The sequence below is a fragment of the Mixophyes fleayi genome, chromosome 2, assembly GCF_038048845.1.
Source record: "Mixophyes fleayi isolate aMixFle1 chromosome 2, aMixFle1.hap1, whole genome shotgun sequence".
NCBI lineage: Eukaryota > Metazoa > Chordata > Amphibia > Anura > Limnodynastidae > Mixophyes > Mixophyes fleayi.
In genome coordinates, this window is record NC_134403.1 from 46,157,335 (window position 1) to 46,298,603 (window position 141,269).

At 41.1% G+C, this 141,269-nt stretch overlaps 1 protein-coding gene across 6 annotated transcripts; it reads right to left on the reverse strand.

Moving 5' to 3' along the window:
• Positions 1-8,893: 8,893 nt before the first annotated feature.
• Positions 8,894-69,255, reverse strand: SPATA13 (spermatogenesis associated 13). 6 transcript variants are annotated; one of them, XM_075198907.1, is made up of 13 exons: positions 68,941-69,255; positions 64,976-66,758; positions 43,803-44,165; positions 41,567-41,711; positions 30,894-31,030; positions 29,917-30,096; positions 29,537-29,722; positions 27,559-27,738; positions 25,687-25,919; positions 23,000-23,129; positions 18,575-18,947; positions 15,468-15,542; positions 8,894-11,087 (listed from the first exon to the last, which is right to left on the reverse strand). In XM_075198907.1, the coding sequence occupies exons 2-13, from the start codon at positions 66,590-66,592 to the stop codon at positions 10,906-10,908; spliced, it is 3,801 nt and encodes a 1,266-aa protein (XP_075055008.1). In that variant the 5' UTR covers positions 66,593-66,758; positions 68,941-69,255; the 3' UTR covers positions 8,894-10,905. The 6 variants fall into 6 exon arrangements, with proteins under 6 accessions (XP_075055008.1, XP_075055009.1, XP_075055010.1 ...); XM_075198908.1 differs by lacking the exon at positions 68,941-69,255 and adding an exon at positions 68,613-68,696; XM_075198909.1 differs by lacking the exon at positions 43,803-44,165 and having other exon boundaries at positions 68,941-69,251.
• Between the last annotated feature and the right edge of the window lie 72,014 nt (positions 69,256-141,269).

Consider the following 141,269-nt stretch of genomic DNA (forward strand, 5'->3'; position numbering starts at 1 on the left):
TTTTGTGAAGCTGGCATACATCATCGTAAATGAAGTCTTCTCTTCACTTTTCATTTATGTCCAGCTCTGCTCCGAAGAGCTGAGCTGGACAGCGATTGGAGGGATCATGTGATCCCTCCCTGTCACAAACTAGTCTGCTGTGCTGTTCCATCTCACTGACTACTGGAGGGTTCCTGTGCGCATGCGCACAGGCATTGTAAGTAGGAACGAAGAAGGGATGAAAAAATCCAGACACGAGCGCATTACGAAGACGCCGTGGTACGTACTTTTTTGTTTTTTTTCCACAAGAAAAGCAGTTTATCGGAACTGCTGTTCCTGTGTTGGTTTTTTCATAAATATGAGAAATAGTTCAAACCTTATCGCATTGATAAGGATTGAAAACTATTCTTCATTTTATGCAGTGGTTGATAAATGTGCCCCTTTCTCTCTGATCCATGGTTTTCAGTCGAAACTCGTTTGTGCAGAGGCATTCACCATTGGTCCGTAACTCTTACATGGACAGAATTTCCCATTGCGGCTATGCTGCAGCCAGTAAGGCCCCAACTCCCATGACGGTCAACCCCGAGCTCTCTGTCCCCACTGTCAATGAAGTGAACGCCCGCGGTACCACTGAAGCCGCTCATGAGGCCTGTTATTCAGCTCTCACATTCTGCCATCACAAGGAGACATGATCACACACAGCATTAAAATTGTTACCATAGTATGGTAGAGACCTTGGTGGAAGTATCATAGCTGAGCTATGGTATATAAAGATTTGAGGATCAAAGGGGAGTAGATAGTGCCCCAAGCACTATTCTGGTGGGTATTTTATTAAGCTTTGCAGCTCCCTCCAGAGAACTAATGGACAACTAGTCACCTGACCTAGTTCCATCCCAAACCAGCGGTTGTCTGGTTATGGCTCCCAATACCAATTCGTTTTTTATTCTACAAGGGTAGTTTTAATCTACTGTATTGTGTGTGTGTGTGTTCTCACAACCTTCAGCAACTAGACAACATATCACAGGGTTTTTATTTACTAAGCAACTGCTGCTGCATTACTCAGTGCATGGTTACCATCTGTTTAGTCAATAGGCTTACCGCCCTCTGGTAAAAGAGCGTGTGTTCACATGTGTGTCCAGTGCTATGGTGGCTTCCCTTTCCTCTAGTCCAGGTGCTTCCAGTAATAATCTCTGTACTTTATAGCAACTAGGAGCCACACTTCACAGCAGAAGACACCATGCCAGACAGATGAATTTTGTCCTCCCCAATTTCTAGGCTTTTCACATGGTTTATTAATTCTTGGATTTAAGGGTAACGTGTGGACCTTTTTTTTGGAGGGGGGGGGGGGGTGCACATCACTGGTTTAGCCACTTGCTATCTGCAGCTTCAAATATGTGCATGTTCCCATTAACATTCTAGGAAAGCTTTTATGAGAAGCTGTAGCCAGACAATATGCAGACAGTAATTAAAGAATATATGTGTCTGGAGCAATAAAAGCTCATTAAAAGAGAAGAGGATGGGGGGACATTTAGGAGACTGGTACACAAGGAGATTGTAACTCATAGCAACCAATTCAATTGTCATTTCTCTACTACAATGTTAAAGCAAACATTTGATTGGCTGATATGAGCTACATATTATTCCTTGCACCAGTTTTCAGAAATGTCCCTCAAAGAAATACTTAAATACTTAGGGGCATATTCAATTAGCCGTGGATTACCTCTGAAACGTTCGTAAGGGCCCTCCGCAGTGATGTAACATCGCAGAGTTCTCTTCGCACCCCCATAGGGATGTTGAGGTGCCGTAGTACCTGAATATGTATGCAGCCGAGATGTTCAGAGGAACATTGTGGCTTAATGAATATACCCCTTGATATTTAGAACATCACGTAGCAGTTCTTCATACCATTTAACTGTGTAGAATGCATAGGTTGAAATGTGAGGTTTGTGTTAGGGCTCACGACCACAAAGATGAGCTTTTAGAACAGTTTAGGGTTGAGATCTTCACCTTTAGCAGCCGCCTTTCCCGTAGAGCTTTATATGCTCACAGGTACTCAGATGCCCCCAGGTCTTAAGCACAGAGTAGTAAAATCCTTAGCACAGGTGGAACCGGAGGCGCCAGCCCAGACTGGAGCGGGTGGTCAGAGGCAGGCCGGGGTCAAAGGTCCGTAGCGAAACAGCGAAGTCCAGAATACAAGCCAAAAGGTCAGGGTCAGGCAAAGTCCAGAATACAGGCCAAAATGTCAGGGTCACAGGCAAACAGGCAAAGTCCAAGTTACAGGCAGAGGTCACAACGGAAGATCAGGCAGACAGGAATCAAACAGCAGGTCAGCAACAACACAGGACTGGAAACGCTATAACCGGCAGTGAGGTTAAGCCCTCCCTGCCTTAAATACTAATTGCAGCCAATCAGAGACAGGGTCAAGTATGACTTCATCAGCCCCAGGCGCTGATTAATAAATGATGATGGTAATAATGACTACTTAGCCCACAGGCTTGATGGTAAGTAAAGCCCTGCGCCTGGCTGCCCTGTGTTGCCGGGACGCGGCGATCTGACATATTGGTGTCCCACCATTGCCCTAGCAACGGTTGGGCTGGAAACTGGAAGTGACGTCCCGGTTGTCAAGGAGACGGTTGGGACGCCAGGGACAGTAGAATGGGAGTTGTCACTGTTCTATACTCCTTACCTCTGTCAACATTGTACATTTATGGAGTAAAGCAAGTTAAGGTTTCTGGAAATACTGTAATCATAGCACTGAGGAAGAAAAGTTAAGAGTTAATATTTGCTAAGTAGGTGATATCCTATATTTTAAATTAAGTGGTGAGCGCAGCATATATTATATCACTGCTCTCAATAAAATTCAGTCACTGTTCTCAAATGTCTTCATTTCCCTTCATGGTTCACTGAGCACCTGGTCATGACTATGATGATTATTAATATCTGTATTGCAGAGAACTCCTATAACAAAACTCAATTTAAGAAATAGATCATAATCTCAAACCAACATATACTGCCCCATCATAAAACATCGTAAAGTACCACTAAATCCTAAAATCTAAACGTTCAGATAGGGAGGTAAAATACATTGATCAGTGTTGAGCTGTCTTTAAACTGCAGCTCTGCTTAAAAGTAAAGCACTAACTCCCCACTCCACTCTGCTGATGCTCCTTCCACATCATTAGGACAGTGCCCTGATAAGGTCAATACCAGAGCATGCAGTCATTTGATTTAATGTGACCTCTCTGACCTTGCCTTGTGTATAAATCTACTAATCCATACAGTGCACCTTTGCAAAGCTGTCACACAAAATGGGCCAGCGTGGATAGAGCATCAGGGCCCTCCGGAGAACTCTTGCCTCACAGGGCAACAAACTTGCCTATTTTAGAAAAATAATTTCAGGGAGATTGGGCAAATACCAACTAGGGTACTTGTCCTGCTCCGCCCCCACTGTAGGTCTAGTTTCAACCATGCTTATATCTAGTGTCACCCAAAAGTTAGGACAGTTGGGAGGTATGCATGTATACATACACTACATGGACAAAAGTATGTGGACACCTGACCATGACATCCATATGTGCTAGTTGAATATCTCATTCCAAAGCCATGGGCATTAATATGGAGTTGTTCCCTCCTTTGCTGCTTTCAAAGCCTCCACTCTTCTGGCAAGGCTTTCTACTAGATTGTGGAATGTGACTGCAGGGATTAGGGAGGTCGGACTCGGATGTTGGGCGTTAAGGTCGCAATCAGTGTTCCAATTCATCCCAAATGCGTGATAATGTAATTAGTTCCACCCACCATTTCCGGTCAACTCTAATTCAGTGAGATCTCTCTCCCGGTAGTTGGGAAAATAACCACTATTTTGAGAAAATCGGCAGGTATGGGGGGCAATCATAATTAAGTGCACAGCTACTTTATAATAGGCTAAAGTAAAAGGATTGCAAAAAATAGTCAGTGTCATAGACTAGCTACTTTTTAATCAGATAAAACTGTAAATAGTTATTGGTGATTTAATTCACAGTATGAGGTTGGAGTGGCTCAGAGAAACTGTGTCCAAACCATGGGTTTAAACCTGAGAGGAGGAGACTAAATTACTGTATCTCTTTGATTGTCTCTAAGTTCTTTTATCCTAGCCATGAGGTATTTGTGGATAGAGAGATCCAGATATGTAACTACAGAAGAGTGCCCAATAACAATTTATGGTGCAGGTTGTAAAAGCTAAAACCTCTTGGGCTCTCTCTTTACAGTTATGTCAATATCATCAATAATAGCCAACAACAGACCCTCACATTCTTTTTGGCTCTGTGATATCTCAGGACATCTCAACTGGGTGACAGGAGGCTGATCAGCTGGGATTTGTTTGAAGGAAGGGAAATAAGGACACAGGAAAATGTCATTTTTTCAAATATCATACTTACAGGAGTCATGACTGGTATGTAAATGAAGGGAATTTATGAATCCACAGCGCCACACAATCAATAAAAATTAAACAAAAAAAAGAAAAACTACAGGTAAGGGACATGAAAAACAATAGATGTTAAAAGATATGGGTGTTAAAAAAACTAATTTGCATTTCCAGACACATTCTAGTTCTGACATCACTGTAGAAGACGGGCTGTAGGCACTTCAAGCATGTTTAATATGTCCTGTAAATCAAACAGATTTGTTCACTTTTGGGAGTCAGTCCTGTGTTCCAGTGAATTGATGCACTCTCAGCAAGCAGAAAACTGATAATTCGTGAATGTACCATTCCTCTGTTTACTCCTTTTTATTTTACAAGGAACTATTGTATAATATTTATATGTATATTCTATATGTATAGAATTTGTGTTGATTGTTTTTCATCTTCAGCATTGTGGTTAAATTTCCCACAATAAATCACATTTAATAAGTTCATGTCTCTGTCTTCTTACGAATTGTCAGACTTGGCATTAGAATGCTTCACAGCGGAAACAGAGGAGATCATTTGGTTTATGATAACTCTGGGTCAGGTTAGATCATTTGGTTTATGGTAACTCTGATTAAAGTAAGCTGTGCGAGATCAGTTTAGACAAAGGGAAAACCAAGAGTGTCAGCTCTTCAGAAAAAAACCGTTGTGGTGGCATAATTGGTAAGGCAAAAGTCAGAGTGTGGGATTGAAACAAACATTTGTAAGCAAATCAGGTGGCTGTTTTTGATAAACCCTTTGTCAAACATGCATCATGCAGACTCAGGTGAGTGCTGGATTGTGATAGTCAGCTATCATCATTATCACCATTTATTTATATAGCGCCACTAATTCCGCAGCGCTGTACAGAGAGCTCACTCACATCAGTCCCTGCCCCATTGGGGCTTACAGTCTAAATTCCCTAACATACACATATACACACATACACACACACACACACACACACTAAGGACAATTTATTAGCAGCCAATTAACCTACCAGTATGTTGGTTTTTTTTGGAGTGTGGGAGGAAAACGGAGCACCCGGAGGAAACCCACGCAAACACGGGGAGAACATACAAACTCCACACAGATAAGGCCATGGTCAGGAATTGAACTCATGACTCCAGTGCTGTGAGGCAGAAGTGCTAACCACTTAGTCACTGTGCTGCTATGATGTTTCAACATTGGTATCTTCCTCTCTTTAACCCTCGCTTTAAAATCTGATAGAGGAATGAATTTGTGGAACAATAACGTCATTATCAACCATTTAAGTGCTATAGTCAGTGACTGCACACTATTGAGTTCCAAATCCACAGCACTGAATACCCACCAATCTCTAGATTATCACCTGTAAAATCAAGAGTGGCCGGAGGATGGGCGGCCACTGTCCCTATTCACTTAACCTTTATTACTATAAAAATGTTGACAAACATAGCAATCCGCCAAATAGTAAGACAAGTAAAGAAAAACAAATATAAAGTATACATGCTGTTTTTACCATGGAGCACTGGATGAAGTTTGTGGAGTCACGTGCCTTTGGAATTTCTTGGGTTTTTTTTGGGTTGGATCCTGGTGAACGCCAAGGGAGCCGGCCTAGGTCCTGTTCCTTTGGTCTGGGTGCTGAAGGTGCAGAGCAGTGTATTTCGCCATTGTTTGACTCGCTAATTGTGCAAAGGACGACTACACTGAGAAAACCAGGCAGTGGGCAAACGTGTTTGAAATGACTTTTAAGGCAGATTATAACTTCAAAGGTTTTATGTATCTATATTCAATATATTGCACTATTTCTAGTTTGTTTGCTATTATTGATCTCTTATATTAATTTTGATTTCTCGATCTTTAAAATTCATTATTTATTTTTAGGATTAAACATTCAGGAATTATTTATCATGTTATATTTTTAAGTTCATTCACTTGAACGGGCTCCCATATAATCTTTTACTGTTGGAAAAGATTAGTAGCTCGTTATCACAAAAAAATGTCCAATTTTACAAATTTTATTATATTCAATTATATCTTTCATTGATTTTAACATCAGTATTACTGTATTAGTATAGTCGTAGATCTGTGCTCTTCATCTGATCGTTCATCCGGACCTCTAGTCTTCAGAGAATGACAGCACAATAGTCATTCAATCATTGTTGCCACATTGTCACACCGAATTTTGTTAGCTTCTGTGCCTCTGAAACAAAACATTCTGTCTCGGAACAAACAAATTAATTCTTCCTTCTACAGCACTCTCTAAATTTATTCACCAGGACATTTATCGCTAGCATCGGCTGAAAAGAGCCCGACTCTGTAAACTCTATGGAGATGGTGAGCATGAGTGCATACATACTACATGATTGGTCGGAAAATATTAAACAGTACGACCAACCAAATGAAACGGTGATCAGAATTGTGGAACAACTTTAGATCCTCGTGTCACTATACACTCACACGATATCTGACCAAACGGTCGCATGGCGGCTGATTGGAGGTTTTCCATACAATCAATCATTGGGCCAGTGTGTACCTATAGCCTTAATCCACCAGCAAAAGCCTTTTCTTCTTAATAGACTGTGTTATTTGCGCCAGAATGAGGTCATAGTTCTTTGAATTGTATTTGCTTTTAATTTGTTACCGGAATTGTATGCAAATAAGAGGGAGTAGATTGCTAGTATTTTAGTGGTTTAAAGTTCCTCCTGACACTGTAGCTTCAGGGGGGAAGGTTGAGAAGACCATTACTACTGTAGCTGTCCTTTCTGTATTTAACACACGATTATTTTGACAAATACTCATTTTAGTTTTAGAGACTACAGTGTGATTTAATTGGATAGGGTTACTTTAAATAAAGGCCAATTAGATACATTTCACTGAATAACAGACCACCACCTAACACAAGTGGGTAGTGTATGGGGAAAGGAATGTAATGCTAAAATGTAGCAAATTTATATTTACACACATCCGGTTGTGGGCTGTTCTACAAGTGGGGCCCTGTAACAATTGATATAAAGAAACAAAGACTTGATTGCTTCCGAGATTGGACAATAAAAGTTGTTCATATTTATTTATGCTATATTTATGTATCCCTGCTCCACATGGATATTATGGACATATGTTTACAGCCTGTTGTGTAATACAGAGATGAATGCTGTGTGAGTGCTATGTAACATCTGGCACATATCTATATGTGGAAACTCCTGGAATGTGCAAGAGATAACGCTGCAAGTTCTACACATTCACCTGTCATAGACTGTAAAAGAGGAAGAATGCAGAGTTTCACAGGGGCCTGAGAGGAAGCTGCACACAGCTCTGTGGGTCAAGGCTAAGAAAGGATCCTAAGTATGAGTCCACTTGGTTCTTTTACCCACTTTATGTCACTATAAAAGTACATCAACCACAAATGATCCCAAGAGTCCTATATGTTGGTCTACAGCAGTCAAAGAACCCAGTGATGAAAGAGTTAAAGGGCAACTAAACCTAAGAATTTTCATTTGAATATGTGGAACATTGTATTAATGTATACTGTCCTGAATAATAGTACTTTTGCGTTGCATTATGTTCTTAATTATAAGATAGTGTTCTGTAATTAAATGTGAATTTTTTTTTAATGTTTTCCCCCCTCTTGTTTATTAATTTGGAACCATGGTGCAAGAACCTCCTAACATAGCATAATAAAGCAGGACAATATTGGCCACACCTCTTATCTGAGCAGGCCATGCCCATTTTATATAACCACGCCCCACCTGCCAACAGGATATATATTGGGAGCTGCGCCGTGTGTGCAGACTGTACTCTACAGGGTTTCTGTAGAGACACATGCTTCATTTATACAGAGTGGTCAATGTAAGATTGAACATAGCATTTAGAACTGACAGTGCTGCCAACAGTTTTATAATTAATTTTTAAAAGTTTATCTTTGAGATATTTCTCGGGATCCAAGTACAAGTATCACACTGGGGTTTGAAAAAAGTGAGAGTGGCTTAGTGGTTAGCACTTCTGCCTCACAACACTGGGGTTATGAGTTCAATTCCCGACCAGGGCCTTATCTGTGTGCAGTTTGTATGTTCTCCCCGTGTTTGCATGGGTTTCCTCCGGGTGCTCCAGTTTCCTCCCACACTCTAAAAACATGCTAATAGGTTAATTGGCTGCAATCAAAAATTGACCCGAGTGTCTGTCTGTCTCTATTTATGTGTGTGTTAGGGAATTTAGACTGTAAGCTCCAATGGGGCAGGGACTGATGTGAATGAGTTCTCTGTACAGCGCTGCGGAATCAGTGGCGCTATATAAATAAATGGTGATGGTATCAGGACTGTCAGGAAAGAGGTCTCTACTCTGCTTACGCCAACAACCATCAGTAATTGTACCCAATGTCTCTTGAAACAGAGCTGTTTTAGGGGTTTTTTTTAAACGGTTTTTAAGAAATATTTCAACCAGAACTTCACCATAAGTCCAGGGAAATGTAACAGTAAAATAAATCCCATCATGAAAGTCACAAAACTACAGTTCATTACAAACGAGTTTAAAATCTCGGTTCATGGGTTTCATATTAACACTGAACTGAAAAAACACATTCCAGCATTAACACAGGTGAACATTCCTCTAACTAAATCAGAAAGACTTTCGCAAATCATTAAAATCTCCATACTTTGTTTGAAGGGGAAATATATATCTTTTTCATTATGAAAAATAGACACAACAGAACAATAAAGAGCATGGTTAGCGATACACAATAAATAACAGTCTACATGATACATCGGCTGTAAATGGAATACTTGGAGATATACAATGATTTAACAATGCAGCCCATAATTTTTTTCTAAACCAAAGAAGATCATTTGTTCATGTATATGGCAGTTCATATAAAAAAGGTCAACCTGAATGGGTGCCAGGGTGGATGGCGTTGGTGGTTAGTTTATAAATAAATGTACCTGTAGTAGCTAAAATGACAATATTGGTCAATAGTGTAATGTTGATAATGTTATCAGTTTTGAAAAAACACACCCATTTGAGTTATATCCTATGACATACAATATTTTTAGTTCAACAGTATAATCATGAAACCAGTTCCTAGAATTTTACGATATCCTTATTTTACGGAATGTCCGGGAGACTCCCGAAATTCGGGTAGGTCTCCCGGGAGAGCAGGCAAATATCCTGCATATGGCATCTGCTCCTCAAAATGACGCGTTTTGTGTCATTTTGGCCCCGCCCCCTGTGTCAAAATCGGCATTCTGTCGCGGGGGCGGAGCCAAAATGACGCAAATTACTGCTCCCCTCCCCTCCCGTCCACCAACCACGCCCCCCTGACTAGGATCTCCCGGAAGGAACTTACCAAAGGTTGGTAAGTATGGTCTTACTCATGCAAAATATATTGGTGGGAATTTATAAGGTGCACAGTAAACTGTCCAAAAAAGGTGCTGTAACCTATAGCAACCGGAATGAGATGTTTGCTTTCATCTTGAAAATGTTGTTTAAGAAAACAACAGACTGGTTGCAACAACTTTTTTTTGCACATTTATCTATGCAGACATTTTTATAACCATCTCACCTATGTTCATGTTATGCACAAATCTGCGCTAAGCCATAACAACCAATCAGACATTTGCTGTCATCGTCTAATGCTGGCCATGTATGTTGTAATACCCCAGCTGATATTGAGAAATTAGACCTTCATCACAGTGTGTGTGGCCAGCAAGAACACATACACATAGCCAGATAGCAAGTCGATGGAAAAGATTTAAAATGTGTCCGATAATGCTGATCGCTATTGTCATGCGGGTGATTGGACGGCTCAGGCCGTTGTGTGGTCAAATTGGACACTGGTCCACTAACACAGAGCAGTGGGGTTGGCCTGCTTACTGTGCAGATAAAAAGCTATGGCTTAGTGCAAATTAGAATCCTCAATTAGAGTTCAGTGGGAGTAGCCCTAATGAACACTTTCTGCATTTACCCACAACTGAACTTGCTAGAGTGACTTACAAAATGAATCAATGACCTAAAATCATACAATTGTGGGTTGTTTTGTTGTACAGTGACATCACTTCCTGGATTTCAAAAATGGCCACCGCTCTGCAAAACAACCTAACCAGCCACAATTACTTTTTCCTGTTTTTATAAAAGTGGCTGAAAAGGTTACCCAAAAGCAGCCCACAACAGGCATTAGGCAAATATCTCACGATTGAAAAAACGAATTAAACATAAAATAAAATATTTACATATTTAAAAAAAAAAAAAAAATCAAACAAAGAAAATCTATAAAGTCAAAAAGGAGTCCATCTTCAGGAATAAATAAAACAGTCATCAAAATTGAAAATTACCCAAACAAAATGTTTTACAATAAATCATCTTCCCAGCAGTTTCACATTGTGGTTTTTTTCTTCTTCATTGGTTCCTCTCGTCATGAAAGCACAGCTTAGTTACTCAGAGATTAACGTTATCCTAAAAAGTTTGATCTTCAGTCTTCAAATACTGTACATGTCCCTCAAGAGCTCAGGAAAAGCATTTTCCTTCATTGGTCATTTCTTAAAGGGTGTAAGTTTGGTAATGGTGTTCCAAAATGGAGACGTCTTCCTCTTGGGTTCCGCCAGGGAAAACACCTGCTGCTGTGGAATGCTGGTGGGCACCGTGACGTGCCGCTGGTGCATGGGATGCAAGTTCTGATGAGGCGGAGCTGTAGGGAATCCATTGTACGTGACACCTGTGACCAAGAGACAATAAACCCATGAAATCACCTACAAAGAATTGCAGCTCCGTTTTTCTTTATAATAAACAAATATGGACCCAGGTGTGGTAGAATGCAATATATTTGCAGCACAAAAAACGTCTAGCTTTTCTTAATGTGCTACATACAGTAAAACCTCTACATAGGTTCTTCTCACATTGAGATTTTGTCAGCAGGGATCAACATCTAAATAATTTACAGCTACCACTATGGAGTGGAAGCAGATAATCAAGGAAGGTCCTGAGCCAAATCAATAATCCCAACAAGCAACATGAAATAATGAACTATAAGAGGCCTGCTCCCGGGAGGGGAAAACTTCTGATAACAAATACTCGTCAACCACATGTGGCAGCCCTAAGACCACGTAGGATCTCCCTGAAGAACAAGAATTTAAATGCCAATTCCCAGCCTATTGTTTAGGAGTGGTTTGCGGCATCAAACACTTGGGGGTATATTTACTAAACTGCGGGTTTGAAAAAGTGGAGATGTTGCCTATAGCAACCAATTAGATTCTGTCATTTTGTAGAATGTAGTAAATAAATGATAACTAGAATCTGATTGGTTGCTATAGGCAACATCTCCACTTTTTCAGCCCTGCTGTTTAGTAAATATACCCCTTACTGTATATTTCTGATCTCTTTGTCAGTCTATATAGAAAGGAGGTGTGCCCGCTAGTTCTAGATCTATCACTTTAAATAGGTTAAACAACAGAATGCATAGGAGAATCCCCAAATGTAAACCGCACTTAGAGATTAGGAACTTTCACTCTACAGAAGGTATAGAGTCACTCATCAGTCTCACTGGACCTTACAATCTAAAATCCGTACATCACCCACCCTTTTGTCAGAAGCTAATGAACCCGTCAGTGAGATTTGGACTCTAGGATGAAAACCACTCAGAGAAGAACATACAAGTTCCACATAGGGAGTGCACTGGTCGAAATCGAACTTGTGAGCAGGGTGAGGCAGCAATTCTAACCACTGTGCCACAGCGCTTTCTAATATGAACTCATTTTGTTGTGTTGCACAGCCGAATCAATGATAAACCAATCCGTCTGCCTAGTAATGAATAAAGAATGTCAGTGTCCCACAAACTTAGCACTTCATGCGGATCTGCTGCTTGGTAACAAAATATAGTTCAATTGTCAATGAATTGTGAGTTACTCACCCCCTTGTCCTCCCCCCACACTGACAACTGCAGACCTGTTTGTACCCAATTATAAAAATCAGAGCTGAATGTCACAGTGCCAGGGTTAGATCCAGCCTCGGGCATTAGCTATGTTGGGAATCAGTCTCTGGCAGTAGAGAAAATAATTAGGCACAGCATGGGAGCCTACAAGTATATATTGATTTACAATGGGACGTTAATTTGAATCAGTGTAGTATTTCACATCATCAAGGTCTGATGCACTTGTTGTGTGGTGTGTACATAAGCAGCTGATTCTGTTTGCTATATTAGCTGGCACTTAATTTATCTCTAGCAGTACAGTCAGGTTTATTCATGGGAAGAGCCACGTATGTGATATATATGACTGTGGGTCAGATCCAAGTAAACAGCGAGCAAGAACCTCATCTGGCTGCCAACTGGAGAGCCCCGATTTAGATGTCTTTAGAAGTTTACAATTTTTAACAGACATTTCTAAAACCAAAATAATACAATCCCAGGGCATATTACAGCTTTACAATGGACCGGTTGACTTCACACTATGGAGAGAGCCAATCTTTTTTTTGTTGGAACACATTAAATTGAATGCAGCCTATCAATTCACTACAAGCAGGTGACATCCCTGAGACAGCAGCCAATCAATTCACTACAAGCAGGCGGCATCCCTGAGACAGCAGCCAATCAATTCACTACAAGCAGGCGGCATCCCTGAGACAGCAGCCAATCAATTCACTACAAGCAGGCGACATCCCTGAGACAGCAGCCAATCAATTCACTACAAGCAGGCGGCATCCCTGAGACAGCAGCCAATCAATTCACTACAAGCAGGCGACATCCCTGAGACAGCAGCCAATCAATTCAATACAAGCAGGCGGCATCCCTGAGACAGCAGCCAATCAATTCAATACAAGCAGGCGGCATCCCTGAGACAGCAGCCAATCAATTCACTACAAGCAGGCGGCATCCCTGAGACAGCAGCCAATCAATTCACTACAAGCAGGCGGCATCCCTGAGACAGCAGCCAATCAATTCACTACAAGCAGGCGACATCCCTGAGACAGCAGCCAATCAATTCACTACAAGCAGGCGGCATCCCTGAGACAGCAGCCAATCAATTCACTACAAGCAGGCGACATTCCTGAGACAGCAGCCAATCAATTCACTACAAGCAGGCGGCATCCCTGAGACAGCAGCCAATCAATTCACTACAAGCAGGCGACATCCCTGAGACAGCAGCCAATCAATTCACTACAAGCAGGCGGCATCCCTGAGACAGCAGCCAATCAATTCACTACAAGCAGGCGACATCCCTGAGACAGCAGCCAATCAATTCACTACAAGCAGGCGACATCCCTGAGACAGCAGCCAATCAATTCACCACAAGTAGGCGACATCCCTGAGACAGCAGCCAATCAATTCACTACAAGCAGGCGGCATCCCTGAGACAGCAGCCAATCAATTCACTACAAGCAGGCGGCATCCCTGAGACAGCAGCCAATCAATTCACTACAAGCAGGCGACATCCCTGAGACAGCAGCCAATCAATTCACTACAAGCAGGTGACATCCCTGAGACAGCAGCCAATCAATTCGCTACAAGCAGGTGACATCCTTGAGACAGCAGCCAATCAATTCACTACAAGCAGGTGACATCCTTGAGACAGCAGCCAATCAATTCACTACAAGCAGGTGACATCTCTGAGACAGCAGCCAATCAATTCACTACAAGCAGGTGACATCTCTGAGACAGCAGCCAATCAATTCACTACAAGCAGGTGACATCCCTGAGACAGCAGCCAATCAATTCACTACAAGCAGGTGACATCCCTGAGACAGCAGCCAAAATCAATTCACTAGAAGCAGGTGACATCCCTGAGACAGCAGCCAAAATCAATTCACTAGAAGCAGGTGACATCCCTGAGACAGCAGCCAATTAATTCACTAGAAGAAGGTGACATCCTTGAGACAGCAGCCAATTAATTCACTAGAAGCAGGTGACATCCCTGAGACAGCAGCCAATCAATTCACTACAAGTAGGTCACATCCCTGAGACAGCAGCCAATCAATTCATTACAAGTAGGTGACATCACAGAGAATGCAGCCTATTAACTTACAAAGTGTCTAAGTGGTGTCACCTGTTCCCAGTGAATTGCTCTGCCAGATGCTCACAAATATATTGGCTCATTGGTAACGGATGCCGTCTTACCAACGTATAAACTTCATATTATTTGTGAATATTCTGGCAAAATTATTCACTGGTGGATAAATGTATTCATATATGTTTGTCAAATATAACAAGCACCTTCTGCACTTGTCTGACCATCGCTGAAAGTAAAACTCGCAGACATGCAACAACTTCTTATGCAAGTCCAGACTGATCTTTGTTTTGATAACAAATCGCTGGAGAAATCATTTTAAAAGATCATTTTAAAATTTGCTCCCTCCTACAGACACCAACATGTCTGCATTGTCACTTTTGAATGGAAAATACAGGAAAATCTCTGTGCTTTAGCATTTTTTTTTGCTTTGCACCTCAAATTGGATTGTCATTTGTTGTATTATTTAATTAAACCTCTTCCACATATTTTTATTTTTTAATTAAAGTCCTTCAAAGTACATGAAAGACATTTTGTGCCCTTTTCATGCGTTTCATTACATTCTGTTATACAATGAACATATAACATACATAAACACATTCACAATAGGTCACATAGCTTCGTACAATCACTCTCACTGGTGCAGTCCGTCATTATACTCTCTACATGGTGCCCTCATTCTTGTCTCCGTGCCAATTTTTTTGAATCTGCAATGATGTGACCTTCACCAATAACAATCGCTTTTATATTAAACGTGCTTTTTATGTATTAATTAAAGCACGCAAAGAGCGTTAACCCGGCCACCCAAGCGCAGAACCTACTACTAATACCAAGTGCAAGGACGGCTGTCCCCACTGGGCGAGCGTTCAGCGCATGGTCTGTACAGCCAGATCTCTACCGATCTGGCTGCGGCCGGTTACTGCAGCCAAAGATGGCGGCACACACAGATGGACGGCGGTCACCTTCTAATACAGCCAATAATAAACTGATCAATTTCTAATACGATTATTATTGAGCATCGGGGTTCCCTCGGAGCCACGCCTACTGCGATATCTGGTACACCGCCCAATATGGAACATAACCGGAACCCAGCTCACCTTTCATCTTTCCTTGCCGTGACTTCTTGGCATTGTGCATGGCTTGTTTCTTCTGATCTTCTGAAATCTCCATTCCTAATAATCAGAAGAAAAAGTTCTCATCAGCAAGATAAACGTACGAGCCAGAGCATATGGTCTAAATGTTTCTCTAGGTTTCCTCTGTTCCAATCAAACTGGCCTTAATACAATACGTCTATAACAATATCATATTAATCTGAGTGAATACGCATAAACTAGTGATCAAGACAACATGATCACACTGCTCTAACGCCATCCTGTGTTCACCCCTCGCCCAGGTGTATGGAGGCAACGCTCACAGAGGCTCCCAGCATACACCTCCAGGTAGTTGTGAGATGGATGAAGAGCTTATAACTTTGAACAATCCTGTGACCCAGAGGTAGCAAGCTGTGGCTCTCCAGCTATGGTTCTTGGTCTTCTTGTTCTACTAAAAAACAATAGGGATGGTACTTGAAGATCCAGCACGGTTGGAGAGCCACAAAGCTGCCTGATCTGACCGCACAAGTCAGCCCAATCAAGTCCAATGCCCAAATGGATTATTAGTGCACATGTTGGTAAAGGCCGTCAGAAGATGAGCGACATCAGCCCGTGCATGCAATAATCCTCATACCGTGTAATGCTGCAAGAATTCAAATATACAAAATATACAATGTACAGTCCTATAGTGCTTACAGATTTACCCCCTGTGCCTTATTACCAACACACAAACACAGAGAACAAAAAGTAAAGATCATCATAATCACCATTCATCACGTAGAACGAGGGAGCAGACAACAGGCGTTTCATACTTGCCAGCATTTTGTCAGAACATAAAGTGTGGGATCTGGTATCAGTATATATAGATAGGGGTAGTGGGAGGCGTTACACTACATGCCCACGTGAGTTGTCCTCACTTGGAGACCGTCAGCCTGGAAGAGGGTTCCAGGAAGGGTACACCTTCACAATACATTATCGTTACTTCAATACGGCTCAAGTAAGACGTGACTCAAGCTTATCACACATGTGAAAATCCAGTTACTCAGTCCGATTGCCCAACAATTTTCCCATACACAAAAAACAAGAGATAGATCATCCTCAGGTATTTTGAGAACAGAGAGAAATTGTTAACATTCCATTTTCCATTGAAAGCATGGAAAGAGAGAAACATTCATGATAAGAAAGTCCAAGCCAACAACTGTTTATTCTAAGTATCCATGGCAACACAACATATATAGGGCTCCTATATTAAAACGGAGACCTGTAATCTGAAGTTTGCTGAGGCTATAAAATCCATTCCTTATTATGTACAAATAATGTATAACAGATATAGGAACCTACTCCCACTTGTCCTGTTAATGTGGGTGCATCAGGAATATTAAAAATAAAAAAGCATCACGATGGAATGTATAACATATGGTAGATATCAAATTCCTCAGCTTTCTCACCCAGAAATACTGGGACAGGGTGCCGAGAACTATTCTCCACAGTGTGTTTGGTGCCAGGTCGTTCATCCCAACTGTCTCTGCATCTGAGTAGATACATTTTCAATTTAAAGCGCCCACATTCGGAGACAGCTTAAGTCTGGTGCTGGAAAAGGTAATGACTTATCTTAGAGTGCTACAGTGCTGTAATCCGACATTATACAAGTAAAGGAGTTATCCCTCACTCATCTATTATCCCAAATTTAATTTTACTAGAAGTGACACCTTCTCCTGTAGAAGAAGAAACCACCACTGCAGTCCCACTAATAGGGAGGGTGGGCTTTTAGCGGATATTTTTCAGGATACTGTAGTCGTTGTCTCCCCAGTGTTCAAAGTGAAAATTTAGAAGTGGCGGTGTGGGAAATATAACTGAATGGCCGGGGGCACCTAGCTCCCAAAGCTTTAGGTCATTTATTAATTTACTATTTAGTAAAGTATAAAAAGATATTCCACCCCATGTCTCCCACCCCTCGTATGATAATGTAACACAGAAATGCACACAGGGAACAGACCTGTCTCTATGACTAAAGTAGTAAAATGTCCTATACGTGTGTCATGAGCATGACTTGTGGAAGAAATAAACAGGAGAACTCGAGGATTTGTTCATTCTGCCGAGAAGCTCCTAATTAGACCTTTCTCCAGAACATCAGGATTCAGGTGAATTTACTTTAACCTTACAGCAGTGGATCCCAAACTTTGTCAGTTCAAGGCACCCTTAGGGTCTCCATAATATTTTCAAGGCACCACTAAGCCATAATAATTACCAAGTAGTCCCCGCCTTGCTTACCACTGGCCCTGGCTGAGGCACCCCTGTGAGATCGCCGAGGCACCCCTGTGAGATTGCCGAGGCACCCCAGGGAGTCTAGGCGCACAGTTTGAGAACCACTGCCTTACAGTGTGTCTCTATAACGGACAGTTGTATCAGATGGCAGACATATTTCTGGAGACCAATGCACTGATTCCTATGCAAATAGTTCACCCACTATGGCTTCTACATTGGAGACAAATCTGTTTGTGACAACTGATTACCAAGTGGTGAGAAGTCTGTATACTGGCCTACTGAGACCACTGGTTCCCCCTATATCTATTATACCGAAGGTAACTCAGAAAGTATGTGACATAAAGAGGATACAGCAATACTGCAGATTGGAATTGTTAAAAATTAACATTTGAGATCAGAAAATAAATGCACCACCGTGGTTTTTCCCTTGATATTTTTGCTCAGTCACTGCAAACACGGAAATTCATCCCAGCCGCACACTGGGTGGGGGGGGTGGGACTTATTTATTGTGATGAAGTGAGGAGTCCTAAAAAATAATTAAAGACAAAATGTGGGGAAGGTTTACCAGTCCTTTGTGCATATATTTTCCTAACTGCATCTATAATTTATATTCACTGTCCAGCTAGTTTAGTTGATATTGCCAGGGATTCCTGTAGAAAAAAACATCAGAGATGTTTATCCTAAGAAATGCAGTCCAACAACTGCCAGATTTGAAGATCACCATCGCTAAATCAATATATAGTGGTAGGACCAATGAATGGCTACTTTGCGCAGTTAGAACATTTGAAGTCACAGCAGTATAAGGAACAGAATGTTCAGGGTTTACATTAAACCACAGATGCACTCACCCATATCTTTGTCATCTTGGACTCTCTTTCTTTCATCCAAGAATGCTTGGAGCCACCCCTGCTTGTCCTCCGGCTTCTTTGCACAAAACAAATGAACTTCAACCGTTTGCTTATTTGCCATCTTAAAGGCGTTCTTAATGTTCAAATTGAAGTCCCTGTCCTTTCCGTCTTCCACGTCGGCAAATTCCATCTCATCCATGTCTATCCTGCCTTTGTAATACAAGATGTCTCTACGCAACAAGTCCTTTTTGCAGAAGACCATTTGGTGGTCAAACAGAAAGAATGTTCTTTGCTGGCTCTTGCCTTGTTTGAAGATCTTTGTCAGTTCCCCTGAATGGATCAGCTCAGAACTCCTGGCTAAAATGTCTTGTCCCTAAATAAACACAAACATCTTTATTTTATATTTTAAAATACTCATTGCGAGGCACTTATGAACCTAGTCCACAGGTAACTGCAGACAACAGCTAGGTCATCGCCCATAGCAACCAGACATTTGTCATCGATTTCAAAATCTAGAATCTGATTGGTTACTATGGGCAACGTCTCAGTTACTTGTAGAGCAGCTTTCATAAACATTCATCAGTATCTTTTGCAGTGTTTTACAGAAAGTCATTCTGATCATATCTGTACAATAATTGGTGTCCTTTATACCCAGTGCTGTAAATAACTTTTTTTAATAGAGCGTAACTAAAAATATAAAATGTTTATATAGGAGGCCTGATGCTAAAATGCCCTGTTAACTTACACCAACTTCCCACTACGCTCCACTGGAGAAATTAATTATTATTAATATTTATGCACCAATAATTTACAGGTATAATCTTTAGACTAAACTTATTTATAGATATCGAGTGTGATTCATTAGGTAAGCAAAAGTAAGTAAGGCAAAACCATGTTGCATTGGCAGGGGAGGTAAATGTAAAATGTCATGGCAGATTTATAGCTGGGATAGGGCATGTCCTCGATCAGTGTTGGCTAACCTATGACCTTCCCTCCGTCATACTCGGGGACTTCAACATCCCCATCGACAACTGCTCAGACCCTGCCACTATCAGACTTCTCTCCCTCTCCTCCTCCCTTGGTCTCACCCAGTGGACCTCCTCCCCCACCCACCATCTTGGTCACTCCCTCGACCTTGTCTTCTCGCATCTCTGCGATCTCTCAGACTTCTCCATCTCTCCCTACCCACTCTCCGACCACCATCTCCTCTCTTTTACTCTGTCCTCCTCCCCTGCTCCCCCCCGCCTAAAGCCACCCTCACCAGACGCAACCTTGATGCAATCGACCCCATCTCCTTCTCCTCCACTCTTGATTCTCTCCTCTCTCCCCTTCCCTCCCTGACTTGCCCTGACCAGGCATCCTGTCTCTACAACCACTCCCTCACTACTGCCCTTGACGCTGTCGCCCCTGCCTCTCCCATCCGCCGACGCTGTCTCATCCCCCAACCATGGCACTCCAAACTCACCCGCTTCCTTAAAAAGTGCTCTCGCACTGCAGAACGCCTCTGGAGGAAATCTCGGCTCCCTGGCTGACTTCCTTCACTTTAAATTTATCCTCTCCTCATTCTGCTCTGCCCTCTCCCTGGCTAAACAAACCTTCTTTAAATCCCTCATTTCCCTTCAGTCCTCTAATCCCCGTCGTCTCTTCGCCACCTTTAACTCCCTCCTTTCTCCCCCCCCCTCCCCCTCCGGTCCCTCTCTCCCTCTCAGCTGATGACTTCGCCACTTTTTTCTCCTCCAAAATTGAAGCCATCAGACTCAACATCTCCTCCTCCAACCCCTCTCCTGCTGCCATTACTGCTTCACCTCCCTCTAACAAACAACTCTGGAGCTCCTTCAGCCTCACAACAGGCGATGAAGTTCGCTCCCTCATTCTTTCCTCTCCTCCCTCCACTTGTCCTCTTGATCCAATCCCCTCTAACCTCCTTCGCTCTCTCTCTCCCACTGCCTGCTCCTACCTGGCACACCTCTTCAACCTATCACTCTCCTCTGTTGTTGTACCCTCCTCATTCAAACACGCTCTCATCTCTCCTATCCTCAAAAAACCCAACCTCGACCCCTCCTCCGTCGCCAATTATCGTCCTCTCTTCTCCTCTATGCCTCCAAACTTCTTGAGCGGTTTAGTCTGCTGTCATCTCACCAGATACCTCTCAGACAATTCCCTCCTCGACCCTCTCCAATCTGGTTACTGCCCCCTCCACTCCACTGAAACTGCCCTGGCTAAAGTCACCAATGACCTCCTATCAGCCAAATCCAGGGGTCATTTCTCCTTACTTATCCTCCTCGACCTCTCCGCAGCCTTTGACACCATGGACCACCCCCTCCTTCTGCAAACTCTTCTCTCTCTAGGCCTCTCTGATTCTGTCCATGCCTGGTTCTGCTCTTACCTTGCTAACCGCACCTTCTCTGTCTCCACGTCCGGCTCTTCCACCGCCCCCACGCCCCTCCAAGTAGGAGTCCCCCAGGGCTCTGTTCTCGGCCCCCTTCTCTTTTCGCTCTACACTTCCTCCCTTGGTGCGCTCATCTCCTCCTTTGGTCTTCAGTATCACCTTTATGCTGACGACATTCAACTTTACATCTCCTCTCCTGATCTCTCGTCCACCCTCCTCTCTCGTGTATCTGACTGCCTCTCTGCCATCTCCTCCTGGATGTCCTCACGCTTTCTCAAAATTAACATCTCCAAAACGGAACTCAGTCGTTCCTCCTTCCAGACTCCCCTCTCACCACAACCTCTCAATCGTTGTTAACAACACTACCATCTCATCTGTCACCCAACTCCGTTGCCTGGGTGTCACCCTTGACTCCTCTCTCTCTTTTGCCCCCCACGCCCAATCCCTTGCTCAAGCCTGTCGCTCCCAGCTGCGCAACATCGCCCGCATCCGACCCTTCCTCTCACAAGACGCCACCACAACCATCATCCATGCACTCATCTCCCGCCTGGACTACTGCAACCTCCTCCTCACTGGCCTCCCTCTCTCCCATCTCGCCCCGCTCCGATCTGTACTCAATGCAGCTGCCAGACTTATCTTTCTCTCACGTCGCTCCTCCTCTGCCTCCCCTCTCTACCAGGCCTTACACTGGCTCCCTTTCCCTTACAGAATCCTCTTTAAACTCCTTACTACCACTTACAAAGCTCTCTCCCAGTCTACAGCCCCCTACATCTCTAACCTACTTACCATTCATACTCCCGCTCGCTCCCTGCGCTTGGCAAACGACCGTCCCCTCTCCTCCACTCTCATTACCTCTTCCCACTCCCGAGTCCAAGACTTTTCTCGAGCTGCCCCCCTGCACTGGAACGACCTCCCTCGCTCCATCCGTCTCACTCCCAATCTGTGCTCCTTCAAACGGGCACTCAAAACTCACCTGTTCCTGAAAGCCTACCAACCATCCACTTAACCCCTCATCCACTCTGCTTGTTCTCCCTCCTCTCCCCCGGTCCCTTTTTCTCCATTGCATCACTGCCTCCCTTCGTGCCTGTTTTGTCCTCCCTCCCTTAGGATGTAAGCTCGTATGAGCAGGGCCCCTCTCCCCTCCTGTCTTCATACCGACTCTTCTGCTCCGCCCTCACTCCATATGTCTGCCCGGAGTTTCCGAAGCATTGGTACTTAGTGTTTATTGTTCTGTGATGTTTACCCTGTATGGTCTACTGTTCGTATTATGTAAGGCGCTGCGAAAAAACCCTGTGGCGCCCAACAAATAAATGATAATAATAATAATAACCTATGACACTCCAGGTGTTGAGAAACTACAAGTTCCAGCATACCCTTCCAGCAATAAGCTGCTATATATTGGCAAAGCATGCTGGGACTTGTAGTTTCACAACACCTGGAGTGTCACAGGTTAGCCAACACTGTCCTAGACAGTCAACTTTAAATTTCAGTGTACAAATAAGCTATCAAATATTGTGTGCTACATGAAAATAGACAGCATTTTCCTTAAGTGCAAAATAATAAACTAATTTGCACCCATTCCATTGCAACATGGTTTTGTCCAGAAAACTTACTCAATTTTTTGCTTAACATTCCTTAATGAATCAGGCCCTATGTCACAATTACCAAAATATTAATATATTGGTTACATAAACATTTTTTCTCATGTCAAGAAATATTCCAAACATCCACTGAAATAGCAAATATTGATGTATTTACTAATTGTGGGGTACTTTTTTTTTTTTTAAATAAATTGAGAGCAAATGTTTACCTGTAGTGTTGACATGAAAAAAAAAAATAAAAAAAAAATGAAAAGAATATTTCCAGAGTTGGAGAAAAACGTCTGTTCCGAGAGTGAAATGCCAGAAATTTGCACAAACATTTTCAGAGTTTCCATTCTCTAGTCATTCTATAATTTTTCTATGTTACCACAGCTCGAGGATTGCAAAACAAAAACAGTATCATTCCAAACGTGTGTGACTGCAAGCAATGCTCACCTCCCACCCTACAATGGACACCTGCCAGCAGGCGATCTTGTCTATACTCTCCAGCCGCCTCTTCCGCTCATTAATTAAGCAAGCAACGTTTTTCATGGCTTCGTAAGCTTCTTTTATTTTGCTGTAATCCCTGCAATGTAATCGGGGCGTTAAAAATTAGTGACAAATGTGTGTGCAGCACACTACATAGCACCCGATGTGTTCTCGGAGATAGTTATGAAACTCAAAAAAAGTTCTATATAATCATTTGTAAAAATATTAAGAAAGGAAAATAAAAGATAAACAACAAACAAACATAATAAAAAATGTTTATCTCCTGAAACAGTGTAATATGAGGTGCAAGTAATTGAACCTTCGGCAATGTAGTTCCAGTAACAAATGATCTGCAGGAACTGAGGCATCTTTAAGAATAAAACAGATTTTGGAAGAAATAACAGCATTAATTGGCACAGTTTGATAAAGAACAGAAGTCATCAAAATGCGGGTTTGAAAAAGTGGAGATGTTGCCTATAGCAACCAATTAGATTCTAGGGCCTGATTCATTAAGGATCTTAGCTTAAGAAACTTCTTATTTCAGTCTCCTGGACAAAACCATGTTACAATGCAAGGGGTGCAAATTCGTAAACATGGTTTTGTCCAGGAGACTTAAATAAGAAGTTTCTTAAGCTAAGATCCTTAATGAATCAGGCCCCAAGTTATCATTTATTTAGTACATTCTTCAAAATGACAGCTATAATCTGATTGGTTGCTATAGGCAACAGATACACGTTTTCAAACCTATAACAACATGCCAGTTTAAAATGCCAGCAGGGCAAACACGGACATACATAAATCAGTAGTTGGATGCCGCTTCAGAAGCATGCCTTACCAATGTCATTACTGTGACCGGATCACTCTGTTCCAGTTGGCATTTAAATATATTCATATTCCCCCCTCCCCCCACTTCTGTAACAAAATTCTTAAAGATTACAGCCAGGAAAACTGTACCCTCTGTGCCTTGAAAGAATTCCTCTATTTCACAGCGGTCACAGGGCAGACTCCTTCCCCTTTCCTCCTGCCGAATTCAATAAAATACCCCAACAGTAACCCTATTGTTTTCCTGAGAGGGGCCCAGCCATTAACCCAGATAGAGGGGGTTCTTGGACCACACGATACACCAATATGCATGGACTGATAACAGGGACAGAAATTAAGAATATCTTTCGGAGGCAAGGGAACGAGAAGTATGAGACATCAAAACAGTGTTGGGAGCCAAGTTTGATCAATGTCTGAATTGAAGAGTGAACACTGACAGTTTGTCCATGGGGTTGAGAAACGACTCAGGGATTGTTCCAAAGTCTGTGTACATATATTGTCTCCTAGAATTCCATGTTTTTGGAATGACTCTCTAAACCTGCACCGCAGAATGATTTATAGTGCTGGATTTGTACTTTTTTTTTTTATGTTAAACTACATGTTAACTAAAAAATGTATGATATAAATACTTCAATATCCACGCAGTGTAATATAAATACAATTATGTCACATTGATATAAAGTAGAACCAAACTAAGTGTAAAAAGGTAAGATCGAGCAGAGCCGCAGTGGGCGTGGTATGAGGGTGGCTTTCTTTTAATTCTCTTATATATGATCGTTAATAAAAGAAATAAGTAAAAAAAATAAAAATGGGTCATTCACCGGAACCCCACAGAAATGCATTGCAGCTCTCTATCTGACCATAATCAATGTCATTCCCTTTTTTTAAGCAAATAGGGAAAATTAAAAAATGGGGGGGGCCCAGAGGGGAATATTCCCATGTTTGCCAACTTCAGTCTTTGAACCGGAATTTTACAGAGTTATTGTATACAACCTTATTCCATTTTTCATTATTGTAATTATTATTACGTTTTTTTTTTTTCATCGTATTTACATTAATGTCAGCTACGCTACACTTTTTCACTGGCTAAAGTCAAGCAATATACGTGATCAACCACCAATTCTAAAACAAATGGCATCACTCGTGGTCTCACAATATGAAAATGGTGGGAATCATTGTTTTACAACACTCTGATGTTTTAGTCAACTTGCTTTACACAATAATTCATTAAATGTGGTCAGTTTGCGTCACAATCGCCAACTGACCCCGATTCGAATTTGTGGTTTGAAGTTTGCGTTTAAATTTGTGTTTTTCAAAATATTTTAAACAGTATTTAAAAAAGGTGTTTTCAATAAAAAAAAAAAAAAAAAATTAAAAAAAAGTATTTTCAAAATATTTTAGCAATTTTTCCACTAGCACCTGATAGAACAGACATGATTTTCTGAAATTGAACTTAATTTTCTTAAGCTGTCAAAAATGTGATACATTTTGTGGAATTTTCACATTTTTGGACCAATTCACTTGAACCAGTCTGAGAAACAGGCCAGTTCTATATGGGACATATCTGTCATCTAGCTGCTCTCTAGAAAGGTCAGAAAATCGGAAAGGAAAAAAGCATTAACTGCTGGTTTTCAGTAACAATGTCGTACACACAGATATGATCACCAAGTGTCTGCCTACGGACACTATGAGAAGCACTGTTATGACTATGATAAAACAAACCTGTTACATTCAGGAATCTCCTAGACCCCAACGCTCTGGATACTAGATCCCATACCTTTATGTTCTGTTAGTAGGAACCACTTAATAATGCCCCATAATGAAGTAGCTACCTGTGCTCCTGAGTCGTGTATTTCAGTAGCTCGGCCAGCTGCAGAGGGTATTTGCAGATCTTCTGGACTGGTGTCAGGAGAAAACCATCAATAGCAATGTCAATCATCTGTTGCAGCAGCCGACAGGCCTCAAAGAAGTGTCGGTACTTGCCCAGCTTCATCAAGTTGGAGAGCTCCAAGCAGGCGTTGGGGTGGTTATTACAATACTCAGAATAGATTGAAAACCCGTCTTGCTATATATGTGTACAGAAAGAAAGAGAAAAATACAATTCACATAATATACACACACACACAAATGTATGATAAAAAAAAATTCTGTTGATCTAATTGAGCTTGGTCTAATCAGAGATGTCATTGAAAAATGTTGTGCCCTTCTACAAAATGTTTATTTGAAATATAAGGCTTCCACCTATCCTGCAAGTGTCAAAGACAAATATAACATACACCAATAGAGAATGTTCGGCAATAAAGTATTCTAGTAGTGGGCAACAGGGGCTGCCTTGCACACTCAACAGGAGTAATCACTCTGTCTAATAAGTTTAACAAACTTCCAGCATTTTGCATTCAGACAGTGCCACCAGAATATTGCCTGATTGAATTACCACACTGGCTGATCTCGTAGGCAAGATTTTGGTTTTCAACCAAACTGGGCAGAAATTACTACGTTCGTGGCATATCTAAGGGGTGGAGGAGGAATAAGCCCTGCTCCGTGATTTTGCAGGCAAGTTTATTTATTCATTGGGAGTTAAACTTCCAATCACAGGCTAGCTGCACTGATAGCCAAGCAAACAGAAGCTCAGCCCTTAGAACGGACATATGTGGAGAGCAGGCTCAAACTCCCTCCAACCTATGTCTGGAAATGGAATGTCAACATCTTTGGCAATTGACCTCTAACTTCATACTCAGAATACTCGGGTAACAAGCTTTTCTTTATTTTTTGCTGTCAGTGGGGGAAATTATGGAATCTGGGGGGTTTCGTTGAAGGAAGAGGTTAGTTACTGCTGGGGGAGAGGATGTGATAAGTGCACAGAGTTTGTTTTGGGGATTTTATGACATAGGGTTTGGGATAAGAACTGTGTTTTGGGTTGATATGGGGAGGTCTGTACTCTTATGGGGCTTTCATGATGTGGGCACAGGGGGGTTGTAAACATGTTTACAGTTGTATTATGTTTACAGTTGTATTTCTAAACTACAATCCCCATAGATTGTGAAAAGTTAAACATAATTGTGTAGGGAAAACATGAATAAGGTTAATACCTCATCAGCAGGGGGCCTGCACAAGAACCAGAGGTGGACAGCAGACCGTAGGAGCAGGGGACAGCATAGGGAACCCAGATATAGACAAACATATAGTACGTAAGTTTGTTAAAAGATCACTAACTAGTAAAGCCCTGCTCTAAACAAAAGCTCTAGATCCGCCACTGCTACATGTGGTGGATCACGTGTACAGAGGGAATACACAGAGTCTTCACCAATCAGTATTTGATCGGCTAACCCTGCTGCAAGGGGACCTTTGTCATTCAGTTATTTGCACTAACAACTATATAACTGGATCTGTGCAATTTGGAACATCTGATTGTACTATAAGCCACAGACACAGTAAGCTGCGGTTGGGTCCAACAACCAGTTGTTCCTTATATGTCCAGATTTATCTAGTTCTACCAACCAATCACAGAGTACCCTTTGTGAACACAACATCCTCACGCTGTAAGGTCAAAAAAGGTCTTTAAATGAGATCCAGTGTAACTTTAGAAATACAATCTGGGGATCCCTTCAAATACGATGTCCACCAATACATGCCCAATCTGTGTAAACTAGACATTACTATTATATAAAGTGATCTGCTGTTTCACAATCATAACCAAAACTCACATTTTCAAGGAAACATCCCCCAATTTCACTGAGATGAGGCTCCTCTTTGTTGTACTGCTTCTCCAGATTTTTGAAGAATGTTTTCTGGAATTTATAAACTTCTTCAATGTTTCCAAAAATGGTTCCGAGCTGCACTTCTGTGAACATGCTTGTGTGCTTCCGACATTGCTTGATGTAGCCCTGAAATCAAGTATGAAAATCAATTTAACTGGAACTGTACATAATTCATGCCACGAGCAGAGTTTACGAGGCAGATGTGAACCACACTGGTGTGTCTGGTCCACATAATCTAGTATGCACAGTCAATGTATAGTTGTTTCTTGTCTGATGGTGTAGGATGCTACTCTATGGCCTTATCTGTGAGGAGTTTGTATGTTCTCCCCGTATTTGCGTGGGTTTCCTCCGGGTGCTCCGGTTTCCTCCCACAATCCAAAAACATACTGGTAGGTTAATTGGCTGCTATTAAATTGACCTTAGTCTTTCTTGGTCTGTGTGTATATTAGGTAATTTAGACTGTAAGCTACAATGGGGCAGGGACTGATGTGAATGAGTTCTCTGTACAGCACTGTGGAATTAGTGGCGCTATATAAATAGCCGATGATGATTCCAGAATTACTCTTCCATCTGATAGCCGCAGCTCAATGGACTGGAACTACTGCAAACCAGTGACAAGAGCAGCATGTCCCGGTACACAACACTCCCCACAGTCCCCCATCATCATCATCACCATTTATTTATATAGCGCCACTGATTTCGCAGCGCTGTACAGAGAACTCATTCACATCAGTCCCTGCCCCATTGTAGCTTACAGTCTAAATTTCCTAACATACACAGACAGACAGAGAGAGAGAGAGACTAGGGTCAATTTTATTAGCAGCCAATTAACCTACCAGTATGTTTTTGGAGAGTGGGAGGAAACCGGAGCACCCGGAGGAAACCCACGCAAGCACGGGGAGAACATACAAACTCCACACAGATAAGGCCATGGTTGGGAAATGACCCCAGCGCTGTGAGGCAGAAGTGCTAACCACTTTGCCACCGTGCTGCCCATTTAAAGATTCTCTAAGAACAGCAATCATGTGTTTTGCTGTTGGAAGTGGGATACAGTTAAAGTTACTCTGAGGACCCAGATTGCAACGTGAGCAGGGCTACTTATGGCGAATGCTTGAATGTGGCCACCCTTTGTAAGGCTATAGGATTCATCCTGCTAGTTGCACCTACTAATGAGTTTAGGAAACAAAAATCCTGCAGAATAAGTACACTCTTGTGTACAAGTGTATATAGCTTAAAGGATTTAACGTTTGTATGAAACAGAGGTGTGTATTATACATGTTCGCATTGCTTCTACAGCAGGTAACAGAATGCTCGTTTACCACTTGGGGTTCGAATGGATACAGAGTCTTCTATATCTCTCAGGCTGGTATCAAACATGCATTCAGTATTTTAGCAACTGCATCCTATGTGAAAATTAAAATGCATTTCCTATTGAAATCACAATGTGGTGGGTCTCTGAACAAATAGGGGCATATTCAATTTCCGCGGCGTTAAAACTACTACCGTTATTACGGTAGTAGTTAGCTGGATTTCAGCTCGCGGCTCAAAATCCAGCAAGGAAACTACCGTAATAACGTTTTTCCGCTCACTATTACCGCAATAACGGTAATAGTGTGTGGACCGCGAGATTTTCGCTGACAATTGAATATGCCCCATAATGTTCTAAAATTCCTTAAGACACCGGCCTAGTGCTCCAATTGGCGATATATTGGTTTAGCTCAGTAAATATTCTACTACACAATAGGACAGGAGCTTCTGGGCCAGCCTACTTCAAAGTTGCTTACACAAATATTGCTGAGAAAAACTAAAGACAACAAGTGCTCACAGCTTACCGACATCCGCCCAAAATGGATAAAAACAGTATGCGAGAAGAACCCACAAAATGTTAATCTGAAATCTACAGGGCGGGGCGCCTGCAATATACCTCGCAGATATCTTTCAAGTGTTTGATGTAGACCCGCTCCGTATTCATTATCTCGCGAATGACATTCGTCCTCATTTGATCCTTGTTTTCCGGGCTCTTGTGGCGAAATTTACCAATATCTGTATCATGCTCTTCATCGTGGAGACTGCCAGAGTTTTCCGAAACGTCCTCCTGATTCACTCGCAACTAGAAATACGACCACAAAAAAAGATTATTTCGTCAATGATAAAACAAGCTCATGCTTCCGAGGTTGTGTGGTTTATTACCACGAAGGGGATAAGGCAGCAACAACATGCACTTTCATTTTAGACTGTGGTTTCTTATTTAACAATTTCCAACCACAACTCATTTACACACAAGGTCAACAAATTATGCATTACCCGGACAAAACTAGCTGGAAACCAAGCTTCGGTGTCTCGAATCCTCCCCCACCACCAGTCCTTATTGGAAGCCTCAAGAACTCTTATGACATCTCCTGCTTTGAAGGCCAACTCCTGATCATCCATGGTCACGTGGTCCCATAAGGCTTCTGCATACACCGCACTGCCATCACTTATTAACTGAAACAAACAAGATACATGAACATTTCATTGACCGGTTAATGTGTACAATTCACAAACAAGATGAAAGGAAAGAATATAAGGGTTTTCCACCTTAAGCCTTTACCAAGTCCATTTCATTACATTTCCATCTAAACTCTGTGCTTTTCAGGCAAGAATTTACATAATCAAATTTTGTTGTTTAATATTGTTGCCCTGGGGGAGAGCACTGTTTTGTTACACGTTCTAGAGCGAGTACAATGTTTCTAGAGTACAGCTTTGTGTTCAATCACAGGGCAATGGAAATTAAACAACAGTGCTGGATTATATAAAGACAAGTCTGAAAAGCACCGAACGGAGCTATTAAGATAAATTAAATAAAATGGTCAGTACTCCAGGCCAACATTCATTTTCCATAGCAAAACCACTAAGAGTAATGCTCACACTTCCTTCCCAATGATAAGGATTCGAACGCGAGATAAACCACATATTATAAACACAAAGCAATGAAAAAAACGGGATCTCTGTGGCTTGGCGTTATTACATAAGCAACAAATTCCAGGTAACTCTGTTTAAGAACATGTAGCAGTTCATTAGGAAACTCAAGTTCCGGTCATTAAAAATGATTGGTAGTCTGCCTAATATAATTAGGTTTTAGAATAAGGAGGACGTACTTTGCATTCACAATCCATCTGTATCCAATACACATGTAGGTAGACTTTAACTTGTTAAATACAATAGGCAAAACAACTACAGTCACTAATGGACAAATACAAAAGACATTCACCAGTGACTGAATATACGAATACAAAATGTACCTCATTGATGGCCAACTGCTCCCCTCCTGGCTGTAAGTATCTGGGATTGGCCTGGTAGGGTTCTTCATAGCTGTACTCCTCCTCGCTACCGTTGTCATCGCCCAAAGTGGCCGACGACGCACCTCCATCTGTTGAAACTACAGAGCGTTCAAATTGTAATTCACATAAGTAGGACGTTCTCCATAAGAAAATAACCCAATATTGGGTTATAAAATTAACAGTAGTCAACAAAATTATGGGTAGTGGCGATCCAAGGGACCATCTGTAATTAAAGTACAGTCAGGCGGATGAACCTGTAGAAAGCACTTCAGCCACTAAGTCCAGAGCACAGGCAGGAAGCTATAAAACCTTAATACTTTAACCACAGCTTTCAATTCTTTTGTAATCTTATTCAACAGGAGATTGTTGAACTGCTAACACAATGGGTGTATTTACTACAAAAGTGTTATAAATCACTTTATCATTAACCTTGTATAACCCACCAACAACCTATGAAGGAGACTTTTCAGTGCAAGTGGTGGAAGGACAACCTGTAGCCAGAAATGACCGGTTCACATGTGAGATTGTGCAAGAAAGGACAGGACCACACGTGGGAGAGAGAGAGGAGAGTTTACTGCCAAATGGACATGGAATTATTGTTCTATAGGACACAAAATTTATACTTCCAACTTGTTAAAACCAGATCAATCGTACAGCAAAATAAACATTTAAGAGGACCTCTGCAACACTATCACTTGGTTTGGAGGTATGTGTACACTCCCTGATAGAGAATAGATAATTTATAGAATAATCCACTGTAAACTATCTCATCCCTCTCCTATTATCTGTAGGGGGCTGCACTGGAGATCAGAATACACACACACACACACACACAATGTATCTACAGGAGACAGTTCAATAGCAATTATGAAACATCAAGAAAAATTAGACGATTACACACAACAAACAGCAACAGTAGTTTTATATAGTTGTATATAAATCACATATAAAATACTGATCAAAGCAATAGACTCAAGCTGAAATGAAGATCTACCACTTGTTGCTGACTGACCAGTCTATCAGTACATAAGAAACAATGCAGGTCCTTGTACAACAGCACTCTGGTTTTGAAAATGTAGCTGATGATGTACAGAGTAAAGCTGGGTACACACTACAGAATTTTCCACCAACTTTTTATGGCGAGCGATTTTACATGCGATCGATGGTCCGATCGCTGGGTCCATGGACTGCATACACACTAGCCTCGTTTTAGACAATAAAGGGAAGAGCAGCTGTCCCGTTAGCGACTTTTTACAGCCATGTTGTCATGAGCAATGACTAATTTCGTACTCACTGTTGTGGATCGGTTGGAAGTTTATACACACTACACAGCGGAAACGAGATTGGAACGAAAATATTTAACGGTACGACCAACCAAATGAGGCGACAAGCGTCCATTTGGGCAGACTTTCGACCATTGTGTCACTACACACACTGACAGACTTTTGAACGAGCGGTCGTATGTCGGCTGATTGAGCCGATTATTGTACGTAAACCGTGTAGTGTGTACCTAGCTTAAGGAATCTTTATACGAAGGAGAACACAACTAACTGCCTTTAGTACAATGAAAGAGCTAAACAATGCAGCATATTGATTCTTCTAACAGATAAAAACAAATAATAAAAAAATAAAATAAATCACAATGCACTGCGACACACCGCACCTACACAGAACAACTCTACAGTCGATTTCCTTAACTACACAATTAAAAAAAAGCATAGCAGTGAATACACGCACTGCACGATGTTAACGGCGGTAGCTAGCCAGATCAATGAACCCTATTAGCAGCCACTTGCAAAAAGGACAAGGCATCATATGAGAGTACAGCATATACAGAAACAGGCAAAGGGTTTGCTTTTTAATCTATCACACAGTACTTAAATATCTGCAATCAATATGTTGAGATACCGCAACACTGAACAGACAGGTAATTCAAAGAACAGATACTGAAGTCATTACTCCCACGTACAATTCATTAAAGGGTCATTTACAAACAACATAATTGAAAACCTTAGTGCAAATGCGGCTATGAGGACACATGCCTGGCTTTAAAAGCTGGTAGTGCATGGATTGATGGGTCATGACATCAGTGAGCAAAAAAAAAGTTGATGGGTGGTGTTTGGTGGATTGATGTGAAGATTAGGTGCATTAGTGTGGCTAGTGGCGTGTGGCTAGTGGCTAGTGGCTGGTCTCCCACTGAAGCACAAAAACAGATTTCATTTTGCAGAATGGTTTTATTTAAAATTAGCTAAATGGGTGGGTGGGAGTAAATGGGAGGGCACCCAGCCTTTTACTCCATTCAAAAGGGTTCCAGTTTCCTGTCACCGAGATCAGGTCTCATCAATATACTTTTAAGGTAATGCTTTCTGCACCTTCCAGATGCACTTTTGCAAGAAAAAGTTTTTAGGTGACTGCAAATAATTCAAAAACACACAAAAGTGAAGCCTGTAATACAGACAACCAATAAAACTATAGGCAAATTGGTTTTACAACGTCTTTCCAAAGACTGTGAAACGAGTGTGCCCCGTGAAATGCGCTTAGTGTACTAATAGGCGCACTTGTGCACATAAAGCAGCATTGCAGGGACGCATGTTTTAATGACCCTTATTGTGTTCAAATAATTTGTTTCCTATATTCATGCTAACAACTGAAATATTAATCACTTTCCTAGGAAACTGAAGGCTATCAGCAATGATGTATCTACAGTGAAAGGCCTAAATTACTGTTAACTTTGTAATTCCCCCCTTGAGAAAATTCAAACGTATTAATGGTCAGGGTATAACAAAGATCTTTTATTTTGCTTGGAATGAGTGGAATCGCTGAGGAATTCCTAGTTCCGCCCGTTTCGAGTGAATTATTCGTTCCGAGCGAATTCCTAGACTTTATTCCCATGAATATATTTGTTCATGGCTGCTTCCACTGTATGCAGGAAACTGGATACTCCTTTCCCCCTTTGTCACCTACAATTTAAGTCAGCACACTGTCCTTTGCATGACTCCCACTGAAGCATGCCGCACACAGCAGGGATGTAAGAGGTGTGAAGAGCTCGCAACAGTTAATAAAGCCATCACACGTGCTGTGATATAGCAGATGCTGTGAAAACCATTTGTTCTACTTCAGCTCTATCTGCAGAACAAGATCACGTTGAGAATTATTTGCAGAGTTGTGTGAAACAGAACTTCTCATTTGCACAGCAAACGGTGATTGGCACACTGAACCCATGACTGCTGAATAGCATCTTAATTGACTGTACAGCACATCTGTCAGACAGCCAGTGTATCATGTACACCCCAATACAAGGCTCAAACATTAAACCAATATATCATCAGTTAGACCAAATGCACATTTTCCTACCTGGTATGAAACGGAATGATTTAAAAATATGAAACTATATTATTCAACTGGAACTTAGAATTCTATGCACTTTAGGATGGCAGTTTTATCACCTTGTCACTGTGCATAGACATGACACATACTCATTTCCAATAATGTATCAATGAAGGTATTAACAAGTGCACTGCAGATGCTCACCCTTAAGCTTAAAGGTGTCTCTCTAGACCAGAATATGAAAATAAAATCTGGATTTAGAGAATTGATTTTCCCCTTCCCTCCCTCTCTATGTAAGCTGCTCTCTGCAGTAATAGAGAGCACAAATCATAATCCAGGTTTCTGGCTACTGCCGACTGTCTGCAGTGAACATCCGTCCATACTTTGCACAGATACAGCAGCATTCACATCCCCAATAATTTACATTTGATCAATTACTTCCAAAAGAACAAATATAAACAAAATTAGGATAGTCACACCTACCCAGGTGAAGACTTTCCAGACTCCAAAATCGTGCCATGTCCTCTCTGGCTACCATGCTTTTTAAAGAAGGGTGAAAACACTGCCACAAAATAGGGGGGGGCTTTACCAAAGCAAAGAAACAGGAGCTACAAAAAAATAAAAATAAAAAGATGCTCCGGCAGTAGCTGAAGCTGCTGCTAAACCAGCTGTAGAAAGAGCTTATTCACTGCTTCCAAACCTCCACGCCTGCATTTTCAGGCCAGACACTAGGAGGGAGCTGACAGATCAACATTATGTGTTGCTGCAAATTTGGCTGCTTAAATGACGACAATGGGGTACCCTTAGGGAGGAAGTGCTTAAAACAGTAAAGCATCAATATAAAGAATGCAGTACACCAGCCAGCTGTGCTACCAACGCAAGCAAACCAAACGCCAAGAGCCAGATATAAACTGGGGCATAAGATGCAGTGAAATCTACTTTACAATGATAGATGCAACAGCATCTATGGAAGTGGGAACTCCCTGAACTGGTAAACTGGTATTCTGATTTGGGGGCTGCCTATGCCTGATAATGTGTGGTCCTTATCGCTTCTTTGCCCTTTAATTAAAATACAATAGTCCAATAACACAATAAACCCCTTTTAAATGGTTTTATATATGTCCTGAAAGGGATCTTACAGGTCTTTTAAATACTTCTACATTCCTCCCAAGTGTCCAGATTTAGGCAGGACAGTCCAGATTTGAGGGTTCTCTCCTGCCGTCCCAATCAGCTTTGTTCCACCGGTCAGGAAGTTGGCAGGTGAACAGATGCCGCTGGCACTGGTGTTTGCGGCAATGAGTGGCTGATTGGAGTCAAGAGGATGGGGAAAGGGGCAGCCTAAAGCTTCCAAAGTGATGAAAACACCCCCATCATTATGTGGTCGTTCCTCTGCCTTGATTCACAGTAGGGAGGTATGTTATAGCAGCAGTTTTTATGGGGGGAGCGCAACCTTTCTTGGTCTAAGGGCCACATTAGTATACTGTACTTATTTTAAGGGTCTGCAATAAAATATTAACTTGCTTAAGAATGTGAAAGTAGAATTTACTACAGGAAAAATACAAAACCTCTTTACAGTTATACCATAGCTCCCAACACTGTGAATGTCCCTGTGGGAACAAAAGTGTGTGCGCCCATAAGGATTTGTGCCATGACCTTCCTGTGTAACACATTGTGTGTGTGTAACACACAGATTAATGCTGTATATATTCTGAGCTCTCACTGACACTCGCATGTAGGAATTGGAAAACCAAAATTCTCCTCTTAAACACATTTTAAAGCCTACAGAACGGTTAGTGATAACTGAGCACCTGCCAACACTCCTGAATTTCAACTCCATAAAGGGAAATGGCCACGCACCTAATGGGCATTGTTTGGGAGGATCTAGGCGTGCTTTGGATCAGAACATGGCCTAACTCAGAAGGGTTTGTAGGTGTGTAACCGCTTCCAGTAGCCGGAAACAAGTAGTTTTGAGCAACTGGTCAGTATTAAAAACCAGGGAAAAAAATTTTAGGGACAAAGCTTTGAAACCTGGAGGTGTTGCTGGAAGTCTAGTACAGGCTGCCAAACACCGCTTCCAAATGCAACAAACAAGTGCCAACACATAAAAGGTTCTGACAAGGAAATAAATACACTGTAGAATGGAAAAGTAAGAATGAACCACAGTTATGTCAGTATTACAGCACTCAACCAGCTGACAAATCGTTTCTACATTCACTTGTACTTCACATGCTGAACGACCTGTGAACACACAGAATAATCTGTACTTAGAATATAAATAGACTTACAAAGTTACTGGTATAGCCTGGCAACTTTACTTGAAATAAAATGAGCTCTTTTTATGTTTGTTCGTTTATATTTTTTAAATAAAGCACGCAGTTAGAGTGCGCTAGTTAACTGAACACTTATTTTGGGAATGCAGCCTGGGTACCAGCGACATCACTGACCCATGTATTGGCTCACTGAGGTCACGGATTTCTACTAAATTCATAAGCTTCAGTCCCATGATTCTTGGCTCCGTCCACAAAATGCCATTCCTCACAATGTGCACAAGATAGGTGCAAGTGCCAGTCATTGTTTCAAACTCTAACAGAATGTATGGGACACTCCTGGATTAGGGCGAGAACTCTCGGACAACTTTCAAAAAGGAGCACTTACCTGCCTGCAAAACGGGTAGGGACCAGGGCCAGCCAGGGTGCCTATTCTGATCACTGCTCTGTTCAGAACGGGGACTCAGAGGCTAAAGGATACAGAGGGTCTGAAGACGCAAATAGCATCATCATACGCCTTTCCAGGCCCACTTTAAGTAAATAGTGTCATCAAATTCCACCTGTATTCATATATTCTCTTTAAAACACAATTACTCTCATTTGGCCCTTCCAGGAAAGGGAGTACACACTTAACCCACTTACTGATCTACAGAATGCTCCCTACTACACTATATTGATGCAAAATAGGAACCATTTTCTAAAAAAAGGTTTCTAATCCAAAACACAATATGCAGCATTGAAAATGTAAAAACAGAAAAAAAAAAAAAAAAAAAAAAAAGAAAAGTTAAAAATAAAATAAAGAACAACAAACAAAAAGACTGGGATATCTTGACAGTATTGTATCCTACCTCTTACAAATGATGGAATCACTCTTAAAAGAAAGAGCGGTAGAATAGTTCAAATCCAGTAAACTACAGGATCCCAAACACCATGGATTTACTGGGGGGATTCAAACAAATCTTAAAGACTTTTTGGACTGGGTGACTAAAGTAAGGGCTGCTACAGATGTAGCTTATCTAGATATTGGTAAGGCTTTTGACACCGTCCCACATTGCAGACTCTTAAATAAACTTGAAAGCTTGGGATTGGATTCTAAGATAGTTGAATGGATAAGATCTTGGTTGCAGGATAGAGAACAGAGTTATAGTAAATGGAGGGCATTCACAGGAGGGAAAGGTTACCAGTGCAGTACCCCAAGGATCTGTACTTGGACCAGTGCTTTTTATTATCTTTATTGGTGACATTGCAAATGGTATTGAAGGGAAATTATGCCTTTTTGCAGATGACACAAAGATATGCAACAGGGTAGACACACCAGGAGGGATAAAACAAATGAGTGATGATCTAGGTAGACTACAGGAATGGGCGAGTGGCAACTACAGTTTAATGCCAAAAAATGCAAAATCATGCACTTGTGTCTCAAACCCCAAAAGGCTAAATATAGCATTAGTGGCACTATAATGGAAACTACTGAGGAGGAAAGGGATCTAGGAGTCACTACTTAAGGTGATTTAAAGGCAGGTAAGCAATGTAACAAATCAATGAGGAAGGCAAGTCAGATGCTTGGTTGTATAGGGAGAGGAATCAGTAGCAGAAAGAAAGAATTACCGTATTTCCCCATGTATAAGACGCACCTTTTCCCCCCAAATTTTGGGTCTAAAAAAAGGGTGCGTCTTATACACTGCAAGTCTTACTTACCTCAATGAAGAAGTCGGCACCTGGATGTGAGAGGAGAGAGGAGTCCCCGCTGGCTGTATGAACTGCGTGTCCCCGCCGGAAGTCCCGCCGCGTAACCGGGCTGTTCCAACTCCAGCCCCTGGTCTCCACCGGAAACAGGCCACAATTGCCGTGATAGGCGCTCTGAGAGGTAGAGGTAAGGCACTCAGCTAGAAGCCACCAGGGCCAGGGGGGACTCTCAGAAGGCGGGGGCACCCGGGAATCTGGAAACCGCCAGGAGGGCAGCATGCTCAGAGCACGAGATGGCGCAGGAAAACCAGCCGGCAGTGGGAGACCCCAGTTGTTTCAGGAAGCTTTTTTTTTTTTCATTTTGGGCCCCAAAATTAAGGTCCGTCTTATTCATGGGTGCGTCATATACTTGAGGAAATACGGTAATAATGCCACTGTATAGATCAGCGGTACGGCCTCATCTAGAATACTGTGTTCAGTTCTGGAGGCCATATCTCCAGCAGGAAACTTTTCTTCAATGTAAGAGAAGTACTAGAACATGAGGACATGCACTGAAACGGTAGGGAAGTAGATTCAGAGGAAATCTGAGGAGAAATTACTTCACAGAAAGGGTAGTGGTTAAGTGGAATAGCCTCCCATCAGAGGGGTAGGGGCTTATACAGTAGACCAGTTTAAACATGCTTGGAATAGACATAAGAATATCTTTAAAGAATAAAAGATCAAATAGGGGTTGAGTTTACCATAGGTTAATAAAACAACGGGCAGACTAGATGGGCCAAGTGGTTCTCATCTGCCGTTTCAGTGTTGATGTATGTACATCCACATAAACAGCTACATGAGCCAGTAAGCTCCAGCGCTGGTGAGGAACCCAATCCTGACAGGAAAATTATTAATTAAGGCTTCAGGCACAGTTGCGCTATTGAGTAAAGACTAAATGGAAACAAATGTATGTGAAACAACAGCCAATGGTTCTGGTAAGAAATAACTTGACAAGAACGGTCTATTTGAGCCATAAGGCATTGTTGTGACAGACAACAGAAACTGAATTTATAACTATTATATCCATGTATTCTATCTATGTATTCTATCTATGTATTCTATCTATGTATACGTATCCAGTAAGCTGAGGAAATACTAAGTAATAGAACCCATACTTGCCAACTTTCTAAAGTTGGCTACCGGGAGCCTGCCGGGGGAGGTGGGCGTGAGGGGGGCGGAACGCCAAAATATCGTCATTTTAAACCTGCCCCCAGTGACGTAATGACGCAAACGCGCCATTTTTGCGCCGGGGGCTGGGCAAAATGCCGCGATTCTCTGAGAATTGCGGCATTTTGGTCCAAAATCTGCCCATATCCTAGTGAAGTGGGCAGATTCGGGAGATTGCCATACTCTCCCGGGAGACTCACCCAAAATGCGGGAGTCTCCCGGACATTCAGGGAGAGTTGGCAAGTATGATATAACCTGACAGGAAAAGTGTATTTTGAATCATTAGGGCACAGTTGGAATATATATCAGATACTACATAAAATAGGTTATAAAATTAATTTTTTAGACTTGGAGAGAAAAAGTCACAAGTCTGATGTGACAAAGGATTTAACCACAAACCAAACACAGAGAAGGACAATTACTCAGCAATGTCATAGACAAGGTACAGAAACTTAAAATAAGTACAGAAACTTATTCAATTTCAGATCTGCAAATATTACCAGTTTTACATTCCAAAACCCAATATGTATCCAACAATGTAATCTGACTGACATACTGCAGAATTCTTATGTAACAATGAGTCATAGCTGTGTCAATGCTCAAATCAAATTATTATGTGATAACAATATATCCCATGTATATAGGTAAAATAGGAATCAGAGGACCCAGTCATTAGCTTCTAGTGAATTCATGAGCTGCATTCACATGCATTTTGGTTAAGCGAACAAAATGGCTGCCTGCATGATATGCAGATGATGAGTTCGCTTTATCATATTGTACATAAAGGTGGATATCTGCAGTAAGGTTTTCCACCAGTCTGTTCAGAAAGCATGAAATAAAATAACCAACATTCAGTGATTTTTGTCCTGTATCTGCACTTTTGGTCTTGGGGTAAGGATAAGTGTAAACAGTATTTTAAACTTATTTTTTTGGGTTTCTAGATAAGAGTTTAAAATGAATAATAGCAAAAATAATTATAATAATAATAATAATACAAACCCACATTTTAAGATTCTATTGAATGCAAAACAGTAACATAGAATTCTGCATAGTTCTAAGCCAAATGTCACTTTTCATATTAAAATTAAGCAGCAGAGGTCTGACAGATGAAATGAGGATTCTAAATCTATTGTCCGAAAACTAAGGAGGGGCCAGAACGACTGTTCATCATCATTTATTTATATAGTGCCATCATATTCTGTAGGCTTTTATAATTAGGAGCAAACACAGTAATAAACATTACTGGGTAATACAGACAAAGAGGTAAGAGGGACCCTGCTCACAAGCTTACAATTTATATTGTTACGATATAACTGTAGAATTCTACTGAATACCAAATCCTAGATGCGGCAAATCTCTAATTATTACCAAAACTTTGCTGGATAAACAAGAAAGGTGATACAAGAAGTAGGATGCTAATATTCAAGATGATATATATTATTAATGTGATCACATTATCCCTTGTGTACTAGCAATCACCAGGCCGTAACTAGGGCTGTGAGACAGGGGCGACCGCCCAGGGCGCAACGCTGAAGGGGGTCGCAATTTAGGAATATTAAAATTGAGGGCTAGGGGGGCGGCATTTGTCTTTCTCGCCCAGGGCACTAGAATTCTAAGTTACGGCTCTGAGCAATCATAATGTGAACAAGCAGCTTAGCTTATTATAGGAAATCAAACACCAAAAGCACTAGAACTCACAGCACCACATAGCCTGTATAACGTTCTATTACATGTATAATTCAAGAGTGGTGGCACAGAGTATTTTAAGAAAAACAGGACGCATATGCAAAGTATTTTGTTTTGGGTGGAATTCACCAAGTGAAGATAAAATACAAAGTTCTACTTGGTTCTGTACGGTTCTATTCCAACGGATCCCACTAAGGGCTCCAACAGTCCAGTGTTCTGCTCACCCATCCTATACCATGTTCTTGATCCAACCGGGCTGTGGTGCTAATGCCCATTAACCTGGAAATTAACCATTTGCTGGTATATGGAGCTGAATGAAACTAGAACTTTGTATTTTAGCTCATATTCCGGGAATTTCATCCAAAACGAAAGAAAAAAAAAAAAAAAAAAAAAAAGTTAGTTAGTTTTAGATGGAGTTGTCTTTTGAAACAAAAAAAAAAAAAAAAAGATTTAACAACTTACTGTTAGAAATCCTTATCGTCCTCTTGCGGCCAACTCTATCCAGGCCGATAGGCGTGCTCTGCGAGAAGGCAAATGGTCGCAAGCGAGCAGACACCGCTTTGTATGGTGGCACCTTGTGTGATGGAACAGGAGGCCGTGGAATCGGCTACAAATTAGGACACAGCAAAATATACCCATTAATATAAACCATAGCAGCTGACAGAATACACAAATCATCCCGGAGCCTACGCTAAATATATATACTTACATATAAAACAGAGAAACTCTTGGCAAATACAAAGAAATATAATTTGCAGCAAATGAGGGCCATCTAAATACTGCTTTAAGTCAACCGTGTCAAGGTTAAACTGTTGAACATGTTTAAAATGTTTTAATATACTAATTCGTTTATGGGAAAGCAAAGCGAGCCTCAAAAAACAAAGCAAAAAAAAAAAAAAACAACCTGAAATAAATCTGTTTTTAAAGTATTATGGCCAGATCACAAATCATCTCTTGCTCATCCATGTGTGACCAGCAGTTCCGAAGTGGGTGGGGCCTTAAAATCCTGCAGCCAATTAGATCAATTAGATTTTAAATCAAACAGGACTGGGGTGTGGTGGGAGGCAGTGACCAGTTCAACAATGTGGTTTGTGAGGACAGGGCTATGTGTTACAGGGGCAGGGTCATGATGTGAGGAGGAGAATGGAGGCGAGAAAGAGACACAGTATTAGATGGCAAAATGAGCAGGATCCCCCAACAGCACAAAGCAGTGATGGGGGAGGGGGATCCTACCAAACTGGTGCAGGAAGACTGCGGTATAAAATGTAGTTCTATCTGAAATAACGTTGATAAATCCATAATGCACAAGTTTATTTTGCACACACATTGACAGGCCCCAGTGATACCAGAGTGATCTGGCTCCTCTACTTGTAGAACGTGTTCAGCTCACATATGCTGCAATAATTGGGCCAATTGCCAGATGCTTCTGCAGCCAACAATAAACAGATTGTTGTAGGGATAGAAAACTTATTGGGAAAAGTGCCAGTAAAGGTAAGGGGTTTGCAGCAGCTAAAGTCCTTAGCTGCCATAGAATCAGAAATTTGGCAATATACATTATATTTACTGATCTCACATCCACATAAAAGGAAAATATTACACTTTCTTAGACTGTTTCTGCCTCTAGGATTGATATCCGTGTTATTAAGCTGAGGAAACTCTCTCTAAAAATAAAAAAATATAAAAAACAAAATGGTTCTTTTAAGCAGGTATTTGCCAATAGCTCGGGTGCAACTTTCTTTTCAGATTTATTTCTTATCAGTGTAATCTATACTCTCCACCCATTCGCCCCACCAAGTCTCCTGCTATGGAGGGGGCCCGAGTGTGTCAACGCTAAGCTGGAACAGAATTTAAAAATATAGGACTACATCTGAGCTATCATTCATTTATAAATGCAATACAGGAATGCGTATTGTGCTCTACAAACAACTAAAGAACTGAAAAGCTAAATTGTAAACAGAATGTGACAAAATGGCATTCAATGTATATAAAAATATAAAAAAAAAAAAATAAAAAAAAAATAATCAAACTTTGTGCAGCCTGCAAATTGCCAATAATTGAACACAATTTCCATGGAAACAGAAGGCAGACATAGGCAATTAGAAACCCAGTCATTAGCCACTGTTTACCATTGTCAGTGGCAAAAACTTACAGGCACAAAGTTTAAAAACTGGAGACCATCCTTCAATATTTGGGACAAGTACTGTTTTAGACACACAGGTAGTTCAATCTAAATACTTTCTTTGCTTGCTAATTCTAGGCACGACCAACAAGTCATTTTCAGCTCAAAAGTCAAATATTGCACAATTATGTATGTGATGAATTGATCCATTGGTTTAAACTCGCTAAGGTAAATATATACAGTTTTATCGGAAACATATTTGTAGAACTGGATAAAAGCAACTGAAGAGGATTATAATTAGTACACATTGTTTGTAACGTTAATATTTCATGCAGATTCTCACTAGCCCAAAATCAATGCACCGCACTACATCTTATATCGATCATATCTGATGTTTAAAGATCATTTCAGAAAAAAAGAAAATTAGTCAGGAAAGGCAAGAAACTGGAGTTAGTTTAAGAGCATGCACGTTATTGTGAAGACCGCGGAAATTATCGTAATGTTAGAGAATGCCATTCAAGATTAGAGAAGAATCTGATGGCCTTCTATTTTGTAGAGAGGTCATGCTCCAAGTCTTACTTGTTGAAGCAGATCTCCACTTTCATCCTCGCTTGTGCCATAAAAGTTGACCCCACCTATGACAGAAATGGGTCTTCTTTTACAGTTCCCTTGAAACTCAAGGCTAGGTGTCCGAACCTTTCCCTCCTCACTAAAAGATTGCGAGGGAAATTTATGGTTCCCACCAGCAGTATCTTGGCAATCCATGGGAACGGAGTCTTCTGGGATGGAGAAACTGCGATTGGCCAGCTGGCCATAGTCTGAAAGAGGCCTTGGCCGACATCGGCTCTTTCCAGAAGGCCGTTTCCGAGACGCCACTTTCTGAGCCTCCGCCTTTTCTTCATCCTGACACAGAGATTTTGTCCTGTAGTCCTCAGTAGTGACCTTTTTTAAAAGTTGAACAATGCAAGTGAGGTGACCTGGTGAATGTTAATTCCATTAAACACAAAAAAAATATATGCAAGAAGCTCCATTTACAAATACTGAGGACGGGCGTCCCTACGTTTACACCTGTGGGTTGTATCAATAAGCACATCTGGGTATAGCTGTGAAGGAAGACGAAACTCTCAAACAGAAAATAATCCCTGCACATACAATTCAATCACTCCATAGAATTATCTCCAATGTAAATAACACTTTTTAATTGAAGGTCAGAGAACCCATAGAACATTGGAATACATATAACTGTGCTGAAACTACACAGATCCAGATCATTTTTCTAGTACAGAAAAAAATAAATAAATATCCCCATAAATATTCCCAATTACACAGTACTGATAAAACTATTGCAATGTATAAACATTACAGCAATATATAAAGTTACAGGAGAACTCCAGTCAAAAAATAAAATAAAATTGTACCCCTGGTGGAAGCCCCAACTCACAAAGGAATAGAAAAAAAAAGAAAAAAACATTAAAAAACAAAAACAAAAACAAACAAACAAACCCCCAGTAAAATTCCGTTACACAAAACAACTATGAACGCCGTGCCATACCTTATCTGCCACCGGCAATGGGGTCCCACATACACATTGCAACAAAATACAACCGAACGTCGGCATCCCGACCTCCGATCATTTAATGCCCCAGACAGGTTTACACAACAATACAGAGATTTCTCAGCTCCTGGTTATCTGCTCATTGTGTTTACAGGTGAACCTTGTACCTTTCACGAAGCAGTTGTCCTGTGTAAGCTAACTTATTAAAGGCCTGCCTACACCAGAGTCTGATCGCAGAGATAAATAGATTGTGCTATGTCATTTGTACACGGGATGCAACATTTAGTTGTTTATAAAGTCTTATTAGAACAGCGGTTTCTATACCATGCACGAGAAAATGTGCAATAATTCTATATGTTCTATTCTACAAAAATGAAAACTGAATTTGGTAGTTAGCCGTGTAGTATGTGTGTATGTACCTATGTATGTATAGATCTATGTATTTTAATGTATCCCCAGTCTGCTGGTCACCATCTGAGCTTCTCATCTCTCCTCCAATTAATAGCAGGGGTGTCCGTGTGTGTGCGCTGGGAACCTGCTAAATATGATGAATGGTGAGGATCAACAAATAACTATAATAGCAGGAAGGGTGCAAGAATTTAAAGTGGAAAACTACTTTGACCCCTTCTCAGGATTTTTAGGCAGATATTCTGCATCACATTCTAAAAACCACATAGGGTAAAGCATTGATAGACTGACAAGTAAATGGCATCACCCCCAATGCCTCTGTTCTCCTAAATAAGGGACATTATTTGTATATTGCCCCTGTGGAGTAGCTTCAGGATGACCATAACTATTACCACAGTTTCAGCAATTGCTGTCTCTACAGTGCCTCACATGCTGACGGGCCTGATTCATTAAGGATCTTAACTTGAGAATCTTCTTATTTCAGTCTCCTGGACAAAACCATGTTACAATGCGAGGGGTGCAAATTAGTATTCTGTTTTGCACATAAGTTAAATACTGACTGTTTTTCATGTAGCACACAAATATCAACTTTAAATTTCAGTGTACAAATAAGCTATCAAGTATTTGTGTGCTACATGAAAAAACAGTCAGTATTTAACTTATGTGCAAAACAGAATACTAATTTGCACCCCTTGCATTGTAACATGGTTTTGTCCAGGAGACTGAAATAAGAAGTTTCTCAAGTTAAGATCCTTAATGAATCAGGCCCTAGATCCCTATCCTGCACTGAGGAGTCCTAGCGAGGACGCAACATGCAGTCTAGACGGATATTCTAGGCCAAAGAGATATCCTGCTGTAAGGTCCCAGTGAATACAGCACTGACAACGAGCTGCCATGTAAATTGCTTTTCCAAGAAGTCTATTGTCATGAACAGGATTTTTTTTTTTTTTTTAACAAGTATTGTTCAGTAATTCTAGGAAAAATATCTTCTACAAAGAAACCGTAATTATTGCTACACTCTGCAAGGACCAGTGTACATTTCTGCCTGGATGTTAAGCAATTTAGGATACAAAAAAGTCATTACTTCTCCATTCTGTGCGATTTTTAAAAATGGTGTTCACACAATTGGAGGAAGCATATTCCATGTATCCATTCAGTATGTAACTGACATCTACCAACATGAACATGCATTTACATTTGTTTGGAGAACGTGCTCACTAAATTGGACACTAACGGAACAATAATGCTGCAGTACTCTGCTCTATACGTATTACCATGAAAGCATTCTGTAATGGTCATGATACAATCAACAGTTATTACTATTTATAGGCAACCCCCATAACGCCCATGTAAGTGGGCAGTACGACAGCTTCTAGTTTGTAATAAACATATAAAGATTTAAGGTTATCTGTGCAACAACTACTTCTGTCCACAAATATTACCGACGTCTATAGAAACACAAGCCTAAAATAATCTTTGTTTGTGGAAGTCATTCATTTTCCATTTAAATGCAGCCAACAATTTGGCCAGAAGGTGAACGGACCCTTTAATTTAGGAAAAATACACAACATTTTACAATATATATGTCAATTAAATCCTAGATGGTAACACCATTCACAACAAGACAATACCCAGAATATGTAAGAAATTATATTTATAAACACTAAAACAATCCACTTCCCAATGTATCTGACCACTAGAAGATAGCGAGTACTATGCTGCAATCTATTATTTGTCCTAGATTAGCCTACTTTTTCCAAGGTCATGGTCAGGCCAGACTAATCAATCAGCACTAACGCTAATGGACAGACATTTGATTTTTCCTCTAGATTAACCCAGCACATGTAAGACACGTTAAACTGCAATGATAAAATAATGCATTTGTGAGACAGTATTATTTATCTATGCACAGTAGTATCACATCTGAACTATAGATTTCACTAGGAACGGTTGTGTTTGCAGAGAGACTTGTAACCCTAAATAATTCATGCGTAATGCGCTATGTGACTCAAATGTCATCTTGCTTCTGATGCAAGCAGAATGGTTATTATAGGTGTCTCTTTCTCGGATTAAATGTATAATTTTAATGTACTGCTGAGATTAATAGTGCAGACCACTTGATGTCAGAGGGCCACACCGTGTGGCCCCCGATCATGTTGCCCATCACTGCTCTAAATCATAACGCAAGGATTTTTTCCTTATTCGGTTTTATTATTAACATAAATAAAAAAAATGGAATTATCTTTTTCATCCATGGCCAATAGCTGCAGCCATCTTGCTTTAAGTAACCTTCTCCTTCTCTCCTTTGTCAGATTCCCAAGACAACCGATCACAGTTATTACATACTTGCTTTAAGTAACCTTCTCCTTCTCTCCTTTGTCAGATTCCCAAGACAACTGATCACAGTTATTACATACTTGCCGACATTGTGTTTAATCCTCCGGGAGGTCCGGGAGGAGGGGGTGTGGTGGTGGGGGGGGGGGGGGGGGGGCAGAAGGGGGCGGGGCAGGGTAATTTGCATCATTTTGGCCCCTCCGATGCAAAGAAATAGTAATTTTGACGCAGGGGGCTTGGCCAAAATGATGCGATTCATGGGGAAATCGTGTCATTGAGGCGTGTCGGGGACAGGATTCAGTAGCATTGCCTGGTCTCCTGGGAATCCGGGAGACGTTCCCGGATATTTCGGGAGAGTAGGTAAGTATGAGTTATTCGGTCTATATAGACCAGTTAGAGACAATATTTGGCTTATTAACACCTGTGGATTGAAAGCCCCTGAAAGACTTGCACCGGTGTATTTTGCCCTATAAATCGGCTGCCTCTGGAAAGCAAAACATTGCCACCTCTGATATAGTCTACAGAGCTCATGCAATGTTGTGCAATGGGGCACCATAACCATAGCAACAAGTCAGCCACATGCTCCTAATGCAGTCATGCCACAAGTGCCAGCATCTGATTGGCTGCTCTTGAGTACAATACATCATCCCACTTTGTATAGTGTTATTAAACAAATGTCACCAGCTTTGTGTGTTCATCTTACATATGACTTATATACAGCACAACAGTATATTAATAAAATGTCTAAACACAAACTCTACACCTGTGTGTTTAATCCTCCAAGTCAGTGACAACCTGATACACCTCAGGGGCCGCATAGACGGCTCTCTTGGTGGAAGTCATTATAGCGAATAGGAAATTCCCGACAACACTTACACAGACCTGCAAATCGTCAATGCCGTCATTGCCGAAATACAGACTCCTTCACAAACGGACAGACAACAATTGCGTGAGATGAACATACCGGCACACAGATGTATGTCACTCTGAAGGGCGACACTTACATTCCTGCTATTAAGGGGGCAATACAAGAAGCAGAGCCGGATTAACAATAGGGCTAAAGGGGCTACAGCCCAGGGGCCTCGGGCAGCTGGGGGGCCCATTGGCATTCATTGGGTCGGGGGCGTCCCCACCCCCAGCTCCAACTGTCACCTGTTCAAGGAAAATGGCAGACAGCTAACAGCAAATGTTATGCTGTTAGCTGCCTGCTGTCACTGTAGGACTTATGCGCAGTAATCCCCTTACTGAGGAGATCTCGTGATAGTGAGATAGTCTCTACAGGGAGTGGAACAACTGAAGGAGGCGAGTTCATGGGGGGCGGGGGGGACCTCATGGCTGGGGAGGCCTCATGGGGAGGGCCCTCACAGTACCCTTAGCCCGGGGGCCTCCCTTCCCTTAATCTGGCCCTGGCAAGAAGCGGTGAGTAATCCTGTTGAAGGATTCTGCCAACTTCTATAAACACCATTTGTAGAAAGCGGCCAATAACAGATACAGCTGGGTTGGATCAAACAGGTACAATGATTCCTAGATTAGAAAATGGTTTGTATACGATCCATATACCACTTATTGATCAAAGGCAATGTCAGGTTACAATTTCCTGTGTTCCTGCCATTGTTTCGGGTTAATATATGAACCAGAAAAAGATCTACATCAAGGGGCTACTCGGATAAATTAAATAGAATGTCACATACACAGAGTAGTTCTTTTACATAAGGCAACTTGTATTTCTGTGGTCCTTTAAAATGTGTGTAAGCGCCCTAAAGGGGAAGCGTTCCTCTACTGAGCTTCTCGGCAGTGCTCTTAAAATACCCCGATGTGTAAATGAGAATATCCTCACATCCAGGACATTTCTGCTTTTTAAACCACTCAACTACTGGTCAATGCAAATGTATTTTTCCACCAACAACGTTGCTTCAATAGTGCTGACATCACGTTACCTCTTTGTCTATGTCCATGTAACCCGTTCTTACCCAATCAGGTGGTGAAGTATACAAACAAAGGTCAGACTATTAGATCTATTAGAACAATGGGCTGCTAACTCTGGATCTAGATTGTCAAGATGAATAACCTGACTAACCACTGGACGTGGTGGTGTCTTTACCCTGGACGTAGTTCCAGGACATCAGACAGTACAAGGATCTTGCTTCACAACTACACTGTGACACTGGTTAACAAGGAGGTTTCCTTTCCCACACATCACTTTCACTTGTTACTTGTACATTCCTCATCTGTTTGGCGTTACCTTCAGGTCTGTGCATGGAATGCATTGTGTGTGACATTCAGTCTGCTGCACCTTCTGTAACACATGACTTATGGATAAAGAACACAAGTTAAAAATAACCTTTGCAGCTGGAGATCTCCTTTAAAGGGGAACAGAAACCCCAGTAGGTTTTTATTTATGTTTTTTTTTATACTGTACAGCAACCTCAGGTTGCTGTCCAGTACATGTACACATATATGTATATACATACACCCACACTCTTTTAAGCAAGATGAGAAGAGGATCTACATTATTTTTTCCAACATTTAACTATGTAGTTGAAATTTTACTATTGCTCCATTTTTTTTTTTTTTAAATGAGGACCCAGCAGCCCCTTGTCTTGTTCATAGAGTGATGTCAGATTGTACAGTCCTCTCCCACTGTACTTATCAACCATGATTTTCCTGTTCTTGTAAGATAAGCTCCCTCTAGTGGTCCTCGAGAAGCTCAGCATGTTCAGTCATTGAAAAGACAATGAAGCCAACAAGCTTGTTTAGCTTTGTTTAGCTGGAGGGTACACCTTAGATAACAAATTATCCAATATATCAATACAGGCATTTTGTGGGCTGAACCAATATATGACAAAGCAACCTATAAATTTACTAATCGAGAGATAACACCGAGACACAAATTCTGCTCACAAATAATAATTCTTTAGGTATACAGTTCCTTTTTCCCAATAGGACTCAAAACACTTTACACTGCTGCAGAGGGCGAGGCAGCCATCTTGGATGTGCTCAGCTGCTATTCCATGAAATCACTCACAATAGTCTCTGCCCCTTTGGAACTTACAGTCTAAATTCCCTAACACACAGACACACACTTTAGAGTCTAGTTTTGTCAGAAACCCATTAACTTATCACTATGTTTTTGGACTGCGTAAGAGGAAAGTGGAACATCCACAGGAAACCCAGACAAACTTGAAGACCACATACAAACTCCACACAGATAGGGCCATAGGCCAAGGCACCAACCCTGTGAGACAGCTATGCTAATCGCTGTGCCACATTGCTATCCGCAAAATGGCTGCCTCCACAGAGTGTAGACGATTGGTCCAGTTAATAATAGCTTCTTGTGCGAGATTTGAACCTGAACATTAGGCTTTAAAAAAATAAAATTTATCTTGAAGCAATGCCCTGATTTTATTCAGCAAGGAGAAACCACAACCACAATATATAAATGCCATTTCAGGCAAAAAAAAAAAAGTATGTACCCATCTTGGAGTGAAATGAAAACACTAACAGCATGAAGGGTACACAGATTCATCTCCTTGCCATAACAACAGCATTAGGTGTACATGTATGGGCTCTTCAATGTGAAAGCCTATTACCCAAAATACTCCACAACAAGAAACAAAATGATATACAATAATTGCTGAGGTCTTGTGAGAATCTTAACCACAAACATTGTGTTCAATCACTCTGTGGAGAATTATGCAATAGAAAATAAAAAAGAAATATATAGATTTGGAAACAAGGAAAGACTGGTTGGGCAGCACGGTGGCTTAGTGGTTAGCACTTCTGCCTCACAGCACTGGGGTCATGAGTTTAATCCCTGACCACGGCCTTATCTGTGTGGAGTTTGTATGTTCTCCCTGTGTTTGTGTGGGTTTCCTCCGGGTGCTCCGGTTTCCTCCCACACTCCAAAAACATACTAGTAGGTTAATTGGCTGCTATCAAATTGACCTTAGTCTCTCTCTGTCTGTGTGTATGTGTGTGTGTGTATATATGTTTGGAAATTTAGACTAAGTTCCAATGGGGCAGGGACTGATGTGAGCAAGTTCTCTGTGCAGCGCCGCGGAATTGGTGGCGCTATATAAATAGCTGCTGGTGATGGCGTCATTTTAAACGTACTTTTAGTATACACAGAAATGACGGTATAAATTGTGTAGAAAGACACAACATATCTGAAAGAAAAGCCAGAAAACTACATGTAGCAAACATGGGATTAAAGACTCCATACATGTATGTAACATTATTATACTGAGTAAACACCCTACCTGCAGACAGCAGTCAATATAGACACCTGTCTTAAAGTAAAGCTGCTCAGAGCTCAAAAGACGAGGGAAACCCACAGCAAATAAGATGAACTAAAATCTTCCATTTACTCAACTATATTCCTATGGAAAGTAAATGTCAGCCGCCAGGTGAGGTGAAGTTGCACCTACACATCAAATCTCCAGCGACTGTGTCTACACTAACAAATCACAGAAAGAAAATGCATCACTTAGGAAGACGCTCTAGAATCCACCATTACTACTGACAGTAGCGGAATCAAAAGGTCAATTCTCACTAGAGATGGTCACTGACCCCCGTGTTTTGGTTTTGGATTCGGTTTTGGATCTGGATTACCGTCGTGTTTTGGTTTTGGTTTTGCAAAACCGCCATTGCGTGTTTTGGTTTTGGTTTTGGTTTTGTTTGGTTTTGTTTTGCTATTTTTTGGGAAAATCCATGTTTTTGGGCCTAAATTAACCCAATTTAGTGCTCCAACTGTTTTAGAGACAAGTAATCTAATTGTTGAGGTAATAAATCATCCAAAAAAACAGTTTAATTCTTCGTTGGTAGGCCTATTCTACACACAAAACAGATTGTCTTCCTCTCCATCTATGCATATTGGCAATGCAGCCATCGTCTTTGAATGTATATTACACCCTACACTTATAGTTAAATATGTAAAGAAATGGAAAAAGCCAGTTTGCTTTCTGTCTCTCAAGGCCCCCCTCCACTTGTATAAAATAGCAAAAAATTCAGCCATTATAGACTGTACAATATTAATTGACATGGAGAAAGCCAGTTTGGTTTCTGTCTCTCTAGGCCCCCCTCCACTTGTATAAAATACTAAAAAATTCAGCCATTATAGACTGTACAATATTAATTGACATGGAGAAAGACAGTTTGGGGTCACTCTGTCTCTCTAGGCCCCCCTCCACTTGTATAAAATACCAAAAAATTCAGCCATTATAGACTGTACAATATTAATTGACATGGAGAAAGCCAGTTTGGTTTCTGTCTCTCTAGCCCCCCCTCCACTTGTATAAAATACTAAAAAATTCAGCCATTATAGACTGTACAATATTAATTGACATGGAGAAAGACAGTTTGGGGTCACTCTGTCTCTCTAGGCCCCCCTCCACTTGTATAAAATACCAAAAAATTCAGCCATTATAGACTGTACAATATTAATTGACATGGAGAAAGCCAGTTTGGTTTCTGTCTCTCTAGGCCCCCCTCCACTTGTATAAAATACTAAAAAATTCAGCCATTATAGACTGTACAATATTAATTGACATGGAGAAAGACAGTTTGGGGTCACTCTGTCTCTCTAGGCCCCCCTCCACTTGTATAAAATACTAAAAAATTCAGCCATTATAGACTGTACAATATTAATTGACATGGAGAAAGACAGTTTGGGGTCACTCTGTCTCTCTAGGCCCCCCTCCACTTGTATAAAATACCAAAAAATTCAGCCATTATAGACTGTACAATATTAATTGACATGGAGAAAGACAGTTTGGTTTCTGTCTCTCTAGGCCCCCCTCCACTTGTATAAAATACTAAAAAATTCAGCCATTATAGACTGTACAATATTAATTGACATGGAGAAAGACAGTTTGGGGTCACTCTGTCTCTCTAGGCCCCCCTCCACTTGTATAAAATACCAAAAAATTCAGCCATTATAGACTGTACAATATTAATTGACATGGAGAAAGACAGTTTGGTTTCTGTCTCTCTAGGCCCCCCTCCACTTGTATAAAATACTAAAAAATTCAGCCATTATAGACTGTACAATATTAATTGACATGGAGAAAGACAGTTTGGGGTCACTCTGTCTCTCTAGGCCCCCCTCCACTTGTATAAAATACCAAAAAATTCAGCCATTATAGACTGTACAATATTAATTGACATGGAGAAAGACAGTTTGGTTTCTGTCTCTCTAGGCCCCCCTCCACTTGTATAAAATACTAAAAAATTCAGCCATTATAGACTGTACAATATTAATTGACATGGAGAAAGACAGTTTGGGGTCACTCTGTCTCTCTAGGCCCCCCTCCACTTGTATAAAATACCAAAAAATTCAGCCATTATAGACTGTACAATATTAATTGACATGGAGAAAGCCAGTTTGGTTTCTGTCTCTCTAGGCCCCCCTCCACTTGTATAAAATACTAAAAAATTCAGCCATTATAGACTGTACAATATTATGAAAAATGGACAAAGCCAGTTTAGGGTCACTCTGTCTATGACACCCTACCCTTAAGGATAAATTGCCCTAACAGCAGCCTTTCAAGATGGTATGTGATATGGAAATGCCACAAGTCCCTTTCCTCTTTGGGGGTAGATTGCACCCTACACTTACATAGAAAGTTTTAAAAAGATGTTATCGGCATCATCTTCAGCTTCATCCTCACCCTCATCAGTGTGTACGTCATCATCACAGACTATCAATTCATCGCCGCTTGAATCCGCCATTAGAGAACAGTCAGTGCTTGGATGTCTTGGATGGTGAAGGCCTTCCTCGTGGAAGATGTAGTTCATTTTTATAAACATCATTTTCTCCACATTTTTGGGAAGTAACCTTCTACGGCGATCACTGACTAAGTTCCCTGCTGTGCTGAACACTCGTTCAGAGTACACACTGGAGGGTGGGCAGCTTAGGTATTGCAAAGCAAGTTTGTACATGGGTTTCCAAATGGCTTGCTTTTCTTCCCAGTAAGGAAAGGGACTGTCTGACATTTCCATATCAACTACCTCTTGAAAGTAATCCTCCACCATCCTTTGCATGTTTATACTCATATTGGATGGACTTATGGGCAAAGTGACACTTTTTTTTGAAAAATCCTTCAAACCAGCCCAGATGTTAAATTGTTCTCGTCTGCCCCCTGTGTCTTCCCTGCTTCTTTTTTGGAAATTTAATTTTTTACGAGCAACAGCTTGAGAAAGTGAAGGAGGACACGTCGTCAAGCCGAGGCCCAGTTCAGCGGCCAACTTGCTGAGCAATAGCTCCTTGCAAAAGTTCACATCTCGCTCATTTACAAGTAAAGACTCAATGTAGGTTTTAAACCTTGGATCAAGCACAGTGGCCAAAACGTACTGATCCGAGTTCAAGATCTTAATAACTCGAGGATCATTGTGAAGCGAATTAAGTACTTGATCGACAAGGCCAACATACTTTGCTGAATTGCTTGCTTTCAGCTCCTCCTTCATTTTCTCAAGCTGCTTTTCCAATAGTCTAATTAAAGGAATGACTTGGCTCAAACTAGCAGAGTCTGCACTGACCTCACATGTCACAACTTCAAATGGTTTCAGCACCTTGCACAGCACTGAAAGGATTCCCCACTGTGCAAGAGTGAAATACATCCCCCCTCCTTTCCCAATGTCATGACTTGTGCAATATGCTTGGATGGCTTTGCGCTGTTCCTCCATCCTCTGAAGCATGTACAGGGTGGAATTCCACCGAGTTACCACCTCTTGCTTAAGTTGGTGGCAGGGCAAGTTAAACTGCTCTTGGAGCTGCTGTAATCTCCTACATGCTGTGGCTGAATGCCTGAAATGGCCTGAAATTTTACGGGCCACCGAAAGCATCTCCTGCACCTCACGGTTATTTCGTAGGAAGCTCTGCACCACCAAGTTGATGGTGTGAGCAAAACAGGGAATATGTTGGAAATCACCCAGCTGTAATGCTCGCACTATATTGTTGGCGTTATCTGAAATGACATACCCTGGGGAGAGTCCGAGTGGTATAAGCCATGCATCAATCACATCTCTCAGTTTGCGTAACAAATTGTCAGCCGTATGCCTGTTAGTGAAGCCGGTGATACAAAGAGTGGCCTGCCTGTGACAAATGTTACGTAGTGGTGTACATGCTGCTGCTGTTCCTGCTGGTGAAGGTGAATGACCAACCCAGTGGGCTGTCACAGTCATATAGTCTTTGGTTTGGCCACTTCCACTTGTCCACATATCTGTGGTTAAGTGAACAGTGGGCAGAATGGCATTTTTCAGCGCAATCTCTACATTTTTACACACTTTTTGGTATAGTTGTGGAATAGCTTTACGGGAGAAATGGTGTCGCGATGGAATTCTGTAACGCGGACACAAAACCTCAATTAACTGTGAAAAACCAGCTGCGTTTATTGTGGAGATTGGACGCAGATCTAACACTAACATTGCAGCCATGGCGTCTGTGATTCGCTTGGCGACTGGGTGACTGCTGTCATATTTGCTTCCCCTCGCAAATGATTGTTTCACAGTTAATTGCTGAAATGTAGGACTGCTCATTTTATTCACCTGCCTCTGGGATGACGATTCACCCCCAGCAGCAGCAACAGCAGCAGCAGGACTAACGCTTTCTTCAGAGGAATCAATAATAGTGCCGGAGTCATCCAGCCTTAAGTGGGATGCCGGGCTAACTCCGAGCGCTACTGAGGATATTGATGAGGATGGTGTGGTGGGTGTATTTTGTAGCCGTCGGTATGTCGGTGAGCGGAGGGTCTTAGCTGATGAGGGAGTGCTTGTATTCTTTTGGGAAGAACTTTCAGCTTTTCCCAACACTTTGCCATGAACTCTCGTTAAATGGCGTAACATAGACGAGGTTCCAAGATGGTTAAGGTCCCTCCCTCGACTGACTGTGGCTTCACATACACTACAAATGGCTATACAATTGTTGTCTGGATTTGGGTAGAAATAATTCCACACATAAGAAGTGGATTTTTTTGTTTTATGCCCAGGCATGACAATGGCCTTTTTCTTGTCACGTGCCAGAACTGCTGCCACTGGTGCAGGACTTACACAAACAACCTCATCCTCATCAACATCCTCATTAGCGCCCTCGTCGCCTACACAAATCTCCCCCTCATCCTCTTCTAATTCCAAAGTGGCATCCTCAATTTGGGTATCACCGGCTACACTCGGGCTATTAAGGCACACATCAGCAGAATGCTGACGATTAGACATCCCACTGTTGGATGGACTCTCCACAGGGATTGTTGTCATTTGTGAATCAGAGCAAATATTCTCCTGTAATGCCTCACTGGTATCTTGCAGCTCAGCTTTGACGCGTAACAGTAGTTGTGCACCAATTGTAGCCTGGGTAACTTTTTGGGATCTGCCACTAATAGCCAAAGGTGAAGGCCTCATTCTCTCTTTGCCACTGCGTGTGTAGAATGGCATGCTTGCAATTTTTTTTTTATCTTAACTTTTGCTCAGTTACACTTCTTTTTCGCTTCAATACAGTAAATTTTTTTTTGGTTTTTGTTTTTTGCACTAATTTGAAAACACTCTGTTGTTTGACATCGCCTTGGCCAGATGACGTACTGGGAACACTAACATCAGGACTGGTGACAGAACCTGGTTGCTCATTTAGATCATATGTGGACTGCTTTGAATCCATTCTGAGCGCAAACCACTGAGGAGTGCTAAAAATTATTGAGTAGATACTGCTGACAGATATGACTTTTGACAGCCAGAAATATTAATGCACAATTAGGGAGGACACCCCAAAAACACTGAGGAGTGCTAAAAATTATTGAGTAGATACTGCTGACAGATATGACTTTTGACAGCCAGAAATATTAATGCACAATTAGGGAGGACACCCCAAAAACACTGAGGAGTGCTAAAAATTATTGAGTAGATACTGCTGACAGATATGACTTTTGACAGCCAGAAATATTAATGCACAATTAGGGAGGACACCCCAAAAACACTGAGGAGTGCTAAAAATTATTGAGTAGATACTGCTGACAGATATGACTTTTGACAGCCAGAAATATTAATGCACAATTAGGGAGGACACCCCAAAAACACTGAGGAGTGCTACAAATTATTGAGTAGATACTGCTGACAGATATGACTTTTGACAGCCAGAAATATTAATGCACAATTAGGGAGGACACCCCAAAAACACTGAGGAGTGCTAAAAATTATTGAGTAGATACTGACAGATATGACTTTTGACAGCCAGAAATATTAATGCACAATTAGGGAGGACACCCCAAAAACACTGAGGAGTGCTACAAATTATTGAGTAGATACTGCTGACAGATATGACTTTTGACAGCCAGAAATATTAATGCACAATTAGGGAGGACACCCCAAAAACACTGAGGAGTGCTAAAAATTATTGAGTAGATACTGCTGACAGATATGACTTTTGACAGCCAGAAATATTAATGCACAATTAGGGAGGACACCCCAAAAACACTGAGGAGTGCTACAAATTATTGAGTAGATACTGCTGACAGATATGACTTTTGACAGCCAGAAATATTAATGCACAATTAGGGAGGACACCCCAAAAACACTGAGGAGTGCTAAAAATTATTGAGTAGATACTGCTGACAGATATGACTTTTGACAGCCAGAAATATTAATGCACAATTAGGGAGGACACCCCAAAAACACTGAGGAGTGCTACAAATTATTGAGTAGATACTGCTGACAGATATGACTTTTGACAGCCAGAAATATTAATGCACAATTAGGGAGGACACCCCAAAAACACTGAGGAGTGCTAAAAATTATTGAGTAGATACTGCTGACAGATATGACTTTTGACAGCCAGAAATATTAATGCACAATTAGGGAGGACACCCCAAAAACACTGAGGAGTGCTAAAAATTATTGAGTAGATACTGCTGACAGATATGACTTTTGACAGCCAGAAATATTAATGCACAATTAGGGAGGACACCCCAAAAACACTGAGGAGTGCTACAAATTATTGAGTAGATACTGCTGACAGATATGACTTTTGACAGCCAGAAATATTAATGCACAATTAGGGAGGACACCCCAAAAACACTGAGGAGTGCTAAAAATTATTGAGTAGATACTGCTGACAGATATGACTTTTGACAGCCAGAAATATTAATGCACAATTAGGGAGGACACCCCAAAAACACTGAGGAGTGCTACAAATTATTGAGTAGATACTGCTGACAGATATGACTTTTGACAGCCAGAAATATTAATGCACAATTAGGGAGGACACCCCAAAAACACTGAGGAGTGCTAAAAATTATTGAGTAGATACTGCTGACAGATATGACTTTTGACAGCCAGAAATATTAATGCACAATTAGGGAGGACACCCCAAAAACACTGAGGAGTGCTACAAATTATTGAGTAGATACTGCTGACAGATATGACTTTTGACAGCCAGAAATATTAATGCACAATTAGGGAGGACACCCCAAAAACACTGAGGAGTGCTAAAAATTATTGAGTAGATACTGCTGACAGATATGACTTTTGACAGCCAGAAATATTAATGCACAATTAGGGAGGACACCCCAAAAACACTGAGGAGTGCTAAAAATTATTGAGTAGATACTGCTGACAGATATGACTTTTGACAGCCAGAAATATTAATGCACAATTAGGGAGGACACCCCAAAAACACTGAGGAGTGCTAAAAATTATTGAGTAGATACTGCTGACAGATATGACTTTTGACAGCCAGAAATATTAATGCACAATTAGGGAGGACACCCCAAAAACACTGAGGAGTGCTAAAAATTATTGAGTAGATACTGCTGACAGATATGACTTTTGACAGCCAGAAATATTAATGCACAATTAGGGAGGACACCCCAAAAACACTGAGGTGTGCTACAAATTATTGAGTAGATAATGCTGACAGATATGACTTTTGACAGCCAGAAATATTAATGCACAATTATGGGGGACACCCCAAAAGCGCTGGGGAGTGCCAAATATGAAGAAAAAATAATAAACCTCTATCCTCCTCTCTGCACTAGCGATTTTGGTTAGAGCAATTGCAAGAACAATATGGTATTCTCTGTCCCTGCTCTAATTAGCCTATGACTACACCCTGCTCTCTCCCTCTGTCAAATGGCGATGGATTGCTGTGGAGGCGTGTATTTATAAAGTTGAAGTATCGCGAGAACCGAGTCCCGAGATCCGACGACGTCACAATGACGTTCGGCCTCGATTTGGATTCGGAATGGGCGGGAGAGTACCGAGCTGCTCAGCTCGGTACTCGGATACCCAAAGTTCGGGTGGGTTCGGTTCTCGGAGAACCGGACCCGCCCATCTCTAATTCTCACAGCTCAACTTATTATCTACAATGTCATCTTTCAAGTCATATTTTCTTATGCACTATAAATGGGGTTTTTGCGGGGGAGGGAAATAAACTTACATCTTGTAAGATTACGTATTAAGATGATTGACTATTTATATTTAAGCAGATCACGCTGTTTAGATTACGATATTTCAACTTTGGGCTCTCATGAAAAAGTTAGTAAGCTGAGCCGCAATCAGCTTGTTGTAAACCACCATTACAATATAAGCAGGTACTTCCCCAACGTGGCCTCTGGATTAGTGGTGTTCTGATGCCCATTATAATCTCTACTCACCAAACGGGTGGGATGTTTTCTCCGTTGGTCTGTCATTACCCAGGTAACAAGGGTCTAGCAGCTGTTACCCTCCTAGGATTACGTTAGTGATGTTGCAGACAGCAGGAGGGTGCATGCAGCTGGCAGAGACTACAGCATCCACCCACCGTGCAAATGTGTCAAGAAAACATTCACAACTTGGGTTTTGCAATTAGTCAATATGCAGTAAGACTTCCTTCCTATACTCTCAGCTCAGACAGAAGTGTGTAACTGCCTTTTTCAGATCACTATACCACAAAACTCTTTGTAATGTACAGACAACTTCAACTTCCACATACACAATGGGAATAGTCTAAAATTAAAGAATGCAAATATGAACCGGTGTGTAGAAGGTCAGAGGTCAGCATCCTAGCAGGACATTAATATAATATCCATTTCGATGATTTTCCTGTCACGCCGACTATCTTGGACCCACATGTGGTAATATTAGGCAATGTGCAGTCTAGATTTGCGTATTATTATAAAGCATCTTTATTTTATCATCAAGTCTCCTTTAATTCAGGCAGAATTAAAAAATTACCCTATGCACAAACTCAATGCAACGTATATATATTAGGAGGCAGAAAGGCACTAAGTGCTTAACCTCTAGTTCACAGATTTCCAACCAATATACCATGATGCCAGGCTGGATGTGTCCCAAGACTCAGTCAGAATAGAGGAATATTTTAAGATATGTTGAATACATGCAATGGAGATTCTACAGGAACAATACTTTCATTGTATATAACATACACAAGTTGCAATTCATTTTGGTTTTGGTCATAACCAGTTTTCACTGGGTAGTGAAGTTATGGTGTTGCTGCCAATCAACCATTGCTGGACCATACATAGGCTGGATGTGTATTAGAATTGACATCATTCATAGATGTTGCTAAATCTGACATATGTTTGCGTGGGCACTATTAGTATGACCGCATAAACTTCTACTTGCCTACTCCCCAGGAGTGTCCGGGAGGCTCACGAGTTTCGGGGAGACCTCCCAGTCGAGTAGGGCACCCACCCGGATCCAATTTTACCATCTTCTGAAGTGTGTGGGGCCTTGACAACGCAATTCGGTACGAATCACATCATGGCTCCGGCCTGCTACAATGTGACATAAATTTGCACCACCATACAGTGGGCTATAGCCTATAGGCCGTGATGATGCAAATCATGTCATCCTGAACCACGGTATTGTCACTTGGTGAATCCTTTGTAAACTCCCGGAGGGGATATCCAACAAGTTGTAGGCATAAACTGTGGGATGTGGTCATCGTCCAACCGCATTTGCTGGATATCCCAATCAGGATCAGCTGTCTTTTGGAGCCTCAACGTGTCGCAATTTGTGGCCAACTAAGTCTAAAACAGCCTAATTGGCCATCACAATTGCATTGCTGCCACTCTGGAGAAAGGTTCCGGAAGTGACTTATGGGAAACACAGAGAAATCAACATGTTATTAGCTGCCATTATATCCAAACCTGAACATCTCTGCAAATTTCTATGGCGCTCCATGGAACAAATTGAATTCATTCATATATTTCTCATTGCTTACTTGCTGTGTGCAACTGAAAATGTTTAATATCATGGGGCACTGCAGCTGAGCAGGTGAATGTAAGCCCGTCATGTGCAGACCTTGCTAAGCTATACTACAATCCTACTAAAATGGATTTTAATATATGTTCTTGCTTTTTAAATGCGCTTCAATTATTAGCTTGCTTGGACCATAAAGTACTGCAAGAATAGGTGGTGAGAAGTATATTCTGGGCCTGATCAATTAAGTCATAAAAAAAGGAGTAACTTTGCACCTGGGCAAAACCATGTTGTATTTGAGAGGGAGGTAAATTTAAAATGTGGGGACAGATTTATAGTTGGGATAGGACATGTCCTAGATCAACTTTCAGTGTAAAAATAAAGCAATCAAGTATGTGTGTGCAGGATGAAAAAAACACAGTATTTTTCTTATGTGCAAAATAATGAACTAATTTGCACCCCTTGCATTGTAATATGGTTTGTCTGGGAGCAAACCTCCTCTTTTTTTTTTTTTTTGCTTTGCTCTCCTTAATGACTCAGGCCCTCAGTGTACAGAATAATAGGACACTGCATTGTGTATTTCATCGAAAGTTAAAAAAAAATAATAGGGATATTTAGAGAGAGAAAAAGTTCCACTTGCAAATCTTTAAAACTTTGGACTATCCATGGAAATTAGGGATAGTAGGCAAATACGTTCCAAGACTGAGATTTTCTTGAGTATATAATGAGATAAAGCACCGGGTGAGTTATTTCCCCCCTTACTTTTGCCTCCTCTCATTTATGGGATGGGTGGGACTTATCCTTAACTAAAAATAGGACCTATTGTTTTAAATGGTGTCATACCCACTATCGTATTTACTAGCATCTGGGTGCATTGGGTTTGTGTTGCATTTTTAGGAAAGTATCTTGTACCATTCACTGCAAGTTAAAGCACTGGATAAGCTTAAGGGGACAATTAAATTAGGCGTGATGAGTACCTCCAGAACGGTCATGGGGGCTCGCACAGCGATGCAACGTTGCAGACTTTGGGGCATATTTAACAAATAGTGATGGTGCACTATCGTGCACTTACCGTACAGTCCATGGCCCTCTGTATGTCCCGCATATTTATTAAAGGTGCATCGCAATGCTTTGCATTCTGCTTCATTTTTGGGAGCAGTCACCATTCTACAGTATGGTGACTGCTCCCTCTCGCAATCTAACAAGTTCCGAAAAATAGTTTTTTTTTCGGAAACTTGTCATAATATACAGCTGAAGCTGGAGTACATTATCATAAATGAAAAATCTCAGTACTGTCAGCTCTGCTCTGAAGAGCAGAGCTGGACAGCGCATGTGTGGAGGGATCACATGATCCCTCCCTGTCACTCACCGCTCGCTCTCTGCAACTATAGTTGCTGACAGAGCAAGATGTTTGTGTGCATGTGCAGTTCGAGACGGTGATCCAGGGATAGCGCTTTCCGAAGAGGTGGGGTGAGTATGATTTTTTTTTTTATCACAGAAACAGCAGTTTAATCGGAAGTGCTGTTTCTGTGTTGGGTTGTACATAAATTTGAGAAATAGTTCAATCCTTATCATAGCGATAAGAATTGAAAACTATTTTTCACTTTATGTGAACATTGATAAATATGCCCCTATGTCTCACACCACAAAGAGGTGATCAGGAAAATCTGCGATGCAGGACAGCCAGAAATGCGCACAGTCAGACACTGCAGTGATGTTCGGCTGCACATTGCGCTGAATTTAAATGACCTCAAACATGCTGGTAATAAACGCATTTGAACTCACAAAAAAATAAAAATAAATATTTTACGAGGCCTTACGTCACCATTTGATATAGTTGTATTGCCTGTGTACTCCCACTAGAGGGTGCCAGAGCAGTATGTTGATCATTTGACACAATACACTGCAGGAGCTTTGGATCCTGTAACTCATTCTAAAAATGACGTAAGTAAAGCAAACAATTTACCAGCTGTCCTCTAACATGGGTAAAATAAATAAAAAGAAAGATTTCTACGCATTCAGAATATTTGTTTATAAACAAAGTAGCAAATCAAAACAGACCCAGACAGGAACCAATCTGGATGACCAGTGTGACTACAGAGTCCTACTTTGAAACAATCCTATTACAAGATAAGATAAGGATCTAAAGAAGTTGCACACTTGTGTATAGACCAACAAAAGCAGATCATTCATTCCTGGCTGCAAAGGAAGTCAATACACTTAGCTGACTGTTTGATCCATACTGCACTACATCCTGACAAACTAACCTTAGCATTTTATTTATTGCTAAACTACAAATACCAGAATGCGCAGCCTTCAAGATCATAGCAAAGGTAATTCAGCAAGAACCATATTGCTGAATATGTATCGTTCATGGTACTGTGTAACATGTACTGTACTATACAAGCAGAACCAGACCCTTTTCTTATAATGTTTACAGGCGTATTCAAAACGCAAAATACAGACCGGCAGATTGAAGGCACTATTCAAGTTACAGGCTTCCGTCCAATCAGATGACAGTACCAATTAGCTATCAATTAAATTTGTCAATGGCTTTCCATTTGTGATGCTTCACTAAAAGCCAGTAAGGTGCCCATCTAAGAAGATGTCACTGGAGTTCTCCTTTATCAATTAACAAGAACATATTTACTTTTTACTACATTCCAATTACTTTCCATCATTCTTTCCTTCAGCCGTTTCTGCAGTGGAAAGACTATCAAGTGTCATTGAGCAGGCAAACTACTGCACGTGGGAACCCCAAGAGACCTTTGCCTCATCAATATTTAGTTACAAAGGGGAGTGCAAAGTTTTCCTCTTCACCATTTGATTAGGGTTTGGCCTGGCATCCTACAATCACGGTGTATGGGGTAGCCGTAGCTCTGTCAGCAGAGGAGTGATTTAATACGAGAATAAAAACAAAAACTTAAATGGCTATTAGAAAACAGTTTCCTGCTCAGTAATGTTTCAGGTAGGCAAATCTATTTTAGGAAGACATCCCCTTTAAAAACATAGGGTAAGGAACACAGATGTTCTGCAACACAGCTATTATCTTTCAACATTCCGGTTCTAATTAAAGCAAAAATCTGATTGGTTAAAGCACATTTGGCTGCCCTGAGTGTCAGTAGAGATATTTTAGATAACGTAGATAGTTCTAAGGTATCAAACCATCAATTACCCTTTGCTGTATTCAAGTGATGACATCCTGAAACCTTCACAGAGGACCCAACTTGAGAAATAGAGTAGTATTAAAAATGAAATGAATTGTCCTTACCTCCTCGTGTTTTTCTTCATTAACCACGTTGAGACTCAACTGAGAGTGGCTGCTGATCCCACTATCCTCATTACCATCATCATAATAAGCATGCTTAATGGGATCTTTAAATAACTGTGGACTCCTGTCTGCTTTGATGACCCCTAATTCTGCCCTTTCGTCACTTTCCATAGAGCTGAGTGATAAAGTGCTGTGATGATTAGGAGCATTATATTTATATAGTTCGGTGCTGGGGCTCTGTGGTTTGGGAGCGGTGGGTCTCACGGGGGTTCCAAGTATTCCTAAATCCGATGCTGAATGGGGAATATGTTTAGGTTCCTCCGAGTCAGAGTAAAACACCTCACTGGCCAAGCGGCTCAGGCTACTGCTGGTAGGAGATGGACTACAAGCTCGAACAGAGAGGCCTTCAGAAGATGACATTTTTAAATTGGTAGATAGCGCATTCATTTCAAGATTGTCCGCGTGGCTCCTGCTGGAATTAAGTAATAAATTAGTTTCAGACGAGGGGGAATGTGGACTAGGAATACATCTCCTTCTTTCTGTGTCAGCACTCCTAGAAACTCTCCTGGAATAATCGTCATGCAACCGACTGTTCGGCCGGCTTCTGAAGGATTCTTCATTCGTGGGAGAGCTGCACTTGCTACCATCTCGTTTCCAATGGCCCTCTGTAACGTTGCTCATAATTTTTAACACTCTGTCAAAGTCCTTCGCCCTGATTGGACTCCTCCACCGCTTGGATCTCCTCTCTGGAGTCCCAGCTGTATTGTCCGTATCCGCAGAAAGGTTTACAGTACTTTTTTGGAGGATCTCCTTTTCACTGCTGGATTTTACGTCCGTTAGATTAGAGGTAGATTTCCTTTTGAACGAGCTCTTCTTGAGAAAGTTAAGGTTGTCTGTGCTTTTACTTCTTCTATAAATGATTTTGTTGCTTTCAGAGTCCTTCACTATAATTTCGCAGACATTTTGCTCCTGTCCAATAGGCGACAATCTAAGAGGACTGTGGGAGACACGTACTTTGTCCTTATCCAATAAGTTAATTCTGCCAGCTCCATAGGCACGTCTAATGCTGCGGGATCTATGGGTACTTCTCAAGAAGGAGTTATCAGTTTCCTCGATGTCAGATCCATCAGACTGCAACCCGTCCATTACATTACAATGGTCATGCGTTGACCTTGAACTGGACAACCTACCAGGAGTCTGACCACTTACTCCTCCATCAGAAGACAAGAACTTCTGCCCGTCACCTCCGCTCTCTAGCTCATTTAAAAAATTTGCATTTTCTTTGGCCTGAATGCCCTGCAAAACCGATGACTTCAGCTTTTTGAAGGAGCCCATCTTTCTCAAAGACGACAACGCATTCCAGGTCGCAGAGTTTCCCATACCAATGGTGGAACGGGGCCGTTCATTGTTAGGGCTCGTCCGTTGTTTGGGGCTGGTAAAGAAGTTTGAGGACTTGGAGGAGTTCTCATCATCACAGCAGTCCCCTTTGTTAGTACTCGCTCCATTGTGACAGCTGCCATCGGATAGAGTTCTTGAGACACTTTTGTCTATAAGTTGAGGGTTAACTATAGGACTGTTCCCACAGCCCTTGGAGGGTGACGTCATACTCTCAACCATGTGAGCATTGGGGTAGATTCAACCTATGATACACAGCTACAAAGTTATATTAAAATATTTTAAAAGCCAAAAAGCCAAAGTGTCATCTGTTGTAACTCCTTTGTGTCTTTTTTTCCCACGCCTATAGTCTGCATAGAGCTGTCCAGCCTCAGTCCTCTGCTTTGCCCTTAAAAACAAAACAAAGCCAGTATTTAGGACACACAAAAAAAAGAACCCTTTTTTTCACTCACACACAATCCTAGGAGGTATGGGGGGGGGGGGGGGGGGGGGTAGAGTAGCGGGATTTTTTTTTCTTTTTAATTTAAAACTAAACGAAAAACATTAATTGGAGAAAGCCCTGTCATATGAGACCTGGGAAAGTTAAAGTTGCAATAGAGCAGAAAGATTAATCAGCTGCAACCTCCCTAAGACACTGGGCTTCCATTGTCTTGTTAACTGACAAGTGGAACTACAGGAGTTTTTTTTTTTTTTTTTTTGCGCATAATGAGGGTATTTGGGGGAATTTTTTTTATATTTTACTCCGTTAAGGAACGGCCACAATGGACCTGGTATAACTATACAAAAATATATTCAAACATAAAATGAATAGTCTCAAAAGAACAGAAATGATTTGATACAATACAAAGACAACAACACTATTAAGATATTACTAGTTGGCTGCTATCAAAATTGACCCTAGTCTGTCTGTGTGTATTTTAGTTAATTTAGACTGTAAGCTACAATGGGGCAGGGACTGATGTGAGCGAGTTCTCTGTACAGCGCTGCGGAATTAGTGGCGCTATATAAATAAATGATGATGATGATATTAGGCTATGTACAATCAATAGCAGACATACAAAAATGGAAGCTGTCCCTTCTGGAGAAAATATATCCAGTATTTATATCAGGAAATGGGATAATTTTAGATAGGGTGGATTCACCCAGACCTACATTGCAATTGGAAAAAATGTGTAAGTGCTAAGAATACAAGAATTTCCAGAACTTTAAAAAGCCATGAACAAGCCCTCTGTTTGTAAGCCAGCAAACTTACTAAAGCGTTCTTATAGTGTACCCTGGCCAATATTACAGTGAATTCTATAACCGTCCTCAATAAATGCAAACTCACAGACCTTAACATACACACGGATATTTGCTTTGCTAACCCAAAAGGCAAAAAGCGTGCCAGAACAAACTAGACAGAAGTGTGATGACACAGGAGGGGGCAGGAGGGAAATAAAGCACACTACTTGATTTATTTACAAAGTTACATTACATTACAGTCTGATGCCGGGTAGTACACCCGATCCAGAAATAGAGACTACTGCCTCCAATGGTCTGCACTGCTAAGAAGTGAATTATTTCTGCATGCAATAAGCCTTCAATTTTGCATGCAACTATATAAACTAAATAAATCAGCTACATTTCAACATAAACCGGCAAATACACAAACTGAGAGAACAGCTTGTAGCAGAAGAGGAGTGTGTGTGGCTGAATACTAAAGTATAGTATCACCAGATTAATAATTTAGAGCCACATCAGAAAATATCCACAAACTGGGTTTCAGGGATGCTCTTTGTTTGTAGTTACCAGGCTAATCTGTGTGAACTTTCTAGGACTAGACAAGACAGACAGGAAATGCAGCCCCCCTTAGCAACCAGAAAAACTGTGAAGAAGCCCAGTGCCAGCAGGGGGCTGGTGGTCGCCCACTTGACTTGTCTATATAAGCTTTCCCAGGCTACACTGGATGTCTCCTATCTGATCTCCATGCTCCCTGCACAATAAGCTTATACCTGCTGTACACCTGTGGTTTGAATTAACCTTTACCATAAGTGTAAATGTTAGGAGGATGGGATTACAGTATGAAACTTACGCAATTACTACTTACAGATGTCCGAATAGACAGCTAACCTGTGGCTTTCCAGCTACTATGGGACAAGTCCATGCATGCTTGCCAGCACATGCTGAGACTTGTAGTTCCACAGCTCCTGGAGAACCAGAGGTTGCCCAAGCCTACAATACAATAATTAGATGTAAATCGTACGTGCTGGGCGCAACCTCCAGGTAACAGGTGCATTGTTGGCTGTCACCAACACCTTCCCACAGCAAACACTGCATATCCTCTGCCTGCCAGGCGGCCTTCATTTCACACGTTAACGTTTATTAATGCAGATTGTATTCCTGCAGAGATCCCTGTAACCCAGGACGCCTCCATTTTCAGCGCAATCCTTGCGTAAAACAAAGCTCTCTGGTTACTTATACGCCCAGATCATATCCGTCTCACAGAGAATAACCAATTCCCTAAGATTTAGCAAGAGGACTATTATAATGTAGATGAAGCCATATATTGCTTGTATGTTGGGGTTGTCTACCTGTTACAGCGATGCATCCAAGAGTCTAGAGGCAGCCAGTCTGGTGGCTGCAGGAGGCAGCTCCCCTGCACCCTCTCTGCTTCCAGTACATGTCTTTGTAGCGCACGATGATACAGTCCGCATTGGTCAGAGCAGTAGGGGCTCCATGGCTGGGTAGGGGAGTCCAAGGAGAAGGGTGATGTTCAGGTTTCAGCTGAGAACCAGTCTAGCAGCAGCAGCACTGTGCAGCCTCCAGCGGCTAGTGCACTGGGGAGGAGGGGCAGGTGTGTGCTTGGAGAGAGGGGGGAGGAGAGGCTGGGAGAAGGGGCAGTATTATTCCCAACTCTTCCCACACAAGACGGGTCCCTATGCAGACTTGGGGCGAGCTGACCATGCTGTGAGCAGACACAGAGGACGTAGCACTTATTAACACAATCAAAGCACAGTGATGTCCTGCATTGAATAGGAAGGAAAGATAGGATTAGGGCTCTGCCTCTTCTAACTCCCATGTGTTAGGAATGACTGTGCTGTGATTTACTGTTTGCTCGGGTAAAGCTCTTTAACAAGGCTGCTAGGCACATCTTTCATTCCACCACTAATATAGCTGTGGTGTCATACATACTGCATTTTAATAGATCATTAAAGATTAACTCGGAGACAGTTAAATACCCCACAGCAACTAAGATAGCTTGGCTTCCTCGCTGCTAGTGAGTGACATGATTTCCTATGTAGTAATTGCACTTAATTTAAGAAAAAGAGATGTGACTCATGATACAACATGTACACTTCCTGATCTACCTTCATGGACTAAGACATTGCAAGCACAATTATATATACACATACACACCATACAAAAGATATTACAGTAAGCACCTCTTAATTGCCATATTCTGATTGTTTTGACTTGTTGCAGCCTCACCCAAGTTATTAAAATGGATTTTTAAACAATATTCCTTTCTCCAACAGTAACTACTTTTTTTTTCTTCTAAACTATTATTACTCTAGCTAAATTTTTACACTGCATTGTATGGACCTTGTTAAAGCTGCACTACCACCTAGGAAAATGTTTTTCTAACTTGCCCCCGGGAAGAACCTTATATCTGTAACAGGAACCAGCAAATCAAGTACACAGTTGCGGATCCCCCCCCCTTGCGGCTGCACACCGCACAGAGAACCCTGTCCAGCCACTCTGATTGTGTTTTAAGCACAGATTTTAACTCAGATTGGCCAAGCAGTATTCCCAGACTGCCTTTCTGTCTGTACTGACGGTGACACTGATCTGCACATAGTGTGCAGTCGCAGAGAACTCACCTTTAGAAGTTAAAAAAAAAAAAAGGACAGGGCCTAAATCACTTACCTCCCTTAAAAAAAATAACCTAGGTCCGCCCCTGCAATAATACTCACCATCTATAAATGGCAGTGGAGGGTGTGTCAGTGGGGGGACCAATCACAAACCGCAATATCTTGATTGTGACTTGTGATTGGTCACCTGCTCATACCCTCACTCGTCCAATTTTCTTAATGGGCAGTTAGAGAAATGGCGGAGCCTTGGGCAAAACAGTTGCACAGAGTGGCCCCCGGGACCAGGGGCAGGCTGGCTTGTGGGGCAGGGGGGCATCTGCCCCCTGGGCCAGTACAATAGTGGACTACTTTGGTCTGGGTCACTGGGCCACTTGCATTTTCTTTCCTTTAAAATAAGCTGCTGAGTCGATTCTTGCCCCCCGGGCTAATACTTGCCAGCCCTCCCCTGCCCGGGACCCTGGCTGAGTTAGACCTAAAACTGCAACTCCATCAGTACTTTGTCCGACCAGGGAAATACATTTTAACCAGACTGAATCACAAGTTGGATGTGAGCTTTTTCCCCACTATGGGGCCTATTTAAGAAGCCATTAACCGGTGTTTTCGGGGGACAACAGCAATATTAAGGATCCCAGCTATTTATAACTAAAGGATATCTCTGAAGATGGGATCTTCGGAGCCCTCACCTCATCTCACCTGCTCTCCCCTCCGGTTACTATTGCAAAAGTGGCCACTATAGAGGAGATAGGTGTTCGCTGGGACAGCCGTTTATCATGACTGATGTTTCGGCAGAACACTTCTCATAAATGGTCACATTCTTTCATTCCTCAGCATTGCGATAAGGAATAAAAATGATTGTGTCAAAAATGAGGTTATTGTTAAATATGCCCCAATACCTTGTATCATATCCCTGTGCTGTTTCTCACCCTTTTCATTTTATGTACCACATTATGACGGTAAACATATCCTTGTTCTGCATTCATTTATCCTAAGTACTCACTAATTGATTCACTTTAATTGTTGGAAATACTCCATAAATCTGTATCATGTGCTACTTGTGGTACACGTAGCACATTTTGAGAAACCCTGGTCTAAGGGCTCATTTATTTAATTGGGATGTGTCGCAGTCTGAATGATAAATCCTCATATGGAGATAGGTTGGTGAGTTTGGGAGTCTCAAGATTAAGAGATCAACATGGGATCTATAACAGTTAAAAAAAAACCTGTCAGTATAGGGAATAGTAAAGTTAGATGTATGATATTTGTTGGGAGGTATGACTTGCACATGACCTTGCCCTTTACCAAGATGGCCAGCACTACCTCACAAGAAACCACCCTGTTGTCAGTTTCCTGTGTAGGCCTATAAATAGCCATTCCCTGATGTACTCTTTGCTTGAGTATTGTGTTTGCCCTGCTCCAGTTATTCTTGATTTGCTCATCCTGTGCATCAACTTATTACAATTTAGATTTCATCTGATTGCATTGCTGCCAATCTATAGAATGTTATCCTGAATGTAATTTCACGTTCCCGGTCTATGCAATGTATTAATATTCCTAAAGACCTCAGCCGAGTGGTCCTATATAGCTGTGCTTTGCCCTAAAATGAGCACAATACCTAAGAATGATCTGCTCGGAATCAGGCATGCTTGTAAATGTGGATGGCAGATGACCACAGTTTGCCCATGTGTGCGATCATCTGATGAATACATAAACAGAGCTCCCATATGATCAAGCCATGTGCCAAAGACAGGACCTGTCCAATTTGGACACCCAGTTCTACTCATAGACTAAAAATTTAGTGAATTTGCAAATACAGCAAGGGATGGCAATCAGCGGAATGGCAAAAATTGTATTGCGCACCTCTGCCAAAAGGCCAATTTTGCTTTGACAATCATCTGTGTCCAGAAGAAGCACAAATTCCACCTCCGCAGGTTAAACCTTGTTATTTTCTTCCACGTTGCTAATTACATATAGCTAGAACATTCAAAAGAGTTGGATATGTTTTTGTGCAATGGACAATGTAAGGTAACCCTTAGATAAAAACAGTATTTAAATAGCTCTCATTATCAAATTAGTATGTAATTGAATTTATTTGCAAATAAAAGTAAACTAGTTATCTTTGTGGGCTAAGTAAGAATTATCGCACATTTAAATACTTTTATTGTTTAATGATCTTCTAAATGTGCTATGTTCATCTGTTAATCTATTGTAGTATCTTGTCACTCTATACTGTCCTGCACAACAATTGCTGGTCAATCATGTTAAATATACCTTTGTCTATTCCTAAGTGAGTCTGAAATTAACATTTAATTGAACAAAACAGGAGATATTACCAGATTTTTAAATTAAAGTTGCTCAGTATTGCTTTCAGCCTAAATAAAACATAACATTTCAGTAACATTTACTAAATCATCCAGAAATCCCTTACTACTACCAAGGGCTAGATTTACTAAGCTGCGGGTTTGAAAAAATTGGGATGTTGCCTATAGCAACCAATCAGATTCTAGCCTTCATTTATTTAGTACCTTCTACAAAATGACAGCTGGATTCTGATTGGTTGCTTAGGCAACATCCCCACTTTTCCAAACTCGCAGCTTAGTAAATCTAACCCCAAATGTCCATTAACTTTACTACTTAAACTGCCCACTCCTCATGTTGGCGATTGGCTGGCAGTATGGCGCTGGGTGATGATGTCATTGCCCAGTGCCACACACCCCGTATGAGGAGCAGAATATGCCAGCCAACTCCACACATGGTAAATGATGGCAGGGGCAAACGCGGGATTTCTAGAGGAGGGATTCCAATGCTTAGTTTAAAGAAAAAGTAAAAAAAAAAAGTTTAAAAAAAAATTGCCGCAATATAAAGATAGAAAAGTACAATGTATTAACGTATGTTGAATAAACAAAACGAGGCATAAAGTAAGTTGTACCCACATTAATATAAATCTCCTTTTTGTAAATTATTCTTGACCATCTTACCAAAATAGTATAATATAATACCTTTTTAAAGTAATACAATAAAATGAATACTAATCTCTCACTCACATCCAATTAAATAAAATAATACAATATAAACACACACATATATATATATATATATATATATATATATATATATATATATATATATAGCAATGTCACTTTATATAAAATGTAACACCAGTGATGTACACTATAGCAAACTGCAATGAGGCAACTGTGATATCATCTGGCCCATGCAGCAATGCACTTACACTGGTTGTCATTGACAGTTGGAATGTTCAGTGTTAGGGCCAGAAACACCAGATTGGTTCCTGTGTCAGCGTATACAAAGGATGATTTACAGTTGGATACATTTGCACTGTGTAAATATCATCATCATCATCTATTTATTTATATAGCGCCACAAATTCCGCAGCGCTGTACAGAGAACTCATTCACATCAGTCCCTGCCCCATTGGAGCTTACAATCTAAATCCCCTAACATAACATGAAAACACAGGGAGAACATACAAACTCGACACGGATAAGGCCATGGTTGGGAATTGAACTCATGACCCCAGTGCTGTAAGGCAGAAGTGCTAACCACTGAGCCATGGTGCGCTTACCTAGAATAAGTTCTACCATTACACAAGGGGTGTAAGAATTATTATTATTATTATTATTATTATTATTATTATTATATGCTATGTGAACAATGCAGAAGATTGGATTTTATGTAGAGATGGTCACTGACCCCCGTGTTTTGGTTTTGGATTCGGTTTTGGATCTGGATTACCGTCGTGTTTTGGTTTTGGTTTTGGTTTTGCAAAACCGCCATTGCGTGTTTTGGTTTTGGTTTTGGTTTTGTTTGGTTTTGTTTTGCTATTTTGTTGGAAAATACATGTTTTTGTGCCTAAAATAACCCAATTTAGTGCTCCAACTGTTTTAGAGATAAGTAATCTAATTGTTGAGGTAATAAATCATCCAAAAAAACTGTTTAATTCTTCGTTGGTAGGCCTTCATTTATTCTACACACAAAACAGATTGTCTTCCTCTCTATCTATGCATATTGGCAATGCAGCCATCGTCTTTGAATCTATATTACACCCTACACTTATAGTTAAATATGTAAAGAAATGGAAAAAGACAGTTTGCTTTCTGTCTCTATAGGCCCCCTCCATTTTTTTAAAAAAACAAAAAATTCAGCCATTATAGACTGTACAATATTAATTGACATGGAGAAAGCCAGTTTGGTTTCTGTCTCTCTAGGCCCCCCTCCACTTGTATAAAATACCAAAAAATCCAGCCGTTATAGACTGTACAATATTAATTGACATGGAGAAAGCCAGTTTGGTTTCTGTCTCTCTAGGCCCCCCTCCACTTGTATAAAATACTAATAAATTCAGCCGTTATATACTGTACAATATAAATTGAAATGGACAAAGGCAGTTTGGTATCTGTCTGCATCAGATCCTCTCTCCACTAGGAGTAAAATAGAAAACTATTCAGCCGTTATATAATCTAGAATATAAATAGAAATTGAGAAAGGCAATTTGGTATCTGTCTGCATCATAATCATCAACATCATCATTAGCGCCCTCGTCGCCTACACAAATCTCCCCCTCATCCTCTTCTAATTCCAAAGTTGCATCCTCAATTTGGGTATCACCGGCTACACTCGGGCTATTAAGGCACACATCAGCAGAATGCTCACGATTAGACATCCCACTGTTGGATGGACTCTCCACAGGGATTGTTGTCATTTGTGAATCAGAGCAAATATTCTCCTGTAATGCCTCACTGTTATCTTGCAGCTCGGCTTTGACGCGTAACAGTAGTTGTGCACCAATTGTAGGCTGGGTAACTTTTTGGGATCTGCCACTAATAGCCAAAGGTGAAGGCCTCATTCTCTCTTTGCCACTGCGTGTGTAGAATGGCATGCTTGCAATTTTTTTTTTATCGTCACTTAACTTTTGCTCAGTTACACTTCTTTTTCGCTTCAATACAGTAAAATTTTTTTTGGTTTTTGTTTTTTGCACTAATTTGAAAACACTCTGTTGTTTGACATCGCCTTGGCCAGATGACGTACTGGGAACACTAACATCAGGACTGGTGACAGAACCTGGTTGCTCATTCAGATCATATGTGGACTGCTTTGAATCCATTCTGAGCGCAAACCACTGCGGAGTGCTAAAAATTATTTAGTAGATTCTGCTGACAGTTATGACTTTTGACAGCCAGAAATATTAATGCACAATTAGGGAGGACACCCCAAAAACACTGAGGAGTGCTAAAAATTATTTAGTAGATACTGCTGACAGATATGACTTTTGACAGCCAGAAATATTAATGCACAATTAGGGAGGACACCCCAAAAACACTGAGGAGTGCTAAAAATTATTTAGTAGATTCTGCTGACAGTTATGACTTTTGACAGCCAGAAATATTAATGCACAATTAGGGAGGACACCCCAAAAGCACTGAGGAGTGCTAAAAATTATTTAGTAGATACTGCTGACAGATATGACTTTTGACAGCCAGAAATATTAATGCACAATTAGGGAGGACACCCCAAAAACACTGAGGAGTGCTAAAAATTATTTAGTAGATACTGCTGACAGATATGACTTTTGACAGCCAGAAATATTAATGCACAATTAGGGAGGACACCCCAAAAACACTGAGGAGTGCTAAAAATTATTTAGTAGATTCTGCTGACAGTTATGACTTTTGACAGCCAGAAATATTAATGCACAATTAGGGAGGACACCCCAAAAGCACTGAGGAGTGCTAAAAATTATTTAGTAGATACTGCTGACAGATATGACTTTTGACAGCCAGAAATATTAATGCACAATTAGGGAGGACACCCCAAAAACACTGAGGAGTGCTAAAAATTATTTAGTAGATACTGCTGACAGATATGACTTTTGACAGCCAGAAATATTAATGCACAATTAGGGAGGACACCCCAAAAACACTGAGGAGTGCTAAAAATTATTTAGTAGATTCTGCTGACAGATATGACTTTTGACAGCCAGAAATATTAATGCACAATTAGGGAGGACACCCCAAAAACACTGAGGAGTGCTACAAATTATTTAGTAGATACTGCTGACAGATATGACTTTTGACAGCCAGAAATATTAATGCACAATTATGGGGGACACCCCAAAAGCGCTGGGGAGTGCCAAATATGAAGAAAAAATAATAAACCTCTATCCTCCTCTCTGCACTAGCGATTTTGGTTAGAGCAATTGCAAGAACAATATTGTATTCTCTGTCCCTGCTCTAATTAGCCTATGACTACACCCTGCTCTCTCCCTCTGTCAAATGGCGATGGATTGCTGTGGAGGCGTGTATTTATAAAGTTGAAGTATCGCGAGAACCGAGTCCCGAGATCCGACGACGTCACAATGACGTTCGGCCTCAATTTGGATTCGGAATGGGCGGGAGAGTACCGAGCTGCTCAGCTCAGTACTCGGATACCCAAAGTTCGGGTGGGTTCGGTTCTCGGAGAACCGGACCCGCCCATCTCTAATTTTATGTTCTATAAAACAGTAGGACAGCTGAGCTGGGATATCATCGTGCAATGGCCTTGCTATATCTTATAATAAGATCCTCCTAACTCCCATTTCTCTTCTGTAGGTGCGGATGGGGGAACAAGGTTCCTCCTGCATGTCTCTAAATTGAGGGCCACTTCTCCCAGCATGCATCAGTCATTCATCTACCACTAGTAGAGAACAGCATGGACTTTGCTCTCATCCTCCCTACACCTCCATGCAGCCCATTTAGCTATCAGATTCCCTGATCTCCAGGATATACAGAATGTCAGACATCACATTAAACTCAGCGTTAAAGACCACTATAATTAGTCACATGTGAAATCTAGTAGGCAGACAGAAAGAGAGTAGTAGTGAAAGAACCGGTCTCAGTATCACAGACTTATAATTTCTTATATCATATTTAGGGGTCTATTTATGAAGGTCGTCGATAAGGAAGATCTTCTATTGCTGTTATAGAAAATCTTCTTTTGCCAAATTTATGATGAAAAGGTTGCTGAGCCAGGGGCTGGCTGGGCTGGGGGGCAGGAGGGTATTTGCCCCTGGGCCGGGCCCACAGTGGGCTACCTTGGCCTGGGCCACTAGGCTATCTGCACTTTTTTTCCAATAAAATGTTCCTAATAAACCGCTGAGCCGTGTGTCCCCCCAGGCTAAATTTTGCCAGCCAGCCCCTGAGCTGAGCGATTCTAGCTGGTGGCTAGTAGGATAAGTCTTTCCCCTCACCAGGCCACTGCGGCGTCACATGCCTGAGCCATCGAGTTTTTCCATTTTCGCAACATCTAGGACTTTTCATTTATTCCTAAATAGAATCCTTAGTCCAGTGTTTCCCAACTCGAGTCCTGAAGTCTGTCTGACAGAAAACCTGTCCCGGTTCTAAAGATATCCCTGCTTGAATACATGTGATTTAATTTGTGCACAAATACGGATATCCTCCAAACCTGACATGTTAAGGCGGCTTGAGGACTGGATTTGGGAACCGCTGCTTTAGTCTGTTGTTTGTTAAACAAAATCTTCATCCAATACTCATGTTTTAAAGGCGAAACATTGATTACTTTAGGCTGTTCTTACATATGTTTAGAGTTATACTGTGTTATTCTTCATAATACATCGTCCCTGCCCAACGTTATGTCCTGCAGCAGTAAAACTCTAATACTTTGAGCTAACATTGAGCTCTGAGAGGTTCTAAGTGTGAGTGAGACAACACACAGCCTCTGACACAGCTGGTACTAGTTGATGTATGTCACAACCCGTCTGTTATTTAATAATCCCTCTCTTGATGGTAAAATGTGATGTGAAACATGACTAGTAAAGGAAGACAGTGCTGGAAGTGTTACCTGTTGGTGCTTAAAAATATACAATTATCAGATTTAAATAAATAGCATCTATGTATTAATTTGTACTGGCGTCTTTGTGACCAGGGTGTTAAGTACAAGGGCAATTAATGGTCCAAGTTCATAGCCATTAAAGACGTGACTTTATAACCTACTAGCCTACTTGCCGCAGCTGCTATCGAACCTGTTGGACATCAGAGTTATCAGTCAAGAAATTGTTGCAGCTCTTAATTCAAGGTGCAGCCTAGTGATTGACAGGAAAGCTTGAGTGACAGGTTGTGAGGCAGCTGCAAGTTGATATACAATTATTATATGTACAGGATCTACACTGGTGGCCTGTCACTCAAAATATATGCCTGTCACTTGTCAGTGCGTCTGTAATACTGTATGGATAAAAGTTATGTACCCCAATACAGTAAAACGTACGTTCTTAAAAAAAAACTAAAAAAAAACTGGTATTAATGTCAACATTTGCATTCTGAATCACATAGCCCCATTTATCTGGTTTACAACTTTTGTCAAAGTCTACACATATTAAAACCAGACCAAACACCTCACGCCTCAGTGAAATCACAAGACCAAGCTGCCTTCTCACGAATATTGGCCCAGAAAATGTTTGACTCCTTTCCACAGGGCATAAAGTGCACTTTAATGGATTCATATGAATATTGCAACTACATAATTATTATTTGTCATTTTCCCACAACTATTTCTTGTTAAGATCCAGACAATTTGTACTAATTGCCAAACATTTGGATCTGTTTCAAATACATTCATACATGTTTGTGGCCAAATTGGATAGGTCCATCACTTGGGTGCCTGGCCAAATGGCTAGATCCTATGGCGTACCTCCCAACAGTTATCCAGACAGAATGGGGGCAAAATAAGCCCCTGTTCTCCACAAACCCTGCCCCCAATTCACTAGACACGCCCACTTTCAGATGCAACACTGCACACTTCCATGTAAGTCCCGCCTTTTTAGTGCGGGCAACTGATTAGAGAACAATTAACTACAGTGATCATAGCCACCCGTAGTATTGTAAATCTGCCAAATGTGACAAGCTCCAGGCTTGCTGAACAGATCATTGTGCCATATAAAATGTACACAACTTAATCTGTGATGATGTAGATCAGGCCTGTCCAACCTGCGGCCCTCCAGATGTTGTGAAACTACAAGTCCCAGCATGCCCTTCCAGCTATCAACAGGTTGTCTACTGGCAAAGCATGCTGGGGCTTGTAGTTTCACAACACCTGGAGGGCCGCAGGTTGGACAGGCCTGATGTAGATATATATTAATTCAGAAATAGGGGGACAGAATAACAAAATTACAGGTGTTGGGAATCTACCTCAAGGCCATATATGTTTTGTCCGAGCTTGACAAATACAGTGCAGGTTGCATAATCATTTCTGTAAGGTCAGTGTCTGAATGGAACACTTATATTTACTGGCTAATTACTGGATGCCGTAGCTGTACACATTAACAAGACTTTCATAAATACTATTTAAAACATAATTTGTAACTACTATATAGCTATATGGGCCCCATTTAGAGTTTGACACACAGTTTGCACCCTGAAAACGTACACCGAATTTTTGTTGCAAAAAATTCGTAATTACATATGTTGGAGCGCAGAATTTTCAAGATACGTTCAGCTCAAAACACAGCAGTATTTGTCCATCAGGCATGTGCCTGTTGTACGAATGTGTATATATGTATATATATCTATAATATAAATGTCTAGTGGCGTGTGTTAGTCTGTCTGTGTGTGTGTGTGTGTAAAAAATAAAACCAAGCTGCAGCGCCATCTGCTGGGCGGAGTTATACACTGACCTACTAAATTCTTAGTGTGTGTGGAAAAAAAATTCAGAAAGGGCTGAAATTTGGTATACTAAGATGTTTTAAATTTGTTAATTTAATTTGTTAATTGTTAAAAGTGTTTATAAAGATTTTAAAAAAATATATATATATTTCTTGAAGGAGAAGTGACAGTTGGGAGTGGTTGGTGGTTGCCGGGGGTGACAGTGGGGAGTGGTTGGTGGTTGCCGGGGGTGACAGTGGGGAGTGGTTGGTTGCCGGGGGTGACAGTGGGGAGTGGTTGGTGGTTGAGGCCTGGGCTATGGCCCAAATGCATGACAAGAACCTTTTTAACACCTTAAGTAGCTTGACTAGAATGCATGAGTATCATGCACGGGTTAACTTGTATATATATATATATATATATATATATATATATATATATATATATATATATATATATATATATATATATATACGCTCCACAATAGCATATATACAAGAGAGAATAGTGTCTTGACAGTGTCATTAATAAATGTTAATTTCGCATTGTACATCTATAATGTAATGTCATACAAAAAAATCCTACATCCATGGTTTGCTGCTTTATAAATCCAAAAGGAAATCTGCTTTCCTGCAGCAGTCTAAATGGAAATGCCAAATAAGTGATCCATATAGATATGCACAGATGAAATGTCTATATCTACCCCATAAAAGGACTACTCTTAGGCTGGGTACAAACTGCAGTGTTTTCAGCCAATTATCGAGCCAATCAAACAATAAACGACCGTTTGGCCCGATATCGCATCAGTGTGTACACTGCAACGATGAACAATTATCGCTCCAAAGCTCATCGTATCCTTTTATTTGATTTTTAAGCCAGACTAAGGGCTAGATTTACTAAGCTGCGGGTTTGAAAAAGTGGGGATGTTGCCTATAGCAACCAATCAGATTCTAGCTATCATTTTGTAGAAGGTACTTAATAAATGAAAGCTAGAATCTGATTGGTTGCTATAGGCAACATCCCCACTTTTTCAAACCCGCAGCTTAGTAAATCTAGCCCTAAATATCTTGTTCAGCAATGGAACAATGTCGTTCAAATTCTGCAGTGTGTACAGTATGTACTGTCCATAGATCTCTATGTAGTGTGCAGTGTCACAATCTTTGTTTAGTGTGTACACATGAATCAGGAGTCTGATCGGGATTTTTTTTTATTTTTAATCATTGGTGAAATTATTAAGGATATCGCATCGGGAGAAATTTTGTATGGTGTACACCCAGCCTTGCTGTTTACTTTGTTGATAGAATGTTGTTGCTCCCTGCATAACCCTTGGTGCTATATGCTGTTTACAACCATAGGCAGACAGGAAATAGATAACAATATTTGAAAACAATCTTATTTTAAACTGGGGTAAATAAATTACAACACAACTGATCATAAATCTCCTTTAAGTTTTAAATGTAAACTAAAGTTAAACATGTTTAGAAGTTAAATAAACAAACTCTGACCCAGTCTTTCACACCAACGTGATATTTCTTCAGTTGGACCAACAATGCCTATATCAATCTATAGAGCCTAGAAAGTGTTACTGAGCAGAATGATATTATATATGGGTCCATCATTCACTGCTTGCGATGACCACTGCGGTGTCACCCGTATCCCACTGAAGGGGCGTGGCTATTATCATAGGGGGTGTGGCTAAATTTCCAGATGAACCCACAAATTTGCAGATCTGTTAAAGGTGGTAAAGCACATTTTTTTGTGGGAACACTTCCAAAATCCATGATGGAGGCACGATAGGCATTGTGGCATCTGGGTGCAGTAGCACAAATAGAAATTTTGACATTTGCAGCAAGACAATGAGTGTTGTGTTAATGAACTCCCTACAATTTGATGCCTCTCTCCCCCCATCAAATGTGCTGCCTGAGCCAACTGCCTCATTATAGGCCTACCCCCGACAGAAGGACATTCTCCAGTTTGACTGACTGCTCAGATTAATGGAAAACAATTCACTTTAAGACACATTGTGATCTGATACATTTTTCATTCGTTATTTGTCAAAATTGCAGCAAAACCACCTGGTGTGAAGTCAAAAGTAAAACGTTACATTTATTTTTCAGTAAAAGTAATATTTTTGTTTGAAAAAAAACAGAATGTAAGTTATTTTATTTTATTTCCTCTACTTTTAGATAAGCTTCTTCAAAAGCAAAAGGGACTTCTGGAAAATGCCATATACCTAACAGCGCTGTAAGTCAATGTCCCCCAAACCTCTTTTGAAAGCATGACACAGACATTTCCTGACAAAGAACATCCACCTGCTGACCTATTTCTCCCTGATTTGGTCTCATCAGTGCAGCCTCACTAGAACAATTAGGCAATGCTCCCTGTCTCCTTGGCGTGTAACAACCCTTGCTTCTATGTGACTTTAAAACGCCTATTTAATAAGATCTTTAAAATGACTGATATTGTGATAAATAAGAACAACTAAACAAACATTATTTTTAGATTTTTTATGTATTATATTTGATTTCTTTGAGGTTATCCAAAAATAGACAATAAGAATAGGCCTGGACAGGCCGGAATTTAGAATTTGAATGGGCCCCAGGCAAAGAAACTAACTAGGGCCCCAAATATTATGTTGTTGTATTTTTAAAAAAAATCAAGCAAAATAATTTGATTTCTATAAAACAATTCCACAAACTAACAAAAATGCCGCTTATTCTACATGGTCAAACCGTTTTCCTGGGGGCCTCCGACAATTGGTCTAACTTCCTTGGCCTACATTTGACATTGTGTTTGGAACACTCCGGAACAAGGCTTCCGCTCAGGCAATATGCTCTTGTAATAAGTCAAATACTGTATTCCATTGCTTTGATGAAACCAGAGAAGCTGTAAACCCAGATTGTGTACTCTGCTTCACTGTATATAAATTGAGTTCTACTAATGATTATCACAATATAAATTGCATTGTGTGCTCCTGGCAGGTACCTGGGATGATACCAGTAAAAGTTTATGGGCAGTGTGGTGAGGATGTCACGCCCGGCTTCTAAGGATAATAGATTAACCTCTGTCAAACAATGATGACTGTAACTTAACCTACCGCACCGCTGACATACTAAGCTGTGGGAGATCTAGCACAGTACTCTGTGGAATACAGAACACAGGGATAACGTTACAGGATACTGTTTTATTTAAGAGTTGATCATCTTCTTAATTATTTTTCTTTGCTGTGAATTCATTTGCTTCAGGCAAACATATGGTAAATCTTAGTAACTTCTGAATAGAATATTTATCACCTGCTGCAACAATACTATGGGGCTGAACGTTACTTGTACACCTGCAATGCCTGTTCTGGTATCTCAGGATCATCAGGAAAACCATTAGAAAATTCTTTAATGTAAAATATTTTGTTTTAATGTTTAAAGGTTTTGGTATATTTTCTGTAGTTGTTTAAATATTTTTTTTCATTCTTTTTAAAGTTCGTTTTTTAATTAGAAGAGCTGAAAGGCAAAATTTTAGCACGGTGGCTAAGTGGTTAGCACTTCTGCTATACAACACTGGGGTCATGAGTTCAATTCCCGAACATGGTCTTATCTGTGTGGAGTTTGTATGTTCTCCCCGTGTTTGCGTGGGTTTCCTCCGGGTGCTCTGGTTTCCTCCCACACGCCAAAAACATACTAGTAGGTTAATTGGCTGCTATTAAAATTGACCCTAGTCTGTGTCTGTCTATGTGTGTATGTTAAGGAATTTAGACTGTAAGCTCCAATGGGGCAGGGACTGATGTGAGTGAGTTCTCTGTACAGCGCTGCGGAATCAGTGGCGCTATATAAATAAATGGTGATGATGATGATAATTGACTGCTATAAAAATTCACCCTGGTCTCTCTCTCTCTCTCTCTGTCTGTGTGTGTGTATGTTAGGGAATTTAGACTGTAAGCTCCAATGGGGCAGGGACTGATGTGAGTTATCTGCATCAGTGGCGCTATATAAATAAATGGTGATGATGATGATGATATCTGCAGAGGCAGGGAATTCCATTGTAGCAATCCTTTATTACATAGGAGGTCATTTAGATTAGGACACCAGTCTGTTTTTGTTTTTTTTAAATATGCATTTTCGTAATGCACATGCGGACCAAAAAATTATATGTGTTCGTCCCTATTAAGATTTTTCTGTATCCCTGATTTTCACCTCCTTACACTGGGAGAGGTGGAACAGCACGCCCCCAATACAGTAAAGGAGTTTTCACCGTGGATGCAGATACACCTGTCAGGATGCGCTCTTGTTGCAGGTTTTCGACCCTGTGAAGCAAACACCAACACTGATAATGATCATCATCAGCACATACTTTTGCAGTGTTAAGAAAATTAAAAATAAAAGAGTGTACCAATTACTTGCCCCAAATTTTTTGTTGGCCTGATTCCCCTAGGGAATACAGCCCCATGATAAATAGGCTGGAACTGTGTTATAATATGACCAGACCAGCCTGTAGATTAGCGTTAACCAGCGCACACTATGAACGGTGGTGATTAGATCCCTTTGGGGGGAAGGGGGGCACATTTTATTTTTAAAAAGGATTTATTTATTTGCTTAAACACACATTAAATCTCTATTACAAGCAAGGGCAAAGCATATTGTAATACATTTTAGTTAATTCTTCTTTATCCACAAGTAACTTGGAACCCGCCTGTTTATAAAACATTCATTGCGTAATGGTTTTGCCAGGTATGGCACTCCCAGTATGAACCTATTGCTATTACTGTGAACTGCTGCTGTGTGAGCCATTTGTATTAGTGTGTATGCTGCCTTGGTCACCATAGTAACCTCTAATGTATTACTAGGTGTTTCATTTTCTCTTGTTCCTTTTTGTGTCATAGTGCCATGTAGGCGGCGCCTGTCACCTCCTTCACAGGGAATCTCCTTTGGGTTCAATGTCCTAGCTGAGGATTAAACTTCACATACAGTATAGAAATAGTTTTAGCACATGATGTGAGATGAAGGAAACAGCAGTGAGATCACAAGAATAGGGAACAGATGCTAATCAGATTACAAGTACATTGTATCACATATGATTGTGCATATTGTAAATATACTCCCAACAGTTGTTTAAATAAGGATCGCGTTTTAATTAATTATTATGTGATGACACTCAGATCTGCCTTCCAGTGTCCGACTGCCTCTGTTCCTTCTCCACCTGAATGGCTGGATGCTACCTCAAGCTCAACATATCCAAAATTGAGCTGATCATCTTTCCACCACTAAATAAACTAAAACAATGCATTATTAAATGCCACAAAGTGCTGTGTCAGGTATGTTAGTAAAAGCAAAAGAAAGGGAAAACCAATATGGTTCTCCAAGGAAGCGGCAGCAGCAAAACTGCAAAGCAGAAATATAGACAGGATAAAAAACAGCATATAAAGTTAGTCTAAAAGAGCCTAGACACAAATAAACCGCACTAAAATTCAGGCAGAAGAAAATATAGCAGACAGTTCCAAAAAAAAAAAGGTGACAAATCGTCCCTTACATACATTAGCAGGAGCGGATTGGTCATAGACCTCACAAGGGTTTGAAAGGTCAGTGGCCCCCATGACATCATTGGGCCACCTTAAGGCACCCAGGGAAGCTTGGAATGGCCCAGGCATTGGTGTGTTTCCTGGTGGCTGGCCTCGCCCCCCCCGCTCCCTCCATCAGCCACCTATGTGAATGATTATTATAATTATTTTTAGGTGGACCATTGATCAAGTCCAAGGCAGCCCACTATGGGACCTGCCCGAGGGCAGATGCCCCCTGGTCCTGGGCCTGTTTTTTAGTGTATTACGCTGTTATAGTACTTGTGGCCTACAAGGGGAGTTATGTCTTTTGAAGATGATACAGAGATGTGTAGCAGGGTTGATACCTCAGAACGGGTAAAGTAAATTTGTAGTGGTTTAGAGAGGAATGATTCAAATGTGGAAACTTTGTGCCATGATGATAATGGTGTGTTGGGTTGTTGTCTTATGGCTGAGTACTTGCGGAAATGGTTCACAAACAAAGTCAGAACACAGGGTAACATACAGGAGATAGAGACAAGCAGTGCTTTTTTTTGTCATAGAACGCACCGGCACTGGGTTCCGGGCACCTTTTTTCAACGGATTTTCCAAGTTTTAAAACTTTTGAACATTTCATGTTTGGTCCACGTGGACTTGAATCGCCCTGTCGAGCGTAGCAGGTTGGCAGCTAAATCATTAAAACGGTGCATGCGAGCTGCTTGTGTGTCCAGTCCGATGCATGCGTACATCGTCTGCGCTGGTTGTGATGGCACTGCTCGACTTGTGGCGCTGCTCAGCTTGTGATTGGTTGCATGGTTGCGTGTTGAGAGCTTACTGCGGGCGGTGACCATTATGTTTCGTTACATAACTGATGAGCGTAGGTGTGTGTACAGTGATTGACTGCATGATGTGAGTTCCGGCACCTTTTTTCTTACAAAAAAAAAGCACTGGATACAAGCATTAGACAATGTGAATAAACCTGATTGTTATGTTGAAAGTAGACTGTCATAAATGAATAAAATAAAAAACAAAATCACCGCTGGGAGCACATTGCTTATTGGGAAAACTCAGCGGAATTAGAATTCAATGAATCCACGTGAAACATTTATACCTTTTGCAGTTGAAAACTCTAACGACAATAGAACACTGAAAAGTACATATAAGTAAAATGTATATTGAGTCTGTATTGTACTCGTGTTTAAAATGGATTGGTATTGAATAGTTTAATTGCACTAAATGTATTAAATTGAACATTAAATAAAATAGACAAAAATATAGCCTTCCCCCAATCCCTGCAATAGTACCTAACTCCTGCAAAGTCTTTTAGTATATAATGTACACTAGCCAGTTAATGGGCTTTGTAGCCACCTGGCAATGGGTCTGTAATGTACACTAATCAGTTAATAGGCTTTGTAGCCACCTGAAAGTGGGTCTGTGTTGTACACTAGCCAGTGAATAGACTGTGTAACCACCTGGAAGTGGATCTGTATTGTACACTAGTCAGTTAATGGGCTCTGTAGCCACCTGGAGTTGGGTCTATGTTGTACACTAACCAGTGAATGGGCTCTGTAGCCACCTGGAAGTGGATCTGTATTGTACACTAGCCAGTTAATGGGCTCTGTAGCCACCTGGAGTTGGGTCTGTACACTAGCCAGTGAATAGACTGTGTAACCACCTGGAAGTGGACCTGTATTGTACACTAGTCAGTTAATGGGCTCTGTAGCCACCTGGAGTTGGGTCTATGTTGTACACTAGCCAGTGAATAGGCTGTGTAGCCACCTGGAAGTGGATCTGTATTGTACACTAGCCAGTTAATAGGCTCTGTATCACCTGGGAGTGGGTCTGTAATGTACACTAGCCAGTTAATAGGCTCTGTAGCCACCTGGAGTTGGGTCTGTGTTGTACACTAGCCAGTGAATAGGCTCTGTAGCCACCTGGAGTTGGGTCTGTGTTGTACACTAGCCAGTTAATACGCTGTGTATCACCTGGAAGTGGGTCTGTAATGTACACTAGCCAGTTAATAGGCTCTGTATCACCTGGGAGTGGGTCTGTAATGTACACTAGTCAGTTAATGGGCTCTGTAGCCACCTGGAAGTGGGTCTGTGTTGTACACTAGCCAGTTAATGGGCTCTGTAGCCACATGGAAGTGGGTCTGTGTAGTACACTAACCAGTTAATGGTCTCTGTAGCCACCTGGAGTTGGGTCTGTGTTGTACACTAGCCAGTGAATAGACTGTTTATCACCTGGAAGTGGACCTGTAATGTACACTAGTCAGTTAATGGGCTCTGTAGCCACCTGGAAGTGGGTCTGTGTTGTACACTAGCCAGTGAATATGGTGTGTAGCCATTAGGAATGGGGTCTGTATTGTACACTTGCCAGAAAATGGAATCTGTAGCCACCAGTAAGGGGTTTGTAATGTTCACTAGCCAGTGAATGGGCTGTGTAGCTGCCACTAGGAAGTAGGTCTGTTTACATGCTTGCCAGAGAATGGTTGTGTAACCAGGAAGGGTCTATATTGTACACTTCTCGCTAGAGGGGGGTGCATACATTCTGGAGCACAGATAAATGATTTTTTATTGTGAGTAATAAGTGGAAAAATCCCTAAAAATGAACTCTAATCTAAATTATATATAATGAAGGGCGTGAGAACTTATCCTTTGTCATTTGTTTTTATTTATATATTGAGTAAGATAGACATCAAAACTAGATTGTCCACATATTGTAGCTAACCACATCAGCAGTAGCCCAAATAACAAAATAACAATGTAAACTTTATCTTGAAGTTGTATTTCCTGTCTGTAATAATAGCATTAAAATTGTTTATGTTGGATTCACATTCCTGATCGATTTAGATGTGCAGGAAGAAGAGGCGGGTGTGGACAAAGGGAAGAAATAAGGATCAGTAAAGAAATACAGGCCACTCGGGGTTAAACATATATGTGAATGATCCCTCTGATCCTTAAGGCATGGTTATATTGATGCCACATTATTAAACAAAGCAGCAAAAATATTCACCTGCCCATCGTTCATCCACACATTATGCCACGCGAAGATTGACTTGAGAGTCATTTGCACAGTAGAAGAACTCTAAAAAAAAGCACATTGTGCTCTAAATACACATTGTGCTGAAGATAAATGCATGAATTATAAAACGCAAAAAAATGTGGACCCACAATTCTTAATGTGCCCACGGCTCTGGTGTTTTTCGCTGCCCCCTGAAAATCAATCTGGTTGCAGGACTTTTTTTGGGCTGCACCTAAATTGTTGAATTCCATCCCTCGCAAATTAAGACTTTACTCTAGTCTTCAAATGTTCTCTGAAAACCCACCTCTTCAGGGAAGCTTATACTATTCCTCAACCACCATCTTAATCTCCCTAGGTTACCCTAATACCACCCTCTACACAGCTAACACAAGACAACAATCCTCTGACCAACATTGCTCTGTGACCGATCATACAGCCCACTCATTACTTTTGACCTTTGCATTATAGCTTGACAAATATACAGTAGGATGTAGCACTTACCCTTGTGTATCAAATCATTGTCCAATAGATTTTAAACATGTGGCAGGGCCCTCTTACCTCTCTGTCTGTATGTATTACCTAGTATTATTTTAATACTGTTTGTTCCCAATTGTAAAGCGCTACTAAATTTGCTGGTCCTATATAAATAAATGATTATGATGATAATTGCGTCTGATTGAAAGTACAAGACAGGGCCTGATTTCTGGCACATCTGAGATGTGGAAAAAAACAAGTGTTTTGTGGTAAGAAAAGGACTGTGTGTATTGTTTGTGTATAATCTAGTATCATATGTATACTATCCATCCTAAATATGGATGGATATTTGTCAAAACGGTTGAAAGGGTTCCTGAAATGAAATTTCCTGTGTTTGCCCCTATGATAGTAGATTTTAGGACAGACCACACTCCTTTCCCAGCAAACCACAATGCTTTTGACTGTTGAAAATCAGAACTGTCCAGGGAAAAGTGGGACTTTTGGCAGGTAGGTGCTTGTCCAATCCATAAGAATTCTATTTGTACATCTCTTGTGGATACAAAATTGTCAGCTGGTTCATGTGACTTTGTTAGAAGAAAAAGAAAAAACATTGGTGCTTTCAGACTCCGCATCATAGATTGTTACGTAAGATTAGAAATGTGTTGAAAGCTCTATGGTACATTTATAAAAGTGTCTTTGGTACAGTTGCATACGATTTAACTTATATTTTTTTTTTGCGCCATATTCCCAATGGACATGGCAACATTTTCATTCCTATGATCTGCACACTGGATCATATGTTTCAATGAGAACATTGTCATTTTAGACATTCATATTTTGATACAATCTAAAAAGACATTATTGTGTCATATCTTTACAGAATACATTTAGAAATGTACCATTCCTGTCTCCTTAGACTTGTGTTTTTCTTAAAACTGACTCAGGTAATGATTGGATGTTTATTATCTGAAATAATCAGTTGTGAAACAGCTGGTATAGCCCTCCCCGGGTGCGATATTGAATGTGACACAAGTGCAGGGGCGGATCTAGAAATTTTTTCTACCCCGGGCGATATAGGGGGGGGGGGGATTTAAGCCCCGCCCCCTTTCTAACTTCTAAGGCTGCCGGCGGCTGCACAGTATGTGCAGGTCCGTTCGGCAGTGATAATGTGCTGTCCCACTGCTCTGATTGTGTTTAAAACACAATCAGAGCAGCCGGGCAGCACATTATCACTGCCGAACGAACCTGCACAGTGTGCAGCCGCCGGCAGCAAGCCCCTGCTAGGCCCGATCGCCCCCCCCCCCTGGATCCGCCACTGCACAAGTGTAATATAAAACAGTTTTTTTTAGGAGCGGTGAAAACCAAATGGACCTCCATCGTGGTCCTGGCACTGTGTCCCTGCAGAAAGTCCATCTGAAACACGTTATGTGTAGATTATATTGATTTCTGCTTTACGCTCAGTATTCCCATCTGCATGGATGCACATAGAAAACCCCGTAAGACAGATGTAGTTCTATTACTCTGTCATGTTCAGAGTGGATGGTCTTTAATTGCCACATTAATGCTTTTTCACTGTTCATGTGCAGAAGAATCGTTACAGCACTTTACCCACACAGCATATTAATATGTCCTTTGTCACTCTAAAAGTCATGTATTTTCATTCTTATTAACAACAAAGAAAAAATTAGTCATCCTCTAGACAATACTAAGTACCAGAATTATGGAGCGGGGGCGGGGAGAGGAAGCAAAACAAAAAGCTGATGCTGGGAGCATACCTATATTATGTAGATCTAATATATATAGTATCTGCTTGGCCTAACAGGTACAGGCAGCAGATTTAGTACGAGTAGAAAGGGGCGAGGAGAGCTGGGATTTCTAGGTTTGCGGGTACAGCAGTGAGCACAAAGGGTCTTATTTATAGTCGAACATACGTCAATTATTGTGGCATAAATATACACATTTCCATGCAGCATAAGTTTAATACTGTAAGCTAGAGTTCATGTCCACTGGAGATGCAACTTAATGAGACTTGGACGCATCCCCATATACGCCTGTTACGAGACGTATATTTCTGGCTTCTGGTGGTCTGGTGTGAGGATGATGATGATGACACCATAGCACTATCTAGCTGCTCTGATTGGATGAATGTGTATTGAAAATTGGGACTGTTGACAAGTGTGTACTGGTAACATACGGCGCTAAACTTTGCTCATATAAATGTATACAGTACAATCAAATCCAGAGTTATCTAGAGTCCATACCATAAATTGATCAAATAGTCCACCTAGATGTATATTCACTGAATTCTCAAATTCTTCTCCCATATATTGAGAATGGTTACCAGAACTTGTGGGGAAAAATTCCTATAGGTATTGTTATCCTCAAAAAAAAGAAGAACATGTATCAGAATGAATCAAGTGATATTCCCCTTATTCAGGCACACCTCATGTGTTCAATTCTAATTTAAAAGATTTTCACATAAAGTAAGAAAGGCCCCTCCACGTGATGTTTTATGGTGGGTCATGCAAGAAATTGTGATCAAAAACATGTAGTTACACCATGATATTCACTTACACGATAAATGGTGTAATTCATCACATATCATCATTACTGGTTTGCTTGAATCACATAGATATTTCTCCTGTGGATTTTCTCTCATACAATTTTCAAGATGGAGAGATTTCAACAAAACAGGGAAAATAAAAAGGATACATAGTGTTTTATCCTTTAATACCAACAGCTACCAATATTACAATGCACAGTACAAATAATTAAAAAGGACAGAGTCCAATCCACAAGCAGCGTATATAAATAGATGCAAGTCCGCCTACCAGAGCTCCAGAGTATAATCAGCATGTGTTATATCCACGGGCATATCTCCTCTCCGTAGAATGAAGGTGTCAGCTCTGTAAAGGTGGCACTTGTCCCCGTGTAGCCAACGCGTTTCGACCTCACCCAGATGGTCTTTGTCAAGGCTTCTCCTATACGCTGAAAAAGTCCTCCTTTTAAAGTGAGAAAAGCGATGTTTCCAATGTACTTCCTGAATAGTACCTCCGGTTTTGCTTGTCATAGTACTTCCGGTTTTGCGTGTCATAGTCTCTCTCAGAAGCGAGGTTTGGCATACAAATAAACTTTATCGCTTGATATTCTTTATACAAAACGGACACTTATAATTCTGTTTGCCCCTGTTATTCTCCAAATCGAGGCTTGACATACAAAAAGACTTTATCTTTAAATGTTCTTCATATAGAATGAACATATTAGCTAGAACCTATACAATATATATATAGCATATAAAACCATTACAAAGATTACTTGAAATGGTTCAATAGAAGACTGATAGGATCAAAACAAAAAATGTATACATATTTTATAGAAAACATATGTTATATAAAAAAAATATTAAAATATATAAATGTTTTATGAAAAATAAAAATGTTTTTAAAATTTTTTAAAAATGAATGTGTACAGTAATAATAATTAATCTTTCTGGGTATAATAACTACATAAATAAATAGATGAATTAATACCTCTAGTCTTCCATAGCACCAATCCATTACATATATTCAAAAAAGCATATTTCTATAAAAACAGATTATAATGATGCTATAGACCTATAAATTACCCCAAAAACCATTTTAGCTCAAATTCTAAATTTAGGCCCTCAGGTGAAAGAGTGTGTAATCTATGTATCCACCTCATCTCTGTTTGCGCTAATTTCTCAGATATATCATTTTTCCTCCAATTCGCTTCAATTGCTTGGATACCCCAGAAGTTCTTTATATGTGATACAGAACATTGATGAACTTTCTTGAAGTGAGCAGGAACAGAGTGGCTCTCCATACCCTTCTTTATATTCCTAACGTGTTCTGCCAATCTAGTTTTTAAAGATCTGGATGTTCTTCCAACATACAAAAGGCCACATGAACACTCAATTAGGTATATAACGTTTTTCGTATGGCAGGTAATAAATTGATTAATCTTATATTCCTGACTTCCGGCCACAAAATGCGTGAATTTATTACTTTTGGATTTACATGCTTTACAGGCTGCACATGTCCCACATCTGTGGAAACCTTTAGTATTTATTCTCCCCTCATTGTTTAATGCAGGAAGAACACTCCTAACTATTTTATCTTTCAGAGATGGTGCCTTTCTATATATGAAAAGAGGTTTAGTGGGTAACACTTTTTTTAAGACAGGATCCTTAAGTAATATGTGCCAGTGTTTTCTGATCACTTTCTCCATTTGTTTATGTTGGCAGTTATATTGAGAGAAGAAAGCCCATTTGAAGCTATCTTCTCTTTGTGTATCCTCATTTATTAGTTCCTTCTTTTTGAGTATAGTCTGTCTTTCAATTAAATGAACTTTAGTGGCCGAATTTTCTATTTGTGCCTTATCGTATCCTTTTTGTAGGAACTGATTTTTCATTACCGTTAGCTGTTCCTCATAGTCACTTTTTTTGGAACAGTTCCGCTTAAGTCTCCGAAACTGGCTATAGGGAATTCCTCCCAACCAGTTATTATGATGTTCACTTTCAACAGGAATATATGAGTTTGAATCCGTTGGTTTGAAAAATGTTTTAGTACATAATTCCCCATTTTCTACATACAATGTGAGATCAAGGAAATTGACTTGTGTCTCACTAATATCAAAACTCAACGAGATGTTATACTGATTTTCATTAAGATGTTTACAGAATAGATCCAACGTCTCCTTGTCCCCTTTCCATATAAACAGGATGTCGTCTATATATCTATACCAGGACACCAGGCTCGCTCCATATGTATGGCCCTCCCAAACTTGGTTGGTTTCCCAATGGGCCATAAAGATATTAGCGTAACTTGGAGCGAACCTGGTGCCCATGGCAGTGCCGACATCCTGCATATAAAATTGTCCTTCAAAGCAAAAGTAATTATTATGCAATATAAGCTCAATACTATCTACAATGAGATTTTGTACGGATATAGGAAATATATTTCTTATGGATTCCTTAACGGCCATTATACCCATTTGATGTTTAATGACAGTGTACAAGGAGCTTACATCAGCTGTTACTAAGATGTAATTTTGTTCCCATTTTAGTTTAGATAATTTTTCAAGGACATCTCCCGTATCTCTCAAGTATGATTTATTTTGTATCACTATGGGTTGGAGATAGTGGTCAACTAGCTCAGACAGGTTGCTCGTTATGGATCCTACACCAGCTATAATTGGCCTGCCCGGAGGATTTTCCAGGCTTTTGTGCACTTTAGGGAGGATGTATATTGTCGGGATAACTGGATTTTCAATTTTAAGATATTCTGCTGTTTTTATATCGATCGTATTATTTTTTAGGTAATTATCCACTAAATTAAAAGTTTTTTCTTTGATACGACCAGTAGGATCTCCCCTAATTTTCTTATATGTGATGCCATCAAGCAATTGTCTGTGTATTTCTATCACATACTTTTGACGGTCCATCACCACTATACTACCTCCCTTATCAGCCGGTTTTACGACCAGGTTCTTATCTTGTTGAAAATTCTCTATTGCCTTTTTCTCCTTCAAACTCAAGTTCCATTTTTTGGGTTTGCTATTTATCAATTCCATATCATCTTGAACCAGCTTAGAAAAACTTTCTAAGAAATTTCCCTTAACATGAGTCGGGTAAAATGTAGATTTTTTCTTAAATATTTTCTTAGGGCATATATCTGGGGGTTGTACGGATGCTTCATGTCTATTTTCTATTACATAATTTTCTTCATCTTTTAGAAGAAATTTTTTTTTTAAAGTAAGCTTTCTGATGTATTTATGTGTATCCACAAATATCTGGAAATGATTGATTCCATTGGTGGGAGCGAAATTTAAGCCCTTTTCTAGAAGAGATATTTCTTCTTGAGAAAGTACTTTAGAGCTTAAATTAATGATCTTCACTTTTCCTCCCAAATTCTTCTCTGTTTGTATTTTGACATTATTTTCCTCAGAATTAGTGGTTTCAATATCATTCCCATACTTTAACTGTTTCATTTTCTCTTTATTTTCCTTTTTATGTCTCTTGAATTTTTCATATTTATTTTGTTTATTGCCACCCCTTTTACCCCGCTTAGTTTTAGATGTTAATGAACTTCTCTTCTGAAGGGCCGGTTTTTCACTAAAAAAGGAGAATCTCTTTGATAGTGTTCAAAAGTATCATAACGATTATGGCACGGTATTTTATAGTTGTTCCTCTGATTTTCCCAATGTTTACCATAATTGTTTTTTCTTGTAACTTTTTGCCATTTAGAACCCCTATGAGTACAATCAGTATCGTTATGATACATATCCCTCTCAGAGTATCTTCTATCAATCTTAGAATTAGAGTAGATTTTTCTTCTCCAATATTTGTCATCATCAGATTTCCTTTCATTCCGAATGGGACTCTGAAATTTTCTCACAGGGGAAAATGAAGTATATTTCCTATATTTTTTATTTTCATGATCTCTTTTGTGTATTTTCTGATTATATTTCTTCTTTCTATTATGGCCTGGTTCATCTACTTTATTCAAGGAATCTGATTCTATATCTATCATTTCTATCTCTTCATTCTGAGGTAGATTGCATGATGATCTAGAAGGAACTTCATCCTTACTACAGGCATCTTTGTCTCTACTGTATTTCTTCTTTTTCTTATTAATGTTTTCTCTCGTTTGTTTCTCTATTTTTAGTTCTATTCTTTTTTCCATAAATTGATATTCATCCAGATCTTTAAATGGTTTAACTAGACTATATAGAGTAGAGACTTCTTCTATTCTTTCCAAATCCTTCCTCCTCTCTTTCACAATCAAATTCATAAGAGAAAAAGAACAAGTAAATAATGTTTTTTCCCATTCCTCACGAAATTCTTTTCTCATACTATTATATGATGGGGGTTTATCAATCTTAAGACCCTTAGGTATTAATTGATCAGCAATATATCTCTCGATAGTAACTCGATAGTAACTACTTCCCACCAAATCTTATCTCCTTTCAAAAGTGCTACCTCTAATTTTTTCATAACAGAATCTAAATCTTCATCACTAAATCTAGATCTGTATGTTCCAACAGAGAACACTTCATCTAATAGAGCATTTCTTTCTATATTGCATAATAATTACTTTTGCTTTGAAGGACAATTTTATATGCAGGATGTCGGCACTGCCATGGGCACCAGGTTCGCTCCAAGTTACGCTAATATCTTTATGGCCCATTGGGAAACCAACCAAGTTTGGGAGGGCCATACATATGGAGCGAGCCTGGTGTCCTGGTATAGATATATAGACGACATCCTGTTTATATGGAAAGGGGACAAGGAGACGTTGGATCTATTCTGTAAACATCTTAATGAAAATCAGTATAACATCTCGTTGAGTTTTGATATTAGTGAGACACAAGTCAATTTCCTTGATCTCACATTGTATGTAGAAAATGGGGAATTATGTACTAAAACATTTTTCAAACCAACGGATTCAAACTCATATATTCCTGTTGAAAGTGAACATCATAATAACTGGTTGGGAGGAATTCCCTATAGCCAGTTTCGGAGACTTAAGCGGAACTGTTCCAAAAAAAGTGACTATGAGGAACAGCTAACGGTAATGAAAAATCAGTTCCTACAAAAAGGATACGATAAGGCACAAATAGAAAATTCGGCCACTAAAGTTCATTTAATTGAAAGACAGACTATACTCAAAAAGAAGGAACTAATAAATGAGGATACACAAAGAGAAGATAGCTTCAAATGGGCTTTCTTCTCTCAATATAACTGCCAACATAAACAAATGGAGAAAGTGATCAGAAAACACTGGCACATATTACTTAAGGATCCTGTCTTAAAAAAAGTGTTACCCACTAAACCTCTTTTCATATATAGAAAGGCACCATCTCTGAAAGATAAAATAGTTAGGAGTGTTCTTCCTGCATTAAACAATGAGGGGAGAATAAATACTAAAGGTTTCCACAGATGTGGGACATGTGCAGCCTGTAAAGCATGTAAATCCAAAAGTAATAAATTCACGCATTTTGTGGCCGGAAGTCAGGAATATAAGATTAATCAATTTATTACCTGCCATACGAAAAACGTTATATACCTAATTGAGTGTTCATGTGGCCTTTTGTATGTTGGAAGAACATCCAGATCTTTAAAAACTAGATTGGCAGAACACGTTAGGAATATAAAGAAGGGTATGGAGAGCCACTCTGTTCCTGCTCACTTCAAGAAAGTTCATCAATGTTCTGTATCACATATAAAGAACTTCTGGGGTATCCAAGCAATTGAAGCGAATTGGAGGAAAAATGATATATCTGAGAAATTAGCGCAAACAGAGATGAGGTGGATACATAGATTACACACTCTTTCACCTGAGGGCCTAAATTTAGAATTTGAGCTAAAATGGTTTTTGGGGTAATTTATAGGTCTATAGCATCATTATAATCTGTTTTTATAGAAATATGCTTTTTTGAATATATGTAATGGATTGGTGCTATGGAAGACTAGAGGTATTAATTCATCTATTTATTTATGTAGTTATTATACCCAGAAAGATTAATTATTATTACTGTACACATTCATTTTTAAAAAATTTTAAAAACATTTTTATTTTTCATAAAACATTTATATATTTTAATATTTTTTTTATATAACATATGTTTTCTATAAAATATGTATACATTTTTTGTTTTGATCCTATCAGTCTTCTATTGAACCATTTCAAGTAATCTTTGTAATGGTTTTATATGCTATATATATATTGTATAGGTTCTAGCTAATATGTTCATTCTATATGAAGAACATTTAAAGATAAAGTCTTTTTGTATGTCAAGCCTCGATTTGGAGAATAACAGGGGCAAACAGAATTATAAGTGTCCGTTTTGTATAAAGAATATCAAGCGATAAAGTTTATTTGTATGCCAAACCTCGCTTCTGAGAGAGACTATGACACGCAAAACCGGAAGTACTATGACAAGCAAAACCGGAGGTACTATTCAGGAAGTACATTGGAAACATCGCTTTTCTCACTTTAAAAGGAGGACTTTTTCAGCGTATAGGAGAAGCCTTGACAAAGACCATCTGGGTGAGGTCGAAACGCGTTGGCTACACGGGGACAAGTGCCACCTTTACAGAGCTGACACCTTCATTCTACGGAGAGGAGATATGCCCGTGGATATAACACATGCTGATTATACTCTGGAGCTCTGGTAGGCGGACTTGCATCTATTTATATACGCTGCTTGTGGATTGGACTCTGTCCTTTTTAATTATTTGTACTGTGCATTGTAATATTGGTAGCTGTTGGTATTAAAGGATAAAACACTATGTATCCTTTTTATTTTCCCTGTTTTGTTGAAATCTCTCCATCTTGAAAATTGTATGAGAGAAAATCCACAGGAGAAATATCTATGTGATTCAAGCAAACCAGTAATGATGATATGTGATGAATTACACCATTTATCGTGTAAGTGAATATCATGGTGTAACTACATGTTTTTGATCACAATTTCTTGCATGACCCACCATAAAACATCACGTGGAGGGGCCTTTCTTACTTTATGTGAAAATCTTTTAAATTAGAATTGAACACATGAGGTGTGCCTGAATAAGGGGAATATCACTTGATTCATTCTGATACATGTTCTTCTTTTTTTTGAGGATAACAATACCTATAGGAATTTTTCCCCACAAGTTCTGGTAACCATTCTCAATATATGGGAGAAGAATTTGAGAATTCAGTGAATATACATCTAGGTGGACTATTTGATCAATTTATGGTATGGACTCTAGATAACTCTGGATTTGATTGTACTGTATACATTTATATGAGCAAAGTTTAGCGCCGTATGTTATACTCCATTTTTTGTTATACGTTATAAATATAGAAATTGGGTGGATTCTATTAATAGTATAATTAGTGGCAGCTATCCTATTTAGCGCGGATGGTTCTTTTCATCTCTATACACTAAGTGTGTACTGGTCTCCACCGCTAGGAAACTATCTGTACATGACCTGTTGCTAGAAATTGGCAGCTGATGAATGTGACTTGCCCATTGTTAGAAGAGAAATGTTGGTGCTTTTTTAGACTTCATATCACAGATAGTTATGTAACGTCAGCAAGGTGTTGAAAGCTCTAAGGTACATAAAGAAAAGTAGAATGGATGGAATGAGCATGTTCTAGGTAATTTGCTTTTCTTGTGCACCATATCCCCCAACTATCCTGCATTATTTTAATCGCCATTATCGGTGAAATTGAACATATTTTCAAATTCTGACATTGCATTATGTACAGCATTTATACTGCACAGACCTGGTGCAGACATAGGATAGAAACAACCTGTAGAAGGCTGCCGTATAAAGCTGCATCTCAAGACTTTGAAGGTCACTGTCCTCCAATGAGATGGATTTTAGAGACCATTGTTTGTACCTGCACCTGATTTATGACTTGTTTTGCCCCTTTTTATGACATTTTTCTGGGTCATTTTAGACTTTCGTATTTTGAGACAATTTAAAAAGACATTATTATGTCATATTTTTACCTTAAATATACCTTTCTGTCTACTTAGATTTATTTTCTCTTCTTTACACTGACTCACAGTTCAGGTAATGATTGAATGTTCATTAACTGAAAAAATCAATTGTGAAATAGCTGGTATAGCCTTCTCTGGTCTCTCTGGAATGGAGCTCTATTGAATGTGACACAAGTATAATATAAAAAAAGATCATTCTGCTCAGAAGCGGCCTAAGCCAACTGGACCTCCCTACTCGTCCTAGCACTGTGTCTCTGCAGAAAGTCGATAAGATCTGAAACGCGTTATGTGTAGAGTGTATTGATTTCTGCTATATGTCCAGCACTTCCCTCTGAACACCCCTCTGCATTGCTGCACATAGAAAACCCTATAAAATAGATGTAATTGTATCCCTCTGTCATGTTCAGTCTGGATAGGCTTTAATTGACACATTAATGCTTTTTCTCTGTTCATTTGCAGATGAATCGTTACAGCACTTTCTCCACACAGCATATTAATATGTCCTTTGTCATTGTCGGTGTTGTTAGGATGTTACAATGTATTTTCATTCTTATTAAAGAAAGGAGCAATTAGACAATTACTAGTCAACACTAGGTACCAAAATTAATTTGCAGGGGTGGGGTTAGGGTGCAAAACAATAATCAGATCAGGCAGCATACCCATATATGCAGATCTATTATTTTTAGCGGTATGTTTTAAAGTATGAGTTTTGCAAAAATTCATCTTATTTTGCAGTTATCCAAGGTCATTTCCATGTTAAAAAAAGTACAAATCTGTAACGTGGAATAAAGGAAAGTGCATGTTTTGTACTGAAATTGATTGCAAAGTTCATATGATGGCATTCCATGTTATCAAGATGGTCCTAAACAACTATAGGCCTGATTTTGAGTTAGAAGCAAAGCAAATAAAAGTAGCAAATTTGCACCTTGACAAAACCATGGTGCATTAGAGGGAGAAGTAAATTTAAAATGTAGGGACAGATTTATAGTTGGGACACAGTCATAGCTCAACTTTAATTTCAGTGTAAAAATAAAGCTATTGAGTATTTGTGTCATACTTGCCAACTTATGGCAAGTGTGATCTGGGAGCCTGCTGGGGAAGGTGGGCGTGCAGGGGGTGGGACTACAAAAATTGCGTCATTTTGGCCCCACCCCCGTGACGTAATGATGCAAAACGCGTCATTTTACAGCGGGGCAGGGCCAAACGCTGCGAATACCGGGAATTTGGGGCGTTTTGGACCTAGTGATTTGGGCAGATCCGGGAGATTGCCACACTCTACTGGGAGTCCGTGAGACTCACGCGAAATGCGAGAGTCTCCCGGACATTCCTGGAGAGTTGGCAAGTATAATTTGTGTGCTACATGAAATACCAGACAGTATTTTACCTTGCGTGCAAAAAAATAAGTAAATTTATACCTCTTGCATTGTAGCATGGTTTGTCCAGGTGCAAATTTGTTCCTTTTCTTTACTTTGCTCCTACTTCAAAATCAGGCCCTGTATGTTGTCTGCACAAACTGTGCATAGAAAGTAAAATAAAAACAAAAGCAAAAACAACCGCTCTTACGATGACTTTCTAAAGCACAAAACACTCTTACATGTCCCGCACAGGACATGGTGCAGTGAATAAATCAGTGACATTGGAAATATAAGAGTAGTGCTTTGTTCAACATCCGGAGAGCCACAAGTCATATCTGTTATATTCGCAGCCTGCGGCTCTCCAGCTATTGTGATATCAATAATAAAGTGTCAAAAAAATAAATAAAATCTTTTACTAATTCTATACAGCTTGCCTGGGTCAGTCTGTTTGGATGCAATCTCTATAAATGATATAAAATAAATAAATAATTTAACAAATCCTATACGAGCGTGGGGGTCGCCTGCTAGAGTGGAAACCAGAACCAGGGTAGACAGTCCGGGTCGGATCACATTGATAACATGTAACTCCAGATCAGGGACATGTCAGCTATGTGCAGTAGAGTAGGAGCATCGCCATTTGTGCCTCTCAGGAGGCGTACCTGACGTGGATCTGGAAGGCGAGGCGGCACATGCTTTCATATCTACTTAACTATAAGGGTATATGGTAGGCATGCGGCGGCACATGCTTTCACTTCTACGTAACTATAGGGGTATATGGTAGGCATGCGGCGGCACATGCTTTCACTTCTACGTAACTATAGGGGTATATGGTAGGCATGCGGCGGCACATGCTTTCACTTCTACGTAACTATAGGGGTATATGGTAGGCATGCGGCGGCACATGCTTTCACTTCTACGTAACTATAGGGGTATATGGTAGGCTGCAAAAATATAGTGCTATGGATTGTTTCAGGGAGAGGGCCCAAAAACAGTATCCTGCCTAGGGCCCTATGAGGTCTAAATCCGGCTCTGCTGCAGGGTACCAGCACCACACTGAGTATTTACACATTTTCTAAAGGACATTCATGTAAAAATCCTTTACACCAACTCTACACTCCTGTTTTTTTTTAGAATGTTTAGCTATAACTGTCACTGTTAAAATAATAATAATAATAATAATAATAATAAATCGTTACTAATGCAAATATTGGGACTAATAGCTTTTCTTTTGAAAAGTTGCAAAGGAAAAACCTGAAATTCATTATAATGAGTTAACACTGCAAACTTTTTATAACATAGCAACACCTTCACTTGTAATTTTGCATGACATTGTGCACTTGTATATGGGCAAACTGAGAGATTGAGCAGTTGAATTGGCCTATGTATGGGTAACTTAAGTTCAGTAATTGAAACAATGTTAAATGTTTACATTAGGTAAATAATACATGTTTAATATACATGTATGCATATGTGAAGCCTATGTAACGTAATTTAATTAAATGTAATTTAACCAATGTCATTTTTTTTTTACAGTTTTACAATTAGGTCTATACCAGGGGTGGCATCCATGACAAGGATGGTTTACACTGGTCTTCACCTTCTTACAGGAGAAGTTCCGAGGGAGTGGTTCAAAATGAATTGTGCACTGACTTCTACAAGCCTTGGGATCCAAGTCATGTTTGGGTGGAACCACTGAAGACGCGGGGGTGTACACCTAGAGTATGGGGAGATGCCATGTAGGCATTGGATCAGTTGATCCTGATTAAAGTTTTGCTTTTCTACCCTTTCCACAAGTTGCTGCAGCAGATCCTTCGGAGAAGGAGAACCAGCGGAATCTTTGTCCAGAGTATACTGTCACTAACATGGGTCAGGAAGTGGAGGTATCTTAATGTGAAGCAAGATTAGAGCTGGCAGAATAGAGGCATGGGGGATGTATCAAGGTGCGATTTGCTAAAAATCATTATTTTTCTGCAAATTTTCTCGGAGATATTGAATTCGCTGATTTATTAAAGTGTGAACTGCTACAAAATCGCAAGTTTCATAATTACGTGTTTGCAAATTGCTGTCCCAATTATTTATCATTATAAGAATACATATCGTGAAATGTATGGAGCAGCGGTATTGCAATGCTCTGAAAAATCGATAAAAAAAATAGAGGTGGTTCTGAGAGGTGAGATTGCCCAAATCACCCTTGTTTTGAACTATCTGGCCATTCATAAGATAAGAGAAGGCACAATACAATAATTAATTATGAGGGCAATCAAATGTTTTGATTAAGGGGGCAAAAATAATTATTAATTATCTTATGGGAACAAGTATTAATATATGAATATATTAATTTTTACAGTCCAGATCCTTTTAAACACACATTTTAGTGTAATATAGATATGAAAGGTATGGGAAAATATAGTGTAAAACTCTGATTTCCTTCACTGGTTAATAGAGGGTTTCAGGTTGTTTAAAAAACAAATAAACCTAAACTGTAATCTACAGGTTATTTTAAAGTGACCTGGTGACATGTTGTTGTTGTTTATAGAAATGAGAGCTTTCATGTTGGTAGTAATATCGATAACAAAGACTGTATGAGAGGAGTGGAGACTGACACCATGTGTAAAGGTAGTAGAGAGAGGTTACTTCCAGTCTCTCTCCTATCCATACTCCTCACTCATGCTGCCACTGTGCTTCTAGCGGTAATCAGAGTGCGCTGACCACAGCTACTGGGGAGGGAGCAGGGCTGGAACTAACATGAAGTACAACAGCTATGGATCCTGAAAGCCCAGAAGTTTCTTCACTGCACTTGTGCTGGTGCCCATGCATGCTCAGAAGAGCAGAGTGGATCCCCATGAAGGGAATGGAAAAGCATTGCTGACCCTTGCCCAAATATTTCTATGGGGCCTGTCAATTGTGGGTTATGCTCCTGGGAGGCATAGAAAGAACATTGTAGCCAGGAGGTGAAATGAGAACAGCCTGCAGCACCTAGGATTTTGGGAGAAGCTACCCCACTCTCTTTTCCTCTACATACCCTGCTTATAGGCTCTTTCTTCCACTACATACCCCAATTATAGGCTCTTTCTTCCTCTACATACCCCAATTATAGGCTATTTCTTTCACTACATACCCCGCCTATAGGCTCTTGTTTCCTGTATATACCCCACTTATAGACTCTTTCTTTCTCTCCATACCCCTCTTATAGGCTCTTGTTTCCTGTATATACCCCGTCTATAGGCTCTTTTTGCTCTACATACCCCTCATAGGCTCTTGTTTCCTGTATATACCCCGTCTATAGGCTCTTTTTGCTCTACATATCCCTCTTATAGGCTCTTGTTTCCTGTATATACCCCGTCTATAGGCTCTTTTTGCTCTACATATCCCTCTTATAGGCTCTTGTTTCCTGTATATACCCCGTCTATAGGCTCTTTTTGCTCTAAATATCCCTCTTATAGGCTCTTGTTTCCTGTATATACCCTGTCTATAGGCTCTTTTTGCTCTACATATCCCTCTTATAGGCTCTTGTTTCCTATATATACCCCGTCTATAGGCTCTTTTTGCTCTACATACCCCTCTTATAGGCTCTTGTTTCCTGAATATACCCCATCTATAGGCTCTTTTTGCTCTAAATATCCCTCTTATAGGCTCTTGTTTCCTGTATATACCCTGTCTATAGGCTCTTTTTGCTCTACATATCCCTCTTATAGGCTCTTGTTTCCTATATATACCCCGTCTATAGGCTCTTTTTGCTCTACATACCCCTCTTATAGGCTCTTGTTTCCTGAATATACCCCGTCTATAGGCTCTTTTTGCTCTACATATCCCTCTTATAGGCTCTTGTTTCTTGTATATACCCCGTCTATAGGTTCTTTTTGCTCTACATACCCCTCTTATACGCTCTTGTTTCCTGTATATACCCCGTCTATAGGCTCTTTTTGCTCTACATATCCCTCTTATAGGCTCTTGTTTCGTGTATATACCCCGTCTATAGGCTCTTTTTGCTCTACATACCCCTCTTATAGGCTCTTGTTTCCTGTATATACCCCGTCTATAGGCTCTTTTTGCTCTACATTCCCCTCTTATAGGCTCTTGTTTCTTGTATATACCCCGTCTATAGGCTCTTTTTGCTCTACATATCCCTCTTATAGGCTCTTGTTTCCTGTATATACCCCGTCTATAGGCTCTTTTTGCTCTACATATCCCTCTTATAGGCTCTTGTTTGCTGTATACACCCCGTCTATAGGCTCTTTTTGCTCTACATATCACTCTTATAGGCTCTTGTTTCCTGTATACAGCCCGTCTATAGGCTCTTTTTGCTCTACATACCCCTCTTATAGGCTCTTGTTTCCTGTATATAGCCCGTCTATAGGCTCTTTTTGCTCTACATACCCCTCTTATAGGCTCTTGTTTCCTGTATATACCCTGTTTATTGGCTCCTTTAAACCCTGTACATACAGTAAGTTATAATACTGCTCTGCAGTACCGGCATGCAGTTATCGCTTAGAGCTAGAATCTCTCAGACCATGTTTTCAAGCATTATATTCTCCACAATAAAAAGGGCAAAAAGTTACGTATACAAATACACTCCTACACATTACTTTCCCTCCCTAACTTATAGCAGGAAAGTACCTTTTAAAATACACATAGCACACCTAATAGATGATTGTCAACAGAAAAAGCACCTTGCATATGGAAAAACATTTCTCCTGCTTATGTAGCCTTTCTCCTAATTCTACAATTTTCTGGAATATAAAACTCTCTACCACCCAGACTCTCACACAGCCTCCCAAGATCTTTATTAGAGCTTATCCTACTCCCACCTATACTAAATATACTGATGCATAACTGTCCCCATCTCCACTCTGAGCCACACTTGTTCCTCTTATCAGGGCCATCTTAACAACATTATCTTTTTTTTTTTCTTAAATGTGCTCGCCTAGGGACCTTTGAAGTAGAGCAGCTAAAAAAACAAATCCCTCCTTCTCTTACCTTTCAATCACCTTGTTCTCTGATTGCACCCCCTTCTTCTCTTCTTTTTTCTTATTCGGTGTCTTCCGTTTCTTTAAATCCTCGCTGTCGCTTGCTTCTCCATTGCTTCTCACGTCGTGGCTCCTCTGTGCTGCACTTCTCAATGAAAATGTCAGGCCCGGCATTCAGTGCAAGCGCAGCATGGAGGAGGGGATCAGGGAGGGAGCCGGATCGCCACCTGACCTGACCGCGTGACCGCAAAAGGCAAGTTTTTTTTTTTTTTTTTAAGGATTGTTTATTCTAATTAAGAGCCCTGCCTAGGGTCCCCTTTGCCCATGGGGCCCCCGGGCACCTGCCCATCGTGCCCAGTGGAAAAGATGGCCCTGCCTCTTATTTCAGCTGTGCTCATTAGATTGTAATTTCACTCATGACCACGGCTCTCCTTACCCTTTGTTTTTATGTCTGCATTTATTTTGTCTACTTTGTATGTCCCTGTGTTATACATATATGTTCTGTTTTCCCCAGTGTCTGGTGCTGCTGAGTTCTGTGGCACCTTCTAAATCAACCATAATAAAAATAATGTTCTCCCCTGAAAAAAAATCATGGTTTGATGAGAATAAAAAAACCGCTGTTATTTCGCAAAGCAGACGTAATATGTACGAGTCTTGTACGCTATTACAGAACTGAAGAAAGCCCCAATTATCTTTTAGGGTACGTGGTGCATTTGCACAAATAAAGGTGGTGATATCACCACTTTTTACCGTAAAATAAGTGATTTGTGGGCCATGATTGCAGCATATGATGGTGAAATTTCACTGGTGGACCATTATTGTCCCAAGTATAAATTTGGTGAAATGCAAATTTACACATATTGTGCAGATTGGCAGTGTACAGAACTGTAAAGCAAAAACGCATCTGTGAGAAATGTCCCATTGTATTTTGAAACAAGATTTGCACAGAAAACACATTTGAGTGAGTGGAGTGACATGCCTGGTTCAGGGAATTGTACATTTGAAGTGTGTTATGTAAGAGAATTATGCCCTGTGTTGAGGTAAACTTGCTGAGAAAGAGAGATAGGAACAAGAGATGTTCCATTGATCGCAAATTAGATCCGAAGAAAGAGGGATAACACCAAGTATGAATGTATTCAAAGAGAAATCTCCGAGTTAGGCAGAGACTCTTTGTTAGTTACAGTTGAGCCCAAGTTAAGCGTGAATTGTAATCCAAGAGCTCAGGAGTGAGCTAGTTTGACTAAGTCAGCAAATAGGAAAATCCATACTGTCTTGATCACCAGGATTATTCAGGTAAGTTGTTATTATTATTATTATTATTATTATAATATTATTATTCACATTAATGCACCCTCACAACTGTCCCAATTTACACTCTGAATCACATTTGCTCCTCTTGTTTCAGCTGTGCCCTCTTCCACTTAGAATGTAAGCTCTCTAATGAGCAGGGTCCTTCATACTTTTGTTTTCATGTCTGTGTTTATTTTGTCTACCTTGTATGTCCTGTTTTATGTATGTATTTACCCTACTGTACAGCGCTGTGGAGCACTGTGGTGAATTACAAATCTACAATAATAATAATAATAATTATCCTTTATTTATAAGGTGCCACAAGATTTCCGCAGCACTGTATAGAATACAAACAGTTGACCATACAGGGTAAAATAGTACAAAACAATAAACAAGTAAAACCAAGAGCTCCAAGCATGGTTAATACAGTGCAGTTGGAGGAGAAGAAATGGTATAGAGACAGGAGGGAAGAGTTCCCTTCTCGTAAGACCTCACATACTATGGGAGGGCAAACGGACTGCAAGCACAAGAGGAGTCAGTGGAGGGGATCACCTGCAAGAGTAGCAAGTACAGGAACTGGGGAAGAGAGAGGAGCTCAAGCATGGAGATGGTTAGGTGGATGGCTGGTAGGCTTTGAGGTACAGATGAGTTTTAAGTGCCCATTTGTAGGATGACAGATTAGGGGAAAGTCGGATGGAACATGGGAGGTTGTTCCGGTGGAGGGGACAGCCTGGGAGAAATCTTGGATTCTGGCATGGGATGAGAGTGGAGGAGAGTCGACGGTCATTGGCCAATCGCAGGGAGTGGGAGGGAGTTTGAATGGAGAGGAGGTTGGAAATATAAGGGGCAATGGAGTGTGAGAGGCCTTGTAGATGAGGGTGAGGAGTTTGAAAAGGATTCTGAAGGGGAGCCAGTGTAAGGTGAGACACAGAGGGGAGGCAGAAAAAGTGCGGCATGAAATGAAGATAGGTGTCTTGCAGCTGCATTGAGCATAGAGCGAAGGAAGGGTGAGGTGGGAGTGGGGTAGGCCGGTAAAGAGAAGGTTTCAGTAATCAAGATGGGAAATGATGAATGCTTGAATAATGGATTTGGTGGCATCCTGATATAGGAAGTGCCAGATGTGGGCAATGTTACATAGTTGGAAGCGACAGGAATGAGCAAGATATTAGTGCCCAAAGCGAATGTCAACTCAAGACAAGTGGACCATCAAAGATTTTAGACTCAGAAACTTTTTTCCATGAAGCACACCATTATACCAAGTTTCAAGTTGCTGAAACTCTGCATTTTAGATTTAAATTCCTTTAAAGGAGAAATTAAACTTTGTGGACTGTAATAAATAATACTCAATACACCCTATTTTACAAACAGATGAATCTTAATTTTCTGGAACCAGGGCCACCAAGAGGAAGTTCGGGCCTCACTGCTGTGTAGTTTGTCTGGGAATGGGTATATGGGATTGTGCAGACCAATAGAGAACTGTAAGTTCCATGTTATTGGCCTCTGCAGTCAAATCCCCTCATTTTGTGCCCGATTAGTTTGCGGGAGCCTCGTTTTATACCACTCAGCACATTCCTAAGGTGGATGGGGACAGGGTCTGCAGCCATGGGCCTCCTACTGCTCTGGAGCCTGGGATAGCCAGTGGCTGGTATAGCATCTAGGACATATCTACGATTCAAAATCCTAACTCTTCAAGATCCCACAGTGGTCCAAACTGCTTTTTTTTTTCAAGGTTATCTCTGGGTTGTGTCAATTTATATATATTTGCAGATATTTACAGATCTGGTCATTTAGAGAGCTGGCTGAGTGATCATTTCAAAAGAACTCCCACAAATTCGGATAGCTGCATGCCGATGTCAGTGCAGATCCGATATTTGATCTGGCAATAATTTATCCAGATCAACACTTCTACGAATATAAGGCCAATTTGGTCAATAAAGGTCAACCAAATCTCAGCATGAGCTGCTGAGGCTCCCATATGAACCCGGAAAGATTGCATTTCCATGCTGTACATACTCTGGTTACTGTTATCACTGAGTGAAATCATGTACCTGATCTGCTTGTCTTCTATTCCAAAGGTCTTGTCACTTGTTCCTGCCTGGGCAGTTCATGGTCACTAAATTATCACTCGAAAGCAAACACTGATGAATCAAGATTAGTTCTTTACTGTTTTACTACAAATTGTACACACAATGAGATAATTAAGTTATCTGTTTTGCAAACTAATTATGGTCAGTGTAAAGAACCTGTCTTTATGATCACACCGCCTCTTTAAACTCTAATTGGCTCTATATGTGTGCTCACACCATCGTAGGCACTGCTTCTTTTTTTCTTTGCTTCTTATATATGCCTAGTTGCAAACACTGATATATTGACATGCAAAGACCCAGATTTTTATTGCTCCTATGCATGCCATATGTATTGGGGGTGCCCATGGCATTGAACAAGCCTCTATTTAATCCACTCTGTGATTTTACTAGTGCCTAAGCAGCTGGTTTTGTATGTATAGTTGTCTGATCTTAAGTTGTATTACTGTACGACTGTATACCTGTAATACCCTGCAAGGCACAGGTATATTACTGTATTTAATCATTCAGAAAACTTCAGTTCCCCATAGTGCCTCTGGGAAGTTAAATGCAAATTGTGTCTCCCATTTTTGGGTGGACAGACTGCAAACTACATCCGAGGCTGCTCTCAAGAGCCCAAGAATGTACTAGAAGGCTTCAGGAGATTCTTGGGGAAAAGGGGAAGAGCCAAAATCGGACTGGCTAGTGAGAGAAGTGATGTGTGTGACTGCTGGCTGAGCTAATGATAATTGTTTATTGTGCAGAATTGCTGTTGTTTATAGAGCTCAGGAGTCCTGCATGCATCAAGGTGACTACTGATTTCAACTTGTACAAGTAAATAAGCTTCATGTGTCATCTGAAACTTCGCTTAAACCTGTGGATTATAATTTAACCCTTTGGGTTATGTATATCATTAAGTGAACTAGAATCCGATCTGAGCCAGCTGGATTACTCCTTATTGCATCTCTACTGATTTTTGTGCGATATGTATGATCTGTATAATTACACTAAGAGTATTGTGATTGATTGATCTATATTATCTGCTGCCGCAGTATTTAGTGTAATGGTCTAATTAACTTGTAGCAACCGGTTGTCTCCTAAAGTAACTATCCAGTGAAATCCATTTCACTGATGCACAGTGCCTAAGTTTAAAGTGGGATATATTTATTCAGTGTCCTATGTGTTGTGTCGATTTATGTTTGCATATTGTTGAACCAAGTTTTATAAAATGTTGTTTATTTTGTGACATATTGAAAAACATTGCATGTTGATGGAATAGTACTATTACTTTTCTACACTACCGCTACTTATCTGCTGCTGTGGTAAAGCCTTATGTTCACAAGGAAAGAGAATAAACCCACGAGTTTATGCATTTTTAGCCCTGTGTTCCTTGTTTCATTCCAACACTACTGGGGCGACCTTCACCTCTCTACCATACCACCGGGCCTGTAGAATCCTTCCTTACACAACCATCTGCCCCATTACATACCTCCTCAGCTTGAATTTGACCGTGTTTGCTTGCTTGTCACCCTGACCCTTAACTTTGTTACCCGTTTATGAATCTGGACTGCCTGCCAATAACCTTAGACTAGAAATTTGATTTTGCACCTCTGCCTGTGTCTAGCTATTCTAATAGTGACCTTCCAAGACTAACTTGGGGGTCAGACATCTGTTGGTTTCCCATTGTTCCCTTGTGGGGGTCTCTGGTGAAAACTGAGGTCCCCAATATAGTCACCTGGTTAGCTAGCTCAAAGTTCCACTAGCATAGTGGCTCTGCATATGGTTAGCATCATTTTTGACATTACTACGCTACTTGCCGGACATTTGCAATTAGAACCTTATGTCCCCCCCTTCGTCCCTTTACTTTATATTAATAATTATTTTCAGAGTTTCATTAACCTAACCCCTCTAGAGATCAGCAGAGCTTTGCCTTGCCCAGCTACCCTTTAATAAGACACACACTGAAATATTTCATATATTTTACATAAAATCTCATCTCACAGATAGCCCCCAAATGAACTTATCTTGATAGCTGATTCCAAGACATATTAATATCTTAAAGAATCTCCTTTCCATATAAGGCATAATATATGTCACTATCTATAAGTATTTGATGCAGCTGATTACAGTAAAGTAAGATATGTTGATTATATGTCTAAACTGCACAAACAGGAAAAACTTGGCTTTTACTAAACCTGTCAGTCAGGACACACAAATCTGTATGATTAGCGAGAGCGCATGTAATCAGCAGCCATCAACAGCGGACAAACCAGTTTGTAGAATCCATTATCCTTTATGTAGGGCAATGCATTAGTCAATACCGTAGACCATTGTACTGAACATTTACATTGCTGCAACTACCTTAGGGCTTAGTAAACATAATATGGCTTTTACATGTAATGCAAGAATTGAAATACCCTGCACAAGACTTTAGTGTGATGTGGTGCCTCCAACAGGATAGGCTGCACTGATATAATGGACAAGTATCAACTAACACCACTTACTCTGCATTTATGTTTAGAAAACCAAATACACATAGACGTAAATGGGCATAATAAGTTCAATTATAAATGTAAACATATCAATACACATACTGTATATATCTAATATATAAATGTCTAGTGGCGTGTGTTAGTCAGTCTGTCTGTGTGTGTGTGTGGAAAAAATAAAACCAAGCTGCAGCGCCACCTGCTGGGCGGAGTTATACACTGACCTACTAAATTCTTAGTGTGTGTGGAAAAAAAAAATCAGAAAGGGCTGAAATTTGGTATACTAAGATGTTTTTCATTTGTTCATTTAATTTGCTAATTGTTAAAAGTGTTTATAAAGATTTAAAAAAAAAAAAAAAGATATATATATTTCTTGAAGGAGAAGTGACAGTTGGGAGTGGTTGGTGGTTGCCGGTGGTGACAGTTGGGAGTGGTTGGTGGTTGCCGGGGGTGACAGTTGGGAGTGGTTGGTGGTTGCCGGGGGTGACAGTGGGGAGTGGTTGGTGGTTGCCGGGGGTGACAGTGGGGAGTGGTTGGTGGTTGAGGCCTGGGCTATGGCCCAAATGTATGACAAGAACCTTTTTAACACCTTAAGTAGCTGGATTTGACTAGAATGCATGAGTATCATGCACGGGTTAACTTGTATATATATATATATATATATATATATATGTGTGTATACCTACTCTGCCATTATATTTTAATAAGATTAAATACATAGAGGTATAGGAAAAAACATTTAATAATGTAAATATAATAGTACGGAATTGAAGAGATGGATACATGTTACATCAGTTAAAAAAATGATAGTTTAATGAGAATATGTACGTTGCCATGTGCTAAGAGTACATGTTGTATACATTGCATACAGGAACATGTAAATGACATATGGAGCATGTAAAACAAGTTGAGTATTGCTTCTCCATTAAAAGAACACTATTCCCATTTGCTTGACGTTTTGACACCATACCGCGTGGGAGACGTACATTCAACAGCATAAATTTAAATATACACCCCCAGAAAGGCGTCGCTGTTGGAGTAACTATCGGCAGTCTGTCATTGCAACTTCCAGTTTCAAAATCTCATTCAACGATACGATGGGCTTTAGAACGATGACCGTTCATCGCTGCAGTGTACACACTATTGGGATTTCAGGCCAACCGGTCGTTTACGGGCAGATTGACCGGATAATAGGCTGAAAACACTGTAGTGTGTACCCAGCCTTACTGACACTTAGGAGAAGCGATGATTTTAAATTTGGGTGTTCAGCTCTTGATATATTGTCCTTAGTTTTCACATGCTCGTCGTGACATCAGTATTAGGATTTGTAGGGTCCTCAGGGCAGGTAACTTATGGGGGCCTGTCACTAAAACTGCATCTAAAAATTCTATACTGATGATATGAGGTATTTTTTCTTTTGAAAGGACACACAGGATTGATATTAGCTTGAGTCTCAAACTGTTTCTTCTCAGAATAAAAGGACGTGCTGTAACTGAAGTCTGTGTTTCTTTCCCAGTGTAGCTAACTATGCAGCTTACACCTTCCCCTTCACATGACTAAATATTAAGTGACCAGTCACATGAGATTTCAATAATCCTGCTAAGGATTAATCATTAACCAAAATCAAGGAAATTAATAGACCTGCTTGGTTTTTAGAACAGACCTTCACAATCCTCAGAGATCAGAAGGAACAATCACATTCTAATTAGTGAGTGTTTCTAATTTATACATTATAATAATGGAAATAATATTAGTTACACAAGAAAGCAAACTGTCCCACTCCCAACTACTGACTGAGTTAAATGGAAACGATTGCAGTAAGACAAGTTAAGTCAGCATTTTTATGGGTAATTTTAATTAAGGGAGTTTCAATGCTGTTACAAAAAAATACATAGCAGATTATATCATATTACTCTAAGAAAGAAATAACAACTATAAATATAGCATAAGGGTAATGTACTCACGGGCTGTTATATGTATTATGGCCCATGAGAACAGGCCTTTAAACATGTAACAGTATTGCCTAAGGCAGTGGATCCCAACTTTTTCAGATCAAGGCACCCTTAGGTTCTCAATAATTTTGTCAAGGCACCCCTAAACCATACTTACCAACTTTCTAGCGTTGGTGTCCGGGAGCCTCCCTGGGGCAGGTAGGCGTGCGGGGGGTGGGGCTCCAAAATTGCGTCATTTTGGACCCGCCCCCGTGATGTAATGATGCAAAACGCGTCATTTTACAACAGGAGTGGGGCCTAATGCTGCAATTCCCGGAGAATTGCAGCATTTTGGCCCTAATTCTGCCCACTTCACTAGGAAGTGGGCAGACGTGGGAGATTGCCACACTCTTCCGGGACTCCGGGAGACTCACCCGAAATGCAGGAGTCTCCCGGACATTCCGGGAGAGTTGGCAAGTATGCCCTAAACCAAAATAATTACCAAGTAGTCCCCCGTCTTGCTTACCACTGGCCCTGGCTGAGGCACCTCTGTGAGATCGCCGAGGCACCCCAGGGAGCCTAGGAACACAGTTTGGGAACCACTGGCCTAAGGCTTTGCTCCCAATCATGCTGTCCAATAGAGACTACACTATCACTCACTCTTAAGAAAGTTTCCCCACACTAGGGGCTAGGAGAAAACTTAATGGCCTCACCTGGAATAATGAAGGTGGTTTATAAAAGTACCTTGAGAATGAAGTCCTTGGCTGTTCAGCAGTGCAAATGTGTGTTACCTTTGCTGTCTGCACCTTGGTGCAGTAGATGGCACAGGGCTTAACCAAAAGGGGGGAGTTTTATTGGTCTCAAGATAAGTAGCAATGGTGAAAAAAATGTTGCTTGTCATTTGTCAGGCCAAATCTGGACTAAAACAAACACAGTCTGGGTAGTTTTGCGAATTGTATGGCATTATTACCTGTGATTTCCCTGCTGGCACATGTTTTCTCTGCGAGTGTTTTAGATATGTCATCCAATTTGGCGTTGTTTACCTTGTGTAGACAATTGTCAGGGTACATAAACAGAGAAATGTAACAATTAATTATAGTATAATATTGTTTCCCATTTTGTATTACATTTTTGTCATTTAGTGGCTGTATCTTCGCACTGCAAGTGTAATCTTTTTAACATTTCACAGATGTATTCTATTCCATACATCAGTAGGAATGCCTTCATTCTGCACACATCATTTCCTGTCTGTACAAGCCACTGCTCCACCACAGTGTGGTCTTCTTGCTCTGTAGCCCTATGGCCCATGGAGGAAATCTAGGTGCAATAGTGCTACTGGAGGCTCACGGTGGGTTCAAACAGAGGCGCATTGGCCATAGACCTTACCGGGACTTCTCCAGGTAGGCTTCATGAGGCCGTTTGGAGGCAGCTTTTATTTATTGGCTGTATGTCTCAGGAAGGGTGGCTTCTTGATCCATTTCTCTGGGTTTGACCAGCTATGCCTGGCCAACCCCTGCTGAGTGAAACATGGGCTGAGAGCTGAGAGGGAGACATACAGCTATGAGAGAGACAGACTGAGAGATAAAATAGAGACAGGTGGAGAGATTAGAGAGGTAGCTGTGAGGCACAGAGAGAGAGAGGGGCTGAGAGAGGCACCAATTAGATGGATAGACTGAGAGGTCAAAGAGAGACCAGTTTAGAGCTTAGAGAGAGGCAGCTTTGAGAGAAACATACTGAGAGGTAAAAGAGAGATAGGCTGAGACAGACAGGTTGAGAGCTTAGAGAGAGATAGTTGTGAGAGACAGGCTGAGAGAGTGAGAGAGAGACTGAGAGAGTAGCTGAGAGAGGGAGGTTGAGAGAGAGATGAGCTCAGAGCTGTTAGATACCTATGAGAAACACAGGCTAAGAACTGAGACAGAGACCCATCTTTGGCTCTGCTGAAGATCTCCAGAGGAGCACTACACAGAAGCAACTTTCCAGCCCCAACCCTCCCTTCACCAGCCACAACCCATGGTGGATGTCACGGGCACTAGGAGTCTTTACCCAGTATCACCCGCTGATGGTCTTATCAGAGCAGTAGAGTTGGTATATGATACTCTGGTGGCAGGGTGATAATGGAACTGGAAACAGCAGATGGTTAGAGAATGCTCAGAAAGTCTATGACTAGCAGCACTGGTAAACAATAGGTAACTGAACACGAGGATCTGGATGGACAAGGACACGTGAGGGTAGTCAGTGGTCTGCGCACGGCAAGTTGTACCACTGCTATAGTGAGAAAGAATGTCCAGGAGTAATAAGGAGGTGGAAGTCAGCGGTCTGCGTATAGCAAGTTGTACCGCTGTCTGTAGTGAAGGAATGGAATCCAGGTGAAGGTAACGGGGAAGTCAGTGGTCTGCATGTAGCAAGTTGTACCACTGCTTATGTGAGAGGATATATGCAACTGGTGACACAGGGAAACAGGAATCAGTGGTGTGCCTCTAGCAAGTTGTACCACTGAATATATATGTGAGGAAGGACACGAGGAGATAAATGCAATGCAGAGTCTACACGGGTATACTGAACTTGATCCCACGTTGAACTGCACACAATAATAATAATGAATGAACAGCACTGCACAGATAAACAAAGTCACTAGAATAGTCCAGCAAAAGGAAACACAGTCAATAATAGCAATGGTCTCAGAGGATGGAAACTCCGGAGGAGAACAACTCAGTCCAGATGGATATGCAATACACCAGCACAGTCAATGAGAAGTATGCATACCGTGGTTCAGATGAGCAGGCTGTTAGAGATAGCTGCAGGGATACCTGAGCGGCAGGGAACTGACGAGATGAGAAGTCCTTGCAGAATGGAAGCGGCAGGTAGGTGCAGCGCACTGTAGGTAGGCCAGCAAGGACGACAAAATACTCAGGAAGCAGTAGTATATCGAATTGAACAGCAGGAGGCCACGGGAGAGCTGAAGCGATGTAGCAGAGCTGGAAGCCGAGGAGCGTAGACTGGATGCTAACAGGCAAGTTGACACAAATGGACACACTGTAGAAGCAGTAGGCAGCGGGTCAGCTGACGGCAGGTAGAATGCAGACTGGAGCGCTGAGACGAGCAGGACTCTGTAGACACGCTGAAGTAGCTAACAGGAATCAGCTGGAACAGTAGCGATGTAACACAGGAGAGTTGGAGAGATCTGTAACTTGTTAGACACACGGAGGCAGCGGATAGGAATCAGCTGCTGGAGTCACGATGAAACACAGGAGAGTTTGAAGTAATCTGTAACTGTAGATATACGGAGGCAACGGATAGGAATCAGCTGCTGGAGTCACGATGAAACACAGGAGAGTTTGCAGTAATCTGTAACTGTAGATACACGGAGGCAGCGGATAGGAATCAGCTGCTGAAGTCACTAGGAACACGAGGAGTAGAAGTGGTCTGGAAACCACAAACGGCAAACAGGAATCAGCATAAGCTGAACACACGAGGAGGCACTGGAACACCTTCAGAGACTCATGAGGAATGAGACTCCAAGATCAGGCAACGTTGTATTGACCACAGGTGCTTAATATAGGGAGTGTTGCCTGATCAGCCAATTAAGTTAAAGGAACAGAACTGAAGGTTAAAAGGGACTGCACATGCGCAGTACCTCATTATAATGGACGGACACGGTTCCTAGCTACCTTAGAAGTAGCACTCACAGTCCGGTGAGTAACAGTGGATGACGATGTGGAAACTGGCTTCCACTTCCTTTAACCTCCCACACCAGAGGAGCATCCACTACTCTGCAGAAGATGATCCAAACCACAGATTCCCTCTTTCCTCCTCCTGTCTGGTAGCCCAGAAGGGAAATCCTTCAACAGGGGAAGTAACTCACTTCAACAGGTTGCTTAGTTAAAGCCTGACCCTCAGCAATAATGGCCCATCTCCACTGTGGAACTAACCCCTCAAGAAGCAGAGGCTAAGATCAGCAGACAAGGATGTCAGCATCTGCACGGCCTCATTCTTAATTATCTGAGTGGATGGAGGTGTCTTGCAGCAGAACCCTGGTCAGTACGGTTACCGAGATCTAAGTCACTGTCACGGCACTTTGACTCTGAATTACAAATAGAGAACGGGGTCATTTATATTCCTCACTGACCAAATGTTTGTGAGATCCACAACCTCTGGCAGCGGCTTAACCCAGCATACAATCCAGTGCTCCCTTCACCTCCCTTCACTTCTCATAGCCATAAGGGACCTCGTCATCTCAATCCCTAGTCAGCTACAGCAGGGATTCCAAGGCGGTTCAGCACTATAACGGTTAGACAAATGACTATGGCAGAGCCGGATTTAGACCTCATGGGGCCCTAGTCAAGATACTGGTTTGGGGCCCCCTCCCTTAAAAAATCCATAGCACCATAGTTTTTTAGCATAACATATATCCCTTTCCAGGGGCTGGCTGGCAGACTTTAGCCCGGAGGGCAAGCATATAGCACTGGCCCATAAGTAGCGGCCCATTTTTAAAGGGTGGTCTCACTGCCGGCCCTGGGAGGGCCCTCTGGGGACCGCTGGGCCCTAGGCAATTGCCTAGGTTGCCTAGTGGTAAATCCGGCCCTGGACTATGGAAAGGGTTTTTGAAAGGGCGCAGGAAATCCCAAATTAGAAGCCCAACTGGTTAAGGAAACTGTGCTTACATGTGTATGACACAAAATTGTATGTGCTATACAGACATAAATTAAAAAAATTAATACAACTAGAGATTTATGGAGAGATTTATGTGTAATGTTTATGGGCATCATGTTCTTGAGAGCAATCACTAGATACCTATTTTAAGGTTTACTTCAGGTGAGTTTCTCATCTTATGGACAGATTCCAGAATAACGCACCACAGCTGAGCGTCAACCGCGACTCTCCCCAGAGAAGAGCCCTCATAAGGGTACAAATGTGAAGACTAGGAAAGTGTGGAGCATGACTTAGTGACTGCTCAGTAGTCTGAATGTGCCGTGGAGAAGTGACTTAGTTGGAGTTGGAATTCACTGAGATGTGCGTTCTCCAGTTTAACAGCTGTTTGACTTTTCCTTATCTTTCAGTTGTAACTGTAAATATTGTTACAATTGATTCAGATCTGGAACACAGGTCAGTGCCCTTTTGAAAGTAAAACACACAGCCTGGACGTGAGTGAGTCACTTGTATTTTGAGCACCATGGGTGGAACTACAGGGGGTGCAAGGGGGAGAGGGGGCACTATGGTGCCGGAAGCTGAGGAGGGTCCGGCAATGGCTGGTCTACCCACTTCCATTTTTAGGCACAAGGGCTGGTTCACAAATGCTCAGAAGAGACTGCACTCTGCTCTTTTGAAAGCTATGCACAAAGCCTGAAAGTCTAGAATGGCATTGTGACCCAAATGTTGTTAAGATGCCTGGTAATGCACAGTTCCAACACTGCTGAGTATCCTTGTTTAAATGTGAATTCAATATACTCATACATGACAGCATGACTCATTTGTACCCAGGACAGAGTGATCTACTGCTATTTTTCTACTTATATTCCCATTGAATTAGATGATTGCGGGTATACTGACATTGGAAACAATGGGTTTACATGCATTGTACTTGCATTACAGATGTTAGTAAATGCATGTATTATAACGTCAGTGGGTAGGAGGCCTAATGCTGGGCTGTCACATTTATACATCTTCAAGGTCATTTCTGATGGACAGTGCAAGGTAACTTAATGTGAACCTGATCCTTCCAGCCATAGATAGTACCAGTGGTGGAACTGGGGGTATATACGATTGTATGCCATACCACCACTTCTCCTACTGCCTGCGTTGTAAAACTATCAAATTCCAATCACTTACATTCCCCTTACATTTTTCATACCACCACTTCTAAATTTCCGCTTCGACCTCTGGATAGTACTATGTCACGACTGGGTCTAGTGTACCTGCTATCGTTGGCACTACTCAAAGGAAGGTGTGGAATTTAACGTGCCCCTGGTGTTCACCAGGGACCCCCGCAAGGAAGTATGGACTCAGCTGCAGGAAACACGCAGATTGCGGTCCTTCAATGAGTCAGATAGCGAAGCACGAGAAGAATTGTCAGACAAGCCGGTTCGGCAACGGTGCGGGCAAGGTAGGTACACAGGGAGAATCTGAAGGGAAGGTAAGTCAAGCCGGGTCAGTAGCGTTCTGGCAGCGCGGTACAAAAGAAGATCCAAAGGGTAGTCAAAGGCAATCCGGGTCATGAGGGTCACAGGCAGACAGGCAATAATCAGGAGACAGGCAAATAACTGGAACACTGAGGGAAACGCTGGAGGCAGGAGTGGACCTGAAACTCTGGCACAGGAGAAGGGGCCAGGTGGGGTTTAAATAATGATTGATGGCCAATGAAAGGTCAGCACTGTAGCGGTGTCATAATTAGCGCCATAGCGCTTGCGAGTGTAGCGTCCCATTGCCTAGCAACGGGAATGCTCAGAGGTCTGTAGCCGGGCAGCCGAGCGGGTCGGAAATGACGCGTCTGGTTGCTAGGCAACCAGACGCGTTAGAGTGGAGGTGCAGGCGGCCGTCCTGAGAGTTGCGGGCGGCGTCTGACATGCTATATTTAATTACATTCTGGAGGGCGCTTCTTGTTCTTGCTTAACTAAACAGGACGCTAACATCCTACTGAATGTAGATTGATTCTTTATTCATAGCTGTGTCCCTTTTAGACAGCAATACTCACTACTGAGTTCCAAACTGCCTGTGGAAGCAACATCAGCACAATGCTTTTGTTCCATGTGACCCTCAGGTTGATAAGAATCTGGATATCATCAATCAATGTGTTGTCCCATAAAACGTACATCTGGAAAGTGCAAAAGGCATCCCATTGAAAGTACAAGTCAAGAACAGGTTTCTACCACGTTTGAGGTCAAGTAAAATAGCAAAGGAGCAAAATGTTCTGCTGCTGCCTACAAGCCAGGGATCGCCTCTTAATACACATTCTCCACCGCTTAAATCCTATTTATATAATCTTGTCTTGCAAGATGAAATCTCGATTTTGCATGTGACTGAGGGCCATCATGTGACTAGCCTGAACTCAGAACACAATGCCCAGCTCCCTGTCATCACATGCTAATTGCTACAGTACTGTAGACGCTAACACCTTCACCTTCAATTCCACGTGCATTCCTGTAAAACTTGGAATTGTGCAAAAATTAAACAAAATAGAATTTCAGCTGAGGGCGGCACCGTTTCTTTTTTTTCACATGGACCTTTACATAGTGTAGATAGAAGATACCCTATGAAATATGAAATATGTATTGATTTTCCTGTTGTAAACTGTGTGTATGGATGTTTGTGTGTGTATATACATAATATATAGACTTGTATAAGAGATCTGTTAGGCAGGTGCAGCTGCTTCATTTGCTGAATAATATGTGAAGGAGATAACACACAACCATTCAATGATTATGTCAGGTAACTCCACGTTACCATGTTTACTATCTCATTCTGGTTTGTTGATAAACTTCTTTCAGAAATAAAAGTCGCACTATTGAACTTGAATCCGCACTTGAGTCACTAAGGCTTGTTTAATATATGTATTGAGGATCTGCTTTCATCTGAATGATTCATTAACAAATGACAAGAGTATGTGTTACGCCTTCTGTGCCGTACAGCTATATAGTTCTGGCTGATTTCACCCTTTTACACGTTGACATAAGGTTAGCCATCTTGTGGCAGCTATGAATACTCAGGAGTATTAATGGGAGAGTGAACATCTGATGTCCTGGTAGGAGCAGGTGTTTCTGGGAAATCTGACATCATCACACTGTATGAAATCTCCCACCATTCATCACATTGCTTCTGAATGATTACATGACATTGGTGTCACAGGGCTTCATTCCTCCAGACAGCTAAGGCCAACAGCTAAATAACTCCTGAGGCATTTTAGTGGTAGGTTCAGGGCAGGGAGGGAGTGGTACAGTTATACAGTAAAATTCCTCAATAATGACATGTCTGCTAATAACCAAAGTTGCCTCTAAGGTGCATGATGCAATGTGTGCTCTAACTGCTATCAGATGACAGACACTCTTGTCATCCCCTCTGCTGTTATTGCATCTCACTACAGTCTCTCAGACCTATGATTAGTAAGTCTTCGATGACCTTAGAGCATCACTAGACCTTTGAACATATGGTGGGAAGTTGGGGTATACAATGTATTGGATGGGTGCTCTATCCAAAATGTAGATTGGCAATAGTGATATATATCTACCAATGTTTCATCCATGTTGAGGGCTGTGGAAGTAATAGAGTTAAAAACGTAAGCTGCTAAAAAAAAATGCTGCAGATTCAGAGTGGAGGCATCAGTAGACTAACTGTTTAACTCTTTCTTTTCTGGATTGCTCAGCTTAGAGGGACCTTTGCTGTCTGACATACAATACATAGACATAAGTATGTAGATGCATCTCCTAATTAGTGTGTTTGGCCTTTGCTAACAGGTGCATAAAATCAAGGATACAGTGCTACATAATCAAACATTAGCAGTAGAATGTGGGTGTTTGTGAAAAGCTTTCAACGTGCCATTGTCACAGGATGTCACTTTTCCAACAAGTCAATTTGTCAAATTGCTGCCCTGGTCAACAGTAAGTGCTGTTATTGTGAAGTGGTCTAGGAGTAACAACAGCTCAACTGCAAAGTGATAGGCCAGACATGCTAACAGAACTGTCGAGAGCTGAAGTGCGTAAAAATTGTCTGTCCTTGGTTGCAACACTCACTACTGAGTTCCCAACTGCCTGTGGAAGCAACAAAAACTGTTCGTTGGAAGCTTTCTGGATTAGGTTTCCATGGCACAGCAGCCCACATAAGTCTCGGATCACCATGTGCAATACCAACAGTTGAGTGAGTAAAGCACACCGCCCTAGGACTCTGAGGCAGTGGAAATATCATGCTTCACCAGCTGGCAGTCTGATGGATGAATCTAGGTTTGGAGGATGCGTACTGCCAACTGTAAACTTTGGTGGAGGAGGATTAATGGTCTGGCACTGTTTTTCATGGTTTGGCTTGTGCCTCACAGTTGCTCTGAAGGGACCTCAATGCTACAGCATACAATGACATTATGCATACTTTTGTGCTTCCAACTTTGTGGCAACAGTTTGTGGAAGGCACTTTAATTTTTCCGCATTACAATGCACCTGTGTACAAACCAGGTCCATCAAAAATGTTTTCCCAAGTCTGATGTAAAAGAACTTGACTGACCTCCATAGAGCCATAACCACAACTCTATTCAACACCTTTGGGATAAATTGGAATTCGGACTGTGAGCCAGGCTTTATAGCCCAACATCAGAGCCTGACCTGACTAATGCTCTTGCAGCTGAATGGATGCCAGTCCCACAGCCACATTCCAAAATCTAGTGGAAAACCTTCTCAGTAGAGTGTAGGTTGTTATAGCAGCAAAGGGGGGAGGGGGGGGCAACTTCATATTAATGTCCATGGTTTTGGTATGTTCAACAGGCACATATGGATGTGATGTTCGGGTGATCACATACTTTTGGCTATGTAGTGTACATGTCTGGCCATGGGGGATATCTGTAGTAATTAGGGAGGATGTATTGTTGCAGCATATGGCTGGGAAATGGGGTTCATATCTGTAGCTTTGGACTAGCAGCTTAAATTTTATATTTCCATGTCATTATATAGCTAATCAGACTCTAATGTGTACAGATGACAAGGTATGATAATGGTGGCTGTTTTCTATGAATGATAATGGTGACTGTTTGCGGGGTTTGATTGGAGATTGAGAATCATTTCATGTATGGAAGAGTGGAGGCCATTTGCTGTATAGGATAGTGGTGAACATTTGCTGTGTGAGAGAGTGTAGGACATTTGCTGTGTGGGAGAGTGGAGGACATTTGTTGTGTGGGAGAGTGGAGGACATTTGTTGTGTGGGAGAGTGGAGGACATTTGTTGTGTGGGAGAGTGGTGGACATTTGTTGTGTGGGAGAGTGGAGGACATTTGCTGTGTGGGAGAGTGGAGGACATTTGCTGTATAGGATAGTGGTGAACATTTGCTGTGTGGGAGAGTGGAGGACATTTGTTGTGTGGGAGAGTGGAGGACATTTGCTGTGTGGGAGAGTGGAGGACATTTGCTGTGTGGGAGAGTGGAAGACATTTGTTATGTGGGAGAGTGGAGGACATTTGCTGTGTGGCATAGTGGTGGACATTTGTTGTGTGGGAGAGTGGAGGACATTTGTTGTGTAGGAGAGTGGAGGACATTTGTTGTGTGGGAGAGTGGAGGACAATTGCTGTGTGGCATAGTGGTGGACATTTGTTGTGTGGGAGAGTGGAGGACATTTGCTGTGTGGGATAGTGGAGGACATTTGCTGTGTGGCATAGTGGTGGACATTTGTTGTGTGGGAGAGTGGAGGACATTTGCTGTGTGGGAGAGTGGAGGACATTTGCTGTGTGGGAGAGTGGAGGACATTTGCTGTGCGGGAGAGTGGAGGACATTTGCTGTGTGGCATAGTGGTGGACATTTGTTGTGTGGGAGAGTGGAGGACATTTGTTGTGTAGGAGAGTGGAGGACATTTGTTGTGTGGGAGAGTGGAGGACATTTGCTGTGTGGCATAGTGGTGGACATTTGTTGTGTGGGAGAGTGGAGGACATTTGCTGTGTGGGAGAGTGAAGGACATTTGCTGTGTGTGAGAGTGGAGGACATTTGCTGTGTGGGAGAGTGGAGGACATTTGTTATGTGGGAGAGTGGAGGACATTTGCTGTGTGGCATAGTGGTGGACATTTGTTGTGTGGGAGAGTGGAGGACATTTGTTGTGTAGGAGAGTGGAGGACATTTGTTGTGTGGGAGAGTGGAGGACATTTGCTGTGTGGCATAGTGGTGGACATTTGTTGTGTGGGAGAGTGGAGGACATTTGCTGTGTGGGAGAGTGGAGGACATTTGCTGTGTGGCATAGTGGTGGACATTTGTTGTGTGGGAGAGTGGAGGACATTTGCTGTGTGGGAGAGTGGAGGACATTTGCTGTGTGGGAGAGTGGAGGACATTTGCTGTGCGGGAGAGTGGAGGACATTTGCTGTGTGGCATAGTGGTGGACATTTGTTGTGTGGGAGAGTGGAGGACATTTGTTGTGTAGGAGAGTGGAGGACATTTGTTGTGTGGGAGAGTGGAGGACATTTGCTGTGTGGCATAGTGGTGGACATTTGTTGTGTGGGAGAGTGGAGGACATTTGCTGTGTGGGAGAGTGAAGGACATTTGCTGTATAGGAGAGTGGAGGACATTTGCTGTGCGGGAGAGTGGAGGACATTTGCTGTGTGGGAGAGTGGAGGACATTTGTTGTGTGGGAGAGTGGAGGACATTTGCTGTGTAGGAGAGTGGAGGACATTTGCTATGTGGGAGAGTGGAGGACATTTGATGTGGAGGGTGGAGGACATTTGCTGTGTGGGAGAGTGGTGCACACTTGCTGTATGGGAGAGTGGAGGACATTTGCTGTGTGAGAGAGTGGAGGACATTTGTTATGTGGGAGAGTGGAGGACATTTGATGTGAAGGGTGGAGGACATTTGCTGTGTGGGAGAGTGGTGGACACTTGCTGTATGGAAGAGTGGAGGACATTTGTTATGTGGGAGAGAGGAGGACATTTGCTGTGTGGGAGAGTGGTGGACATTTGTTGTGTGGGAGAGTGGAGGACATTTGTTGTGTAGGAGAGTGGAGGACATTTGTTGTGAGGGAGAGTGGAGGACATTTGCTGTGTGGCATAGTGGTGGACATTTGTTGTGTGGGAGAGTGGAGGACATTTGCTGTGTGGGAGAGTGAAGGACATTTGCTGTATAGGAGAGTGGAGGACATTTGCTGTGCGGGAGAGTGGAGGACATTTGCTGTGTGGGAGAGTGGAGGACATTTGTTGTGTGGGAGAGTGGAGGACATTTGCTGTATGGGAGAGTGGAGGACATTTGTTGTGTGGGAGAGTGGAGGACATTTGTTATGTGGGAGAGTGGAGGACATTTGATGTGGAGGGTGGAGGATATTTGCTGTGTGGGAGAGTGGTGCACACTTGCTGTATGGGAGAGTGGAGGACATTTGCTGTGTGAGAGAGTGGAGGACATTTGTTATGTGGGAGAGTGGAGGACATTTGATGTGAAGGGTGGAGGACATTTGCTGTGTGGGAGAGTGGTGGACACTTGCTGTATGGAAGAGTGGAGGACATTTGTTATGTGGGAGAGAGGAGGACATTTGCTTTGTGGGAAAGTTGCATATATTTGCTGTTTGGGAGGGAGGAGGATATTTTCTATCTGGAAGCATGATGGTTATTTGTTGTGTGGGAGTAAGGCGCACATTTGTTGTGTGAGCGGGTGGATGACATTTGCTGTGTGGGAGAGTGGTGGACATCTCTCGTATAGAAGAGTGGTAGGCATTTCCTATATGAGGAATGGCAGATATTTATTTTGTAAGGGAATGCTTTGCATAGCTATACCATCATTGTTATACAGTCATGACCAAAAGTTTTGAGAATGACACAAGTATTGGTTTGCGCAAAGTTTGCTGCTTCAGTGTTTTTAGACCTTTTTGTCAGATGTTGCTATGTTATACTGAAGAACAATCACAAACATTTCATAAGTGTCAAAGACTTTTATTGACACTTACATTAAGTTTATGCAAAGAGTCAATATTTGCAGTGTTGACCCTTTTTTTTAAGACCTCTGCAAATCACAATGGCATGCTGTCAATCAACTTCCGGGCCACATACTGACTGATGGCCGCTCAATCTTGCCTAATCAATGCTTGGAGTTTGTCAGAATTTGTGGGTTTTTGTTTGTCCACCCGCCTCTTGAGGATTGACCACACGTTCTCAATGGGATTAAGGTCTGGGGAGTTTCCTGGCCATGGACCCAAAAATTTGATGTTTTATCCCTGAGCCACTTAGTTATCACTTTTTCCTTTTAGCAAGGTGTCCCATCATGCTGGAAAAAGCATTGTTTATCATTAAACTGTTCTTGGATGGTTGGGAGAAATTGCTCTTGGAGGATGTTTTGGTACCATTTTTTATTTGTGGCTGTGTTCTTAGGCAAAATTGTGAGTGAGCCCACTCCCTTGGCTGAGAAGCAACCCCACATATGAATGGTCTCAGGATGCTTTATTGTTGGCATGACACAGGACTGATGGTAGCGCTCACCTTTCCTTCTCTGGACAAGCGTTATTCCAGATGCCCCCTTAAAGTTCTTGATGATCCGATAAATGGTTGATTTAAGTGCAAGCAATATCCTTGCCTTTGAAGCCCTTTTTGTGCAAAGCAATGATGACTGCACATGTTTCCTTGCAGGTAACCATGGTTAACAGAGGAAGAACAATGATTTCACGCACCACCCTCCTTTTGAAGCTTCCAGTCTGTTATTCTAACCCAATCAGCATGAGTGATCTCCAGCCTTGTCCTCATCAACATTCTCACCTGTGTTAACGAGAGAATCACTGACTTGAGGTCAACTGGTCCTTTTGTGTCAGGGCTGAAATGCAGTGGAAATGTTTTTTTGGGGATAAAGTTCATTGTCATGGCAATTCATCTTCATGACATTCTGGAGTATATGCAAATTGCCATCATAAAAACTGATGCAGCAGACTTTGTGAAAAATAATATTTGTGTCATTCTCAAAACTTTTGGCCATGACTGTAAATAATGAGCTATGTTATTCTGATCAGTACATGTAAGCATCCTTTAAAGTGATAATTAAAAAACAAACAATCACTCCCACTAATATGTCAGTATTTCACCCACAAGTAATTACTAATAACATTTTTGTTCAGCACAAGAAAATTCCACGGAGGCATTGAAAAATGAGCAGGAACATTGTTAATAACTATATATTTTCAAAATCGCATGACATGTTTAGGGAGGTGTAACACAAGAGCTTTTTAATCAGCAGAAAACCCACTAAGAGATAAGCTTCAATATTTCAAAGCATTTGTCTTGCTGGCAGAAAAAAATAATGCATGAAATGTTCTACAACATACAAAAGCAGTTTTCAGCAGCTGTTTAATTCCTAGTGTGACAAGTGCAGGAAAAATAACAGATTTCAATGAAGCACTTTTTGCATCAGCTTGCATCGTGCTGTCCTTCATGCTGGTTTCAGCTTCTTAATAAGATAACCTGCTTGTGTGATACTCTCTAGAAAAAAGCATTCCACTGAATGCTTGCTGTAGTGTATTATCCAGGGGCGCACGGAGGATTTGTATGGGGGGGTTTCCTCCACCCCTGGAAAAAAAAAATTCTATAGGCCTGCTGCGCATGCGCGGCAGCGCCGTTTCGGCTGCACTGTAGTATACAGCAGCCGCGGCGCTGTCAAAGAAGCGTCTGCGGCGGTGCTGTATACAATACAGCACCGCCGCGGACGCTTCTTAGACAGCGCCGCGGCTGCTGTATACTACAGTGCCGACATGTAGGGCACTTTTTAGCGGAGGGGGGGTTTCTGGAGACCCAGAAACCCCCCCCCCCCTGCGTGCGCCACTGTTATCCATACTGAGATAATATAGCCACCTATACCTAAACCATACTTGCCAACTTCGGCAAGTTGGCCTCCGGGAGATCTGGGGGGAGGTGGGCGCGTGGGGTTACGGCTCGGCGAATCACGTCATTTGGCTTCGCACCTAAACTATCATCATAATTTCTTGCCTAGTCCATCAGGAGGTGGGAGATTCCTGGTATTACACCGTGTAACATAGTAAAGTCCAGTTCAAATTTGCAGTGTGTCGTAAAAGAGACATACTAGTATGCAAACAATTAGTTGGACTTGAGAACTTGCCAGATTCAGAGTACTCCAAAAATAGTAGTCCACATTCCTGAAGAGCTGCAATCTGTTTATGGTTATTATAAGGTCCACTGAATTGTTCGCTAATCTTATGGGCAATGGAAAATATATAAACCTATATATACTAGCAAAGCAACAGAAAAGGCTTTACAGGTAAAAAAGGATTCATGTATTAGTTTCTATGGTGGAGACATATTTTATTATGATCAATGGTCGAAGTGGGCCGCTATATGGTGGGCCGCCATACCACCATTTTCCCTACTGCTGTCAGTGTAAAACTATCAAATTCCATTCACTTATATTTTCCATTCCGCCACTTCTAAATTTCCACTTTGACCATTGATCATGATGATATTAAGGGGCAGATTCAATTAGCCGACAGGTGGCGCCAGACATCACCTTGATGTCCGGCTGCATGCCTTGCTAATATGATAGAGAAATTGTCGCTTAATTTCCCTTGCATGTCTAAGGGACGCAAGGGAAAATTTTAGTAAAAGCTCTGAGGCGATGTGTCTCAGCAGACTGTCCCGGAGACACATCGCGTCACTTCGCACTGAATTGAATCTGCCCCTAAGTATTGGTTTGATGTTTTAAAAGCTATGTACTTACTAAATTCACAGTGAAATGAATCAATATGTAGCCTGAAGTAGCATAATTGAAACAAGAAAAGGGTTTGGTTTATAAACTAAATGGTCTATTTATTAAACAAGGAAAAGTCCTAAATCTGTTGAAAGCAGACATGTTTGATGGATATAGGGTTTTTCACTATTTATGAACTGGTGATTACTATTGCTGGGTCCAGGGCCGGATTAAGGGAATGGAGGCCCCTGTGAGGCCCCCAATGTGAGCCACCCGCCGCCCCCCCCCGTACCCCGTGAGGCCCCCCCCGTACCCCATGAGGGCCCCCCCCAAGCCCTTACCTGTCACTGTAGTCTTCCGTCCCCGGCGCGCTGTAAGCACCTTACTGAGGAGATCTCGCGAGAGTTCACTTGCGAGATCTCCTCAGTAAGCAGATTACTGAGCGCCGGGGACGGAGGACTACAGTGACAGTGCTCAGCAGCATTGATCAGGCTGGGGGCGCCCCCGCCCCCGGACCAATCAATAATGCTGCTGAGGACTTTAAAGGGCCCCCTGGATGCCCGAGGCCCCTGGGCTATAGCCCAGTTAGACCTCGGGTTAATCCGGCACTGGCTGGGTCTGTCCGTCAAAGCTTCCCTATGCAAACCATTGGGAAGTCTATTTATCATGGACAGCATTGGTACAAGTACGACTGCTGTCCTCCTATCGCCATCTCAGTTATTGCTTTTTTCTTATTTCTTTTCCTTTAATCTGGAGCTGGATTCTGGCCCACTCATGCGCAGAGCCACACTACACTAGTGAATGGTAATAGTCCTCTTACCGATGCTGGCAGGGCCGGACGGATAAAGTAAAATCTTTCCGCAAGACTAGAAGAGCTTTTATACTATTAGATATTTTTCTGTGATTTATCTAATATACAAATACTTCTTCTTCTAAGTAGAATTTGGCTAGCATAACACCACCTGCTCCAGCCTATATGGCTCAGACCATCTCTGTTTCGTTGTCACTGTGTGTCCTATCTCCATCTATTATTTATCTTCCTCTGTCAGGTCAAATGAGGGTAAATATTTTTAGCATTATAGGTCGAGTTGGACCTTAACCTTTTTCACCTAAATCCATCTATGTACCAGATATCCTAACTAATACTAGTGAAGCCTGTGTGCTATTCTATAATTATTTTTATAAACTTTACAAGACATTGTACTTTGTTGGGTGTCATTGACCTGGGTCAGAGCATATATTGAATTTATTTCCCAAAACTGGGAACACAAGGACAAGTAGGACATAATTTGTGCAGGGCTAGAACAACCTGTAGCCAAAGAAAGCATTAGAATGTTCACCGCGGCACAGAGATTTTAAGCTCCACCAATTCCTGTGTGGGGAAGTTTGGGAGGGACTAGACTAACACACATACAATCTGATTATTTAAATGTTAACAGCAACACAGAATAGTGAGGCACCTGTGTGTACTTTTTAGAGGTGACCTTATCCCGATAATACTATTCATAATAATGCACCCTTCCCAATCTCCTCCCTGAGCCACACTCACTCCTCTGGTTTCACCTGTGCCCTCTTCCACTTCATACCCTTTGTTTTCATGTCTGTCTTGTATGTTCTTGTTTTCTATTTGTCCTTGTTTTATGTATGTACTGTTTACCCTACTGTAAGGTGCTGCAGAGCACTGTGGCGCCTTACAAAACTACGTTAATAGTGATTAATAATATTAATTGGTAAATTTTTATTCCTACAAGACTATGGGACATTATTCAATAAGTTAACTGTACGTTCATACATCCAAATTGTATTATATAAGGCAGGTTTCTTGGTTAGTAATAATGGATACATAAATAAGAATTGTTGTCCTGGGCTGGTATATTGGGGTGTAATCAGTGGTGGAAGTGGGGGTGTATACGGTGGTATGCCTTACCGCCACTTCTTCCACTGCCGTCATTGTAAAACTATCAAATTCCATTCACTTACATTCCCATTACTTCTTTCATACAGTCATTTCTAACTTTGCACTTCGACCACTGGGTTTAATTGTTATAGTCATTTAAAGACAGCAATAACAGTGACATATTACTAATCTCTAGCATCGCCCCCCCTCGTCACTGGTCACATGGTACTCTTCTGCTCGTTTCTGTACCTTGACTGATAAATGCGATGAACACTCCCTCAGCTCTGTAGTTACCTTTAACCATGTATTCTAATTCCCAGACTGTTGACATCTTTCTTTCTCTTATTCCCAGACCTAGAGACAGGGCCGGTGCAAGGTCTGTAGGCGCCCTAGGCAAACTTTCAGCCTAGCGCCCCCCCCCCCCCCCCTCTCCCCCCCCCTCTCCCCCCCCTCTCCCCCCTGGGTTCTCACCTAAAAAAAAAACAACAATTTATAATACCCAAAAAAGAAATAAATAAATATACTTACCGTTTTTGATGATCGGATGCAGGGAGGCTCTTCCTTAATGGCTGCCCACCGCTCCTCAGCTTCTTTCCAGAAAAAGGAGAGGGGTGGAGCAGCCTGTGCATGCTGGGAAGAGAGGGGGGCGCTGGGTAAACTTTACTCCTGACAGACAGGGGCAGAGCAGGCGGCGCCGGGTAAACATATGTCACCTGATCACTGACGTCAGTGATCAGGTGTGCAGCCCGGGCGCATCTGACAGCGGCGGCGGCGGACATTTAAAAAACAGCGGCGGCACCCGCCGCCGCTGCACCTCTATCCCACATCTCTCCGCTGACTAGATTTTCAATCTAGTCAGCGGCAGCGGCGCCCTGCAGGACCCGGCGCCCTAGGCAATTGCCTAAGGTTGCCTAATGGGAGCGCCGGGCCTGCCTAGAGATGAACGAAGATGCTTTGGAACAACCCAATACATGGGTACAAAATCCTCATTTTGTGGAATTTATAAACTGCGTAGAGGGATGCTGTGACAAAACATTATATTGTTCTATTCTTTGTGTTATGCTTGGGGTAGCAGTATTCTGCACACTTAAAGAAAAATTATGTGCTCAAACATGCAAAATTCCACGTGGAATGAGGCTGATATTCCTTGGAACAGTTTTGAAATATTTTCTTGCCTCTATCCATTTACACCTTTTCACATGTGTAAAATAATTATTTTATTGACGATCTTGGAGCGCTGATTTCTGTTTAGTGCTGTGGACTTTGGGCACAGTGTTATTCAGAGCATCCACACAATATAAGGCGTTCAGAGTGTGCGAGTAAGCACTTCCTCTGTTATACCATTTCAGCTGTGTGTCTGCCTAATTATATTGAGATAACATGACAGCAATATGTGTAATAATAGATCCTGGAAAACATGCTGTGAAAACGTACGATTGAATGTCTGCTCTTTTTTTGGGTGACCTATAATTGTCATGATGTCAGCCTTCACAACAGGCAAAAACAGATTTGAGAAACTTTATGGAAGAAATGCAGCCTGCAAATAATAAATGTCGAGGTTAACCCATTGAACAGCATTTTGTCGACCTCACAGTTTATGGGAATTCATTGTACAACATCTGGGAAAAAATGTTGACCTCTGACTTTGAAGACAATTATCAGTCCCAATGCTTTCCCAGAAATGTCTTTATGTCTGAATTCTATAATAATTCCTTCCATTCTACACTTCTGATGACTGCTGGCTTGTTTATTGATAATATGTTTTTATTGGATGTTCAAATAATTGATGAAGGATGAGGTTACAGAAGAGGAAAAAGGGGAAGGGGGGAGTTACAAATGTTAACAATGCAGCAAAGTCTGACATCAGCAACCAAATATAACCACATATATAAAGGAACATGGTTGAGAGACAAGCTTTCAAAAAAGTAGAGAAACCTTGGCTAGAAACTTGGCGAGAAAAGGAAGAGTGCAGGTGGAGGGAGAAGAAGCATGGATACGCTATGGGAAAAGAAATGAGGGTGAAGGAGGAAAAGGGCTTGATTGGATTTCATTTGTGCATTTTGGCCGTGGAGGAATGAGAGCTTTTATGAGCAAGGGGCAGCGTTACGTTCAAAATGTGTAATCTAGGAGCTCCAGATGCTGGAGAATTGATTAGGGTGCTCATGAATTATACTGGTCAATGGCAGACAGGTGCTGTGCACTAGGGCCCATGGAGATGATGGAGCCTGCTGCATGGCAGATGCAGAGGTCTGGGGCCCCGGTTCCCTCCTCCGGCCTCCCTGTACTGGGGCCCAAAGTTCGCTAGTTCCGCCTCTGATACCGGTGATGTGCTAAAACTTAGATCTGTAATATTTTGTTGACAAGAGCAGGTGTCATAATGGAGGGGTCCATTTTCTTACATTTGAGTGCTATCAAACATGAACACTATGAGGATATGGCCTATGAGCTTCTGAGTGTGTATCGCCATGTCTGTGATTGGGCGTGGTAATAGATGATAGGATAGATTGGACGGGGTGCGCACCTGTGTGACCACAAAGATTAAGTCACTGACCTCTTGCCAGAAGCTCCCTATTTGCGGACTGTCCAGCCAAATGTGGGAAGGGTACCCGCAGCACCACAGCCTCACCAGCATAGACCAGTAGAGGTTCCATTATGCACATGCAGCATGTCAGGCGCCGTCCCCGCTGATCCCCTGTCAGTCAGGGATGGACGCCTGCCTTCCGGGCCGTAGCGCTCTGTTGCTAGGCAACAGATGCGCTGTGGCTTCCGGCCAGCATTCTTGTCGGGCGCATGCACTCTACCTTCATCCCGTTGCCTAGCAATGGGACGCTACTGTTTCTCCTGCGTGCCGCCCCAGGCTCTTCCTATCAGCTGCTACCTGCCACTATTTAAACCTGGCTCTGGCGCCATTAGGGTGCCAGTGTAACAGGTTCCTGACCTAGTGTTCCTGGTTTCCCTGCTCCTTGTTCCCTGATTGTCCTTCCTGTAATTCAGCTCTCTCGTTGTGACCCGACTTGGCGACCATTCCTTTATCTGTGTGACCCATATTGTTCCCGTGACCTCGGCTTGTTGACCATCCTTCTGGATTTTCACTGGTACCTTGCATTCCCGATTGGCTTGACCCGGACCGTCTGACTCTTCTACACTACACCGTCAACTGGCTAGTAGGACCGCGACCTGCGTGCCCTGTGCAGCGAAGTCCAAACCTCCTTGCGGGGGTCCCTGCAAATACCAGGGGTAATTTAGACTCTGCACCTGCTAGTTCAGTAGTGCTAATACCGGTTAGTGTCCTGCTCATTGTAGTCTCCAATAGGTCTACGGCCTGACACAGCGACGGGCTGTTCCTTAAATTACACCATATTTAACGAACCAGAATCTATGCAGGTTTAAAGCAGCCCAAAACCTATGTGGATCTTTTGCTATGTTGCAGCTAAGTTATCTTTAATTTCTTAACTACCTTGAATGTCAGTAGAAGTTGGACGCTTGCACATTTTTATGAATCTCTGACAGATGTCCAGGCAAATTATGGAGGCTCTTCTGGGACTTTTTTTATTCAGGAAATCAGAAAGGGGGCTGCGGGAAAATGCCTCTTTATTACAACAGGATCGATTCCTTAGGCGATCTGACAGATTCCTTGATGTTTCTAACTACTTAATAAGAGTAGAATTTTATCATATACCTTAGATATTTTTATGTGCAGTTCATATCTTCATCACTTCAGTCACCTGAATGGATAAATTGTTAAAAGATGTTTCTGCTCCATAACATACAAAACATCCACTGCTGATGCAGATAGACGTTTAGAAGTTTCCTAATATCTTCCAGATGGGGCTGTAATGTGTTGTATCCGTTAAAGGCCACAAGCACTTTAGTAATATGAATTTGTCATAAAGTTACATTATCAGTGGTTTGATTTTGGTGTATTTCCGGAACAACTATTTCATTGATAAGATACAAATTTTTGTTAATAATATATATTGTGGCCCTCCAAGGGCAGGTTGTTTGTAGACGGAAGCTGTTATGCGGAATGAGATGAGTAATATGTCTGCAGCCTTTGTTGTAAACTCGGTCATTATGCTTTTACCTAGTGAAATCGTAAAGGGGTCACATATGGTTAAAATACAATTTAAAGGTCTGTAAATACCATGTCAATAAAAGATTTAATATAGGGTTAAGAATGTTATAAACAAATATGTATAATTTGTGGGGGATTGGCAAAACATTAAACTTTATTCAGGATAATAAGATTTTCTAGACAATAATAGAGCATAGTTGAAATGTCCCAGTAAAATGTGTGGGGTAAATGTATTCTATCCCTTTTCTACGTATAATAATTTAATCATATTTTACACTTATGATAAATGAAATATAACATAATTTTATGCTTGTTAGATATACTACAGTCATGGCCAAAAGTTTTGAGAATGACACAAATATTATTTTTCACAAAGTCTGATGCCTCACTTTTTATTATGGCAATTTGCATATACTCCAAAATGTCATGAAGAGTGATCAGATGAATTCCAATTAATTTCAAAGTCCCTCTTTGCCATGACAATGAACTTTATCCCAAAAACAACATTTCCACTGCATTTCAGCCCTGCCACAAAAGGACCAGCTGACATCAGGTCAGTGATTCTCTCGTTAACACAGGTGAGAATGTTGACAAGGACAAGGCTGGAGATCACTCTGTCATGCTGATTGAGTTAGAACAACAGACTGGAAGGTGTAAAAGAAGGGTGGTGCTTGAAATTATTGTTCTTCCTCTGTTAACCATGGTAACCTGCAAAGTCATTTTCTCTGATAAATCCCACAAATGCTGACAAACTCCAAGCATTGATTAGGCAAGAATGGGTGGCCATCAGTCAGCATGTGGCCCAGAAGTTGATTGACAGCATGCCAGGGCGAATTGCAGAGGTCTTCAAAAAAAAGGGTCAACGCTGCAAATATTGAATATTTGCATAAACCTAATGTAATTGTCAATAAAAGCCTTTGACACTTATGAAATGCTTGTCATTTTACTTTAGTATACCATAGCAAGCTCTGACAAAAAGGTCTAAAAACACTGAAGCAGCAAACTTTGTGAAGACCAATATTTGTGTCATTCTCAAAACCTTTGGTCATGACTGTATAATGTTTAGTTCTCCCCTTCCCCTGTAAAATGCACTGTATATTACACCCATTGTTGTCACTGTTTGGACAACCACTGGAAATGAGTTGAGAAACCATGATGATGAAGTATTTCATACTCAATCTGGATAGTGGGCAGAGTTAGAATCCTGACCATGGCCTTTTCTGTGTGGAGTTTGTATGTTCTCTCCGTGTTTGCGTGGGTTTCTTCCAGGGGCTCCGGTTTCCTTCCACACTCCAAAAACATACTAGTAGGTTAATTAACTGCTATCAAATTGACCCTAGTCTGTCTGTGTGTGTGTGTGTGTGTGTCTGTCTGTGTGTGTGTGTCTGTCTGTCTGTGTGTGTGTGTGTGTCTGTCTGTCTGTGTGTGTGTTAGGGAATTTAGACTGTAAGCTCCAATGGGGCAGGGACTGATGTGAGTGAGTTCTCTGTACAGCGCTGCGGAATTAGTGGCGCTATTTAAGTAGATGATGATAATAGTAGTTTGAGATAAATTTTCTTTGTATAATAGTTTGTTTATACAGCTGTTCCCAGAAATGGGAGTACTTTCACAATCCTCAGAATTTTCCCTACTATGTACATTGCCTTCAACATGGTGGATATTTAATATGAATATAACTTGCATAACAGAGATAGTGGAAGTGGAATCTAGTCTGGATTTGGGTAGTATAAATTGTTGACTTTGTATAGAGCAGACACCTGTGTATATAATATATACTTGACATAATTGCACTGTTTTTTCCTTCACCATTCTGTCGTATCTCTCATTGCCGCAGGTATGACATGTAAGCAGCTAAGAGGGAGGCTCTTCTGTAACAGAGGAGATAAGATAATGTACGTTGATCTACTAACGTCAACCAATGCAAGCACAGTGCTCATACTTGGCAGCTTTCCATATTTAAGGTGCACACCCACTTCTCAGTCTTTGGAAACACCAAGGTAAAATCAATCTGCAATTACATCTACATGGTATAAACAGTACAAATGTCACATCGAGGGCTAGATTTACTAAACTGCGGGTTTGAAAATGTGGGGGTGTTGCCTATAGCAACCAATCGGATTCTAGCGGTCATTTTGTAGAATGTACTAAATAAACGACAGCTAGAATCTGATTGGTTGCTATAGGCAACATCTCCAGTTTTTCAAACCCGCAGTTTAGTAAATATAACCCCAAACTCCAACTGAATCCCACTGTAGGACCATGACACCCATCATTATTTCAGAATACCGCTCTGTTCTGACTCCACATCTTAAATTAATTATGAGAGTGAGGGGACAGCCGGACTGTCTTATTACATGTGGCACTTCGTGTGTCTCAGGCTTTTTTTTTTTGCACTGGTCAAAGAGCACCTAGAAATGTGTTTTTGCACAAAAGTGAAACTAGAAGTTGGAACATGTGTAGGGACAAGGTTGGGTCTCTGACAACACGAAAGGGCATTTACACTGTAGGATTGCACTTTTGCACTTTCGTAAATGACCAGTGGTGTAGGAACCAGGGGGGGCAAAAGGGGCAGTTGCCCCCCCCATGATTTCCATTGGGTGGGCAAAGACAGCGTTTTGCCCCCCTCCCCCATGAACTTCTACACAATAGTCTTCATGCTACTTTCTGAAGTCAAGGTGTTTGCTCTAAACTTGTGAAACTTTTTTAAATGATAGATTATTTTAGTATAACTAACAAATGTTCTAATACAGATTTATATTAGATTTTATACAGAATGATTGATTTGTTTATTTATTTAAAAAACTGTAAGTGTTTCGGTCATAAACATTTAATAATCTGTATTGATGATGAACAACTATTCACTTTACGTTTACCCTGAATTTCGTGCGGTGCGTCCAGTAACAAACATGAGATGTAGCAATTTAAATTTATAGCACAGACCATAACCAGTGAGGCGGTGACTATAGATTTAAAAATATTCCCAATCAAATCAGATTAGGCTGTCAACGAGACCTGAATAAATTACTAGGTTAAGGACTATGAAAAATGAAATTTTTAAAGATGAACAATTGAATTTATTTATCTGTCTAACAAATATTGTACTAATTGGCTATTAATATTAATAATACTATTTATTTAATAATGTATGAATACATTTTTGGTCAACCCCTGAAACTCTGACAAAAATGAACATAGGATTGGGAGTCTTTGTATATATACAGTCACTGTTACAACTGTCGTTAAATGAGATACCAAGCACAAGAAAAAGGGCTCCAAGCTTTAGAGTAGTCCTTGGGCTTTTGCCATGAAAATCTTCATGCTTAAATCCCTGTAAATGACCCCTAGAAAGTGACTGACCGGTTTGTAGATTTTCTCTTCTGAAATGTATTGAATGGATTTGTGAATTGACATTGTGAAGGTCAATGATGTCACAGTAGTTCAAATGATTGTACTCTCGGCTTTGTGGCCACGTTAGCATCTAAAGTTGTGGGAGGAGCTTCAGGTGTCTGTAATACACACCTCCGACCTGTCCTCATTTAGGCAGAACAGTCCCTATTTAAGGGGGCTGGGGGTTGTCCAGCTCTTTGTAAGTGCTTCATGTATAGCATAGCTGCAACGCAGCAGCGCGTATTTCCCTGTCCGCTAGTGTGACTATGTTGGAGTGCACAGGTTTGCATTTTATATGGGCAGTGTCATGATGTGAGTTGGGAAATACAATCCAACAGGAAGCCCCAGACTGAAAGTTATATATTGTAAGAATCAGGACCCCCTAGCAGTATAGCAATGTGGGGCTCCTGTTAAACTGTTGTTATAAGATTGTGGTAGCAAAAATAAGCTAATTTGTAGATAGAAATACATTTATTCAAATGTAATACACTATTAAAAGTCTGAACTATGGGACTACTGCTAGGGTGACGTCATTTCGGTCCTGTTCGAAAATGGTTTAGAAACCTGCATTGCAGAGGCCACTCATTTATATTTTGGCAGCAAAATCACTTTTTTAATTAAAAGAAGAACTTTAATAAAAATGTAAAATGTAGTTTTTTGTGGAGTTCAATAACTTATGCTAGAATACGTAGTTCTATCTTCTTGGGGTTCTGCAAAGACTTGAACGGTTGGGGGCAGCACGGTGGCTAAGTGGTTAGCACTTCTGGCTCACAGCACTGGGGTCATGAGTTCAATTCCCGACCATGGCCTTATCTGTGTGGAGTTTGTATGTTCTCCCCGTGTTTGCGTGGGTTTCCTCTGGGTGCTCCGGTTTCCTCCCACACTCCAAAAACATACTGGTAGGTTAATTGGCTGCTATCAAAATTGACCCTAGTCTGTCTGTCTGCACGTGTGTGTGTGTTAGGGAATTTAGACTGTAAGCTCCAATGGGGCAGGGACTGATGTGAATGAGTTCTCTGTACAGCGCTGCGGAATTAGTGGCGCTATATAAATAAATGATGATGATGATGATGAACGGTTTAGCGAAGCGCTTATCTTTCTTACTACTACTTGCCTTCCTCTGTGAATTAGGAAAGAAGAGCAAATCACTCAACCGTTTCGTGCCTTCGAGACACAGACTGGATCAGGGAGAATGCTGGAACCCAGGTACGTAGAACTTTGTATTCTAATAAAACATATTAAAGTCCATCTAAAACACCATTGTACATTTCGGGTGCAGTTATCCTTTAATGCAATACATTTCACTGCCCCAAATATGTATTACTATATTAAAATACTTACACATTAAGAATGAATGATCTTTTGTCTTTAATAGATTTCCTTGTTTTACAGGATTGTGTGGCACACAGTGTTCATATTTAATTTACTGGCGGTAGTTCTAGATAACTTAAATCAGATTTTTTTTTTGCTCTGTACTTATGGAAATAGCAAAAATAGATTCAAAGAAAAGTCTTTTCTTGCACGCTGTTCGGCCAGAGACATCGTGTGTGTTATAAGAAAGGGTGAATTGTTCATTTACCAGGACAAGATGCAGTTTCCATCTATTGCTGGAGCTGATGTCATCGATGACCAATGGAGATGTCTTTTGGGTGCAGTTGTGTGAGTTCCATTGCCAGATTAATGTTCTGCAATAATGTGCCATGAGTTATAATTAATCATTCTTAACTTGTTTCACTTGTTCCCTCATTTTTTGCTTGAGCGTGGCAACCATTCCCAGTTAACTCTGTGCTCAGTTAAAACTTCCATATTCAATTTATGATGCTGTTAAAAGCTAGATATAAAAATGATTTTTCCTTGCAGGAAAGAACAGCTTACTTATTACTAATGCCCTTCTTTCTGCTGGAACCTATTCAGGCAAAAACAAGTGGTATCTCTGTGTGGAAATATAATATATATTAGGACTCTAAGATGCTGCCCACACAGGATGATTTGAATGCCGATGGCATGTTACCAAACAAATGTCATATTATTTTTTTACAATTCAGATTTGCAGGGTATTACAAATAAGCTATTATGTAGTTGGTAAATACATATTAAGGCATATATGATTGAGACTGAATTGATTTATTATAGCTTTTAGCTATACTCTGTGATTTATAACTTTCAACTACAGTAATAAAAAGACTGAATTGTTTTTTTGTCGTGTTTCCCCATCAGTCTTTGTGGGCTTTTTCCTACTTTTTAAGCATACTAAATGTAAAATGTAAATTAAAGGCTAAATCCACCAAAATTATTTTTGTTTAACCTGATAACTAGCAGAACTATGGGTGCCCCATGCCCCCATGCAAGTTCAGGAGAAGACAACCCCCCAGTGCTGCAATGCTTCTTATCCTCACAATACTGTCAGAGGAACCAGTAGGGCAATGTTATTGTTGTTCAGTAGGCTTCCCAATGCTAAAGTTTTGCCCTTTGAGAAATTTCACCCAAGTCTCCATACTATGCCATCCCTGACTCTTACACAATGTGTAATCTGTGTGCTTCCCACATTATGCTTACTCACCATGCTCCAATTATTGTACCACACATTACATCCTCACTGTGTCCACAACATTATGTCTCTTCACAGGTCAATTGCTTGGAGCCCCAAATTATCACCAGCTTTTACTACCAAGTGATCTCTCCACCCCTGCTCCTCCTTCTGATGGACACCAGGACAACTATTGGTCAGTTCTATGACTGGCTCATACTTGCTCAAGTTGAAGAATGCTACCTGCAATGCAGGGAACAGTACTGTCAGCTGTGAGCAGAAACAGGCTGGAAGAAGTGATTCAAGATTACTCCAAGGATTGCCAAGTAATTATTCTGCCCACCAGATAAGGTTATGTATATTAGACTTGACACCAGATATAATTCTACATATTAGATTGGCACAAATATGATTCTGCAAGTTGGATTGGGCACCAGATTTGGCTGAACATGTTAGAATGGGTATCAGATAGGTTTCTGCATAATTGAATTGTCTCCAGACATGTTTGTGCATATTCAATTTGGCACTGGATGAGACTCTGCATGTT

Excerpts from the sequence above, each read along its gene's own strand:
- SPATA13 (XM_075198907.1), bottom strand. The coding sequence starts at position 66,592 with ATGGTTGAGAGTATGACGTCACCCTCCAAGGGCTGTGGGAACAGTCCT. Across the intron at positions 31,031-41,566 it reads GACGATAAGGATTTCTAACA|TTTCAACAGATGGAGGTGCG; the intron begins GTAAGTTGTTAA and ends AACGCTCTGTAG. Across the intron at positions 29,723-29,916 it reads TTCCAGCTAGTTTTGTCCGG|TTGCGAGTGAATCAGGAGGA; the intron begins GTAATGCATAAT and ends TCGTATTTCTAG.